Consider the following 120,057-nt stretch of genomic DNA (forward strand, 5'->3'; position numbering starts at 1 on the left):
AAGAAAAGAAACCCACCTTCCTGGCTCCTGAGGCATGCTGGGAAGGTAGACACTGAACCTGCCCCCGTTAGGCACATGGTACCTGATACTCTCTTTGCTGTTTTCCCTCTGAACTACAGAGGGAAAGGGATTGCTTGAGTTGTATGTACTTGGTTGGCTGTCGTGTCGTATGCAGTTCCCTGCACTCAGGGTCGTGGGGACGTAACGTCAGAGCGCAACAGGCAGATGCACGCAAGAGGCAGTGAAAAAAGAAAAAAGAGCATGAGAAAGAGAGAATTGTGATGGACAACCACAGGAAAGTGGAGCGATAGGGCTGCTTTGTTGCGATGCCAGGGGAGCTTTAACCAGAGGCATTCAGGTAGAGCTGACCCTTGAGGATGTAATCGATGACTGGCTGACACAGGTAATCCACTACATGCCCGTCGCCGTGCTGAAGAGCCAGTCTGTAGGAGGAAGAGCAGAGGGGATGAGGGATGAATCAGCTCACATTGAAGCTGAACAAGGTGCATAGGTGCATAGGCCACTCAACAAGGTGCATAGGCCAGCCCACCCATTTGATGGATGGGACGTTATTCCCAGGGCTGGGCTCATTTCTGGAAAGAGATTGAAGAGGAGAAAAGCAGGAAGAAGTGGGGGAAACCCCAGGAAAAAGGGCATCTAAGAGTAGCAGGACTCCCCCCGCCTGCTCACGATTTTCAACATGTCTTCCACCAGCACCAGCTAGATGTCGGGAGCGGAACGGGATTTTTGACAGCATGATCCATTCTTCTTTCCTTGACACAAACAGGAGCTAGTCCATACAAACAGCAGTTCCTGGGGTAAATTGCATTCAAGGATGCAATCCCCACCCATGCTGTGGTGGGCATTAGACTTTTTGGGTACTTGTGGAAACAAGGAAGGAAAAACGTGTGCAAGCTCTACCCTTACAGTTCTAACGAACACTTTAATTGGCTTGTCGTCATAAAAGAGGAGGAGGGGAGTCTAGCAACACTGGTGGGCTACAGGAACGTTGTACCAAGGACTGCAGTCCCTGCTGAGGGACAGAGGAGGTAGTCCAAAACAAACAAGCAAAATATTGTTTACTCCCATTCTCCGAGTTGTTAGCAAACATTGCCTTGAAAAGATGGTTGCCTTTGCAATCAAACACCTGTGGAAACGTGCCTTTTGGGGAGAGTTCCCATTTCATCAACAGGGCCCCTTCCCCAACCCCCATCTCACGCACCTGCTTTTGGTGGAACTGACAATGGCCATGGGGTGATTCACGTCGTCCTTCACAACCAGGATATTGTTCTGTGGAGGAAGCATTGACAGAACACTGACATGAGGCCTTTCCCCATCCAATGAGATGATCAGGCAATGCCCTGCGCTGAAACATCATACTTGTCCCTGAGGTCAGATTGGCAAGCATGAGGGTCAGCGCCTTTTTTAGTGGTGGCACCCTCACGCCAGAAACTCTCTCCGATAAATCAGGGTGGGCAGCACGTGGCCCACAAGCTGCATGTGGCTCCCTGGCCCCTGCACTGCTAAAATTTCCACTACCTACCACCACCACCAGCAAAAGAACCACAGATCAGAAAATAATAATAATAATAATAATAATAATAATAATAATAATAATAATTAATTTATATAGCACCATCAAAGTACATGGTGCTGTACAGCGTGAAACAGTAAATAGCAAGACCCTGCCGCATAGGCTTACATTCTACTAAAATCATAGTAAAGCAAGAAGGAGGGGAAGGGAATGCAAACAGGCACTGGGTAGGGTAAACAGGCACAGGGTAGGGTAAAACTAACAGTATAAAGTCAGAACAACATCAAGTTTTAAAAGCTTTAGGAAAGAGAAAGGTTTTTAGCTGAGCTTTAAAAGCTGCGATTGAACTTGTAGATCTCAAATGTTCTGGAAGAGCGTTCCAGGCGTAAGGGGCAGCAGAAGAGAAGGGACGAATCCGAGCATGGGAAGTAGAGACCCTTGGGCAGGCGAGAAACATGGCATCAGAGGAGCGAAGAGCACGAGCGGGGCAGTAGTGTGAGATGAGAGAGGAGAGATAGGAAGGAGCTAGAAACAAGCTAAATTTGCCCAGCATTGCATTCTGTAGCAGTTTGCTGCTGAAAATCGACAGCAAATTGTTGTTATATTATTTGCTACCACCATTAGTGCCCCGAGGAATTCTGCAGGGCAGCTCATGGGAGGGGAAGATCTGAGGAAACTAAAATGGACCCCAGACCTCCCAAAGTTACCCCCTCCTGCCTTAAATGGTCAAAATAGTAAAGAAAGAGAAGAAGGTGTTGCTCCACCCCCCACTCCATACGCTTAGAACAGTGGTTCTCAATCTTTTTTGCTCCATTCCCCCCTTTCACCATTGTTCAGAATATAATTCCCCCCTTCCCATGATAGTCTAACTCAAAAGGTGCATTCCAAATAAAATGCATAGAATATTGAAAATCTTTTATTTTTTTCTATATTCGTCCCATTTCAAGGAGCTATGCAAACCATGGCCCCTTTTACATTCTCAGCTCCCATGCTTGCGTTGCCCCTTTAAATGGGAAGCTTGAAACTTCTAGGATTGTGAGGGAGGGAGGGAAAAGAGAGCAAAGGCCTGGCTTTTGCAGACGACATGACACTTTTCTGGGACGTTTTTAATAACATGTGTAGGAAGATATAATCTACAGGACATCATACTTTGCTGAATAGTGGTCCCAATTCCACCCCCCCGGAACTCTAAAATTCCCCCCCGGGGGGGGGAATTCCCCCCTTGTTGAGAACCCATTGGCCTAGAATAATCTCAGAAGGCCCAACCATAACAGATCAATGTGCAAGAACTAATCATGATTCTTAATTATAACTTCCTCATGACTTTGATACAATCTGGTTGAAATCGGACAGGAAATATATACGTTCTTAATGGGCATTGTCTGCTTAGATAGTCTTATCATTTTCATTGCAGAAGAAAAAGAGGAGAGAGGCATTCTTGATGCAAACACTCATTCTCCTTACAACTGCAGAAATAATAACATAAAGCTGCATGTGTGAAAATGCCGTTTATCGGACATGCAGCACATTATTATTATTATTATTATTTATTTATATAGCACCATCAATGTACATGGTGCTGTACAGAGTAAAACAGTAAATAGCAAGACCCTGCCGCATAGGCTTACTATTTTCCTTTGACAATCAAAGCAAGTTGTTGTGATTACATGATACAACCACGGTTACAAGTAGCATCAACAGTCATCTCACCCAAAAGATGCCAAAGATGAGAAGAGAAGGGAAGCAGGGAAGGACAGGGGCAAGAAAAGCTTTATATCCATTTGCAAAATATTCATTTATCAATACTGCAAAGGGCTTACTTTGTACTTGCGGAGTACTGAGGAGTGGTTCATGATCCGGTCTGTGTCAGCACCATCTCGTGGCACAACAACAATGCCAAAGTCCCCAACTATCACCTCCATCTGTCACAAGACATAAAGTAATTCTTTAGAAGCAGGAAAAGAATTCTTGCTTAGTTTCTTCTAAACGTAAATAAGCTCCTGAATTACTGATTTCCCGTGAAGTTGCATTTCGCACACTTGATTTTCTTTCTAATTTGAATTCTTTCTCTCACCTTTCCAGAAAGTCTTTGAAAGACAGGAATATAAACTCTTAGGGCATACTTGCAGTCCATACTTAGGGCATACCTACAGTACATACTTGAAAGTGTCCCCAAGTGTAGCCTTTTACTTGTTCCCATAGGAAGGAAGTGCAGCTAATCATTTATATGGGAGAAAGTAAAGGGTGCAATTGAGGACATAACTAGGGTGGGTGCAAATCCTGCGCTTGGCAAGTGCCCAGGGTGGGGGTCTGGTCCACTCTCCACTGTGTCTGAAACTGCAGCCTGCTTTGTTTGTAAATGAATGGGACCCACTGAAAATCAAGTCCAGCTTCTATAATTCCACTCTTTCCTCTGTACATCCTTAGCCAGGGTTTTGTTTCATAATGTGGCACTAGTGTGATAAAATCCTGGCAAACATACATATTTACACATACACCCCTCCCACACACACACTGTCAAGCACCCACTGAATGAAGCCTCCTCAGAGGAGGACTTAGAGCTCCCAGAGACAAAGAGCACGCCAGAACAGCCCATGTCAGAAGACCAGGAGAAGGGTGGGACCTTGAACGGTGGTGGTGGCCACAGGCTGCTGGTCCATCTCTGCAAGTGGTGAGCAACTCTGCCTCTGACGCAGAGGCTGAGCGACCTCCTGGCCCCTGAGAGCGTTGTTGCCTTTTCAAGAGGCAGGCCAGTAGGGCTCCTTTGAGAAGGAGTGCTTGATTAAAAAGGAGGACTCCTCAAGGGGAAAGGACTCCTCAGGAGCAAGGCCCTCCTCACAAGTAGGACTTTTGCCAGAGGGCTGTAATGATTTGCAGCTGAGCCTTTGGCGGGGCTCTAGAAGCTCTGGCTATATAAGCCTTCAGTTTCAACCTAACCATTGCTGGAACAACATTGTTTTATCAGTTATAATGCTGTGCAGGCCTGTCTCTGTTGTGTGATCAAACCTCTGTGCTACTGATTCTTGGACTCCTGTTTGACTTTGCTTCTTGGACTGTGTATTGTGTTGGACTGCTTATCCCTTAGCTTTGCCTCAGACCTCTAGTCTGTAAACCACCTACGTGCCTGCATGGATACTTAACCAGTCAAAGCAGGACACATTCAACACACACACACACACACACCCTGAAGACAGTATCTAGAAAAGAAAAGAAATGCTGGTCTTGCAAATTACAACATGTAAAAACAGAAATGGGCAAATCTCATTGTGATGGCTATATTTTTACAACCTGGCTGGGGAGTGTGTGTCCTGCCAGAGGTTATTGCAGTACAGCTCCCATTATCCCTCACCATTGTCTATACTGGCAAGGGCTGATGGGAGCTGTAGTCCCAACATTTACTGGAGGGCCATATGACTCCCCCTCCTGTGTTTTACAGCATGTTGGGTGTTTGGTTTCTGTGAAGTTACCGGCACGGGTAGACAGTAGAGCAGCTGCAGGGTGTGTGTGTGTGGGAGCAGCCTAAATCCAGGCACAGAACTTTGGGAAGTGGGAGGGTGGAGAGAGGAAGGAAAGACTTGGACCGATACTTCAGTGCCGGTGGCAATCCTGTTCTGTAATCTGTATCCAAAGAATACACAAGCTGGGCTATTATGGACCGAATTTCCTGTAGGAAGTTGAGGTTTTAGCCTTAAGTGGGGGGGAATCCTTTCCCTTATCACTTGTTTCCTGGCTCTGCAAGAAGAAACTTTCCTGAGAGAACCGATCCTGGCCTTGCTTTACTTCAAGTTTATCTTTGCTCTCTCCTGGGAACCTCCGTCTTCCACTGATAAGAGCATCCTATTTCCTCTGCCAATGTTTATTCTGATGACTCCTAGGGAGCAGGAAACCCTCCCAACATTGCAGGCTATGGTGCACATGCATGCACGTGCGTGCCAGAGAAAGAGAAACTAAAACATAAGATGCTTTCAGGCCGATGCTGCCTAATGCTACCAGACAAAACACATTGTGTAGCTACTCTATCTTTTCTTCCTTAGCAGATTTTTATTGTGGAAAGTAAAAAGCTGGAAGAAGCATTGGGGAGAATATGAGAGGGTTACAAGTTGAAGGCATTGTTGTCTGTGAATGAGACAGATCAACTGCCTGACAAAAGCCCTGTCTGGAAGCATCCATAGATCAGTGGCATAACTGTATATCTAGTGATAAAGGAGAATGTTCCGATGAAGAGCAGGAGGGTTTGAAATTGAGGGCTAAGGCAAGATAGAGATTGTCGGCCAATGATAAGAATCTCTCTACCCTTGTTTTTTTAAAAAAAGCAATGGGAAGAATAATTCTCACTTCTTTCAAAGCTACCCTATATAAAGAGCTTTTACAGACAAGGCGAATTAACCTGCTATTTCTTCTTCTGGTTTTGTTGCAGGATTAAGATCGGAGCTTTACATGAAGTTGTTTTCTTCTCCTGCCTTTCTGTACTTTCCACTACATACCCTCTAGGTGGTGCTGTGGTACAGCAGAATAATACAGGCACACCGGTAGGGACTTGCGCTTTATTTCACGATAGCAAAATAAATAAATAAATAAATAAAATACTGGATTTCCCCCGCCATCCCTGCCCCGCCAAAATGCTCTTTAAAAACGGAAGCAAGACTAGAGGGTTATGGTGTCATCTAAAGCTGTGAGTGAGCCATGGAAAGTGCACAATAAAACCTTGTCCAGAAAAGCTCAAAGGGAATGTGAGAGGTGGAGCGCTTGGACTTGGAGGATGTGTGCGTATCCTCTGAGCACAATCCTCGCCCCCCCCCCCGGCAAAAAAAAAATCCCTGATGATGCAGGCATGGGAAATAAAGCTAATCTGAAGAACTAATGGAAGGAGGGAATTGTTTAACTTTCAGTTGGCACGGGAAAGTTTAACAATTAACTTTCTGTGTCAACCCCGCAGCACAGAATTGGACCCAAAAAGGGTTATGGGAATGTGCTGCACAGCGAGTTGAGGGAGTGAAGCCTGCCAGGTTGAATGTGGAGTGCAAAAGTCTGAAATGCTGCTTTCTCTCCAGCAAGGGATGGGTGGACTGCCATTCATTCTACAAAGAATGAATGACAGTACAATCCCAGTTACTGTACTGAGTTCAAGGGGACCTACCCACAAGTAAGGCCTTTGCTAGACCAGGCTATATCCCGGGCTGATACCCGAGATCGTCCCTGTGCGTCCAGATGACGCACAGAGGATCCCGGGATCAGGGAGGGATCATCCCTCCGTGGCCCCAGGATTCAGCCCTACCCTTTGGCCCTGGGCTGAGCCCGAGACCACAAACGTATGGCCTGTTTCCGTGGCTTTAGCCAGCTCTGCGCGATTACTTGCGCGAAGCCGGGAGCTACGCCCATCGGGGTTAGGGGGCGGGGAGCAGGGAAATCAATTTAAAAAAAAAACTCACTGGTTGTCACTGGAGCGCTCCTGTCTCTTTTAAAAAAAATTAAAATGGCGGGCGCGGCGCCTCTCTTCTTGAGGTCGTCGCGCCTTGCGTGTAAACGAGGGCGAGATCTCGCATTATTCACAAAGCGAGGTCTCCCCTCCTCTCCCCCGGATTTTCAGGTAGGTCTAGCAAAGGCCTAAGTGTGTTTAGGATTGCAGTGCCATCTATTAGTTTTTACTTAGAAGTAAGCCCCACTGAATTCAAAGTGACTTACTCCTGCATAAGTGTGTATCAAATTCAAACTTTAGTCTTTGTCCTAATTGTCAAATCCTGCTTTGTTGGCAGCTTCCTACCAGAACCGCTAGATAAAACTTGATTGCCTAGTCCTTTATTTGGCAAATAGTTTGCAGAATTTTCTCCCTGAACTAAACAAAACAGCTGATAAGAGGATACCCACTGTGGCTTTCCCGCCTGCCGATGACCCTTTTGTCCTGTCTTGGAGACAAGAAAGCACGGTTCAGCCAATGTATCCAAACCTATTTCCTTTTGCTTCAACCCAGCAGCTTTAATCACTTCCCACAGGGAGGGAGGACCCCTCCCCACCACAAACAAAACTCTGCGTCTGGCTGAAAGAGGCACGCTAGACTTTATTTTATTTTATTTTTAAAACGTTTCTTCTACCCTGCCTCGTCACACCAAAAAAAAAGTAGGTCTCAAACCGCTACTCTTGTGTCGCAGTTTCAGCCTAGCGAAATGCTCAACCCTGCTCCGTGCAAGTGAGGACTCTTCACAGGAAGGGGAGGGAGGCTGGGTTGGCAGATTTGCGTGTGCTCTCCTTTCAGGCTGGCCCAAACCTCTCTCTGCAGAGCTGCCTCTCTCCCAGTGTTCTGCCGGAGGCAGGGTCTCCATTACCCATCTACTAATTCACAGTGATCTAGAAGATCCACCCCCCTATCTATAAACCAGCAACCACCTGGAATTCTGGAAGAGATTGCAAGGCCACCATTCTGGGACCTCTTCCCAAACAAGGATGTGCAACACACCAGTCCCAACCCACGTCAGCTGGGCTGCAGGCACAGAGCAGCAGCAAATGCAGCGCAGCACTTGAATTAAAAAGGCAAACGCAATGCGTACAGTCCATTATCACAGGTCAGTCTCTCCCAAATGGGCGCTCAGCAGACGTGTTGGACTACAACTCCCATCATTCTTGTCAAGCACCTCTATTACCCCCACCCCTACGCCCACTTGACCCTAAGGTTCTTTTAACACATAACAAAGCAGTCAACCCAGGCATGCCACTGACTGTACGCCTGGATCTCTAATGTGTGTGATGTATGCGCTTCAAAGACCTGTTTGTTACAGTCACATTTTAAGGCATGAACTTCATTTGAATGTAATGAATGAATTGGACCTTAGCCATTTCTCTCTCTCTCTCTCTCTCTCTCTCTCTCTCTCTTTTAACTCATCTTTGCTGAGCAATCCCAAATCCGGTTTCTTTGTTTTTCAAACCTGCAAAATTAAACAATTCAGGATCCAGGAACTGGATGTGCAAAATGTAGTGTTTTTCTTCACATCTGTCTACAGTGTATTGATTGGCATGTTTTTATTTTTGGCTGCAGAGTAGGAGTTTCTCTTTTTGGCACAGGCCTGACTGTAATTCCTCCATCATCCAATTGGGAGGATGGCTGGGCTTTTCTGCTGCATTTTACTGGGTGACACTGACATCCTGAGCCTCTAAGCCTGGAGGGGTTTTGTAGCTATTATTATGCATACAGCACACTGGGTTTATGTTTTGTTTTATTTTAAAAAACCCTTATTTCCTGCAGTGCTCTGGAAAGATTTCTAGCCATATGAGGTTCTGCAAAGCCCTCATGCTAAATTTAGGGCTAAAGTTATGTGCCCGTGTCTTCCTTAATGCAGCGGTTTGGGATGACGCCCTTCGAACATCTCCTTCAAGTACACCCTTGGGATCAGCCGCCTGGCTTCCTCCAGGGAGGATCTGCCACTCAAGCTCACAGAGCGACAGGGGTATAGAAAGAATGATGAGATGGAGCAGGGAGAGTGCTTGAAACGGTGCATAAAGCAGAACTGGTTACATTTAAACTGCAAGCTCCTTGTCACAGGGGCCTCGCCAATATTTATTTGCTCGAAGCATTGTTTACCCTGCTCTTCAGCCAAGGCGTCTTGCAAAGAAAATAGTCCCTGCCCTCAGGCTTACAATCCAAAAGGCAGGACAGGTACTTTGCAGTTAGACACTCTCTGTTCCATCAGCCGCTGAGGAAATGGGGCAGTGATCAGGGGTGGGTGGTAGAAAGGAGGTCAGCAGGTTGTGTGAGTGTGTTACCTGTGCGGATCTGGTGTGTGTGTGGGGGGGGGATGTGGTTTTTGTGTGCCTGCAATTTGGGGTAAATTCATTTGGGGGTGACATTTCAATTAATTGGGTTCAAGAGTTGTTTCCTCTGCGTCGTTCTCAGGTTCTTGGGTGAGTTGCTTGTCTTTTTGCCTCACCATTTTGCCTTCTGTGAAATGGGTTATGGAATAGAAAAATGTGGGTTAAGTGGGATAGTTTTGGGGTTTGGACCTGACCTCTGCTTTGTTCTCAGGTTATTGGGAGAGTTACTTGTCTTTTAGCCTCTCCACTGTGCCTCCTCTTAAATGGGTGTTGGTGATAGCCCCAACCCCCACATCCACCATGGCAGCCATTTTGTGAATGGGCAGGACACCTCAATGGCAGCCATTTTGTAATGGTGCCTACAGTATTTACTCAAAATTCCAAATAAGCCACTTGCTCCAAAAGCTTGGGGGGAGGGGCTGGTTTGACCTATGTTGGGGAGGGCCAATAGCCCAGTGGCAGAGATCCTGCTTTGCACGCAGAACTTCCATGGTTTAACCCCAGAATTTCAACATTGGGTGTCTTTTTAAACACATCTAGGTGCTGTATGTGTTCTGTGCTACCCTCACAAGCGGAACAGGCAACAGTCAGCTAGGCCGACCTGTGTTCTGACTCTGTATATGGGCAACTTCGTATATGTTGTTCACATTACTATAGTTCTTATGAGGTATAAAACAAATGACCACAAGATATGTTTCCAAAATCCATGATGTTCTTGGTGTTTCATGAGGTGCATGATCAGACCTTAAGCCCTTGCCGTGAATCTCCCTTAGTACAACTCTACTCGAATCTGAAATTTTGTCGCTGCTTGCATGACAAGCTCCTCCTGCCAGAAATTCCTCTTCGGTGCCACTGTGAAAGGTACAAGAGTCCCGTCTTCCTATGCATCTGCCCCTCTACCTCTGTTAGAATTAAACATGGAGGTGTCACACAAAATGAAGTGGAGGGTAGAAGCAGGCAGACGGTCTGCTCTTTCCCAGACATTAAAAACTCAATTGAAAGTCCTGGGTGAGTATATTATGCTAAATCAATGGCTACTGGGATGTGTGAAAATGGAGTGAGGGAATGATCAAGCGGCAGAGAAGAGAGAAACACAGGCTGCATTTGCTCCTCTCCTGGGCAACTACTCACATCAGCTTCATTCCATAGGCCTGGGATACAGAAGGACTCCAGCAAGTCGCTTCCACACAACAGCAAGATTCGGAGTTCTGCAGAAAAAGATACACAGGCCTTCAGATACACAGACACCAACTGTTCCCTAGATGACAATTTCTTTCCTCATGACCCAAAGACCTGGGAATAGAGAATTGTCCAAAGAGGGAAGTAAAGATGAGGCTTTGACACTGAGCCGTTGCTCACATTCTGTTTTCCAGGCCTGGCTGCCTTTCACAAGCATCTCCAACGTGCATGAACTTGCACAGATGTCTTCTGCACATGCGGAGTTACCCTAAGTGGCTCCTGGACTGATTTGTGAGCTTCTTCTGGAGTGTTGCAATTCTCAGAACTGTTGGGTAAACTGGTTGTGTGTGTCCTGCCCTTTCAGGACAGGATGTCTGTTATTTGTCTGTTCTGACAGGATGCTTCAGGCACTTAGACAGCGGAAGTGACTTCCAGGAGTCATTCCATCTTTGAAAAACCCCAAGTATTCCGAAAGGCAGCCCACTATACGTCAAAGAAAGATTTGTTTCCCAGAATGTTCTCTGCAGGTCCAAACTGACCTAGCATGCTGGAATATAGTATATTGATATAGCATATATCTGTGTGTGTAAGGAGGAGCTATTGCACATAGCAATGCTTTGAAAGCTTAAATGATTGAAATTAAATGATTGAAATCTCTGAAGACTATAAGAACCAAAGTTAGTTGCTTCTTAACCAGAGACCCCAGTGGGAATGCCCTGGTGCTCCCTGTAACCTTTCCCACATCTTATTTTACTCTTCCACAAACTAACGATTTTTAGCATATTTGGCTAGATCAGTACAATTCCGATTACATCTGTTCCCAGGCCTCTTAGTTGTACGGCAACGAAAAACAGTCCTTGGAATTTAGCCCATGTATAGCGTTCACTAATGCTTGATGGGAAATGAAATGTGTCTCTCTGGGTTGCCAGTCTGGCCATCAGAGGGAAGGGAGAAGAAGCAAGTCTTGTCACACTGAGACTTCCAAATTATATCTTAATGGGGTTAAAATGGTGATCCGTAGCTATTCGGATTTAATATATAATCTGCAAGCTGACAATCAATGGCAAATGTTGTGAATGCCCCAGAGCTATACTAGAGTTACTTAAATTCTACTGTCACCGTCCCACACTGCAGCATCTGCTGCCTCACACTGCAAAGTTACATCCAATATTAGATGCTTATCTGTTTGGAGGACTCAGACTTGGTTCACATGACCACTGCAGCTTAAACAAACCATGGTGGCTTGTTTCAGCAGTGGTGTGTGCTGGCGTGTGCACGGTACCCAGGGCCGGTGCTGCCATAGAGGCAGCTCAGGCAGCAGCCTAGAGCGCCAAGGTAAGGGGGGTGCCAGACGGCGGCCTGGAAGCCGCTCTCCCACAGCGGCTCTGAGGGGGCGGCTTCCAGGCTACAAGCCATTGCGCTGGATTCCCACAACATGACAAGCCACTTTGAAAACAAGCTACCCTGAGCAATACCATGAACAACCCAACAACAAGCCCTGGGTTCTCAGAGTGGCTTGTGCGTGGTTAACAAACCTCACTGAAGAAACTCTGCCAGGTTCGGACATCAGGACAAGCCACCCTGAAACAATCAAGGCTGGCAACTGACTATGGGTTGTTGTGTCATGTGAACCAGGTCCACTGCCTCACTGGACATGACCTCATTTGCCTGCTCCTGTGCCACTAGACAGAGTATCAGTTTCCCGTCCCTCATTTTTCCCACCCTCTTTTGCCTGGGCACCTAGAGGATGCTCACTTACCAATCTCTTCATATCTCATCACTGTTCCCAAATTTGCATTTTCATCTAGAGGAAAAAGAAAGAAAGAAAAGCATATCCTAGATTTAGATTTGGCAAAAAGACCAGCCAACAGACCTGCCCATGAGTTCAGTACACCAACTGAGTGTTTATTAAGGAAGCCACAAGTAAGGAATCATTCATTTGTATTGCACACTTCTGCAGCTGGACCCAGAGTGGTTTAGATTAAAAAATACAATGGAAAACAATGGAAATTCAAATGCGTGGCTCTAAGAAGGGCTGGACGCAAGGGCCAAGCCACACATAGGGCAGCGGACACACATCAAGGCATGCAGGGACACAGTGCCAGGTTCCGGGACCAGATAAAACAACACCCTCATCATATGCTGTCAAATACCAGGGAGGAGAGGACAGTGTTAACCTGACACCGAAAAGATGACAATGTTGGCCCCAGGCAGACCTCAGTGGAGAGATCATTTCACAGTTGGGAGGCTACCACCAAGAAGACCCTCTCTCTTGTTGCCACCTTCCAAGCCTCCCCTAGAGGAGGCATTGAGAGAAAGGCCTCAGATGACGGGTGCTGTACATGGGAAGGCTCATACTGGAAGAGGTGCTCTGGCAGGTATTGCAGGTCAAAACCAGGACCTTGAATTGGGCTCAGAAACATACAGGTGGCCAATGTAAGTGGGCCAGAATTGGTGTTATATATTCAGATTTCCTGGTCCCCTCAGTCTTGTCACTGCATTTTGCACAAGGTGCAGCTTCCAAAGTGCCTTCAAAGGCAGCCCCACATAGAGTGTGTTACAGTAAACTAACTTCTGTCCAGATAAGGGTGAAGCTGGGCCACCAACTGAAGTTGGAAGAAGACACTCCATGGCACTGAGGCCATCTGAGCTTCAAATGACAGATGGTCCAAGGAGAACCTCCCAAGCTATGAACCGACTCCTTCATGGGGAGTGCAACCCCATCCAGAACAGGATGAACCCCCTCCATCTGGTGAGAAGAAACACCCAATAGCAGCATTTCAGTTTTGTCTGGATTGAGCCTGAGTTTATTAGCATCCAGTCCATTGTCACAGCCAGGAACTGATTTAGCATATCCACAGCCTCACCTTATGAAGATGAAAAGGAGAAACAGAGGTGAGTGTCAAAACAGATTTGCTTGTTAGCACCATACTCCAAATACTCCTGATGACTCGACTCAATGGTTTCATGTATATGTTAAATAACATGGAGCGGGGGATGGACGGATGGACAAAATTGACGTCTGCAGAAACCCATACTGGAGAATCCACGAGTCCAAGCAATATCTCCCCAGCCACCACTTTCTGGAGCCGACCATCCAAGTAGGAGCGGAACCACAGCAATGCAGTGCGTCCCACTCCCAGCTCAGACAGTCACCCCAAAAGTGAGTTTAACTATACATTCTTCCAAATTTTCCAATACCTCTCATCAACTGATGTGGGAGCGGGAGGGGTGTGTGTGATCGTCTACTTTTTACTAGTAAGCAGCCATGCTGCAGGCAACAACTTTTAACTGACTGGGACCAGATGCATTTCTGTAACATACCCACAAAGGTGAAACGCTCCATCGGTGGGCGAACACAGCAAATCCTGCTAAGGCTTTCTCCGACCTTCCCCAAAAACTTTGCTAAAACAACAACAACAACAGAGGGGGAGTGAAGAGAAGAAAAAGAACAGTCAGCAGCCAGTACAGGGGAGAATAATCTCAATGTATAGTGCAGGAACAGCTGGGTAACAGCTCCCATTTTACAAAACTGTCCAACGAATCCGGCCCTCTATATCAGCGGTCCCCAACCTTTTTGGCACCAGGGACCGGTTTCGTGGAAGGCAATTTTTCCACGGACCAGGGGGTGGGTGGGTTGAGAGGAAGCCTTCACACAATCGACCCCCTTTAATACCTGGTTTTTGTATTAGAAACAGGAAGTGCAGCTAGACTCTCAATGATAATTGAAAAAAGTGTGTTTTTAAGATGAAAAATATCACAGGAAACATTTTTCATTTTGTTCAAATAAAAGAAAACAAGCAGCCAGGTCGCTGCTTCCTGTTGTTGCACTCGCTGAGATAAAGGCGGGAACTACCTTACGGCGGCCGGCCTGGACCTACCCCGGGTTGGAGAAGAGCCGTGGAGAGAGCTGCCCCGGGGGGGGGGGGGTAGGACCAGGGGAGGAGGCTGGGTCCCTGCCTGCAAATGGCGGCGACGGCCAGGGTTGCGCCCGCCTGGTCCCTGAGAGGGAGGAGCAGAGCTGTGGCAGCAGCGGCAGCCTCCCCACCCCCGTCGCCATACCCAGAAGCCGCTCTCCCACAGCAGCTGTAAGAGCGTCCCCCCCACTCCAGCGTCCTGGCTTCACTTTGGCTGGCCAAAGCGAAGCCAGGACGCTGGAGCGAGCGGATGGCTTCGGAACAGCTCACCTGCGCAGCCCGGCTCCTAACAGGCCACGGACCGGTACCAGTCCATGGCCCGGGGGTTGGGGACCCCTGCTCTATATGGTTTGTCCTACAACTCCCATCAGCCCAGGCCAGCATAGCCAATGTGAAGGGAGGTTGGGAATTGTAGGCCAAAACATCTAGTGGCCAAAACATTGTCCATTCTGGGTGTAAACTTTTGTGACTCTGCTTCTGGGGCAGAATCCAATGGGGCGCTTGCTTACACCCGCCAATTCCCATTCGCAAGCAGCACCCACAGCTTGTGGAATGAAGATTTAGCGCTTCCGGGGCCACTGGAAATGAGCTAAAATGCTCATTTCTGGAATGGTTGGAAGAGCTCACATAAGGGGAACTCCGCAAAACAAACAGCCGTGGCTTTTCCAACTGGCTTTACTCCCACTCTCTTCGCACCCCCCCACCTGCTGAAGCAAGCTGGAATCCAGCTGTGCCATACAGAAGAAGAAGGGGAAATGGGTCCCACTCGCACGGCGGAATTGGCAGGACCCACTGCTTGCGCAACAGTATCTGCGGGGTGCAAAATAATTCATGGGGGCATAAGAGCCCCATTGGAATCCACCCATTGACCTCAAACCACAAACATCAAAAGCCCAATACAGCTTATGAGCATCATGACGTAGAGGGGGAGATGCAGACAGATGCTGCCCCCAACGTGGGTCTCCCTTGCTGGACCAGAGCAGCTAGGTGCTGTTTTGAGTGGGGTTATTATTAGGCTATTGACTGTGAGAGCTGGACCATAAGGAAGGCTGAGCGAAGGAAGAGAGATGCTTTTGAACTGTGGTGTTGGAGGAAAATTCTGAGAGTGCCGTGGACTGCAAGAAGATCAAACCAGTCCATACTCCAGGAAATAAAGCCAGACTGCTCACTTGAGGGAATGGCATTAAAGGCAAAACTGAAGTACTTTGGCCACATAATGAGAAGACAGGATACCCTGGAGAAGAGGCTGATGCTCGGGAAAGTGGAAGGCAAAAGGAAGAGGGGCCGACCAAGGGCAAGATGGAGGGATGATATTCTGGAGGTGACGGACTCGACCTTGGGGGAGCTAGGGGTGGCAACGGCTGACAGAAAACTCTAGCGTGGACTGGTCCATGAAGTCACAACAAAGTTATTTATTGTGTCGATTCTTGTTTATTCTCATGTGTCATCTTGAGCACATATGCTTGGAAGAATGACTACAACAGTTTATAAATAAAGTGAATGTTCAATGGCAGTGCGACTCTGAGTGACAGCGGCTGGCAACGAAGTGTCTGGCTGGCCAGTGCTGAAAGTCGTCTGCCGGACTAGATGGACCCTTGGTCTGATCCGGTGGGGTGCTGACATTCTTAAGGGGAAACATGGCTGGTGGATGATGTGGGGTCTTCCTCCCTCTTTCCAATCTTTTCCCCCAACTCATCTGCATGCCCCTGACTCTCAAAGGGGTCCCCCCTTCCCTCCCACACTTACACTGGAAAAAACAACAGTAGTTTGGACCTGAAACCAGATCATGACCTGAATCTGTCCCAGTTGCCCACTGAATATTCATGATCTTTTTAATTCACGGTTGGGTTGCTAGGCTGCAACACGGAGATTCTGAATCTTCCAATCCACTGCTGAGTCAGGGGAGGAGGCAGCCGTGGCTTTTCCAGCCTGCTTCCCTCCCTCCCACTCCCTTCTGCCTTTGCTCTCTCTCCACCTGCTGAACCAAGATGGACTCCAGCTGTGCCATACAGGAGGAGAGAAAACGGGTGGGGGAAAGGACTGCCAGGGCAGGGTTACCGGCAAGGAGCAGATGAGGAAGGCCATAGGTGCTTCAACATGCCACTCAGTGAAGGATAATACCGCCCCACTCCCAGCTCAGATAGTCGCCTCAGAAGGACACCATAGTCAATGGTATCGAAAGCCAAGAGATGCAGGAGTACCAACAGGAGTCACGCTCCCCCTGTCTCTCCACCGACATAAGTCATCATAAAGGGCAACCAAGGCTGTTTCCATGCCAAAACCCAACCTGAGCCCTGATTGAAACGGATCCAGGTAACCTGTAGCCATGGGGGCTTCCTCAACTTTGTCTATGGGCACCATTGCCACACGTCGCTTTCTTCCAGGACCTACCTGCGGTGGGCTTGTTGGAAAGGTGGCTGTTCTGATAGATGGGCTGTGGGGTCTCATTCTGGGGCTGTCCAATCACCGGGGTCAGGGAAGGTGTGTTCACATTGGAAAGGATGCAGCCAGTAACTCGCTAGAAGAGACGGTGGATGTCAGTCGGAGTTTACACATTTATAGCTCGTTCATAGCAATATTGGAGAAAGGGGAATTGAAGCATGTGCACTAAGCTTTCATCGCCCAGTTCTCTTTCCCTCTCTCCAAGATGCAACAAGGCTTTTATATCCTGACAAGCCCCTGCCCATGACCTGCACTCAGGGCCCTTAACAGCATTATAGGCCCCCGGGCAAAGCAATGCACTGGGCCCTGCCTACACAACCACTCACAGGAATAAAAATGTAAATTATCGATAAAATAAACTTATATTTATTGGTACCTCCAACAAAATCAGTGTTTTGACATTAAAAAACACCATGCCGTACAGCAAAGATTAATCAATACAAACGTTTGGACAATATAACATGAGCCTTGAACTTGAAAAACAAAAATTTCAGCACAAAAATGGTACTTAGTAGGTAAATCATACTGACAGAGATGGCACAGGCGCACAGTATGAAATTACTGTAGAAGCAGAGAAAAAGGAATACAGACGCTGAACAAAGTCAAAGAATTTTACAGTCTATGTACAACACTCTGCCGCTTTTACTCCCACCAAGTTCAGACTGTGTCCTGCTCAGGGGACATACATGGCGAACTCATTCAGTTGATTAATCTGTGCTTGCAATCCAGTATAGCGTCCAGACATATTTGAGGCATTGTCATACGACTGACCACGACAGTTTGATAGTGGAATTTTGTTCGCATTAAGGAAATCCACAACAGTGTCTGTTAAAATTAGTGTTAAATTCTGGTCTGTGCATAGATTAGTATGGGGCCCCTGTGCTCGTGGGGGCCCCGGGCAACTGCCCAGTGTGCCCATGCGTTAAGACGGCACTGCCTTCACTCTTCCAGCTCTAGCACCCTCGGCTACCCAAAGACATGCATTAATATTCCTCTGTTCGACTCAGAAGCAACTGAATTTTTGGCAGAATTTTCTTCCCACTACTTACAAAAGCTTGCTTGCAAACCCCCGCCATCACCATGTGCCTACTGAGAACAGCACAGACCTTTTATCGATTGGACAGTTTTAATGTTATTGTTGTTATATACTTGTTAGGTTCCTTTGCAGTTTAAACATTTTTAAATAAATAAATAAATAATAGGAGGGAAAATAGATCACTCAAGACTGAAGACACCCCAACCCTGCTGTAAAAAATAAATAAATCCTGATGTCAAAAGAAAATATTTAGAAATGCATTAAAGTGAACAGTCTTTTTTTGGCCACCAGGGGGTGCTCAATTCTTTCTTTCTTAGAAGTGGAAGATACCCTTTTACATGCATAATACATTATATAAAACAACTGTTTTAGAAGTGAATTGAAAAACCTGCCCCACGAAGTTAAAGCGTCATACTGAATCAACATGCAAATGTCGGTATTGCATACAAGCATCACGTGGAGTTGTGTGAATAGCTACTGCAGTGCTACTAAATCCTAGGACTACAATATAACTCTCTACACAGCCCTTTAGCATCAGTCAGGGGGAACTGATATATTGGACAAATCTACACACAGACTTAAACATCTCCCCTCTGTGGGGGGATTAAGGATCCCTAAGAAACAGAAGGGGTGCTAAAATTCTTACAAAGAAGCGTGCTAACATTCTTTGGAAGAAGTTGTGACAGTTAAACAGATATAAAAATAATATAAGTGATTTGCAGAGTAGTAACAAGAACATAAGCACTAGAAATGCCACTGAATTCCTGATGTAAGTGCATTTTAGCGGTAGGAATTCAATTAGAAATCCAGAAGGTCCAAAACGGCTGCATGTCCAATCCATACAGTTTCAGGGACATTGCAGGCGGTACTGTGGCTGTGGGACCATTTTAATATTTTGTCTGGGCAAATGTCTTTCTGAATTGCCCACCTACCTACCATTCTCATAGTCAAGAACAGTGTAAGACCAAATGCAGATTAAAAAAAACTTTGCCACAGAAGGCTAAATAGCGATTGGCCTCTAGAAATTTCACCTATAACTTGGGTATGACGAGTATTTTGGCCCTAGACTGCCTTGCACCAGGATCAACGCTCAATCTGTAAGTGCCCGAAGTCTAGAGTAAAGGGCTTTGATTTTTAAAGTGTGCACACTAAGCTGTAGGTCAAGCAGAAGCCAATTTCTGAGAAGGCCCAAATGAATTCTGGTAGTTCAAGAGGGAACATTGGGTTTGGTGAATGCAGAAGAGCTCTCTAACCCTTTGATGTGTTACTCAGTATTGATAGTACATTAGCTCATATTCTCTACTGCCATTTGCCTTCACACTCTGGGATGCTTCCTGCCTGTGTGTGTCCCACCCCTCTAATGAAAGGAATAATGGTGTGCCGAATAATTTTCTTCGGCATGAAATGTATCCTCTAAAGCAGCACACCAGACTGAAGCTTTTAACATCATTATCATCATCATCATCATCATCATAAAATGGTTAAAAGTGTGTGAACTTGCACAAGTTGGAAGATGTAGGTGCCAGGCTGGTGCCAGACTATTTTGTGCCCTAGGCAAGTTGAGCTCCTTTCACACTCAACCCCCCCCCCCCAAAAAAAATGCCAACTTTGATTTTTAAGAACATATGTTTCCTGGAAAAAATAAGAAGCACAAAACTTGAAACTGCTAAATTTATTTTAAAGTACAATAAATACGTCATGCCAATGATAGCAAACAGATTGGAAAGGAACGTCTATGGGTCTAAAATGCATTATTTAATAGCAATATCACCTCCAAATCATCCCCCCAACTCACACACGTGCGCACACACACACTCAGCATCACTCACTCCAAACAAACACACGCATGAACGCATGGATTCATTCATGCACTCCATTCACCCATACGTTCTCATTCTCTCTCTCTCTCTCTCTCTCTCTCTCTCTCTCTCTCTCTCTCTCTCTTTCTCTTCCAGGCGCATTTTGGAAGTCCGAATGTGGAGCCGCCCCACCCCCACCCCAGCGTCCCTGGCTTTGATTTGGCTGGGCAGGCGCGAGGCGCCATCTCGCCCGCCCAGGCCCAGCTGAATCCTCGGGCCGGGCCGGCTCGCAGCCAACGCGCATGAGTGCTGCGCTGTGCCCGGTGCCCCTCTTAGCTTGGTGCTCTAGGCGGCCGCCTGAGTGGCCTCTATGGCAGCACCGGCCCTGGGTCTTCGGGGTAAAACTACCCCCTTGGATTTCTTTCCACCTGTTCCCACTATTTCTTCCATATGATATTTTCCCTTCGCTTTTGAAAACCAGCTTTTGGATCTGAAAAAGAGAGGGCAAATCATCCCCTTTCTCCCCTCCTCCTCACAATGCTAGATCCCCTCAGACCCTCACACCCTGCCCTGAAAGCTAATAGCATCCATGGGAGAAAGTGATTGTCATCAAGATTTTAATGGGGCATAAAAGGGTTAAACCGTGCTCCCTGCATGCCACAGTCTTTATTAAGACCTCCCCACCACAATAGCTGCTAAGAAGATTCAGCTTCAAGGTATGGTGGGCACTGCTAGCGGATGGGCACACCAGGCCCCAAATCCATTTCTGAGTGCCCGAATTTCAGCCAGCTTCCACATGTGTGGTTGTTTTCCCCCACCTCAGGTATTTTGCGGAGGATGGCAGGGACAGGTTAGGGAGTGAACAGAGCACCCGAGGCTAGCCAAGCTGCTCAATTAGCAAGAGCTAAGTGGGTGGAAGTTCAGCAGCAGAAGAGGACCCCTTGCTTTCCATAGTGGAAAGTCCTCCTCTTCTCTCTCTCTGTCTCTTAGCTCCATCTGACAAGCCTTTTATTGCATGCTCGTTCCTGGGCACTCACAGAGTTTGTTCAGGTCCCTCACATGACGTTGTCTGCCTCCCGCACGCCTTCCGCCCCTTCTGGCCTTCCTTGCGCGAGAAAAAAAGCCCTTATTAAGTTCGTGGTTTTTTTGAACTCGGAATTGCTGTGCACAGGAGAAGCAGTGCCAACAGCGGATGATCAGCGGATGATCAACAACCAGGATGATCAGGGGTCTGGAAACAAAGCCCTATGAAGAGAGACTGAAAGAACTGGGCATGTTTAGCCTGGAGAAGAGAAGATTGAGGGGAGACATCATAGCACTCTTCAAATACTTAAAAGGTTGTCACACAGAGGAGGGCCAGGATCTCTTCTCAATCCTCCCAGAGTGCAGGACACAGAATAACGGGCTCAAGTTAAACGAAGCCAGATTCCAGCTGGACATCAGGAAAAACTTCCTGACTGTTAGAGCAGTACGACAATGGAATCAGTTACCTAGGGAGGTTGTGGGCTCTCCCACACTAGAGGCATTCAAGAGGCAGCTGGACAACCATCTGCCAGGGATGCTTTAGGGCGGATTCCTGCATTGAGCAGGGGGTTGGACTCGATGGTCTTGTAGGCCCCTTCCAACTCTGCTATTCTATGATTCTATGGTTCTGTGACTCAATGGGCCTCGTGCTCATTCTGTACTTCCTCTTTTGAAAGAGGAAGTAACTTGAGGAAGCAAAACATGGGCAGAGAAACGAAGGTAGGGAGCATGTTAACCCCCAGTGTGATGGAGCTCTCTCTCTCTTTTGCTTTTCCACAACCAATTTCTCAACCTTACTTCAGATCTAAAATCCAGTCCCCCCTATTTTCCTGCTCCAAGGTATAATTAATTTCTGAGATCTTTTGGACAGGGCTGAATATACTAAGATTTTACCAAACATTGCCCACATGCTTTCAAGCTTGATTAGAAACTTGCTTTTAAAAGAAAGGAAGGAAGGAAGGCAAGCAAGCTATGTTTCTCTAGTTGCTCAACTCTTTGACCAATGCAACACTTTGTGGAGTAGAATACCTATAGCCTAGGCATGCATACTGCTTGCAGCAGCACCTGCCATTAAATGTAATAATGAAAATCTTTTAACTATATCAAACAAAATCCCTGATCAGGATTAATCTAAACCTTTATAAAAATCCAGATTTTGAAGCAAGGAAATACATGTCTTAACTTCCCTGTCCCTGCAGACCCAACCTCCACCATCACTCCAAGCGATCCACTCACTTTCATCAGATCCCGGTGATGTTCCAGTACACTGCAGGTGGTCTGCCAAGTATCCTGATAACATTCCCAGGGGTCCACCCTATGGTGAGGAAGAAATAAACAGGCTGAATTGGCCATCAAAAATTACTATTATCATTTTTTTAAAAATGTATACAATGCTTGACCTATTGTAAATATTTATTTATTATCTGTATAGCTGACCATGGGGCTCTCATATGGTTTTCCATCCAGAATACGGATCAGGTCGACATTCATTTAGACTCAGGTATCTCCAGATTGCTTGACCATTCATGTAGGGGGTCCACAAAGTGGTTACTCTGGTACACCCTCAGTAGTACCATTTTGAAATTGTATCACTAGACGGGTCGGCGAAGAGTATCAAATCAACTTTAATGTTGACTTTACTGTCCAACTTACTCCAGATTTATTGCTGATTCTTAAATCATAATTTTTGGCTGCCATTGCCACTTTAAGTGATTAATCAGAGGATGTGAGAGACATCTTATTCACCTACAACCAAGATTCTTCTGACTTCCAAGCCTTATCAGGAACCTATGCCTTTAGTTGTGGCTTTACCATCCTGGTAAAGCCAAAACCAATTCTTCTACTTTCACTTGTATCTCTCTCTCTATATATATAATCTTCAGCCCTTCCAGAACAAAGAGGACTAGTGGCAAATTTAGGAATGCAGGCACTCAGCATGACAGCCCCCATAGCCATGACCACAAGGAGAATTCAAACATTCAGTCCATTATTGGAACCCTACCAACAGACCGGTTCTAGCAGTTTTGTCCCCATCAGGAGCAGTGGTGGAGATAAAACTAATGGATTTTAATTGCCCATTCAAGACCAAGCTGCCCCAAAATACTTTACAGTACAACAGGGAGCAATATATTCTTGCCAGAGAAAAATCATATCCCCCCAGCTACTGTGAGGATTGCAGCTAAGCTCAGAGGGAATAGGGAAGGGGGTGGCACATGACATCAGCAACCCTGCCAATCAAAAAGTGCTGGCAGTGCATCCCTGTGAACCCTGGCTCCATGACACCACTGAGAAGGCCCCATGCTGAATCCCAACCTGGGAAAAAAGGATTTTAGTCTTGTCTGTCAATACTAACCTTTTCAATCTCTCTTTCTCACTAAACTTCTCACTCTCTTCCTCCTCCCCCATTTCATCTTTATCCTTTCTTCTGTGTTCCTCCTCTTTCTCTCCCCAAAAGACTCTGTGACCCACCTTAGCCAAGATAATTGTATCAATAGTATAAGCAGAACTAGAAGTCAAAATCATGACCCAAGAAAGCAGACAGAAGGAATAACTGAGCACAGTCTTCCCCAACTTGGTGCCCTCTAGATGTGTTGGACTACAACCCCCACTATCCCCAGCCACTAGGGGATGGCCTTATTGGTTGGGGATGATGGGAGTTGTAGCCCAACCCATAAGAACAGCCATGCTGGATCAGACCAAGGGTCCATCTAGTCAAGCACTCTGTTCACACAGCGGCCAACCAGCCATCAACCGGGGATCCACAAGCAGGACACGGTGCAACAGCACCCTCCCACCCATGTTCCCCAGCAACTGGTGTATTTAGGCTTACTGCCTCTGATAATGGAGATAGCACATAGCCATCAGGACTAGTAGCCGTTGAAAGCCTTCTCCTCCAGGAATTTATCCAACCTCCTTAAAGACATCCAAGGCACCAGGTGAGGAAGGCTGACATATTCATACAGAAGAAAGATGCAGACTGAGGAAACAACCACAATAACCAGGAAGTGACTCAGCACAAAAGCAAAGAGAAGGAGAGTGTGGAGAGAGAGACACCACAATCATGACCCAGAAATGAGTTGTGTGACCCACTAGCTGGGTCGACACCTTAGGCCAAATAGTAAGACTGTGTAAGATGGTCAGACCATCATGGTTTCAATGCCATAAAAAAGATTATGTGTATTAAGAAAACATTTCCTATGAGAGGAACATCATAATCAGACCTACAACTGGAAAACGAAAACATATCTAAGTTCTTAGGTTGGTGTTACAATAACAATAGGTTTGTATAGCTACACTTCCTACTAAAAAAGGTTCAAATTATCACACAAGATCCACTTTAGTTCTTAAAACAACCAAGTCCAGTTGCCCTTTTGTGTGTAGTAGACAATCCAGTTCCAGTATCTCCTAGAGCTCATGTTTCTTTGATATAGCTACTATGCAGATTATATTAAAATTGGCAGGATGGTCCTGATCAGGATACTATTAGCTAAGGAGGTTAGACGGAGAGGGTCTTTTCTACAATAACGCTAAGTCTCTGGAATGAACAGTCAAAACAGGGATGAGATTGCACTTCCCAGTTGAGGACATGTACTCATAAGCAAAGTTCTGCCGTGTTAAGTGGTGGGTACTCCCAAGGGAGTGTCCATGATTACAGACTTTGGACACTTTGTAAGGCCAATTTCTTTAAACTAGCTTAAGGTGTCCATGTGTCCTAGAGAACAGTCCTCTATTTGTAGGGCTGTCAGAGGTCAGTCCTACATTTGAAAGGTCATCCAGCCCAAGGCCTTTAACTTTTGTAAACCGCCCGGAGAGCTTCGGCTATGGGGCGGTATATAAATTAAATAAATAAATAAATAAATACTTAAAGGCCAATTTAAAGAGTTTGCATCCAAAGTCTAGCTTAACACACACACACCCAAATTCAATGGGTTTATCCTAAGCAGAACTAACATCGGATACAGCCCAAGGAACCATTAGTAGAGAGCAAAGGGGGCTTGATCATGCCCATCAACAGTAAACTGAGCAGAAGCCATTTAACTTATAGTAATAATTTCTAAATTTGCATCTATACATATAAATTAGGACATATAAATATTATGCTAATCTGTCCTACCTTTCAGAGATGTGTGTAAGTGGACAGCTTTTATGAACTAATTTGCTGTTGCATTGCTCTCCCTGGCATTTTTATAAACACAGTGGTTGCTGCTGGTAGATACCTTGCTTTTTTTATTAATGTTATAAACTATATTTGTTAGATTTGAAATTATGTTTAGCTCCAGCCTATAATATGGGATTCGCTTTTCACTTTTAATCAAATATTTTCTTTACATTTACTACATCTATTTATCTAGATCTGCCCTTCTTTTATCTCTCTTTGTCAGAACAAGGACTAGAAATGGCTAAGACCTTAAAAATTAAAAGATGCAACACCAACTATGTGTTTACATTCATGACAAAATAGCAATTATTTGAAAAATATTGAAAATGCTCTATATACAGATTTTTTTATTTTTTATTTTAAACTGTAGCAAAAATGACTGCTGGATTAACAGCAATTTAGACCGTTAATTAAATATAATCTTTTCCTCAACAGTTCATTCAACTAACTGCAGTGACAAAGATGAATGAGCGAAGATGTCTTGGGGCCTGTAATTGCAGCTCTGCCGATCACCATGCTAGGCATGGGGTGAAGAAAATGGCGTGAAAGTGGTGTGAAGAAAAATGTCTCCTGCTGCTATCTTTCTTTCCAGAAAGAGAAAGAAGTGGATGAGCAAAATTGACAGGAAGTTGGAATGTCAAAGAACTCTGCACAGAACCATTATGCTAACAAGCTACTTGACAACAGCTGTATCTGTCAACCTTGGCCAGATTGTCACCAGATATGAAGCATGGAATGAAATAATGAGGCACAAAGGGTGTGAAAGGAATGAGTTAATGAAGGGAATGAAATAATGAGGCACACGTTCTAAAATAGGGGGTCAGCAACTGGAAGCCCGTGGACCAGATACCTGCCCTACCCCTCCAGTAAGGGGCAAATGAATTCAGAAACAAAAGAGGAGCCTGGGGAGGGGATGACCGCTGCGGCGACAGGGCTCTCTACCAGGCTACTTTGGGGGATGTACCTGTACAGGTACCAAAGGGGGCAAAGTTGGGGAGGCAAAAGTTTATACTAAAGTTTATAGAACTGAACTATGTGAAGAGAGGGAATCCTTTCTTTCTCTCTGACAATACCAGGGGTTGGGTCCAATATATGCTTTCTGTGAGAGAAAAGGACATTCCATGAAAGGAAGGCACTTTCTACAAGGCTCTGCTCATGTAAGGTCCTTCAGCCTGACCTTTGGGGAAAACCCTTCCCTCCCACATTGCACCTTACCACCTTCAGCAGGGTCACCTGACCCTCTGTGTAGCATTTTCAGGGGGCTGTGGGGAGGTGTGCTGTGAGAAGAAGGGAGCAGGGAAGTCCACTTACATAAGTTGCCTTAGTGGATGATCTACGCTTCAGTATTGACAGGGGGAGTGTGTCCCTGCTAGTACTTTCGGGTCTCTCAGCAGCTTTTGATACCATTGACCACAGTATCCTTCTGGAACTCCTGAGGTGATTGGGAATTGGGGGCACTGCGCTCCAGTGCTTCCGGTCCTACCTCTCAGGTAGGTTCCAAATGGTGATGCTTGGGGATAGTTGTTCCTCAAAGAAGGAGCTGCTGTATGGTAGGGTGACCATATGAAAAGGAGGACAGAGCTCCTGTATCTTTAACAGCTGCATAGAAAAGGGAATTTCAGGTGTCATTTGTATATCTGGAGAACCTGGTGAAATCCCTTCTTCATCACAACAGTTAAAAAGCAGGAGCTATACTAGAGTGACCAGATTTAAAAGAGGGCAGGGCACCTGTAGCTTTAACTGTTGTGATGAAGAGGAAATTTCACCAGGTTCTCCATATATACAAATGACACCTGCAGGAATTTTCAATACAACTGTTAAAGATACAGGAGCCCTGTCCTCCTTTTCATATGGTCACCCTACTGTATGGCATACCACAAGGCTCCATCCTATCCCTAATGCTGTTTAACATCTACATGAAACTGCTGGGAGACATCATCTGGAGGCATGGGGTGGGGTGCTATCAGTATGCTAATGACACCCAAATATATTTCTCTATGTCTTCGACAACAGCATCAGCTAAGGATAGTGTGTCTCCTCTGAATGAATGCTTGGAGGCGGTAATGGGCTGGATGAGGAAAAACAAACTGAAGCTGAATCCAGACAAGAAGGAGGTGCTTACTGTCAAGGGCCCTAACCTGGGTTTGGAGGTGTGTCAACCAGTTCTGAATAGGTTTACACTCCCCCTGAAAAACTGCGTTTGCAGCTTGGGGGTGCTTCTAGAGCTGTCGCTCCAAATGACAGCCCAGATAGATGCGATGGCCAGGAGTGCCTATTATCAGTTTTGGCTGATAAGCCAGCTGCGCCCCTTCCTAGAGTTAGAAGACCTAAAGACGGTAGTGCACGCGCTGCTAACTTCAAGGCTTGACATCTGCAATGCGCTGTATGTAGGGCTATCTTTGTACCTAGTTCGGAAATGTCAACTAGCTCAAAATATGGCAGCCAGGTTGGTGACTGGCACACTTAGGGGTGACAATATTACACCAACTTTAAAATCAGTCCATTGGCTGCCAATTAGTTTCTGGGTGACATATAAAGTGTTGATTATTACCTTTAAAGCCCTACATGGTTTGGGTCCAGGTTACCTGCGGGATCGCCTTCCCACAATTCGCCCCGCACACTCAGGTCTTCTGGGAAGAATTTACTGCAGTCAGCCAAAACTAGGCTGACAACTGTTACCCAGAGGACCTTCTCTTCTGCTTCTCCCAGACAGTTAAATGGCCTGCTGGGAGAGATTCATCAACTTAATAGTCTTTCCGAATTTAAGAAAGCCATAAAGACTGATCTCTTCCAGCAGGCCAACCCAGATGAATTTTAAGACGTCCGATTGTTATTTTAATATTGTATCAGTTTTAAATGTTTTTAATCAGTTTTATGCATTTTATAGTATTTTTGGATTTCATGTTGTTCCCCACCATGATCCAGAGAGAGAAGAAATAAAAATATAAGAAATAAATTATTATTAATAATAATTATTGGCCTCTTTGTGTGCAAGGACCTCCTCAAAATTAGGACTTTTGCTAGGGGGCCTGTAATGGCCTGCAGCTGAGCCTTGGGTGAGGCTCTGAAAGCTCTGGCTATATAAGCCTTCAGTTTCAGCCTAGCCATTGTTGGAACAATGTCTTATCTTCAGTGCCAGTGTTTTGCTCCCTTGATTTTTGCTGTGTAACCGAACCCCTGTGCTGTGTAACTGGACCTCTGGTCTCCTGCTTGATTCTGCTTTTGGATTGTGTTTCTGCTTGACTACTCTCCCATGTTTGGACCTTGGCTGCATTTCCGACCTCTCTCTTGCCTGGTAAAACTGTGCCTTTGTCGGTTTATTGATCTGCCTTTAGATTGCCCTTTTGTTGCTTTAATGCTGAGTCATACCCAGCCTAAGCAGAACAATTAGAAAGGCAGGACTATAGTTCATAAACTATTAATTATGTATGTGTTTTCATTTGTAGAACCAAAACGTTTATTAGCCGTTTTTCAAATGAACCGTGAGAAAGAGTATGGGAACCACTGGCTTAGTGAAAGTTTTATGTGGACGCGGTGTAACAAAAAGCCTCTGTGAGCACACCAGGGCTTGCAAGGAGATAAACACTGTTGATCTGATGAGTCAAATATATTGGGTTGGCACCAAACGTGCCCTTCCAGAAGAACTCCAAACTTGCCCTTTCAGAAGCCACTGAGATCCAGCAGAGGTTCCTGCTGGAGGAAAGGGGGGGATGTGATTTCCTCCAATTCTCCCAGTACTACCTCCCATGCTACTGAGTGTCTCTCAACTTTCTGAAGCAGCTTTTCTGGAGAGAGATGCAGAGAATTGATGGGAATTCCTTTCCAGCTGAAGGTCAGTGGGACTGGCCTTCATAGAATCATAGAATAGCAGAGTTGGAAGGGGCCTACAAGGCCATCGAGTCCAACCCCCTGCTCAATGCAGGAATCCACCCTAAAGCATCCCTGACAGATGGTTGTCCAGCTGCCTCTTGGAGGCCTCTAGTGTGGGAGAGCCCACAACCTCCCTAGGTAACTGATTCCATTGTCGTACTGCTCTAACAGTCAGGAAGTTTTTCCTGATGTCCAGCTGGAATCTGGCTAACTTGAGCCCATTATTCCGTGTCCTGCACTCTGGGAGGATCGAGAAGAGATCCTGGCCCTCCTCTGTGTGACAACCTTTTAAGTATTTGAAGAGTACTATGATGTCTCCCCTCAATCTTCTCTTCTCCAGGCTAAACATGCCCATTTCTTTCAGTCTCTCTTCATAGGGCTTTGTTTCCAGACCCCTGATCAACCTGGTTGCCCTCCTCTGAACACACTCCAGCTTGTCTGCGTCCTTCTTGAATTGTGGAGCCCAGAACTAGACGCAATACTCTAGATGAGGCCTAACCAGGGCCGAATAGAGAGGAACCAGTACCTCACGTGATTTGGAAGCTATACTTCTATTAATGCAGCCTTTCTCCCTTTACTGAAAGTGTCAAGAGTGTACAGAAGGGGCAGGCAACCTGGTGCCCTCCAGATGTTTTGAACTAAAACTCTCTTAAGCCCTGACCACCATGGGCAATGGTAAGGGTTTATGGGAGTTGAAATCCAAAACATCTGAAGGGCCCCAAATTACCTACCCCTGATGATGTTGAATGATTTACTGTACAATTACCCTTTGCAGCTGGAGCCTCATGGGCATATTTATTGAACTAGAGCCTTGTGGGCAGATTTATTGTGGTGGGATCTCATAGGTGAGGTACTTGTAGTTGTAACTCAATTTTATTTGACAACACATCTTTTCCCTTGTGTGGCCTGGATTCCTGTTCTTGATTACAAGGTCTGGTTAACCCTTAAGATAGCCTTCCCCAACTGGTGTTTTGGACTATAACTCCCAGGATTCCTGACCATTGGCCATGTTGGCCAGGGCTAATGGAATTTGAAGTCCAAAATATTTGGAGGGCACCAGGCTGGGGAAGGCTGCCTTAAGCTGATATATGTACTTATATAAACCATTCCCAAGATCTCCAGGACTCTTAAATCGAAGTGAGGAGGCATTTTTGGGAGCCAGTGTGTGTAGATTTGCATATTAGAAGAAAAAAAAACAGGAGGAGAGGAAGTGCAAGTGATACTGCAAGTGATGAAAAAGCATGCATGAGGTTGCTATTTTTTAAAAAAACTATTTCTGGATATGCACCCCTATTAATTACTCACCCCAACTTTAAGATTATGGTCTTCCTGTGTGCGTATCTGCGCATGCACATGCTTGTATACTCCGCACACCTATTAAATACCTTTGGCTACTGAAAAGTTGTGTGGCTAGCTCACTTATTCTTGTATGATGTGGCTTACAGTTGGCTTGATTTTAGCTAAACAGCACTCCTTCCGGAGAATTAACATTCCTAGCAACTACACTTCCTTTAGAGGCCATGAGAAAAACTCAAAAGTTTGAGGGTTTCTTTGTTTTATACAGATCAAACAAGATAAGGTGCTCGGAGATCCCTGATTTTCTCTCCCATTTGTTGTTGTGTTTAAGGCAGCCAGGAGGGAGTGGGAAACTTATTCTCCAGTTAGGCCCTACAAAAACTTATTTTAATTCCTGCCCATCTATGCATTTCCAGAAACCCAGGATATCTTCTCATTCATTTCCAGGAACTCTGGCAGTCCAGGGCCCATCTCTCACAGGATGGGGGAGCGCACTGTGAAAGTGTGCCAAAATCCCCAGGTTTTCTGACGTCATTCAGCTTGAGGAAAAGGAAAGCATAAAAATCTCATAGGCTGAGTGAGCAGCGCAAGATCTTAATTGAAAAGTTAATGAGTTGCTAAATTGGGTTGTTTCTTAAACATTTTCTTAGCAGCCAAGCTCTCTTTTCTTATACCCTCCACCTGAGGTTTTCAGAGATGTGAGGTTGCTAATTACAACACTCTCACTAATAATATTGCTAAGGGCTCATTCATGCAAAACAGGGTATCTCAAGATAATTGTGGAGGTAGGAAGTGGGAAAGAGTTTATCCAAGGTTAGCTCATTCCAGGCAGTGATAACAGGGCCATTTTCATTAGTCCATAATAAAGCAGTTGGATCAGGGTTGAGAAATGGGCAACTAGCCATGCAAAATGCTGCTCATTAGTAACGTATGGTGGGTCACCAGTGGAAAACTAATAGATGTCCTAGTTTTGCTAACTACCAGCTACTGCAAAAATAAAAAGTAGGTAATGTGATCAAGCCATTAGCAGGCCATACAGTGATCTGGTTTGCGCAATCATTTTCAGCCACCGTGGCTTAAATAAAGCACCATGGTTTGCAACATTTGCTGGACACCTGCATGTACCGGTTCCATAACCCAACACCTGCTCGCAGGTTGTTGTGTTGTCTGAACCCAGCAAGGGTTGGGTTGTTGGTATGGTTAACAAACCACCCACAGCCCTAAAACAGTGCTTGGATTCTGTGTGGTTTGTTAACCACACCAACAACCCACCCTCACCGGGTTCATATGACGCAATAACCTACGAGCAGGGGTTGGATGTGGAATGCAAGTCCACTGTGGCTGAAAATGATCGTGTGTTGATGAGTGACAATTGGTGGGTCACAAACAGTTATGCAGTTCAGGACTAGATTTTTGATTAACAGTGAGTAATGCTGTTACATGCACTCTAATTTTCCAAGCAGTGAGCGTTCCTGGGGGGGGACGGGGCTGCAGCACTTACCCGGGTTCACTTTCCTTTTAGAATGAAGTCAGTGGAGGCTTGCTGCCATTTTGTTAATATTGTTTTTTATTTTCAAATATACAGGTTAAACATAAGGATTCACAACTTACACTGCAACAGGCACCCTAAAATCTTCCAGGGCTCCAGCTTAGCTGGATCCTCAGTTCTCACTTCAACTACGGGCTTCTTCATTTTTTATTTTTTAAAACAGACCTCTCTTATCACCCCACATCTCCAGGACAGTCAGAGGGCAAAAAAGATGTATCATCTGCCTGCCTTCCTGACCAATTCTCAAAAGTGGCAGTGGATAGCATCAGATAACGCAGGGGCATGCCCAGGCACAGTTTTAGCCTCCCAAGCGGCCCTCTTTTCTATTTCATAGCCTATGTATGTTAATATGATCCTTTTCACTCTTTTGTATCTGGTCAAGGTGGCAAAGCACCTGCAGCACACAGGCAAACTGAAGCAGCAAGCAAATAAGAGTTAATGATTGGAAGACAGAGTGAGTTTGGGTTACATAATTGCAGCATAGTATGTTCCCAAAACCAATACAGAGCAGGCTTTTTAAAGTTTCTTTTAAAAAAACCCACCAATTTATCCAGGGTATGTCACAACACAGACAAGAGTCCAGCAACTGGGGGGTGGGGGGATTGCCCCCCTCCACCACCACCCTGGCACCGCCACTGCCTGGGAAAAAGAAATCCTTAAGCAGGGTGCTACAACTACGAAGGCCCGCTCTCCTACCACACCTCAGATGTGTTCAAAGATTAACATGTTATTCGGGGAGCTAGGCTTGTGACTACAACTCCCAGCATGCCTTGGGTGTGAGGGAAGACTTATCAGGCTTTGGTGGCCTTTATCTGGAAGTAGCTTGCCATCCTGGGCCTGAAAGGAGAGTGCCTGGGGCCGGCTGGAGCAGAAGGGAAGAAGGTTGCAGCTCTGGGCCCATCACCGATGGCAAAGACCAAGCTACCCATGAGTCAGTCAGCCAGCTCCCTCAAAAAGAGAGACGTGGGGGAAGAAACTAATTTAATTTGTTTTAAAGTTACCTCACAGGCCTAGGACTGGCCTACCTTGCAGGGTTTTCATGAGGTGAGAGAGGGAAAAAAAGAAATGAATTTAATGTTTCAAGGTTAACTCACAGGCCTAGCACCGGCCTGCTGCTTTAAGATGATTACCTCACAGACATTTTTCTTAGGGGGCCCAAGTAGAAACTTGAAATTTGGCACGCTGATAGGTCTGGCTGTACAATGTACCAGAAAAATCTAAAAACATTAAATTTTGGATTTTAAGTATTTTTAAAGAATTTAATAATAAAAAAATGAGGCTTATGGCTATGACTCCCAGCATGCCTTGGGTGGAACTCCCATGAGTCTTCTCTTGCCACCAAACTATGACTCATAGTCATGACCAGTACAAATTGCTATTATTTCTTCAGTACCTTCCATAAACAAAATTTCTTCAGCAGGAGATATTGAAAATTGCTTTATGTTATAAACAGTATTCGCGGACCTGAGCAACACTACGCATATCAGCTAGTCCTCTGAATAAAGCTGACCACTCTTTATTTGAACTATCTGAAGTCTCTGTCTGTATGAGGACGGCCAGATGCAAAAGAGGACAAGGCTCCTGCATGGTTCATAGTTATGGGCAAAAGGGGAGTTCAGCAGCTGTAGCTTGCATGAGAAGAGTCATTTGTTAAATTTCCTACATAGGAGCCTTGACCTCTTTTGCATCTGGCTACCTTAGTCCATGTATGTGTTTGCACTCCCAAAAGGAGAAAATCTAGTGCCGAGTCAGCAAGCCATGGATTCTGGATTGTGAGAGCACACATTCCTGCGGGTTTTTTGACAAGTGCTACATGGAGAGAACGATTCTCTTAGCCACTGCAGAGAACATGCTTTATTGATGCGCTACTATACCTTATCCAATCGGAGGACTGAACAGCCAGCTGGCACATTGTCAGACGATGTCGGCTGGAGACCAAACCCTGTAAGATAGTTATTCGTCAGCCAGAGTGATGAAAATACATTCCTTACCTCTAGACTTCCCTAATGTTAAATCCAGTCTATTAACTTGTGGTTCACTAGACTTGGGCCTGGGAGACCTGGGTTCAAACTCCCTCGGTAATCTCAACTGTTCACCAATCCTCAGTCTCGCCTACCACGCATGCAGAGTTCCTCCTGAACAGCTCTGGATCTTCCAGTGGTAGCTACTAACTAAGGCGAAACAGAACACACAAAGATTGATAAGAAAATATGAAGCTGCTGTATACTGAGTCAAGCCAATGGCCCAGTACTGCACTGTGACCAGCCTCTGCTCTCTGAGACCCCACAGCCCTGCTCCTGGAGATCATTTCTAATAGGGGATTGGGAATGGGTGTCCCTCCAGATACTGCTGGACTGCAGCTCCCATCAGCTCTGGCCAGCATAGCCAATGGTAAGGAATGATGGAAGTTGAAGTCCATCAATGTCATGGGGGCATACGTTTCCCACCCCTGATTTAAATGGAGATGCTGGGGACTGAATTCGGAACCTTATGCGTTTAAAGCGTGAACTCCCTCGCTCTGCTACAGCCACTCCTTATAAACGTTTCCTAAGCTACAGGGCCCACTTCCTTCTCAGCAATGGCAGGATGTTTATCAGGGCAGGCCCTGCCACTAGGCAGAGTGAGGCAACTGTCTCAGGTGGACAAGGAGTGGTGGTGGTGGAGGAGATATTTCGGTGTATCACGCAGCCTGTCTTGCACTCCCTAAGTTAGCCTGCTGGCTCAGCTATGGTGGAGATTCAACTGTCAGTCCAGTCAGCAATGGTTCATGGAAGAGGGGAGAGGCACCATCTTGTGCTTCGCCTCAGACAGCAAAATGTCTTGGGCCACCTCGAATGGTTAAATGACTAAGCAGGTAAATTCAGCAGCAGAATTGTCCTAATAAACTAATATACAGGATTGTGTTTCAAGTGATGATTTTAAATCATAAAATAAATGTATTCCCCCCCTCCCATTAGAGCAATTGACGGGATTATCTGAGCCATAAAATCACCACCTTCTGTCAGTTTCACTACAAGGTGCAAGCGTCAGCTGTGATGAGGCTCGCTCTACTCCTTCAGACACTGATCTGTTCTTAGCAAGGATGCCACATTTTATTTCTGTGAAACATGCAGATATTCAGCAGGTACAGCTTCTCTCCTCTGTCGGGAAAGTTACAGCTGTGAATTTCTGCCTGTCTCATTGTAGTTCTAAGAAAGAAGGTGGCAAATGTAAAGACTCTCAGCAACACCCATTGTGCTTATTCAACCAGCAATATAGCATTCATTCTGAAGGGATTTTATTAGTCAAAGGCAAAGAACGAAAGGATACACTCACCTGTTTCCCATAGGAGTCATGTACAGGTGAGACAATTCCACCAATGACAATAAACCTTCCCGTCTTGTGCAGATAATCCCGGGCTCTTTCTAGTGGAAGGGAAAGAAACAGGAATATGGGGTGGAAGGAGGGAACAAAATAATATTAAATTCTACTTGTCAGAGATGAAAAAAAATCAACACATGTATTTATTTGTTCATTTGATTTCTATTCCTCACAAAGAAGATGCGGGGCTGCAAAACTTTTCAAAAATTAGTCTCAGAATCAGTACAAAAGCCATCACATTTCTAGTACTTCACACTCATCACTGCAAGGTCCTTGGTTGTAGTGCTGAGGTCTCTGAGCTGCTGCCCTAGTGTCACAGATGGCCCGCGTAGTAGGTGGGATGCTCTGGTCGGTTCCTAATACTCTCAGATTTGAGCAGGCTGAGCTGCTCAAATCCTAGGAAAAGGAAAGGGAGGCATGAGGGCCTAGAGCTTGTAGAAGTAGCAGTATATGTAGAGCAGGGGTGGGCAACTTGCGGTCTGCCAAATATTTTGGCCTACGACTCCCATCAGCCCTAGCCTGCATAGCCAGTGGTGGGGAATCATGGGAGTTGTAGGCCCAAAAAAAATATTTAGGGGGACACAAGTTGTCCACCCTTAACATAGAGGGCGGCATCTGGTTGGCCACTGTGGAAGCAGAAGGCCTGACCTGTTCAACATTTGGCCTGATCCAGCAGGCTCTTTTTATGCTCTGTTCTCCAGACAATGGCTACTATTGCCAATTTTTGAAATAAATAAGAAATTTCAGTGTCTCGGCAGGGCCTGGGGCCAGGACCCTCTTGCCCAGAGTGGGTCAAGGAGTAGACTGGGACTTGTAGTCCAAGACAATGTACAAATGTAACTTCAATTGGATTCTGCTCTTGCACATAGTTTAGGTTTCTGCTAGCAAAATGTCATTTGTGCTAAAGGAATGATACAGTTGGAAACTGCCCACAACGCAGAAGGTCGACAAAAACAAGCAAACTCAGGCACCAATACAATGCTAGATAATGGATGAGGAATGGAGGAACCAAATGGAATAGGCCTCTCAGCAGAGCCTACAGTGTGGGTCCTGTTTCTCATTTCTCCTTCTACAGCAGCCTGATTGACGTTCCTCTATTCATAATAACAGCCCTGTGATTAAATCTAGCAGCACAGCCTGGAGAACAGCTCTTTTCCCAACAAAATTAAAATTGCAAATATATTAGGAAGTTTTAAAAATGTATACTATGTTTTTAATCAGTATTTTATGTATTTTATACTTGCTGTTGTTCCCCGCCTCGATCAAAATGGAGAGGTGGGTAAGAAACATTATTATTATTATTATTTAGAATTTAAATGACAACTGAGTGACCTGCTACTGTGATGCTCTTTTGCATTTAACTGACTGCTGGCTCAGTCATCACACTAAAGGAACCGTTGTGTGCTTTAAAAAAAGAAAAAGAAAAACCCACAACGCCTTACCCTACTGACACAGTTTGCCTAGTAGTGAATATAGGCCAAACGTCATAACTATGATGCGAAAGACCTGGATTCTACACCATGGTGTGCAAATATTCGAGAGGCAGCAATGGATAATAGCAATTTTCAAACCAAGGAGGAACAAGGACCTGAGCAATTGACATTGCAGTGGGACAGTGAGTTGGGGGTGGGGGTGGCAGGTAGCATGGCCCAGCCAGGAGAAGCTTTAAGGGGTTTGAAAGTTGGTTTACACATTTAAATTATAACAAGTAGCATAGTATTGTTCTGTTGATTATTTGATAAGGTCAATCAATTTTAAACTTTTTAATTGACAAAAACAACACCTTTCATTAAATCAGGCAGCAGATCTTTAAACCTGTTGATAATTTTAAATAAAAGTAGTTACCTCCCAAAAAGCTAATATCAGGTACCATCTTAGATGACGCATTCCACTTTCTCTTTCTCTCATTGGTGGAAAAAGTTTCTGAGATCGTGTCTGCAGCTGCACAAATTACCTAAACAAAGACTGTGTCCCCCCCCTTAGAATGCTTGTTTTATTCTCATGCAAATTTATGCACATTCAAAACTCATATGTTTAATCAACTAAGATTTCTTTGATCAGGTGACAGCACTAATATAAACAGATAAACTGATGTGAATTTACCCAGGGAGGGAAGAGCTCAGTGAACCCCACACAGATATCAGATTGTGATGACAGATGGCTCTAAGCAAAAGTGTGATTCCAATTACCCACTCCAATCACCACCTGCAGCAGTGCTGGCTCCTGGTTTCTGAAGGCCCTTGAGCAAAGCACCCTCAAGCGGCTCCATCCCTCAGTGAGTCTTCCTTCTCCCTGCCATTATCACCAGCTGCTATTGCTTCTCATCCTCTTTCTGAACACTGCTTGCTTGACAGGCAGAAAGCCAGTGAGCAAGCTGTCAGTGGCATCTATTGCTCCACCATTGATGTCTGGGTCAGAGTGAGAAGCAGGTAAAGTAGTAGGCTGCAGCGGTAAAGAGGAGGAGCAACTCCAAGAGATTCTTGTAACTGGCTCCTGTTGTCCAACCATGCCTAGAGATGTGAAGGTCTGGAAAAAACCCAGAAAAAATAGGGGGGGTACAGGGTTTCCCCCCATTTTTTCCTGAAGTCTTTTTTGTTTTTCCCCTGAAAAATTGAAAAAAATGAAGTAAAAATGGATTATGGAATGTTTTATTTTAGCATGATGAATAAAATGTTTAAGACAAGGTGTTCAGATATTTACTTCGCCAAATGATTTCTAAAAACAATGTACAGTATCAGATTATTACAATTTTTGTGCACCAAGGACAAGCAAGTCCTAGGTTGCAAACTGAGATTACAACTCTCAAATGCAAGGGCAAGATGCATTTCTGCCTCTAGGGGGCACTGCCATGGAAGTAGAGACTGAAACTGATAGTGATCACTGTAGCTCAGAAAATGTGTCTGATTAAATTTCACACATCTTCACTGAACCTTGGTCCCTGCCTTTTTCTCATTTCTTTTTTATGGGGATGAGTTCATTATGTCTGCTTGACACTGTGGAGGACTAGCAGAGACATAAATAATTTTCTTTGTTACTAATGTTGATGGTTTCTTCGGGGGGGGTTTAAATTGTTTTTTGTCTGCTTCTCATAAACTGGCAAAACCAAAGAGGTTCATTATGGATCAGGTGTTTCTTACAGTTCAGGAGCTTGTAGCTCCAACTGTAAATTCACTTTGTAATAATTGTTTGAATTCACTGTACTTTTAATATACCAAATGTAATAATTTTCTACCAAACCAACTTGTACATAATTACATTTATGTTCCTAAAGTAACAAAGTGACTTTCAATCTATAAAAATGCTAATATTACATCCCCCCCCCCATTTTTCTGAAAATTTCCATTCCCCCACCCCAGGAAAAAACTTTTTTTCCCATGGCTTCAAAATTTCTGGAAATTTTACATCTCTAACCATGCCTACCCTTGACACCAGCCTTGACCAGGGGCCCATCAGCAGTCCGGGGGTGTTGCGGATGTCTTTTCTTCTAGGTGAAGAGTAGCACATTTCTCCCATTTTCCTATCCTTTTCCTTTTTTTCAGTTTCTAGATTGTTTGGTTTCCTCCCCTTTTGCACACTCCCTCCCTTTATCCCAAATGTCATTGTGGTGCTGTAGTAATGCCATGCAGAAGATCTGGATTTTTAAAATTGTTCTTGCCCACCATCTCTGTGGTCTGGTGAAACAACCCACAAACAACTCATGGTTCTGGGTTTGCATGTAATAACAACCCATAGTTAAAACAATCCACAATTTGCAACCCAAGAATAAACCATGGGTTCCCGTTCTGGGTTGTTTGTGATTAATAACCCATTGTTAACCCATAGTACCAGGTTGGCACGTAACAAGCCAGTAATCTACAACCCGTTCTCTGGGTTGTCGTTCAGCATGAGCTATGTTTACGTCCTACAGAAGTACACCAATAGAACAGAGGAACAGCCTAACAAAAAGGCAACCCTTAAAAAGTAACCATCAGAATGTATCAGGCATCTATGGCACAGTGACAACAAAAATTCACACAGTAAAATGATATTAAATACATGTAGGTGGCAAAACAAAACAAAAAGGAGAAAAAAGCTTTCAAAATTGTAGGAGCAGGGAAATATTATAAAAAGATAATCCAGCAATTTCAAAAGTCAATCATTCCCATCCAGGACCTTAATTGTGTAATGAAGAAATATTCTGGTCTACTATCCTGTAATCTTTCCTATGTGTGTCTCCCAAGAATGTTGACATTCTTTCTTCTCTGCATGATTTACTATTCCTCCCAGTTCAATCTGGGTTCTGTGATGTGAGGCTGAAATCTTAAAAGAGAGTTCAAACCTCTCAAAGTGATCTTCAATGCAGGATTTTTGCCCTCTTTCCCATCAGCTTCCAACATTTATGTATTTTGGAGTTCCAAGTCTCTTTTCCCTGGTGTTAATTTGGTGGATTTGTAGTTTTGCTGGATAAGCACCTGTCAGTGTTGTTTTTAATGAAAAGGAGCAATAGAAGGCTCATGTCAAGATGGAAAGAATGGCTGGGCTACTGTCCCTTTGCTCTCCTGCTAGTAGTCCACTAAAATATGCTTACTCCCAACAAAGCTGATTTCCTATCTGTAGGGGAAAAGAGGTGCCCAAATATTTTTCCCTACGGGGAGAAAAGCCACTAGGAGAAGGTGATAAACCTGTACAGGCCAGACTATTTAATTTAGAATTCTTCTTCACTGCTTTCTATCTTGTATTAACTCCATTCACAGATTGCACAAATACTGTGAGAAAAGCGGAAAGATGTTTTCACGTATGAAAATGCCCAAAGCTGAGAACTGCATCACCAATTGAAATCCTGCCACATTATTGTAAGGATTACTGAGGTAACATGTGCAAAGTGCTTTGAACACTGAAGTAATATGTACATTGTCAGTATCTTAGTATTTGTGTAAAAGCTATTTCACATATAGGACTATCGGAATATTGGCTGAGGCCTCAAAACTACTGCAGAAAACAAAATAAAACCCAAACTGAACATGGTGCATCTCTGATGAAAGACTCTGTGACAGAGGAAGCTTGGAGTACAATCCAAAAAAGAAAAGAAAAAGAAAATGCTGCCTTTTACATAACAAAAGGGTTGTACGCTAAATCTTCTAAAGCTTTTCAGTTTAGAAAGCTCAGGCTGTCACTCTGCTTTAATTTTATTCTGCCTGTCCTTGCCAAAACTCCATGTACACGCAGGCACGGCAACTCCACTTTGTTAAAGACTGTCAGCCTTAGATCTTAATGTTGTAGCGTTGTGTCTTCCAGTGTCAAAATCTTCACACAAGGCTGGGTCGCTGTCCTTAATATTGGCTGGCAGAGGCCTCCCAGTTACCATGTATCCACAAATAGAAAAATGCTACAATTTGGGAGTTAGCAAAAGTACCTGTAGACGTCCCAGAATTCTCTTAACTTCATAGCCTAAACCAGTGGAAGTCTGGTGGCTCTGATTTCAGTGGGGCTGTGAATCCACTCTGGATTTCAGTCAGAACTCTAATAAAGCTATCCAAGGTGCCAAGAGTTCTGACTGGTTCTGTTTCGGAGTCACCAGCCTCCACTGGGCTAAACCGCCTGGTATCTATCTACAGGCTCTAAGAAAGGGAATCCTCTCCTCCATTTTGCCATAATCTCCAGCATTCAAAACTCTTGGCTGAAACACTTTAGAGTATTGAAACACTTTAGAGTATTCAAACACTTGCAAATGAATTGCAGGGAGAGCGAGTTAACTAGGGTTTCTGTCCTTTTTCCAGACAGGTGCTCCCCTGCCACGAAGACTGGGTCACCACGTTGTATAATGTACCATCGACAATAGTGTCAAGAGTTAAAACGCCCAGCTCTGGAGAGTGACAAGATCAGGTCCTTTCAAGGAATCTCAAGACTGGCAAAGAGTTTGTAGAGGACTTCCAACAAGGGCAAAGGCAGCATGAAATATATGCATTGGCTTGTGGCCCTCACCAGAATAACTACAGTTTGTGGAACTGCCTACAGTATTCAAGGATAGAACACAAGGGAAACAGAGAATTCCCAACTCAGTGTTTTTCCTTGCAAAGCAAAGTGTGCATGCACTCATGCAGTGTGCTTAGGAGGAGCTTGAAGGGGAGAATGTGCAGGAGGGAGGGGTGCTTAACCTTCCCCGACCCAAATCTCGCCATCAAATACCACCAACTTATTTTTGGTTTCCCCCCAGCTGGCTCTGAAACCAGACGTAAGTTAGACTGAGGAAACCCGGGTATTTGCAGGGGAGAATCACTGGTCATAGGAAGGAATAACAACTCTTCCCAGCCAGCCAGCCACCAAACTTCCTTGACAAAAGCCTAGTCTGTTCCCACTTTTATGTTATATTATCTTGGCAAAAGTGGCTTTTGGAACATGCTTCCACCAAGGCAGACAACGTTGTGAGAAGAACCCTCAAAAATCCATGAGTGCCCAACGAACACGCAATAAAATGCTCATCTGATGGAGTTCCCTATCTCCTGACTCGCTTCTCTTTATCATTATTTCTGTCCCATCTATTTTCAGATTTGCTAGTGCTGAAGGAAGACGTAATGGCTACCGTTTCTCCAGTTTTCCCCTTGGCCAATTTGTGGCCCTGTAGATATTTTAGCCTACAACTCCCATCAGCCCTATTCAGTATAGCCATAGTAAGGGATGATGGGAGTTATAGGCTAGAAATCTGGAGGGCCACAAGTTGCCCACCCCTGCCCTCAACATTCTTACTTCTAGGTTCCCTGCACTTCAAGAAAGTAATACCGTGGTTTGTGTTTTTCAGATTCTGTAGTGGTTGACCACAGCTATGCCAAATGGTGGAGCCTTCTGGTCAGCATAGTGATAGTGGGGGCCAGAGGAGACAGGCCTCTCGGGGCTCCAGGAATACGTCTGCCTCCCGCCAGACTAGATCCGCCTCAAGGCACAGCCACCCGACAGCCCTTCTGCAACCCGAGCCCAACATGGCAAGAGATCCGGAAATTGGGTACCACAGTTGCGCCAGATGCCTTCTGATTGGCATACTAATAGGGGGGTTATTATATGGTTATATAGTATGCTGTAAATAAAAGAATAAAATGGATGCTACTGTTTTTATATTGTTGTTTTTATGTCTGATGGTTTTTAAATTTTGTATACTTTATAATGTTTACTGTTTTTAGCTTTTGTGAATCACCCAGAGAGCTTCGGCTGTGGGGTGGTACATAAATGAAATAAATGAATGAATGAATGAATGAATGAATAAATAAATAAATAAATAAATAGGCTGTAAGAAAGCGATGAGAGTATGGAGGGAATCTGAACAGGGAAAAACCCAGACAATATCTTCTTGCTCATGTAAACTGAGCCTCGTGTGGCGCAGAGTGGTAAAGCAGCAGTTTCTGCAGCTGAACCTCTCCCCACGGCCTGAGTTCGATCCCAGCGGAAGCTGGTTTCAGGCAGCCGGCTCGGGTCAACTCAGCCTTCCATCCTCCCGAGGTCGGTAAAATGAGTACCCAGTTAGCTGGGGGGAAGGTAATAATGGCCGGGGAAGGCAACGGCAAACCACCCCGCTATAAGGCCTGCCAAGAAAACGTCAGCGAAAGCTGGCGTCCCTCCAAGAGTCAGTAATGACTCAGTGCTTGCACGAGAGGTTCCTTTCCTTTCCTTCATGTAAACTAGCATAGCTCTTTTGGAAGTCAGAAGTTCCCTTTTAACCTCAGCACTGACATCAGGGACTGGAGTTATGTTCCCCCTTTCACAGATGGACGCTCCTCTAGCCCCTGAGAGATGCAAATACAGCAGGATTTAACAGGCAGATTCCTCCTCTCCATAATACAACAGTGGAGGGGAAGGAGGTTTGCTTTCAACATACAATTCTTGCACGCAGGAGTTGCTAGCTGCTGTGCTGCAGGTCACTTAAAAGTCAAACGAATTTCACCATTTCTGTGGAGATTGATGATAGGAAATGAGGTGCTTGTATCTTAAAATCTATTAAGGCTACCCAAGCTGCCAGTGTTCCAATTAAGTTCCAGTGCTGTGTGTGTGTGAGGTGGAGCTCACTTTGGGTGGACACTCAACTCAAAAGCCAGTATGTATGAATAGGACTGCTGTTGCCATGGAAATTAATTCACATTGTTGGAACAAAAGCAGTAGATCAGTTCTGGCATTTTTGAGACCCTCAGATAATAAGCCCTTGCTCCACTTCAATCACAGATTATTTTTTTAGAATCAAAGTCAAGGAACACGCACTCCAAATAAACAGAACCCCTTTCTCGTGACGTACTATCTGGTTACAGGGTCCTTCTGCTGCTGCCTGCAGCACTCGTATCTGCATGTCCTCTACCACCCTGACTCAGGCAGGGACAGCTCCAGGCTTTTGAGGGCCCTTGAGCAAGGCACACCCAATGCACCACTTCTCGCAGTGACTCTACATTTTCATGGCCGTTGTCAGCAGCTGCTATTGTTCTTCATCTTCTTTCTCATCGATGCTGCCACTTGTCTGTTTGACAGGCAGAGAGTCCATGAGTAAGTAGGCCGTGGCATCTACTGCTTCTCTTTCTCACCACCACAATTGTCTGAGCCAGAGTGAAAGGCAGGTGAACACGTAGGTTGCAATGTGAAGAGGAAGAGCAACTCTAGGGGGCTCTTGTTATTTATTTATTTTATTTATTAAAACATTTATGTCCCGCCCTATATCACAAGGATCTCAACACGGCACACAGATAAAATCATACATATAAAATAGAACAATAAATATACGATTCTAAAACAAATTAAACCATTAATATGTGAAACAAGACAGTGTGCAGTCTGGTGGATTTAGCCATCAAAGGCTTTGTTAAAAAGCCATGTTTTAACCTGGTGCCAAAATGAAGCCAGTGTTGGCGCCAGTTAGGCCTCCAGGGGGAGGGCATTCCACAACCAGGGTGCCACAACAGAGAAAGCCCTCTCCTATGTCCCACCACAGTGTATATCTTGTGTTGGTGGGGCATGGAGAAGGGCTCCTCTCAGGCAGGCAGATATAGGGAGAGCCGCTCCCTCTAGTATCAAAGTCCCAAGCTGTTTAGGGCTTTAAATGTCATTGCCAACACCTTGAATTCTAACTGGAAACATATTGGCAGCCAATGCAATTCCTTTAAGACTGGTGTTATATTGTCTCTATGAGATCTTCCAGTCAGCAGTCTAGCTGCTGCATTTTGCGCTATCTGCAACTTCTGAGTCATCTTCAAGGGCAGCCCCACGTAGAGCGCATTGCAGTAATCTAATTGGGAAGTTACCAGTGCATGTATTACTCTGGGTAGGTTATCCCTGTCCAGGAAAGGCCATAGCTGGTGGATCAGCCAAAGCTGACCCTAAGTACTCCAGGCCACAGAGTCCACCTGGGCCTCCAGTGATAAGGATGGATCTAGGAGTACTCCCAAGTTGTGCACCTGCTCCTTCAGAGGGAGTGCAACCCCATCCAGAACAGGTTGCTTACCCAACTCCTGGATTTGAGAACCACCAACCAACGGAGCTTCCATCTTATCAGGATTCAGCTTCAGTTTATTAGCCGTCATCCAGCCCATTACAGCGTCCAGGAGTCAGCTGTGACTGCCACAGATGACTCCGATGACAAGGAGAAGTAGAGCTGAGTATCATCAGCATACTGATGACACCCAACCCCCAAACCCCTAATGACCAGCCAAGAGAGTAAAATTCTAGTCAGGCCTGTAAAATTCTGATCGGGTAGCAAACCAAGACCTTTGGGGCAACAACAAAACAGCTGTTCCTACAGAGTCCTCTGCTATTGCACAACATGGTCTCTGTCCATCTCCAGCCCACAATACCCATCACCAGCTCTACTATCACTAGAAAAGCACATTGCAAAACCATTTTCACACGCAAAGTGAGAGCAGGGAGGGAGGGAGGAGGGGTGTTCACAATGGAAAGGCAGTTGGAGATCATTGGGATGGAGATGTGTGAGAAAAATGTTCTAATGATGCTGACATTTTAATAAGATGTCTGAGTCTGCATAGCCCTGCATTAGGGCAAGGATAACTCAACTATATGAGGCCTGCAGATATTTGGAAATGTACTGGAATCTGGATTTCTTCGCAGCATTTCATTTTGAAGGAAGGTGGTGCTGGATTCAAAAACGGGGAAAAGCTTATTGATCCTAGTGAATAATGCGTAGTTGTGACATCCCCCTGGTTGTCTTAGAAACAAGGCAAGAATAAATTTTAAAATGGTCTATTGTCCACCTCTTATGGACTAGTTCACCCAATTCAAGCTTATGTTCCACATTGCAATCAAAAGCTGAAATGAACAATTTGAAAGGCCAGAGGTGGTGGTGGTGGGGATATATTGACAAGAGTAAGATAGCACTATAAAAAGGTGCACAGTATTTTCAGCAGAATGAAGAAATAAATGAAAGGATGGGGTAAAGTGAAATTTAGGGGGGAAATGTTAGAATTTTTGCAGGCAGACTGTCAATGAAAAATATGGGTATTTAGTGCTACACAAAAAGTAAGCTTACAATTCTAAATCTAGAATTATGTAAAAAATAATTCTAGTTCTAAATAAGTCAAAGGCCATGAACCTTAGCAGACCTACTTGGGAATAAGTCTCTCTGAACTGTAGGACTTACTTCCAAGTCAGTATATCTAGGTTTGGGGTGCACATGTATTTAAATACTCCAGTTTAGGCCTAGCTAACACACACACACACACACACACACACACACACACACACACACACACACTAAATTGTAGAACTGTTCCTGAACTCTACCAATTCAGAACTGCAAGTAGGAGAAATCATATGACTTAATGCTTCACCACCAGGAAAACTGTTACCTATCGGAAGAAACCCCCCTGCACATATTAAATATAGCATATGAGAGCTCTAAGCCAAACTTTTCTTACCAAAATCTTGTTTTTTAGATGGAGGGCAATTTTTCCTACAGAGTATGCCAAGCAACCGTCCCTCTCTTGCAGTTTAAAGCAGTGCAGTCCAGGAACAATTTTACTGTTACATCTGCTATTTTGTGTGAACCAGAACTTCATGATAAATTCAGACTTGCGAATACATTTTACAGATTATCTCTGGAAAGCCACAGCATTATTGATCACATCAACCATCCTTCACAACATGCCTGTGCATGGGCAGAGCTGCCCTGCTTTCTAGGGTAGCCCAACTCTTGTGTGTGCATGTCCACATGCATGTGGTGTAGCATAGAAAGCTGATGGAGTTTCCCAGGGATGAAGGCATGAACAGGTCAGGGGCTGGAGCCTACCTTTTCACCCAATCTCCCCTTCCGCTGGTGAAATTTCATGGGCCTTTCAGTGTTCACTCATCGTCTTGTGCCCTCCCTGCCAATTTCAATCACTTCACACCCTTTTCTAGATTGAAATGTAATATTTTCATACTGATATAGGCTTCTGCTGGCTTTTCCTGACCTCTGCAATGCAGGCAAGCATTTTTCAAGGCAAGAGGTAATTTATTTTTATTTATTTTTATTTATTTATTTAAGGATTTTTATGCCGCCATTCAGCCAAAAAAGGCTCTCACGGCGGCTTACAAAAGTATTTCTTGACAGTCCCTGCCCACAGGCTTACAATCTAAAAGACAGGACACAAAAGGAAAGGGGATTGGGAGGGAGGAGGAGGAGGAGGGGGAAAAGGAAAGCAAATTCAGGCACTACAATCTTAGTTGGAAAGTTCAGCAGTTACAGGTGACAGCAGGACGGAGGGGGCTCTCAGCTGGAGCTGGACCCAGGCACGGTGGAGAGGTGCCTGGCTGCTGCTTCCTCCCTCACTGGTGGCCTCTGCAGAGACAGTTGGTAGCAGGAGAGAGGGGGCTCTGAGCTGGAGCTGGACCCAGGCACGGTGTAGAGGTGCCTGGCTGCTGCTTCCTCCCTCACTGGTGGCCTCTCCAGAGACAGTTGGTAGCAGGAGGGAGGGGGCTCTGAGCTGGAGCTGGACCCAGGCACGGTGGAGAGGTGCCTGGCTGCTGCTTCCTCCCTCACTGGTGGCCTCTCCAGAGACAGTTGACAGCAGGACGGAGGGGGCTCTCAGCTGGAGCTGGACCCAGGCACGGTGGAGAGGTGCCTGGCTGCTGCTTCCTCCCTCACTGGTGGCCTCTGCAGAGACAGTTGTTAGCAGGAGGGAGGGGGCTCTCAGCTGGAGCTGGACCCAGGCACGGTGTAGAGGTGCCTGGCTGCTGCTTCCTCCCTCACTGGTGGCCTCTCCGGAGACAGTTGGTAGCAGGAGGGAGGGGGCTCTGAGCTGGAGCTGGACCCAGGCACGGTGGAGAGGTGCCTGGCTGCTGCTTCCTCCCTCACTGGTGGCCTCTCCAGAGACAGTTGACAGCAGGACGGAGGGGGCTCTCAGCTGGAGCTGGACCCAGGCACGGTGGATACGTAATGTACGTAATGGCAGCAAACTGTGGGTTAATTAAACCATGATTTGCCATGGGACATGCCAGGCATGTTCCACAGCCTATTTGAATATTCAATCCCTGATCAGATTGATTGGGGGTTGCTATAAACCTGGACACTATAGATTAATTGTGGGTTAAATGACTCATAGTTAACCTAACTACTAATTGTACGTTAACTGTGGGTTGTTTAACCCATATATAACCTATTGTGTCTGGGTTTTAATGTCACATAGCAATCCCCAATCAGCCCAATTGGGGGTTGAATATTCAAAATGGCCACAGAATGCACCAAGCATGGCAAATCATGGGTTAATTAATTAACCTATGATGTGCTGCATTACATGTGAACTGGATCATTCTTTGGCTTGATGATATTCCTCTCTTCATATCTGGCCCCCAACCACCCAAAGCCCTGTGATGCTGACACCCTCTCCCAAAACTATGTTTCAAACAGATTTGTGTTCTTTCTGAACATGCGAAGTGAAGAATACAATAGTAGTGATCCTTGCCAAGGGTTTTGTTACAAGCAATTGTTTCCTAAATGTTCTACCTTTGGGAAACCTTTTCCACACTAGCTCACCTGCAGAGGGACACCCTGCATGTCTGCCACAGAATTTGGGCATTCAAGAGCATATATTCCAGAGGACACTGGAGCACTGACTGGGCATGCTGTTCCTCATCTTCCTCTGTGTGCATTAAGAGGGTAGTCTAGAACACACCCAGCAGCCTCCATGGGGGAGATCAGGAATGATGGCAAGTTGTCTTTCAGGTAACCTTGTCCTCTATTACTGTATTTCTCATTCAGAAATAGCTCCTGACAGTGGAGGCTGGTGGCTCTGATTTTGGTGGGGCTGTGACTGCATTCTGGGTTTCAGTCAGAACCAGCCAGAACTCTAAAGGAGCTTTCCAAAGTGCTTAACTCTATCCCCAAAATGGGTTCAGCATTTTGGGGATAGAGTTAAGAAATCAGAGCCACCAGCCTCCACTGCCTCCTGAAGAGCTTCTCCAACCTGATGCCCTCCAGATGTTTCAGACTGCAATTCATATCAAACCCAGTTAGCATGTCTAATGGCCAAGGATTGTGGGATTTGTAGTCCACAACACCTGGAGGGCTCCAAATTGAGGAAAGCTGCTCTATAGGAACACCAGAGTTTCTCAGAACATAGACTGCAAGAAGCAGAGCATTAGAGCATTGATGACCTACTGCAAAACATGGTGCACCCCTCTTCTACACCCACACTAAGAATGTACACCAGTATATCTCAAATGCTGCCAAAATTAAATGCTGCCACTTCATTTTGGCTATCAAGTCCTTTTCCCTTGTCCCATACACATTTGTATTAGTGTCACTTGTGCAAGACCAAAAAGAGAGAAAAGCATCTACAATTGGGGGGAATGTGCCCAATCCATCCTATACCCTGAATTTTTCTTCTTCCATACAAGAAAACAGGTTGTGCACTCAGACAGCACCTGCCTACAACCCAAATCTACTTCTGTAAATTCAGGGGGACTTTAAACTTGATTTTGTTGAACAGCAGCCTACCACCAGCACCCACCATGTTCCATGGCAAACTGCAAATTTCAAAAGCAGTTTGCAATAAGGTGGGTCAAAGAAGCAGTTCAAAGAAAAATACAAAAATTCCACTGGAGAGGTGCAGTTGCTCAAATCCAGCCCCGGGGACAGCAAGATATAGAGTGGGGAGGATTGCCATTTTAAGCCCTTTTCTGCTATGGCTTCCTCACTTGAAGGCATACAAGAAGTCAAATGTTAGAACTGTGGCCATTATGAATGTGCTATGGTTGCCCTTTCAGCCAGAGCGAAAACGGACTTGGAGAACACTTAATTGCAAAGCTGTCAGGATGGGCCAGAGGTTTCTCAGTCTAAGCTACAGCATCGGTACTTCCTGCTGTTCCGTTGGCTTTAGGGTGACAGCAGCAAGTGAGACGAAGTGTGAGAGAAATGCCCGGCAGACTCTGTGGAGAGACTAGCTGCCAATTCTGTCCATGATGGCAAGTCGCTTCTCAGCAATAATCATGCCTCATCAGCCACAACTTTTAACCCAAGCCACTGCCTACTTAATCATACAAACGATATATTCCATATTGCATACCACCAGGGCAATCACGTAATGCACACACATCTTCTTGATCCCCAATTAATTAAGATTTTGAAAGTGGCACGGCTTCGGGCAAACATCTGCCTCAGAGATACTAAAATCATCCTAGATGCTACTTCCCCTCCCCACATCAAATTACTCTCCTCCCACAGTTTTTGACAGGCAGCTGCTCTACTGGCTCTCAGCAAGGTGGAAGGTCAAGTACCCCAAAATGCAGGCACCGAAAAGGGCTCAGCTGCCTCCTCTGCTCAGGTGTTGTGCTCATCTCATCTACGCATAAAGATGAGATAATACAGAGTCCCTGGGACTGTACTATTTTGAGGTGCAAATGAAGAAACATTCAGATATACAGTCTCCCAGTACATGAAAAAGCAGCAAGTCAGGGGGAACGTTAGATGATCATCATCATCATTACAAGGGAGACTTGCAATAAAATGTTGCAGCGTGGAGTGGTCCTGTTCTGTTTCTAGCTACTCCATTCCATTCCATTCCCCCACTAGTTTTCCATCCCACCCTCTCCAGCAATCACTCAGCACTCCATGCATACAGTCCTCGTTGGTCTGTGTGCAGGAGAAGCAGCGCGATCAGAACAGCCCAGTGGATGGACCACGTGCAAGTTGTTGACTTCCTCTTTGAAAGAGGAAGGATCAAGCAATGAAAGCAGGGGCAGAGAAGCGATAGTAAGGAAGTGCGTTTCCCCCCCACCCTGTCTGATAGAGCTCATTATAGAGCCAGTACTATGTATGGCACTTTAACACTGGGCTTCGTGTTAATAGGTGGAAATGGGATGTCCCTGTCCTGATGAGCCTACATTCTGAAATTGTAATTATTGTCAGGTTTTCGTATAGACTTTAACAGTAATTAAGACAACAGGTATGGAAAGATTACTTGCAGATTGAGAGCACCTGTCGGTAATTGGATGCAGTAACCCAAGAACGCTGAGACCCATAAATCATGGGCGTATATAAGATTAAATGCTCACTCGTCCTTGGGGAGGGGACGGTGTAAAAGCCGGAACGGAACAGGCCGGAACGACCCCATTATATTAAAAAAAAAACCATACCAAAAACAGTGGCATGTATTAACAACACTTGGGAACAATATTTTAGGACTAGACCCATTGCAATATTATATCACTATTAACCCCCAAACAACATCCGGAACAGAATGGGATGGCTGGAACGGCCACTTCTGAACAAGCGATATCAACCAAACTCATCTGTCAAGTATAACTCCATGGCAGGGATGCAATAAGACACAAAAAGTCCAAACAAACTGCGTTCTGATACCTGTTCCAAGCATACCACATATTGCGCAAAATGGGCCGGGACAGCAGCTTCCCAATGAGGTAAGTCAACCAAACTCACCAGACAAACATTGCTAGATGAGCCTGATATAATAAGCACCAAAAATTGCCCCCAAAACATGTTCAGATAACTGTTCTGGGCAAAAGTCCGTATTGTGCAAAACGGGCCATAACGGCAGCTTCCCAATGAGGTAAGTCAACCAAACTCATCAGACACACATTACTAGGTGGGACAGATATAAAAAGCTCCAAATGTTGCCCCGAAACCACATTCCGATACCCATTCCGGGCAAAAGTCCATATTGCACAAAACTGGCTGTAACAGAGGAAAGGAGAAAGAAAGAGGGGAGAATGGGGATAGCAGCAGTTAACATAATATTTTGCCTACAGTGTAGATTATTCATTTCTCACAACACTTTGGACATTTGAATATACCACGAGAAGCTTGATTTATCTCAAGGCAAGAGAGATGGTACCAGTCCTGACATACTCCCTCGCACAGAACCATGGTGTCCTCCCTGGGTTTCTTGCACTGATCACCCATTAAGCACAAAGACCAAGATGAAGTGTAATACTGTTGTATTGCTGAAGACAAGAACTGGATTGTAGAGAATGCTCCTTTCGGTGATTTTCTAGAAACAGGACTATTGAATTGCTTAATTTCTCTCTGATTTATTTGCTTCTTTATTCTCTGCTGCTGTCTCTGCATTAAACTTGGCCGTGGAAGTAGTGATTTGTGCTTGAGAAGTTCATTTGCAATCCATTGCCGTACAGGCACCATGTCTGCTGGGAAAGGGACAGGTGAGCCACTGCGTAGTACATGTGCAAAGAGACATACAAAAACACCACAGTTGTAAGAGTCTATCTGAACTGGTATATCAAGTGGTGCATGAATGGCCCATTCTGACCAATCGATGGGTGAAATGGACTACATCTCTATAAATGTTTGCAGCATGTCACTGTACTTTGTGGCACTAGTATGTGTGGAATCAAGATACAAAATTATTCTCCACTTGAAGAAAACAATCATTAATATCCAATGAGATCTGTGTATGTTGGTGTGAATAAGCCAGATGTCCTTCACCATAATGTCTGAGTTTATTCCAAAGTTATATATATCAGTTGTATACACATTTAATTCCAGAGACTGCATAACAAACGGTTATCTGAATGTGGTTTCGGGGCAACATTATGAGCTTTTTATATCTGTCCCACCTAGTCATGTGCGTCTGGTAAGTTTGGTTGATTTACCTCATTGGGAAGCTGCTGTTACGGCTTGTTTTGCGCAATACGGACTTTTGCCCGGAACCGGTATCGGAACGTGGTTTTGGGGCAACATTTGGAGCTTTTTACATCTGTCCCACCTAGACAACTGCGTCTGGTGAGTTTGGTTGACTTACCTCATTAGGAAGCTGCTGTTACGGCCCATTTTGTGCAATACGGACTTTTGCCTGGAACGGGTATCGGAACGTGGTTTTGGGGCAACATTTGGAGCTTTTTATATCTGTCCCACCTAGTTATGTGCGTCTGGTGGGTTTGGTTGACATCTCATTGGGAAGCTGCTGTTACGGCCCATTTTGCACAATACAGACTTTTGCCCGGAACGGGTATCGGAACGTGGTTTCGGGGCAACATTTGGAGCTCTTTACATCTGTCCCACCTAGTTATGTGCGTCTGGTGGGTTTGGTTGACTTACCTCATTGGGAAGCTGCCGTTACGGCCCGTTTTGTGCAATATGCGCTATGCATGGAACGGTTATCGGAACGGAGTTTCTTTGGATGTTTTGTGGCTTATTGCATCCCTGCCATGGAGTTATGCTTGACAGGTGAGTTTGGTTGATATCGCTCATTCAGAAGTGGCTGTTCCGGCCATCCCAATCTGTTCCGGATGTTGGTTTGGGAGTTTGGGAGTTAATAGTGATATAATATTGCAATGGTTTTAGTCCTAAATTATTGTTCCCAAGTGTTGCTAACACATGCCACTGTTTTTGGTATGGTTTTTTAATATAATGGGGTCGTTCCGGCCTGTTCCGTTCCGTTACGGCTTTTACACCGTCCCCTTGGGGAGTATGTTGTATGGAGTGATACTATTAAGGGAGGAAAAGGTGAAAAGAGCCATAATACTTTTGTCCTTATCTCTGTGCCTACGGTAATACAATTATTATACTATTAATTTACTTGTTGCTACCAGCTACCAGCCTAGTTTTGTTTTCTGGGACTTCTCTCAATAAAGTCATTATAAGATTCAACACTCACGCCTTTGTTTTTCTGCTAACCTGCTACGAGGGATTTTGTCCAGCAAGACTAAATCACCAACAATTATATGACAGATTTATATAGCACCTTCCACCATTGAGGTTTTCAAGACAGTTTATGAACACATTTGAATAAAGTTGTTATTATTTATATCCTGCTTCCCCCAACCCCTCTTCCAAGGATCTCCAGGTGGCTTGCATAGTCTTCCTCTCCATTTTATCCTCACAACGATTCCGTGATGTTGGTTAGGCTCAGAGTCAGTGGGCTGGTCTTGACGAAGGGTTTGCCCTTCCCCTGACTTTTTTTGGCTGCGGGCAAAGGGTTTGCCCCGGGGTCGATTTAGAGTGGCGGCAGGTCATCTACATGACGCAGCTGCCATCTCGAAACCATCAAAACCCCGAAACTCCGCTTTAAAAAAGTCAAGCACTTACCTTGACTTTTCTTTGCTGCGGAGGCATATCACAGCCGATGGCGACCCCTGATTGGTCTCCATCAGATGGACAGGGAAGGGGGTGGGCCTCTGGGAGCACAGCAGAGCCCCACACATCCTTGTAAATAAATTTTATAAAAACGGGGGTGGGGGGGAGGAGAGGAACAGGCCCTGCGTGTCCTGCAAACAATAATAATTTTAAAAAACGGGGGGGGGGGGGGAGAGGAATGGGGCCCATCCCCCCCTGGTATCTGCAAAGCTGCTCAGATACAGATTTTAAAAATGGGAGGGGGAGGAACACGCAGCCAGAGGGAGGAGAGGTGGTTCGGGTGCCGCACGTCCCTCTCTTCATCCCCCTCTGGCTGCCTCGTTCCTCCCCCACCCCCCACCCCCGGTGCTCAGTGCAGTGGCAGTGGTGGCGGCATCTTTGCACTTGCGTTCCTTCCCATGCAGATGCCAGGAAGGAGTGCAAATGCGGGAGCCCGATGAGTTTGGGCCGTCAAGATGGGGGCAGTGACTGGCCCAAAGTCATCCAGAGAGCTTCGTGGCCACCTTGGGACTAAAACCCGGAACTCCCAAGTCCCAGTCCAACACTCTAACCCCTGTACTGCTCTGGCTGGTGTGCTGATAGTCCCAGGTTTCCGCAGGTAGATCTACCACCCCACAACTGAGGAAAAAACTCCTTCACCCTATCTCTGATGTCTCCTCAGGCTGGCTTGACAGAAGCCAGAATCCTCGAGTGGGGTTGGATGGAATGTCTCTCCTGCCTCGCCAATGGCCTCAGCAGTCTAGCAAAGAGCAGTCCCTATCTGAAAGCGTCGGTCCCCCAGATCAAACATGGGGAGCAGTGCTAATAACGCCCAAGTCAGGCAACGAGGGCTGTTTCTGCCACACAGTTCTTCCTTTTAACTGCTGTTTTATGGAGGCGGTGGGTAGGTAGGGGGTGAGCTGTTTAACAAATCTTTCAATGGATCACTTTTTGGAAGTGCAAATTGCAGGAGCAGGGCCCCCGATCTGGATCAGGACAAGAGCGGGGGCAACGGGCTAAAGTCCTCTCAGACTAGGGTTCCAATCCAGATCTAGCCCTCTGCGCTTACTGTTGAGGGGGTTAGGGAAGGTATAGCTACTAGAAGACATAGCTACATAGTGTTGTCTTTAAAAGCAGGGGTGAGGATCACGTGGCCCGCCAGCTGTTGTTGGACTCCAACTTCCATCAGCCTCAGCCAGCAGGTTCAATGGTCAGGGATGATGGGAAAGCCACAGGTTCCTCTAGCCCAAACGGTCGCTCTGAAAGCTCGCAGGCTAGACCCCTCTTCCTGACATGGTGGCTTTTTTATAAGCAGGAACATTTTAATGGGAGTGAGATGACATAAGTAGAGAAATGTCCACAGAAGGGACGCAACCGTGCAGTTCCCCCCATCTACACTGTGAAATGGCAGCTTCAGGGTCTTTGTACCACATGATTTATCTGAATGTATAAATTGGCCTTGGGACCACGGAGGTTAAAGAGGAAACTGGCCCCCTCTCCAGCCCCAGCCAAACAACTGCTTGTGCCTCCTGCGGGAGTTGTGCCCCACCGTTTCAGAACCATGGCTCCAAGCCAATCTCACACTCGTTTAATATTTTATGTTCTTTTAATGGGGTTTCAGTGGGACTAACAACGCTGAAGCACTGTCCGTTCTATTCTATATGCCAAGGTTTAATTTTGTTTTAAGTTGATCTGTCTGCCGGCTACTAAGTTATACATCCCAAAATCCTGGCAGGCATAGCAGAGGTAATTACGTTCTTTACCCTTCAGTAGCGAGTTCAAGGTTTTAAATGCTAGAAATCATTCTGAACCCTAAGGGCAGAGGGCCTTTGTTGTCCCTACTGAGAATTCTCGATGTCACTTTGTTAATAGAAGCCAACCATCCTATCACAATAACACCAAAGCTTAAAATTCTTATCGTCTAGGCTAAGAAAGCTGGGCTTCTTCTGCAACTTTTTTTTTTTGCTTCTCATCAAGGCCACATCTGCACATCTGTCCCAAGATATAAGTTAAATGGTTTTCATAATATTTCTTTATGAAATATTTCAAGGTGAGGACGCAAACTTGCAATTTGCTTCAGGGGCTTTGATTCTACCCATAACTAACGCTGATTTTGCTCTTGGTTTATCAAGTCAGCACTTCCTGCTGCCAGTTAAATTATAGCCTTGGGTAAAAGCTTACATGAGGACAGTTCTCTTCAGAATGATCAAAATGCTTCTCAATGAGGATAAAGGGTTGCTTGCTTTTTTTTCATAGTGTCATCCCGCATCATTAAGGGCAAAAGCTGAAGAAATGCAAGAAGTGGGGAGTTGCCACGAGGCAAGCTAAGAGAGCAGATTTCAGGTGCCAGGAACAAAGGCAGCAAAGTGGGAAAGACCATCAGATGAGGCCCATCGATGGGTGGGTGCCCCCTGGGAGGCTCCTCTGCACAAGTCCCATTCAAATGAATGGTAGTCCTATTGCCACAGCTCCTGCTGACTTAAGTGAGGCTTGCATAGGGAAACCTCCCAGTGGATTGGGCTTTATATGAACAAATAGAAATGAGATGTCCTTTGGCTTTTGCAACTCAGGCACCAAAATATCTTTGTATGGTTCTCCTCAAAATAAGTATAGTTCTCCTCACTCAAAGCGTCATTAGATGAGCGTTTTATAGCACGCTCGTTACTGGGCACTCATGGATTTTTGCGGGTCCTTTTCATGACGCTGTCCACCTTCTGTGTGCTTCCTGGTCCTTCTGGTCATTTTCTCGTTTAAAAAAAAAGACCCCAGAAAATCCTCTCTTCCCCCCCCCCCTCCTACAGCGAAATATGCTGTCATTTCCTGTTGGGTACAGGAAAAGCAGTGTGCAAAAAACGTACGTGAGCCACTTGGGCTTTGTTTACTTCCTCTTTCTTTCAGTGTGTGAAAAAAAAGAGGAAGCTGCACATCCCTACTGTGGGACAGTAGCACGAGGCAAAGCGATGGGAGGGAAACACGATTTCCCCACCACCCCCGTCTGAAGTAGCTCAGTCTCAAAAACAGATAAGCCAAAGTCAGAAAGGTTCAAAGCAGAACTGACTAAAGCTGTACTCTTAAAACATATTCACCCAGAAAAGCTTAACTCTCAGTATTAAGGGCTAGAATCAGGCTGTTGCATAATCATAAAAGTCTAGGGTGTGTGCAGTAGAAGTTCAAAATCCGAAAGGTTTCTTTTACCTAAGTATATTTTCTAAGCAAGTTTCTTGTCACATGTATATCCAACCCATCCTCCAAGAACCTGTCAGAGGCATAATTAACTAATTAACTTTTTATCCTCGCAACAGCCCTGTGAAGTAGGTTAGGCTGAGACACAACTGGTACAGCCTAGATTGTCTCATCTAACTGGCAACTAGGTCTAGGGCACACAAAAATGTTGTGGAGTATACTAGTAGGAGAGGAGGATGAAATGTTGGAAACTAGCTTTTATATAGATAGAAGAGAGTCATTGCTCCTTGGCCTGACACACAATCTGATTTACAGATTAGGGAGCACACTGAAAAACATTTCATTTTACACCACAAGACTGTGTTGGTGACAATATTTTAGGGGGCAGATCCTGCTCCCACTGGAGCAATTGCTAAAGTCTCGCAGCATTGTTCGTTGCAGCAGAATCATGGCCTCAACCGTCCAATTCATCTTGCTGGAGGATGCTCTGATTAAATGAATATGTCCTGCAAACCACGACAGGTAATAATTTTCATGTCCAAATTAATTGCGCCGAAGAATTATTTGCCTCCATTATAGTCCATATATAATATTGGCTTGTCATATGCAGAGCGCATCATGCTGTGGTGAATTTATTTGTGCAGCTTCTCAGACGAGCAAAGACCTTAAGATTTTCAGCAAAATAAAACAAAATGGCTGCACTTCCAGTGATGTCAAACAAACGTGACACGATGATTGCCCTTATAACATTTTGAGGCTTTGGAGAAACATCAGAGTGTTCCACGCCACACTGTACCACACATACCACCAAGCAACAGCCCCCTCCCCACCTTTCCACATTAGGTTTAGGGTTTGCTGATGGTTATCAATGGGACTTCCCTCTCTTATTCCTTCATCCGCCAGCCTTGGTCATTATCCCTCACTTAACCCTTTTAGAGAATCTTAAATGATGAAGCACTCAGGTCCTGATAACTTACAATCAGGAAACAAGCCCTAAAATGGACCACTACTGCTCTGAACAGGTGTTTACATATGAGGATATGTCTGCACTGCACATTCAAACCAGTTTCCAAACCTATTTAATGGCGACATCTTCCAACCAAAGAAATTTAAGATTTTTTCCCTATAGAGTGTTTAGGAGTTTCTAATAAGATAGCAGTTGTCAGGAAACATCCCACAGTTCTTTAGGGGAAACATACACCATTTAAACATATGGGTTAAAAGCAATGGTGTAGATGTGTCTATACACAGCCCAACTATGAAATCCCATGCTTGTCTGGTTGCAGCAGCTGGCAGCTCAGAGACTGGCTGACCAGAACACAACCTGGTTGGCTGTGTATAAAGAGTAGAGATGAGAGAACCAGCCAAAATTCTCCAAACTTCACTTCGAAACTCGGTTTGGCTCACTCCCATTTTTGCTTGTGACCTATTTTTCAGTTCATTCGAACGGGAAAAGTGCACATTTCGAATGGTCTGACGGCCCACGATCAGTAACGTCAGGAAGACAGTTTTCCATTTCATAAGTTCATTAGAAAAAATGGATTTGTGCCAATTGTAAGTACAATATTAGGCAAGCTTGGAAATTTCAATGTTGTAATTAATGTTTTTCAGGTGTTATCCCTAGCATACATATATGTCATTGAAATACATATATGTCTCAGAGTGAAAAGGAACAAATAAATAGTGGCAATGAAGCTGAAGATGCTCCAACTACATCAGACTCAGTGGAAGAGAGGAGAACTCTCTTGAAATAGATGAGTGGTTGTGAGCAAAACATGCATATTTCTGAGTTGCTAAAATTAAAGTGCCAACAGTTTTCAATACCTTTGTGTTTTCCCCCTTAAATTTAAAAACATAAGGAAAGTACATTCTGTTGTCTTTACATTTTTACAAATAGTCCAATAAAAAATCTACATAATACAACATTTAAATCACATTGTTGTTGTTTATTCATTCAGTCGCTTCCGACTCTTCGTGTCTTCATGGACCAGCCCACACCAGAGCTTTCTGCCAGCCGTCGCCACCCCCAGCTCCTCCAAGGTTGAGTGTCACCTCCAGAATATCATCCATCCATCTTGCCCTTGGTCGGCCCCTCTTCCTTTTGCCTTCCACTTTCCCTAGCATCAGCATCTTCTCCAGGGTATCCTGTCTTCTCATTATGTGGCCAAAGTACTTCAGTTTTGCCTTTAATATCATTCCCTCAAGTGAGCAGTCTAGCTTTATTTCCTGGAGTATGGACTGGTTTGATCTTCTTGCGGTCCAAGGCACTCTCAGAATTTTCCTCCAACACCTCAGTTCAAAAGCATCTCTCTTCCTTCGCTCAGCCTTCCTTATGGTCCAGCTCTCACAGCCATAGGTTACTACGGGGAATACCATTGCTTTAACTATGCGGACCTTTGTTGTCAGTGTGATGTCTCTGCTCTTAACTATTTTATCAAGATTTGTCATTGCTCTCCTCCCAAGAAGTAAACATCTTCTATTTAATTTACATTTTTACAAATAGTCCAATAAAAATCTACATAATACAACATTTAAATCTCATTAAGTTTATTTTAATTTTCCCCGTTACATATTTCAGGTCAATACTTGTGAGACAAAAAAATTAACAAGGGGTACTCTTTTTTTAGCTTTGTTCTTTACTAAATGCAGGTAAAATAAACATGCTCTAGGACATCAGAACATTTTCCTATGCAAATGACCCTATGCAAATTTTAACCTAATCCACATTGGAATTTTTTTTGCAGAAAACCCACATCATTGTCCATGATGGAGCTGAACAGCTCTATCACTTCCTAAATAGGACCTGGGCACCATAAGTAATTTAATTTGAACTTTTCTAAGGAAGACTGGAATATAACATGCTGTGGCAGCCCGGCTGTGGAATGAGCTCCCCAGAGAGGTTCGCCTGGCACCTAAACTGTATTCCTTCCGTCGCCAGCTGAAGACCTTTTTTTTCTCAGTATTTTAACAACTAATTTAACTTAAATTTAAACTTTGCTATTTTAATTCTGTATTTTAATCTATATCAATTTCTGCTGTGTGGTTTTATCCTGGTTGTGCTTTTTATATTGTATTTTGTGTTTGTGTTTTTAGACTGTTGGTTGTTTTATTATGCTTTTCATGGTTTTAATTTTTGTGAACCGCCCAGAGAACTTCAGCTATTGGGTGGTATAAAAATGTAATAAATAAATAACTACATATACTAAATAAATACATACATTTTGAAGACTGCCATCCAATTTAGCTGCCTAAGTGCAGCTAAAGGTTAGGGGACCAATTGCAAAGAAGGACAGGGGTCCCCGTACCTCTTGTGGTTATGTAGCAGATGGAATATTCAATTTTATTTTATTTAGTCTTTATTAATATTCAACAGATATAGTTTTTCTCATCCCTGCAGGACAAGCTGTATCTGCAGGGAAAAAAACCCTGCTACATAATTTCTAACGGTACAGGAACTCAGTGGTATAGCATTCTGGATTAATTTTACATACCATATCAATTTCAGTACTAAAATGACATCAGTGAAAAGGCTTTGGGCATCGGTGACTTGGCAAAATTGACCATTAAAGAAAACTATCTGAGTGTCAGAGATGAAGCTACCTACTCCACAGTTAATGCTGTATCATGATGAACACACACAAGCTTCAATGGAATTGCACACACTATTCCAATTCTTATACCCAGAGGAACATGTACAGAAGAAAAGGAACATTCTTACCTCCCCCGACCGCTTGCTGCATGCCACTGCTTTAAAGCAATTTCCCTCTAGCTTGGCTCCAATCCAAGAAGTGAGCTGGGCAGGAAGTAAATGGTTTAAAACTGCTGAGTGCAGGTAAGGTGAGGGAGGGGTGGATTTCACTCCAGTTCCCCACGTGCTCCTTTGTGTTTAAAAAACAGCCCCTCGCCCATGTTTTCCGTGAATACAGAAAGCACATGCTTTAAATATACACAGTTGCCCTGCTCCAGGGTCTCCATCACCCCAAAACCTAATAATCCTTATTAGCAATTTCTACAGATTTTGCTAGTTATTTGGAACTAGATTTTACATCCATAGGTTCCTCCAATGAGAGCGTTGGTGTCTTAAATCAATCATCTGGTTCTTCTGAACCGTGTGGCTGGGTTTGCTTCAGGCTCCTTGTGTGTTTGTTTGGCTGTTTTTGGCCACAGCTAGACCTAAGGTTTATCCCGGGATCATCCAGGGTTCGCCCCTGCCTGAGCACTGGATCCCCTGTGTGTCACCTAGATGAACAGGTTTGTTGACCCCTGGACGATCCAGGGATAAACCTTAGGTCTAGCTATGGCCTTTGTCTTAATGGTCAGAGTGGCCATGTGCTACTCTAGGACTATGTGAAATGGAAGAACACAGAAATACGTTCAGCAGCAGCAAAGGAAACCTTGTTTTTGCTTCTCACATGCATTCCCTACTTAAGCCAATGTGTTCAGCACATGAGAGGCTGAGGACTAACTGCAGCAAAAGAGGTTACCCTCATGACTGACTAATAAAATCCTTGCAAGCACCAGATGTTGGTCCCTGATTGCTTCCAATATATTGAGATTAGTGGGATTTTTTAAAAATTATTTTTTAGAATTACAGCAGAGGATTGAGTGAATCTGTTCATAGTTGTTTGACCCTGGAGTGGCCTGGCTTCTGCAAGCGCTGGGAAGGAAGGTACAAATTAGTTAGTAGGGGAGAACAATGACAACTCCAGACCAGCAGGTTTTTGTGTGATCTGCTACCAAATTCTGTGATAGGAAGTGGCACAGTCCACATTTTGTTATATGTCACTATCAGTGCTTTGCTTTATGGGGAATGCATACAATAATTAACAGTAAAACGGTAAAAAAGGATCCTATCTCAATAATACAAAAATTCTATGATGGTGTGTGTGTGTGTGTGTGTTTTAAAGCTACACCAATCTCCTTCACCAATTCTTTCTCTCTAAGGCTGCAATCCTGTACCCATTTACCTGGGAGTAAGCCTCACTGAATTCAATGTGACTTACAAAGGAACACATGAAGGTACCTTATAGTGCTGGGTTCAGACAACACGATAGCCCACACTCAAGGATTGAGTGTAGGTTGTCGATGAACTGTGGGCTGTTGTTGAAACATCAGTTACCATGTTGTCTGAACTCAGCTGTGATAATAAACCATGGTTTGTTAACCAAGAACCCACAGTTCACAGCCTAATAACAATCCACGGGTTCTCTTCATGGGTTGTTCTTGGTTAAACAAACCATGGTTTGTTAGCGTGGCTGGGTTCAGACAACACGACAGCTCACATTTCAAAGACAATCCACACTTAACCCATACTCAACCCTTGAGTGTGGGTTATTGTGTTGTCTGAACCCAGTGAGTGAGTGAGCCCATTGGTCTATTTAGTTCAGTAGTGTCTACACTGACTGGCAAAGGGTGATTGGTGTTTCATCCAGGTGTCTTTTCCAGCCCTACTGGAGATTTGAAGAATGAACTCAAGACCTTCTGCATGAAAAGCATGTGCTCCATCACTGAGCTATGGCCCACACTTTTGAATAGACATGTATAGGATTGCAAAGACAATTAAAAAGGGGGTCAATGTTGTCCATGTAGGGTGACCATATGGAAAGGAGGACAGGGCTCCTGTAGCTTTAACAGTTGTATAGAAAAGGGAATTTCAGCAGGTGTCCTTTCTATGCATACAGCAGCTGGTGAAATTCTCTCTTCATCACAACAGTTAAAGCTGCAGGTGCCCTGCCCTCTTTTAAATCTGGCCAGTCTAGTATAGCTCCTGCAGCTTTAACTGTTGTGATGAAGAGGAGATTTCACCAGGTTCTCCATGTATCCCTATCAATAAACCAAATATTTTAAAAAACTGTGTACTTTTAATCATTTTTTAAAGGGTGTATGCAGTGATGGTGCTGGTTGTGGGGAAGATGTTTAATTTAATACATTAATGGCTTGATTCTACACATATTTACTTAGAACTAAGTCACACTGTCTCCAAGCAAGCTTACTCCCAAAGGAGTGCATAAGGCTGCAACCTATTAGTGCATTCCAATCTACTCAGAAGTCAACCCCATTGAATTCAATGAAAAGGCGCAGGGCCCAGGGGCATCTTTCCATTCAGTTCAATAGGGTTTACTTCACTTGGCAGTTCTCAATATATGGCTGCACTCAGTTTGGTGGGCCACACCTTGTTCAGACATGTTCTAAATGCAGAACATGGGTGGGGGTGAGGGCACCAGGATGCTGATCCCTTGGCTACAGCTTGCAAATCCACACTGGTGCATGTACTACTTTTGGCACAGCAAGCAGCTGGCACAAACTGCATCAGTCTTCCCCCGAGAACTTTTTCTTTTTTTGGTATTTTTTTCCTCGCTGCCATAAATAAACTTCTTAGCTATTTCTCAGCAGATTTGGAACGAAGCATCTGCCTATGTTTAGGATGAATATTTGATCAAAATTAGACAAAAATGTGAAACGAAACAGTTTGATTTAAATCTCATTAACATTGGGCTCATGCAATCCCCCACCCCACCACAGCTTCTCTGATGGTATCAAAAAGCTAATAATAATAATAATAATAATAATAATAATAATAATGCTCTCAAAGTAGCATGCATCATGAACAGACCTCTAGTGAGTCACTGAGAAGTGGGCTAAACAAGAAAAGGACACATATACTCATCTGTGAAAGTGCTATGTGAATCTGGTATGAATTCATGAAAGAACAAACTGTTCCTTGACGGCCCACCAGCATTGCTTTTAATGTTCTTTAGAGACTACTATATGTTGCTGTGTAAGTAAAGAGTTCTAGAACTGGAGAGAAAATGCAGTCAAGAAATAGGACTTCTAGTACAACCTCGAAAGATGAGACTTTTATCTAATGGAGCAGAACATCCATGCTAGGCAACAGTACTTGATCTGGCTATTCCTATTTGGGACCCTGTAGTACATCTTCTAAATTTAATCTCCAGTCTTGTGAATACAAGGAGTACCACGCTTTCTTTTATTTCTGCACTCTGCTTTACACAGGAAATGTGCATTGTGATTAGAGCCACATAGAAATTCAGCTAATTGCTGCAGGTCTTTAAGTTGCTTTACTGTCCCAGCATCCACCTCTGTAACCAGAAGCAGATGTGAAACAAAGTGTTGAAAATCTAGAAACATGTGTTTTGTTCTTCAGATAACAACAGCACTAGACCTCCCACTGCCACCAGTCAGAGAGAATTGTGTATAACTCAAAAGTGTGCATACATGTTGATAACGCTGGTTGATTCTCACAGAGAGATTTTATCATTATTAATAATATTAATTGTTGATATTACACTGTGAGCCATAAGCTGAGAACCAGCCAGCCAGCAGGCCAGGTAGGCCCTGCTGCCCTTGAACCTACTGCTCCTGCCATCCTCCGCCTCCTCTTTGCTTCCCTCCTGGCTAGCAAAAGGAAGTGCTGGTGCAGGTCCCACAGCGCCCTATTCTATTTTTAAAAAAGTTACATTTTGATTAGCATTGTCCTGAACCAATCAGGCACTGCCTTTGTAGAGGGACACAGCTAAAGGGGGCACAGTGTGGTCTTTACATCACTCTTGTACTTTCATTGGACATGTCCCATCCCAAAGGCAGGGCATGATTGGTTCAAGGCGCTGCTAATCAAAATATAACTTAAAAAAATATATTTTTAAATCACCCACTATTCCAAGGGCCTACTGCATTCTGGCACTGGCCCAACCAGCCAGATATGGGGTCCAGGGTCAGGATGATGACATGGAAACAAAACCTAAGGCGGAGGATAGGGGCCATGATGCCAGTGAAAAAGCTAGGATAGGATTAAAAACTGACAATAAGCCAGAATGAAATAGAATCAGCGAATACAGAATGTAAGGGAAAGGGTGAAGCAGTGAGGGAAGGAATGTTTGAGAAGACTGATGCAGAGAGAGAGGGGGGAGAGAGAGAGGGAGGGTGTGTGTGCAAGAGTCTGAGGAGTGGGCAGGACCTTGTGCAACCAGAGTTGCATGACTGATGCTGTGATGGAGGACAGCTGGACAAGAGGCAGAGGCTAGGACAACAGGGTTTATTGCAACTGCATCCTGACCTTGGAAAGCCCACAAAAGAAACAATGAATGAGTAGCAACAAACGTTGGCTGAGTAAACCTGTAGGTGGTTGTATTCTGCCCGCATCTTCCTGCCTTCTTCTTATTATTATTATTTTACATTTCTATACGTCCGTAGAGCTGAAGCTCTCTGGGAGGTTTACAAAGATTAAAAACCATTTAAATATAGTATACAAAGGATAAAACTATTTACATAAAAACATATAAACAGACAGCACACACAGAGACAAGATATATCCGGGGGGGGGGGGGGTTAAATAATCAACCATAAGACAAACCCAGGACCTGATCAGAAACTCATCATATGTTGCTGAATCCCTGTGTGAAGAGAAAGGTCTTAACCTGCTGCCAAAAAGATCACAATTTTTGTGCCGGGGTGGGGGGCTCATTGGGGAGATCATGCCACATTTGGGAGGCTACCACCAAGAAGGCCCTCTCCCTTGTTGCTGCCTTCTGAGCCTCCCTGGGAGGGTCTTAGATGCTGAACATAACGTACAAGTATGTTTATATCTGGGAGAGACATGTTGAGTTGCCCTGAGCTAAGTCCAGATGCTTGGACAAACCCCCTAGCTATACATAGATCTTTCCAGAAGTTCATAAGCAAGAAAAGGGTTTTCCTTGCCTCAAGGAGCGCTCACAGTCTGCGTCTTAACAGAGGGAGGAAGACTTGCGGCAACAGGGGAAATAACACACACAAATGCAATTGCCTGCATTGGTCTAGGCCTCAGGGTATGTGACCTAAAGTGGATTTCCCCAACCTGGTGCCCTTGAGATGGGTGTTGAGAAGATGAGTGCACCTTTCTGCTCGAGCTGATCCAAAATTTCTGATTTTTTTTTATTTTTCTCACTGCCCTGGAATATGCCACTTCGTAGATATATTTTTTTCTGAATATGTCCACCATCTTCTTGTGGCAGCTTCCATTCTTCCCCTGCCCCACCCCTCCAATTGCTCCAGAATGATGCAGAGTCAAGGGTACTGTGTAGGCTGCTAATCCAGTTGCAGCAACAGCAACAAGAAAATAGAAACTGTGCTATTGACACTGTTATAGAACTTCTCTTTCCCATTGAGAAATTTGGAGAAATGGTTCCCCCAATTTCTCTGCCAACAAATATGGTGAAGAATTTCAAGAGCTCTATCTTTTCTACTCATTTCCTAGGAAAGCAAACTCGGGTGTCTTGTCTTGCTATGTAGATTGTAAGATTTCCTCGATTAAAGAGGATAACACAATGACAAAAATCACTATTGATTATACAGAAAAGAGTTCATGCAAGTCCCAGCTGGTCTCCATTTTGTAAATGTGTTTTATTTTCCTTGAGAATAAACGTCGGCAGACATAGTAAATGCAAATTCCGCACACATGCCATTCATCTTAACATCCTTCGGGCAATGTATTCTACTTAACATAAAAAGGCCGTGTGTGTGTGTATGTGATTGAAATGAGGCTGAATTATTGCGTTTGGTCCCCCAAGAGGCTCTGCCTTGCATCTCAGCCAATCTCTTGGTTTTAAAATGATGTCAGCCAGAGTGTTTTAAAAAAAATTAAACATGAAATCCTAGCACAGTATCCATCTTTTGTGTCCTAATTTACATTTACAGTATTCTGCTTGTAAGTCTTAGTGATGTGCAAAGGAGAAATGCTCTGGGACTTTTCACATTTGTATCTCACGCTTCCTCCAAGGAATTCAGGACACTGTACATGGGATTACCCCATGTTCGCCTCACAACAACCCTGTGAGATGTACCTTTAAGCTAATTTTAAAATCTGAGTTGACTGAAACTTCATTCTTACTTTAAACCCTACCAGTCACATCACTGAAAAACTGTTCAGGGGCTCGTCCCATGGGCGCTTTGCCCCTGGATTGCTTCCAAGTGGCGGCACGTGAACTACACAACACGGCCGCCACTCCAAAGCAATCCGGGGCGAAGCCCCAAAGCTCCGCACTAAAGAAGTCGGGGATTTACCCTGACTTTTTTAGATTGGAGCAAGGCTCCGCGCCTTTGAGGAGCCTTGTTAAGGAAAAATAAATAAAATTTAAAGGGGGGTTAGAAATCCCGCCAGGGAGGGAGCACCCCATTCCTCTCATCTTGTTTTCCACCCCCCTGTTAGCTATAAATGCGATCCCCCCCAAAAACCCACGTCAGCCCCATTTTCCCATTAAAACCCCCACTAACCAGCATGGATGCTCCAGGCATCCCCGGACCAGCCTCAAGCGCTCTGGTGGGCGGGTGCGGCAGCACCTGGAAACCCTCCACTGCGCTCCTTCCCATGTAGACGCTGTGGGCACAGCATTATTGGGCTCAGCTCACGCTGCTGGGCACAGCGTTATTGTAGTCATATAGAAGAGGACCTCGTGAGAAAGGGGGATGTGGCCTTGATGCTACAGCCAATCAGAGTTGTACTCAACCAGAAACATAGAAAGCTACTGTCTACTGAGTCAGACCTGTCTAGCCCAGTATCAATAATAACACTGACTGGCAGCAGTTTTCCAGAATTTCAGGCATTTCTCCCCAGCGACTGTGAGGATTGCAGCTAAATTCAGAGGAAGCAATGAAGCCTGAGGGGTGGTGGGGTGGTGGTCAGAGGAGTCATAGGGCTGGGATCGGTATTGCCGGGGTATTGCCATTGGGAGGGACACTCCCTCGTAGCTAGACCAAGTTCCTACGCAAGCACAGAATAAAGTTATGTATGTCCTAAACAATTTAGCTTCCTGAGAATCTCAGCTGGTGTGTGTGTGTGTGTGTGTGTGTGTTTAAAGTGAGCAAGGCTGCAGTGCTGTATACCAGCTTTCCCTAGCCTGGTACCCTCTAAATGTGTTGGATGAAAACTACCCATGCTGGTTGAAGATGATGGGGTTGTAGTCCAACACTTCTGGAAGGCACTGGGTTGGGGAAGTCTGCCATGCACACTTACTTGGCAGTAAGGAAAGGAAAAGAACCTCTTGTGCAAGCACTGAGTCATTACTGACTCTTGGAGGGACGCCAGCTTTCGCTGACGTTTTCTTGGCAGGCCTTATAGCGGGGTGGTTTGCCGTTGCCTTCCCCGGCCGTTATTCCCTTTCCCCCAGCTAGCTGGGCACTCATTTTACCGACCTCGGGAGGATGGAAGGCTGAGTCGACCCGAGCCGGCTGCCTGAGAACCAGCTTCCACTGGGATTGAACTCAGGCCGTGGGGAGAGTTTCAGCTGCAGAAACTGCTGCTTTACCGCTCTGCGCCACACAAGGCTCGTACTTGGCAGTAAACAGCACTGAATTCAATTGGGCTTACTTCTCATTAGGCATATACAGTATATAGGCTGGCATTGTAGGTTTTAGCCTCTGATTTTGCCAAGACACACTTGAATGTGTTGCATTTGCTGAAATCTAGAAACGGAATAAGAGACAGGGAGCAATGGACCTTCAGTTCTTGCATAGTTCGTTGTTCCTCCCTCACAATGACTATCAAAGCAGGAGTAATGAGGCTGATTTGCAAACACTGCAGAGCGCATTTTATGCAAATACAAGAAATTAGGCAAATATGTTTGCACATAATGTATAAAGGCCAAATAATCCCACTTTTCTTGGCACAGAAATGTTATTTCATTTTAATTTATTTTTTAAGGCAGAAGACACATGGCGTCGCTCATACCGCCAAAGCTCTGCAGTAAGGAAGGGCTATTCACAAGGGCCAGATCTACACCTTGGCTAGATCTACGCTACGGTTTTATAGTGGGATTGAAGTGCACTGGTAACTGTTGGGGCACAATCCACATTCCAAATACCGCTTTTTATTCCACATTCATAATTATTTGACACATGGAGCTCCATCACACCTACTTTTTTTTCTGGTGCGCACATGCAATTTTGACCTCCTTTTTATTAGCGCAGCAAGCAAATGGTCCTTTCACGTGCATTTGTGGTATCGCCATTGTACCGGTGAAAACTACTTTCGCTTGTTTGTACTCCCACTCCACCCTGCCCCTTTCCTTCCCTCTCCAGTTCATTGGTTCCTGTCACTGATGGACACTGTGATGGATGTGGGCGTCTTCCCTCCTCCACCCTGGAGTTTTGATCTTGCTCTAGTCATTCATTCATTCATTGTTATTTATTACGGTCACAGACCAGCCTCTAGTCATTGCATCTGCCCCCAAAGTCACAAACTCAAAAATTAAGCACACCTCTATCATTCACACACAGACACAGACACACAGCCAAAAACTGTATCCAAAGTGACTACTCTCCAATCCATGCCCTCGTCTATATGACTTCGATAATGCTGTGCCCGGCAGCGCCAGCTGGGGCACAGCTGCCTTGATGCTCCTTCCCAGCATCTACATGGGAAGGAGCGCAGTTGAGGGTTTCCACGCGCCACCACGCCCGTCCACCGAGCGCTCACGAGGGGGCGCCTGGCAGCATCCGTTCTGGTTAGTGGGGGTTTTAATGGGAAAATGAGGCTGGCGTGGGTTTGGGGGGGGGGGAGGGATAGCTGTAAATGCAAAGGATCACATTTACAGCTAACTGGGGGTGAACAAGAGGGGGAGGAATGGGGTGCTCCCTCCCTGGTGGGATTTCCAAACCCCCCTCCTTTAAATTTTATTTATTTTTCCTTAACAAGGCTCCGCAGAGGTGTGAAGCCTTGCTCCAATCTAAAAAAGTCGGGTAAGTCTCCGACTTCTTTAGTGCAGAGCTTCAGAGCTTTGCCCCTGGATTGCTTCGGAGTGGTGGCTGCGTCATGTAGATCATGTGCCACCACTCGGAAGCAGTCCAGGGGCAAAGCGCCCGTGGGGACAAGCCTCATGCCTCTCCACAAGCACCACTACCTGTTCCTGGTCCCAAAACTGTCCCCTTTCAGCATCTGAAGGAAAGGGGTGGTGGTGGAAAGGACGAGCAAGATCTCGGCTGGTAAAATAAATAAACATTGGCTTTTAAACCTCACTTAGCATTGATGAAGTCTTGATTTCTTCCTTGTTTTGTCGGAGTGTGGTAGGGGAGAGAGAATCATGGATTGGGACGAAGCACAGCCAGATCCGCAGTCCGGTGTTGGCTCCCAACTCCTCCCCTCCTCTCTCTGCCTGTGCGTGTGTGTCAGGGAGGGGGAGAGAGGAAGAGGACGTCGAGCTCCCTGCACCAACCAGCCACACTTGAGTGAGACGAGCCATGAAAAGGGGGCTTTACACAATTGCAGATCTTTAAAAAAAAAAATTAGACCCACCACCACCATGGGATGCTGGAAGAGGAGAACCGCCTCTCTCATCAGCAAGCACACATTCGAAACACACACCCCAACAAAGGACATAACGCAAGGACAGTAATACACAGGGGCGGAAGGGCACTTTAATCCCGCATGGAGGAAATAAACCAGACTTTCCCCGCTCTAGGAAAACATGGGAAATGGAGGGGAAGAGGCAGGGTGACTGCAGGGCAGGCACGACGTCATGTGAGTACAGTGCTGCAAAACAGGCATGACAAGAGTGCAATAAAACGCTGGTGTGATGGAGCTCAGGGTATAGATGTCTTGTGTTAAATCATTATGAATGTGGAATAAAAAGCAGGATATAACACTGTGAATTTGGTATATGGAATGTGGATTGTGCCCCAACAGTTCTCAGTGCACATCAATACCACTATAAAGCAGTAGTGAAGATGTAGCCAAGGTCAACAGAACCACATGGTGAAGCTTTTCTACGACTGCACCACGTGAGCAGTGCCATCCGCATAGGTTGCACTACAACTCCCATAATCCCCAACTAACACTGGAGGCTGCAGATGTGAGTGGGGTGGCTTGTTGAAATGCTCCTCTATGGGGGGAAAGCCCTATGGGCCCTAGAAAACTAATGCTAGAACAATTCAGCCTACTGTTCTCTCTGATGTGCTAGCATTCTATGTTTCTACATGCAGTGAGTTTTCTTTAGGTGTGGGGGAAGCATTCCAACATGTAGTGCTATATCTGAGCAGGATAAATTTTTTTTTTTTTTTTAATTTTTATTCATTTTCAACACTATATAAACATAGATAAACATTTCCAAAATATAACTGAAACTAACACAATAAGAAAAAAAATACATCAAATATCTGCTGCATACATATTGAATAATTGTTGAGTACAAATATCAAAAACTATTACATATGCCTTATCACTCTACAACATCTTCATTCTTAACATAAATGTGCACCCCCCACCTCGGGATCATTCTTGAGTCCAAAATCTAATCATTTCTTCTGCTGGTGGTTTCCCACTTCCCTTAGTAAACACGAACACTAGGAACTGTTTCCAGATTCCTTCGAACTCATTTATTTTAGTTACGCCTTTTCTCCACTTAATATTACATGTCAGTTTATCATTAATGGCTATGTCCCATACTACTTTATACCATTCCTCAATAGAATATTCCCCTTGGATCTTCCAGTTCCTAGCTATCATCAATCGTGCTGCAACCAACAAACTCGATATCAGCTCTATAGTTCCTTTTCCACACTTTATATCTTCAAATAGTGACAGCAATGCTATTTTTGGTGTTTGTTCTATTTTCATTCCCACTATTTCTTCAATTTCTGAAAACACCATCTTCCATAATCTTTGTACATATTTGCATTGCCACCACATATGTAAATACGTTCCTTTTTCCCCACATCCTCTCCAACAATTTGCTGAATGTTGATCACTTATCTTATTCAATCTAACCGGGGTTAGGTACCACCTCCATAAAATTTTAAAATAATTCTCCTTTATTCTTACTGATAAACTTCTCAACACTCTTTGTTTCCATAGTCCCTCCCAGCTCTGTCGCCCTATTTGTATCTTCAAATCTGATTCCCAAATCATTTTCTCTGTATTCTCTCTAAACTCCTTCTCTAACAATATTTTATATATTTCACTCATTAATCCTTTTGAAACTATACTACTTCCTTTTCCTTTCTCCTTACTTACTACTAATTCTTCAAACCTCGTCATCTTTCTGCACATTCTATTATCTTTAATCCACTTTTTATTCCATTGCTCTAATTGACCATATTCTAGCCAAGATAGCTTCTTCTCCTTTAACAAATTTTCCATATCTTCTCTTGTTTTAATATCTCTTACCCAATCCTTTAATTTTATTTTATTTTTCTCTTTTAATATTTTACATAATCTACCCTTTAGATCCTCTGGGAAATTCTTTAACATTATTATCGGTGCTAAGGGAGAGTTGCTCGGAAGCAGCTTCCCTTTAAATTTACTCCAAATTTCCCATTGAGTCCTCAGGAGTGGATTATCTATACTTCCAACCCACTTTCTTCCTCCATCTTTAAAAAAAACATTCTCCAGATTCATCTCTACCTTACTTATAATTTTTTCTTCCATCCAATATAAATCTCCTACTCCCATAATTGCTTCTACAACATGTCTTAATCTATTTGCTACGTAGTATAATTTTATGTTTGGGAGACCCATTCCCCCCTTTTTTTGGCTTAGGTACCAATTATTTTTATTCACTCTTGCTCTCTTTTCTCCATTACAATATTTATTAATAATATTTTGCCAACTTTTTATCTCGGTTTCTGATATTTTTATAGGTAACATCCTAAATACAAAATTAATTTTAGCTAATATCTTCATTTTTATCAAAGCTATTCTCCCAAACCAAGATAAATTTAATCTTTTATATTTTTCCAATTTCTCTAGTACCTCCTTCTTTAACCTCGTTAAATTTTCCCTTTCTAAATTCTCTAGATTTTTTGTAATTTTAATTCCCAAATATTTAATCTCGTTCTTAACTTTCAATTCCATTCCCTTAACTTCCCAATCCTTTTCTTCCCTCTTAGTATAGTTAAACAACATCATCTCTGATTTAGACCAATTTATTTTTAACCCTGTAATTTCCTCAAATTCCCTCAACTGATATTTAATTCTTTCTAATTTTCTTAATGGATTCTTAATGGTCAATAAAGTATCATCCGCAAACATGTTTAGCTTTATTTCCCTTACCTCTCCAATTCCTTCTAATTCTTTATCCTCCCTTAGTGCCTTCGCCAAAACTTCCATAACCATTACAAAAAGGACCGGCGAGAGCGGACATCCTTGTCTTGTTCCTCTGGCTAGTCGTATCTTTTCAGTAAGTCCGTCATTTACCACCACTACCGCCGTATTTTGGGAATATAGCTGTTCTATTACATTTTTAAATTTATTTCCAAATCCCAATTTATCTATAATACTCTTTAGTGCCTGCCAGCTCACACAATCAAAAGCTTTAAAAGCAGGATAAATTTTTAACCTTTTTCTATTCGGGACTTAGCTAGACCTAAGGTTTATCCCGGGATTGTCCCAGGGTCATCCCTGTTCATGTAAATGACACACAGGATATCCCGGGAACAGGAAGGGACGATCACGGGATAAACCTTAGGCCTCAGATTTACTTTCCTCCTTTTTTTAAAAAAAAACCCACAAAACCAGCTGGTTAACTTGTGCATGGAAATGAATCAGAAGGGGTTACTTTAAATGCCATCATCTGAGACAATTCAATATCTCACCAAATGCAATAAAGACTGCTAGATAAATATTTAACCACATATAATTTTTTAAAAGAGGCCATGAATAGCTATTGGCAGAGTCTAATCCCTCTGAAGCTCATAAAAATGATAAAGGCTTGGGATGTGGGGGAGAAAAAAAGCCTGGGAAAAAAAGAGCAAACCATATAGGGGTGAAAATGCATTTACATTGTCATCCATTTACTTTATGATAACTCCTGGAACCGTAAGATCAGAATTCTTACTACAGCAATTTCAGTGTATAATTTTCAAGTCTTCCAATGTTTTTGTTTAGATGACTGACTCCAATGGAGGCTTTTTTCTCCCCTCTCCCCCGCCTCTGGATGGAATTTTGCCCCAAGGAATTTGGGGGGAAATGGTGAGGGGAAGATTTAACCTGACCTCCTGGAACGTAGTGGTCCCAATCCAAACCAGGCCTTGCACGCGAGTTAATAAAAGAGACAAGCCTCAGCTACACAATTAGTGTAATGATGTATAATTTTTATAAAACTCTATTTCCAAACCTATTAATTGGATTTACCTCTTTTCCTACATTTACCTCTTACTTTAGTGACAAAAGCAAGTCTACATATTTGCCTTCCAAAAGTGTGTGCCCGTGTGTGTGTGTGTGTGTGTGTGTGTGTGTGTGACTAAGTTAAAGATCACTTATTAATCCATCAAAATTAATCTATTTTGATTATTTAGTTCACTTGAATTTGGATTTTCATTTTGCAGAGTTCAGATTTATTTATTGCTTTTAAACTGAACGTCTGCCCAGAATGTATTATACAGAGTCAGTCAGTGAAATTCCACAGTTATTCTCAGTGCTTGATGATTCATATAACAACAGAATAGCCCTGGCATAAGTAACACAGGCTTGTAAATAGCCACCCTAGGCCGGTGGTCTCCTGTGGCGAGAGAGTTGTTGCCAGGCGACCAAATAGCGAAGCTTTACAAGAAACTGGTTCTTTTTTTCCCTTTCTTTTTTAAATCACGGATGTCTAAGACTGCAATTCTATAGACACTTACCTAAAGTAAGTCCTACTGAACTTAGTGGGGGCTCATTTCTGAGCAGATATGCAATATAAGTTTGCGAGAGCAGGAAGGGTAGTAATTCTTGTTGTTGTTGTTGCCTAGTAAATGTTCTACTCTTATTTGCAAGTCTAAATGAATCCATCATCATATGGTTTGAAAGTACAGCAGACAATAAAACTTTTAGTAGTGTGAAGGGCAAGAATCTAAATTGTATTCACTTCTGCCTAGGTATAGATAGATTAGATTATATAGTTCGTTCCTTTTCATGATTTAAAAAAAATGTTCTAGGCTGTCCAGATAGTGTTTGAGATGTTTCAGTAGAATAAATTGCAATTTTCTTGTCCAATGCTAGACTACGGACTAGAGTCTTAAAACAGGTAAAATGATCCATTTCACTGGCCCAACTTCTCACTTAAAATATGACCCCTTGCAAGACTAGTTATCGATCAGGATCAGGACTTGTGTACACCAAGCAGGTGTTTTCTTTTGTCTGAGTTTGTATTCCAAGGAGAGGGGAGCCTGGTACGTAAAGCTGAATACTGCTACAGTTTGTGACCAGCTGGCCAAAACCGACCATTGTGAGCCCATTTTACAGATAGGAAGCTGAGCTACCTTGCTAACCACCATTTACAGAGATCGGAAGGTGGCCCTACATACTTGGAACACATTCTCCTCTCCCTTCACTTCATGTGTTTCAAGCTCAGGGCAAAATGTTCTCTTGGCTCAGAACTAATTGTTACAGCCTAGGCATGGCCCATACTGAGATCAGTGTGTAACAGGCAGCGGAGCCCAGACATCTTATTCCCTGACGGTCAGGTACTACCAGCCCAATCTGTGATATGATGCAATACCACCCACACACTGGCCAGAGCCAGAACTACAGCTCTTCAGTCTAGCCAGAACCATGTGACTTGTGGAGCCAATAGGGGCCTGGCTGGCTTCTTATAACTTCTGCTCCAAGCTGTGTTTCTCAACCTCAGCCATTTGTCAGACAGTCAGAGCACCAATACAGACGGCCTCACCTTCCTGCCTCTTTCCCTTTGGTTCACATTGGCCAGCTGGTACCTGACCATCATCTTCTGTGACCCTTGTTTGCCTGATCCAGTGCCACCCCATCCTCTGTTTCTGGCCCTTTTGATCCTCACCTGCATTGCCAGAATCAGAATCTGGGTTGCATCCAATGTTGCTTTTAACATGTCTCCGGTCATTTCAATGGGTCTACTCTAGTAGACTGGGGCCGTAGCTAGACCTAAGGTTTATCCCAGGATCATCCCAGGTTCGTCCCTGCCTGATGCCCTGTGTGGCACTTAGATGAACAGGTTTGACCCCAGGAGAATCCTGGGATAAACCTTAGGTCTAGCTACAGCCTAACATTGGATACAACCTCTAGCTGCATCCTGCCACAAAACTAGGCCCCAGGCCCAATACAATGGCCCTACTTTTTCTTTTCCTGCCCTCCTCCCCCCCAGTATAATGATGAGAAAAGTAGCTTGCATGACATTTCATTACTTTGCAAGTTTCCTCATCCCTGTTCTGCTTCGTGTCAGCTGTCTCCTTGTTTGGAGAAAATACCAATGTGATGATGTCATATCAATAGTTTGCATTTCTAACTATTACCTGGAGAGAAGGATGGCAAGAAGACAAGGGACTCCTTTAAACAAGTGATTTATTCCACACTCGTGATTGGCTACTCACTGATGTTTACAGGTCAATTACACAATGTTGTCAATGACCAGGAAGTCTCCCATGGTATCCCCTGGAAATCCTGGTATGAAAAGAACCACTGGTAATGGCTGGGGAAAAGTGGGTTCTTCCACCACTAGATGGTGCTGTTTCAATATAACTGAAGGGAGGGGAAGTATTCAGTTCAAAGCAGTGGTCACCTCTCTCTGCTGGTGTAATGCAGCCCATAACAATTGTGTCAAAGAACCAGGAAGAATAGCCCTGTGTAAGCAATGTAATTTCATGGACTCTGTGCTTTTGATGGCAGCCATAATTCTGGATTAGTATCTCATAAATTATTTGCATAATGAAAATAATTCTGAGGACCTGAGGTAGAAATTTTCATCCCATTGATGGAAGAATCAGGCTATCATGCAATTGTTACAATAGTCTCCTGAGTATGGAAAATAATAAGTCTTCCAATAAAAAGGCTTTCTTCAGATACGTGAATAGTAAAAGACAGAGGAAAGAAATGGTGGTTCAACTGCTTAATGAGGATGGCAAATTGATAACAGATGACAAAGAAAATATCAAACTACTCAATTCCTACTTTGGCTCAGCCTTCTCCCAAAAGCAGGTCTATGACCCCTCTGGCAAAAGTGAAGCACAAGTTGTGGGGGCAGGATTGCAGTTTGAGATTGATAAACTAATGGTCAAGGAACACCTAATTTCTTTAAATGAGTTCAGATCTCCAGGGCCCGATGAACTGCATCCTACAGTAATAAAGGAGCTAGCAGAAGAATTCTCAGTGTCGATTATCTTTGCGAAATCATGGAAGATGGGTGAGGTGCCGGACAACTGGAGGAGGGCTAACGGAGTCCCTATTTTCAAAAAGGGCAAAAAGGAGGAACCTGAGAACTACAGACCAGTCAGTCTGACAGCCATCCCTGGGAAAATTTTGGAGCAGATTGTAAAGAAGTCAATCTGTAAGCACCTTGAAAACAATGCAGTGATTACTAGAAGTCAACATGGATTTGTCAAGAACAAATCCTGTCAGACTAATCTGATCTCAGTTTTTGATTGGCTAACCTCCCTTGTGGACTGTGAGAATGCTGTGGACATAATATATCTTGACTTCAGCAAAGCTTTTGACAAAGTGCCCCATGATATTCCGTTTAACAAACTAGCTAAAAGTGTGCTAGATGGAACAACTATTAGGTGGATTAACAGCTGGCTACAGAATCAAAGAGTGCTTATCAATGGTACTTTCTCAAACTGGGGGGAGGTAACGAGTGGGGTACTGCAGGGCTCAGTCCTGGGCCCAGTGCTCTTCACTTTTATTAATGGTTTGGACTTGATGGCCTTATAGGCCCCTTCCAACTCTACTATTCTATGATTCTATGATTCTAAGACAGGAACATGAATGGGATCTTAGGTTACAGCCCCCCCCCAAAAAAATTGACTATTTCTGTCATCTTGGTTTTAACCAATTTTGAAGAGAGAAACTGTCAAAAGAAAAAAGAAAGGGCAATTCAGCTATCATTTCAAGCCCAAGATTCCAAAATTGGGTCTGGATTGTGTGCATATTTATCACGGGGCAACTGCAATAGACCTAAGACCATGTTTGGGATAATTCCAGATCTAAGGGTATTTCACTCTTGTTCGCTCCACACTTGATGGATGCAACATCCGGCGAGGACCAGCAAATGTGAATGAGCAACACTAGAGTAACACCACCCAGAGAGCTTTCACCCCTTTAACCACCATGCTTTTCAATGGAGTCATAATCCAGGGCATCTCTGAGGAGGGACATTAAACTCTGTACTCTGTATACACAGCACCTTCTTTACCACAGGAGGTGCTTAGCATACAGGGGGTCCTGGGTTCTAGGATCTTCAGTCTGTATCTCAGGTCAGAGTGCTGAGAAAGACATCTGCCTGAGACTTTAGGGAGCTGTTACCAGTCAGAATCGACAGTACTAGGCTAGAAGGATTGATGGTCTTATTCAAGATAAGGCAGGTTCATATTTTTAATTTACATTCCAACTTTTGACCCAAGCAGGCCCTTGCGATGGCTCACAACCATACATCATACAACTGATTAAAACCATTTTTTTCAACCACAGTAATCAATATAAGAAAAGAGAACAAGTGAACTGGTATCACCACAGAGAACAGCTCATATATTGATTACAAACTGTGAGTCATTCAGCAACTGCAGCCATCAAGGGCTGGTTTGGAAATGCACACTCATCGCTTGATTCCTGTATCATCAAGTGATGACTAATGTACATGAATACGCCATCACAGATCTAATACCCCAGATGGAACATTTATTTCTCTGGCTCTGGCCTCAAATACAGCACCTCCCAATGCAGCCAGTTGATTCAGCTGCTAGTCACTAAGGCTGCAATCCTATGCTGTCTGGGGAATGATGCAAATTGTAGGACTGTTTCTCTCTAAACATGCATAGGTTTGTGCTCTAAGTGTAGTGCAGCCTTCCCCAATATGGCACTGCTCTGATGTTTGGGACTACAACTTCCATCACCCCAGCCAGCATGGCCAATGATCAGGGGTGTTGGGAACTGTAGTTCAAACAACTGGAGAGTACCCCATTGGAGAAAGCTGGTGTAGAGTAGGGTGACCATATGAAAACGAGGACAGGGCTCCTGTTTCTTTAACAGTTGCATAGAAAAGGGAATTTCAGCAGGTGTCATTTGTATATATGGAGAACCTGGTGAAATTCCCTCTTCATCACAGCAGTTAAAGCTGCAGGAGCTATACTAGAGTGGCCAGATATTGGACACCTGCAGCTTTAAATGTTGTGATGAAGAGGAAATTTCACCAGGTTCCCCATATATACAAATGACACCTGCAGCAATTCCCTTTTCAATACAACTGTTAAAGATACAGGAGCCCTGTCCTCCTTTTCATATGGTCACCCTAGTGTAGAGAAATCACACCCTGTAGTGTAGTAATTTATTCATTTAAACAGATTTACATCCCACCCTTCTGTTGTAGGGGTATACATCTGCTTAAATAAATATTCCAGCAGGCTGCCACAGGAGGAGATAGGAAGCCGGGCGATCCCATCAGGTCTGCTAAAATACCAGCTCAATTGGGCTCCTCTTCTCTCTGAACTATTTACAGCTGGTCATTACACGTTGTAACCAATGTTAATCCTACTTAGAGCAGACTCATTGAAATGAATGGGACATGGGACTTATGTTATTGGATACAACCCTATAAGAACTACTACTTAACATCAAGAATTGGTGCCTGAGTTTGCTTATTTCTTCTTCCCTCACCCTCCCTTTTTCCTTTTGTACATTGATGTACATTGATGGTGCTATATAAATAAATAATAATAATAATAATAATAATAATAATAATAATAATAATAATAATAATTGTATGGTGCCTTAGGTTGTAAGTCTGTAGGCAGGGACTCTCTTATTTTTACTGATCATATGTAAGCCACCCTGAGAGATGTTTTGGCTGAAAACAGGATTAAAAATGCTTTAAATAAATAATAAAACAGAGAAAGCAATTGATGAATGTGAATGTGTGAATCAGCCAGAATCAAGTGATGTACATGAATGTGTGAACAAGCCCTTAATGTCATAGTATTGCAGCATGTGACTAAATCATTCTGCTGTTAGAAGTGGATTCTACAGAATTGTAAAAACCTAAATTACTTTGATAAGTACTTAATGAAAGAATACTGGATGCAACAGCTGGAGAACAGGCCAGTGTTTCAAGTTAATTAATTTCATCTCCAATTTCTCCTGCAGTAGCAAAATGACATGGCATTGCGATCAACCCCATTATAAGGTGGAAGGATTATTCAATTTTTAATATCTTATGGCATTTTGCCAATGTTGTCACTGTTTTGGCAACAGCACGGAGCAGGTCATCCAGTCTCTGTTGACAGTGTTAACACATTTTTGTCCTTGGTAATTATTAAATTGTCACAATATGCTTTGAATAGGCCTTTGATACAGATGGAGTGTCTGCCATAATTGTTGGGCAAGTGTTTGAAAGCCATTATTTTATTAGTTTAATGTTCAAAATACTTTTTTTTTAAAAAAGCCCCAAAACATCATAGATCCAGTTTTCCGAGATTAGAGATATTGTGAATCTTTTAATTCAGTAATGTATAAGGAGCAAGAGAGGCATCTGTCCTTGAGGGGCAGGCAGGGATGCAGAATGAGCAGAAATCATGTCACCTGTTGACAGTTACTAAAATAACATTAACAATGTTTATGTTCTCTTGCTTAAGGGCTTAGAGAGAATAGCAGGCTAGGGAGAGTGGCACCACTGCAGCTTCTCATTGCCCCATACGTTCAGCCTAACACAGTAAAGCCCATTCAGCCATCAAGAACTGCTGATGAGGGAGAGAAAAATCAGAGGCATGTGACACAGAACAGAAGCAGCCAATCGCTTTATTGCAGAGTAGCTTCTGAACAGGAACAATCTAATTTAGCAGCAGTACCACCAAACTTCCATTATCTCTCCCTTTTTCTAATATATATACATATATATATATGTGAGGCAGTGTGGTGTAGTGGCTAAGGTGTTGGACTGGGAGTTGGGAGATCTGGGTTCTAGTCCCCACTCGGCCATGGAAACCCATTGGGTGACTCTGGGCCAGTCACAGACTCTCAGCCCAACCCACCTCACAGGGTTGTTGTTGTGAGGATAAAATGGAGAGGAGGAGCATTATGTACGCTGCCTTGGGTTCCTTGGAGGAAAAAAGGTCGGATATAAATGAAATAAATAAATAAAAATAAATTTATATATTTGGAAATTTGCTTTAGATGTTGAAAAGGGGAGGAGCTCAATTTGTTTTCAATTGAGGAATTTGCTCCTCCTCTCATGGCCCTTATGCAGGCCCAGGGTATTTTGTAGATGGGGGGGTTAAATTGAAATAATAATAATAATAATAATAATAATAATAATAATAATAATAGATTATATAAATTTCCATTAATGCAATGGACCAATTGTTACATAACTAATATTAATAACAAATTCATAAAAACATAACTATACCCACACCCACCCACACTACCCTTTACAACCAGGTGTTTCACCTTTGTTTCCTTTTAAAAAGCTAACTTCTCTCAATATCTCGGGTCAACAAAACAACGACAGAACAAGACAGTACAAACATCTCATATTCAATGTGTGTATCAGACCTATTTAATCTGGCAGCCACTTCATGTGGGCATATTTGCATAGCCATATAATTTCACTATATATATAACTAACATTTGAGCAACACTTCCAGAAGTTCAGGGCACTCTGTATATATTGCATAGTTGTAAACCCTAAAGCAGGGGTTGGGGAACCTCAGGTTCCCCCCCCCCCCGGGTTCCTCTCTCTTCTCCAACCCTACCCCCTTTCCCTCACCCACCAATCATTTGGTTATTTCCTGGCTTTTGGACAGGTCCCCCCCCCCCATTTTAAAAGGTTGAGATGCCTCTCGTAAGTCTTGTTAACTGGCAGTAAGAGCTTTCAGCCGCAATGGCCCCATTCAGACAACACGCTAAACCATGCTGCTTAACCACAAAATGGTTCCATTAACCATTTTGTGGTTAAGCAGCATGGTTTAGCGTGTTGTCTGAACGGGTCCAATATGTTGCAGGGAGGTTGTACTATTGGCCTCACTCCTTTTGCTTTCAGCCCGCCACCATTGGAATGCAGCCCCCAAAACTGAAGCCGGCCCCCAGTCTAAAAGAGGTTCCTCACTCCTGCCCTTCAACAAGGTACCTGTAAGGTAAGTTGGTATTATTATCCCTCATATTGCATATTCTGCCTTCTATTATTAGTATTATTGGCATTATTTATATTGCACCAGAAGTGTTCACTGCACTTTACCAAGAAACATAAGCAACAACAACAAAAAAAAGCTGTCCCAAGGGGCCATCTGAATACTGATGATAGTAGAAACAATGTAAGGGGGAAGGGAAGAGAAAGACAAGCGTAACAAGGTATATTTACACGGAGTGATGGTAATTTTGTTGTTATTATTATTGGAAAAAGGAAGGAAAGGAACCTCTTGTGTAAGCACTGAGTCATTACTGACTCTTGGAGGGACACCAGCTTTCGCTGACATTTTCTTGGCAGGCCTTATAGAGGGGTGGTTTGCCATTGCCTTCCCTGGCCATGATTACCTTTCCCCCAGCTAACTGGGTAGTTTCCCCCATCTAACTGCCTATATGTTTCCGCGCCCAATTCAAGGTGCTGGTTTTAACCTATAAAGCCCTACATGGCTTGGGACCGCAATACCTGATGGAACGCTTCTCCCGACATGAACCTACCCATACACTGCGCTCAACATCTAAGGTCTTCCTCCAAGTTCCTACTCCGAGGGAAGCTCGGAGGATGGCAACAAGGGAGAGGGCCTTTTCGGTGGTTGCCCCCCGATTGTGGAATGATCTCCCCGATGAGGCTCGCCTGGCACCAACATTGTTATCTTTTCGGCGCCAGGTCAAGACTTTTCTCTTCTCCCAGGCATTTTAACAGCATTTAACAACGTTAAGTTTGTTTTTAATGGACCCTAGAATTGTTGTTTTTAAATTGATCGTTGTTTTTATACTGTTTTTTATGTTTTTGATGGTTTTAAAATTTTGTATACTTTTAATGTTTACCATTTTTAATTGTTGTAAACCGTTCAGAGAGCTTCGGCTGTGGGGCGGTATATAAATGTAATATTTATACTAATTTTACCGACCTCGGGAGGATGGAAGGCTGAGTTGACCTGAGCCGGCTGCTGGAAACCAGCTTCTGCTGGGATTGAACTCAGGCTGTGGGGAGAGTTTCAGCTGCAGAAACTGCTGCTTTACCACTCTGCGCCACACGAGGCTTTATTATTATTATTGGATGATTATTATTATTATTATTATTATTATTATTATTATTGGAGCCACAGTAAACTAAGGATTCTGTAATGTTGAATGGCAATCGGTGGGTGGGCTGTTATTTCCTTAATAAAATCGAAAGGATTTTGCCAATCTTCCTGAATTAATAATAATAATAATAATAATAATAATAATAATAATTAGCATTACTAGTATTTATATCTACCACTTAATATAATAAAATCTCTAAGCAGTTCATAAGTTCACAATGAATGGGTGATTTCTTTGCTTGGTTTGCTGCCTCCCCCTGCCCAAATAAAGAGTGGTGAAATATAGGGTCAGAGGTTTGTATATCTGCTACATTTCAGTTTACAACATCATGGCTCACCTCAGCTCCCAACAAATTACAATAGCCTGGAAAATCATAAGTTATAATCAGCTTCCAATGTAAAACACACATAATGACTGTGTGTCTGACAGGATGCAATATCACTTTGAACAAAACCATAATACTAGCAATCAAACCCCAAGGAATTTAAAACCTCAACAAGATTATTAGATCTACTTTCTGCTATGTTGCATCTTGTGGGGTTTTGTTTTACAAGCTTGATGGAAGTGTTTGCTTACTATGTGGATTTAAAACAGAATCTCAAGCTTGATGGTGAATCAGGCATCCAAAAATTTTAAGAGAAAGAATGAGGAAAACCTGGCAAGCCAGCCAAAAGGGGAGAGCAGGGGAAGCATCTCGGCCTAGGAAAAAGTGAAACAAATTGTAGGAGTAAGTGGGAGCTAATATTGGCCCAGGACACATGAAGAGAGAGCAGGTAGAATGAGTGGGAATGGAATACCTTGGCTTTCATTTTGATCGATCTATCTAGACAAGATTTGAACAGGATTTTGCATCTCAGTTTTCTTAGCCACTGTTACACTGCCTCTCCATTTCTAGCACCGTCTGATCTTCAAAGGCAATTCCAGCACAGTCCTGAATTATTTGGGAAGCATTTCATGGCAGGAGCACTTACTTGCTCATATCAATAAGAAAAACCTGGGTTGAGGGGTCTGTGTTGTGTTTGCAGGAATCACTTCTGAAGACAAATTCTACAGGATTTGGAGCAAGGGGGGGGAAATCTGTGTGGAAAACACAGGCCTTGTGGTCTATTGCACTGTACAAGATATCTGGCCAGGGTTCCCCCATCCTTGCTGACACATGGGAAATGAAAGGGCTCTGCAGACAGGATGTTCTCTCACTTCCTAGGATGCAGAGACTGGCATTTCACAGTGGTGCCATGTGCTCTTAAAAAAAAAAAACACCTCTATGCAGATCTGAAAACCTTTATGAATTTTGCATCAAATGAGAGAAAATGGAAATCAGAGCATCTGTAGGTACAGCAGGCACCTGGCAGGGGGGAAATGACTTCCTGGTTCTCATTATGCTCTATTGTGCAATCAGCAAATATATTGTTACAGTCATTCAGATTTATTTCATGTATAACAATATTAGCATATATATATATATATATATATATATATATATATACACCAAACTAAAATCCTCCTTTCTGTGAGCAGTTGCCCTTTTCAAAGCTCCTTTCAGTGTTGGCAAAACTCCTATTGACTACAGGAGGGATCATTGACAGCTCCCAGTGTTGAAAATATACAACCAGGAGACACACACACCCCTTGTTAAAGCAGGGCAGGGGGAGGAGGAACAGAGTAGCCTTCTAGAGCAGACACAAATCAATTTTTTTACATCCCAACAAGGCACATTATTCTACGCATTTCTCTTTCCTGTGAATTAGTGAAGAATTTCTTCCTCCGGCTGTGTTTAATCATTCCAGTGAAATCCAGCCCATGGGCAGCTTTTCTCAGAATCAAACTGTATTTAGAAACCAAGTGAAAACAGAGGAGAATGATAATTCGCCCACAGTTCTATCCTCTGCTTGTCTCTGCTGCATTTATAGGCACACAATTTGTTTTCTCCCCCACTTGATCTTAGCCAAAAGGCCAAGAAGTGATTTGTTTTCTAAGTAGTAAGTTGTATTTACCATTTTCTTTTTCCTGTTTTCATTTTTTGGTTTCACAGATTTCTCAATGAACTAGCTGTTTAGTTTAAGTGTCAAGTACAGTCGCATATCATCATGATTTACTATTACCAAGGCTAGTTAATCAAAACAACAGCCTCTCTAGACTCACAGTGAAAGGAAGGAGCCAAGCGGTTTCTATTCTTAACCGTGAAGCAATTTCAGCACTTAGAGTTGTGGACAGCAAACGGCCCTTAACTCTCCTGCCAATGCAATGAATACAATAGCCATCAAAAAATCCATTATTTCATACAGACCCCAGAGAGAGAGAAAGAGATGGAAGATTACATTCACATGGGTAGCTACCAGCTGGTGGTTCTATACTCACTAGCAGGGGTTAGATTCACCACACCACATGCACAAAAAGGCCTTTTAAAACAGTGGGGGAAATACCACTTTACCATGCTTTACCCCCAAACTGTATATAAAAGTGTGATGACTAATAATGTTGTTGTCATCCCCCCACAAAACACAAGCAGCCAGGACTGAGAACATTATGTGGGATGCATACACAAACACGCAACCTCATCACAGTGACATCTACCCACAGCTGCCGCTCCAGCCTAATCAGGCAACAAGACCAGAGGAAGCCCTTGAAGCGAAACTGCCTCTTGGGCTTATGACTCAAAATGTCAGGTAGCCACGCCCATCACACCTCCTAGTTCCACACCAGCTCTGAAAGGCCCTCTCTCCCCATCAAAAATCCAGTTCAATACACTTCGCATGATACCATATACAAGAGCGGCCACACATGACAGAGGTTTTCAGAGGCACACGCCGAAGACGGCGAGTGTATTATGCAAGGATGCAAAGTCTGAGCCCAACAAATACGTGTTTGCAAACGCACACACCACAGAGGCACACTTTCTGGGGAGCAAGGATTGGCTGTCACTCCCTGCTGAGTGTGCACTCAATGGGGTTTTGTGCCATGTGAAAAATGGCATTATCCACTAGGGGCGTGTGGAGGTTGATTAAAGGCATTAGCCCCACTATAGGAGGTACCCAGATCAGCCCCAGCAGGAAGGGGTGGCGTGGCTGAAGCTTTTCGTGTTCCTGCCTTTTCTTTCACTGTCTATTCCCTATTCCCGGCCAGTGTCTAGGCAGGGCGGCTGACATTTCTCCAAGGAGAAGAGTTCCCCCATCCTCCTTTGCTGACACCAGCCGCCCTCCCTTAGCTATCAGACAACCTCGCACCCATTCTTCTGCCAGCATCTCCTTCAACCCCCCTCCACGCCGTCCCGTCCCCCTAAGTCAGCTCATCCCCCCACGAGCTGCTCCCCAGCCCACCAATCTTCCTTCAAAAGAATCCACCAATCCACCACTCCTCACGCCCTTTCCTTAGGGAGCTCCTTCAGGATCTTTTCTGAATGGCCCCGGTCGTCGTCCTCCCCCACCCCCCACCCCCACCCCCGCGCCCTACCCTGACGCCACGACTAAATGCTCCCCGTCCAGGCCTCCTCCCACCCCAGGAAAGGTCGCCGAACCCTTTCCGAAGTCGGATCAATGCTGCCCCTGGGATGGCAGCACCGCACCGCGCAATACGCTTGGGACTCCAGCAGCAATCCCTTCTCTGGCTCTGCAGCAATCTAGCCCTTGAAGACCTTCCCCTCCCCGCCAACCAACCCGCCTCCCCCCGCCCTCCCCGGTCTCTCCGCTCCAGGTCTGTGGTCCTAAAAGCCAGTCGTCCCAGTCTAACCAGTCTCGACCCTAACGGACCAGCCCCAGCAGACGTCATCGCACCGGAGAAGAAGAAAAACACCTCCATCCGCGCGCGCGCTCGCGCGCCCCGGCCGCCAGGCAGCCTCGGAGCCGGGGGTGGGGTGGGGCGGAGCGGGGTGGGGCGGACTCACCGAACATCTGAATGTGGCCCTTGGTGATGGGGTTGAAGCTGCCGCAAGCCAGCAGGATAACGTGGGTCTTGGTCGTCTCGGTCATGGTGCTGGCTGGGTTTGGCGCTCCGTCGCCTGCTCCCTCCGGAATCTCTCCCGCTCGCTCGCTCTCCCTTCTTCTTCTTCTTCTTCTTCTTGTGTGTGTGTGTGTGGATGTGCGCGTCTCTCAATGTGTCTGCAAAGGGAGGGGAGGCGATGCGCGCCCAGACGCAAGCCGCGTCACTCCCCGCTCCCCTTAACGCTTTCAGCGCCGGGCGGCGGTGGCTGGAAACAGGGCGGGGAGAGCGGGCCTGAGTCCTCTTAGGCCATAGCTAGGCCTAAGGTTTAGCCAGGGCCAGACTATTTTGCACAAGGTGAGCTACTTTCACCAGCACCACACCACACCCCCCAAAAATGCCAACTTTGATTTTTAAGAACAGATGTTTCCTGGGGAAAAAATAAGAAGCACAAAACTTGAAACTGCTAAATTTATTTTAAAGTGCAAGAAATACGTCATGCCAATTATAACAAACAAATTGGAAAGGAACGTCTCTGGGTCTAAAATGCATTATTTAATAGGAATATCACCTCCAAATCATCCCCCACAACTCACACACATGCGCGCACACACACTCAGCATCACTCACTCCAAACAAACACACGCATGAACACATGTATGCACTCAAAGACCCCATGCACCCCCTTCACCCATACATTCTCTCTCTTCCGGATGCGTTCCGAAAGTCCGAATGTGGAGCCACCCCACCACCACCCCAGCGTCCCTGACTTCGTTTTGGCCGGGCGGGCGCAGGGTGCCATCTTGCCTGCCCAGGCCCAGCTGAATCCTCGGGCCGGGCCGGCTCACAGCCAACGCGCATGAGTGCTGCACTGCGCCCGGCGCCCCTCTTAGCTTGGTGCTCTAAGCAGCCACCTGAGTGGCCTCTATGGTAGCACCAGCCCTGGGTTTATCCCTGGATCATCCAGGGGTCAAACCTGTTCATTTAGGTGACACACAGGGGATCCAGTGCTCAGGCAGGGGCGAACCCTGGATAATCCCAGGATAAAACTTAGGTCTAGCTGTGGCCTTAATCCGAACCAGAGCTCTGGGGAATGTCTGGCTAAAGCCGGCCCTAACGTAGGCCGCAATCCTATGCATGTTTAGACAATTAAAGCCCCACAACTCCCAGCACTCCCCCATCCTGGAATGCTGGGTGTAGTAGGATCTTCCTCTGTCTAAATATGCATAGGACTGTGCCTTTAGTCGCTAATATTTATCAATGGCCATATAATGTCCGTGTATATCTCAGAAGGAGGTAGAGCTGGAACCCCTGGTAGATCTCTGAATGATTTGCAGATCTGCCAGGATTTCTTCATCCCAATTCTGATTTGACCTCAGCAGCAACTAAATGAACCCCATCCCCCCTTCATTTCAAGTGCTGACATGAAGAAGGCTTGTGGGGTAACCAGGAGTGGATTTTTTGTGTGGAAGGACTGGGAACTCCCTGGGCTTCAAAGCCTTGGGTTCAGAATTGATTTGGAGAGCTCAAAAGCTGGCACAGTTTTTGTGGTCTTTGAGTTGGCCTAAAAGGAGTATTACAATATGTGGTCTTTGGGATTTTTCTTATAGCCAACATGGCGGCTTTTGATTTTTGTTCATTCTAAGTATGTCTTCTGTGCCAGGCTCCATTGGATTTTGAGGTCCTAGTAAAAACTGATCCCATAAGACTAAAATCTGTCCACCCCTACTAGGACAGAGAATCAACAAATCCTATATAAGTTTACTTAGAAGAAATTTCTCCTGAGTTCAGTGAGGTTTATTCCTAAATAACCTATTTGGGGGATAAGTTTCAGCACCTTGGATAGCTCCTTTATAGTTTTGGCTGGTTCTAACTGTAACCCAGAATGGATTCACATCCCAGTCCCTTTACCTTTTGTGTCAAGCCTTTTCAAATGAAACCCCAAGGGAAGGGTCAGTCTCCTAACTGAACTTTGGGAACCTATCTTTTTCCTTTTGCCCTGGAGAGCAGGGTAAAAATGCCTTAAAGAATAAATGTCCCTCGTACCAATGTGATGGATGCCACCTCTTGTTCTTCCTTCTGACCCTAGTTCAGAACCCAACTTTTCTCTGAAGCCTTTGCGCTCCATCACACCAGTGTTTTATCGCACTCTCATCCTGCCTGGTTCGCCATTTTGAAATGCAATACCCACATGATGTCCTGCCTGTCCTGCAGTCACTTCTCTTCCCCTCCATTTTCTGTCTTTTTTCTAAGGTGGGGAAAGTTCGAATTATTTTCTCCACATGAAATAAAAGCACCCTTCCATCCCTGGGTATTGCCATCCTCGCATTATGTTGCTTTTGTTGGCTGCGGTCCTGCTGACGAAAGAGGAAGGTGGGGCAGATCTCCTCCAGCTTGCTGAGTCTGTGGTTCAAATGAATAGACTTGTGTTGAGCTGCTTGAATGGACTTTTGCTGCTCCAACCCCCCCCCCCTTGTTGCCCGCAGAAACGGCACCTGACAACCAATGAACTGGAGGGGGAAAAAGAAGAGGCAGGGTGGGGTGGGCACAATAGCAGGAGAGCAAACAAGTCAAAAAAGTTCACTGATACAGCAGCAATCATGAAAGGGACCAGCGCTTGCCACGCTAATGAAATGGAGGTCAAAAGCACGGGTGCATAACAGAAAAAAAGTAGGTGTGATGGAGCTCCTTGGCTCAACCCTTTCAATCAGAGTTTGCACGCGAAACAAAGCCTAATTACATGTAAGGGTATTTATTTGCACTAATTCTTTTTTTAAGGCAGGGTGGAGAGATGGAGTGGGGTAGGGAGGGAAGTGAGGAAGACCTCTCTAACTGGACTTCCCCTTCCCCCTTCCACAGGGCTATCTACGACCAGCTACCCTTTGGGTAGGATCCAAAAGGGTGGCTTTTCAAACATAGCAGTATCGTTTCTTGTGATTTTTATTAATATATTTTGATGTTATTTATAAACCACCTTGGAAGGATTTGTATGCTGAAAGACATTATTTATTTATATGAATAAAGTATCATATATTGTAACAAATACATAAATTAATAATAAAAAAGCACCATTAGGGAGAGTGAGGTCGTCACCTCAGGCGGCTGACTTGGGGTGTCATGAAAGGGCAGCAAACGGCTGCTTAAATTATTCTTGTATTTTTACTGTCAGGCACTTGTGGGGTCTACTGCTTCAGGTGCCAAAAGAATGTGACCAGTCTCATACTATGCACTTTGACTTGGGGGCGGGCGGGCGCCATTTCTTGTTTCACCTCAAGGAGCGAAATGTCTTGGACTGGCACCAATTGTCGTTCCTCAGCGCTAAAGACAGATGCCAAGCTCTTTAGGGCAGAGGCCTGTGTTTTACTTATATGACTCTATAAAAACTATGATGATAGTGTGGAAATAAATGGGCAGTTATTTCCCTTCCACAAGACAAAAAAGCATTCCCCCAAAAAGCCTTCTCAGAGTAAAATCTCGAAGGCAGTCAGCAATCATTGAGCTCCATCTGATGAGCGTTTTATTGCACGCTTGTTACCGGGTGCTCCGTCACATGACGTAGTCTGCCTCCTGCAGGCCTTCCGCCCCTTCTGGCCTTCCTCGCGCGACAAAAAAGCCTTCATTACGTCCAATATTTTTTTAAACTCGGAATCGCTGCTCTCTCCTGCTGTGTGCAGGAGAAGCAGCGCCATTAGAGCAGCGCACTCGATGGGCCTCGTGCTCGTTCTGTACTTCCTCTTTTGAAAGAGGAAGTAACTGAGGAACGAAAACACGGGCGGAGAAGTGAAGGTAGGGAGCGTGTTTCCCCCTGGTGTGATGGAGCTTTTTGTATGCCAATGTAGAATAAACACACACACACACCATTTTAATAGAAAAATATATATGTCTTCCGAACCATCTGCTGTATGAAGCTCTCTCAATCACAGCAGGAGAATAACTTGTCATGCAAATCTCACTTTAGCACTGGTTGGTATTTTTAAAGCAAGAATTGGTCTCTTCCTAGAAAGATTTCCAAGTATAAACACGGCCATGCTCACACTGTAAGAACCTCCAACTCTCCCTCTTATCTTAGTATGGCTTTCTCTTTTCTTCATTGGGTTTTTGTTTTTTGTTTAATTTCAGAGCTTTTCATCCCTGATAATAATAATAATAATAAAAATCTGCGTGGAGCTATTGATGTCTTTCCCTTTTATGGTTCTCATTCCAAATCAGCAAAATCCCTTTCGCTTGCTTGAAAAGGCTGAGAGGTTTTTGGTTTTACTTTCAGAAAGTTATTTGATAAGCTTCTTTTCAGCTAAACGGCCAGACAGATCAATGTCATAAAATGCCACTCGCAACAAAGGCTTCTTGCAGTTGCAGGAAACGGAAGTCAAGAACCATTTGCCCAGTCAAGAAAGCATTATTAATCCCTCGAGATTGCATCATGGAGAGTTTAATATAAAATTTTGAAACTTCGAAAAAGTTGAAAGCTTGAGCTTTGGGCAGATTGTCAAGGAAGAAGAGAGAGGGAGGAGGCAAAGGGAGGTTAATGCATATACCCCACACTGTGCATGTAATGTAACATGTGACACAGTGTGGGTATGCACGTGTAATAATGCTTACTCTTTTGAGTGCTGGGCCAATGAAAGGACAGCGGGAAAGTGGCTGAAGAAAAGTCTGTTGGAGGAGAAAAAGAAGCTGAGGAGAAAGAGCTGAAAGGACACCATAGGGAAAAGAGAGAATAAAACAAAAGACGAAACAGCTAGACAGCACACCAGAAGTTGACATGAAGCAAAAAGAATCAACAGAATGGAAGAAACTTGGGGTTTCTTTTTTACTTTAATTTTTATTGATTGTTTTTAAAAACATTTTCAAATTTTGAAACTTTGAAAAAGTTCAAAGCTTGAGCTTTAATAGCAAAACTGTATGTTCCTTGGCTCTGCACCAAGCAGTCTCCTATTCCTCAATTATGGAATAATCTCCCCGACGAGGTTTACCTGGTGCCAACATTGTTATCTTTTCAACACCAGGTTAAGACCTTTCACTTCTTCTAGGATGTTAACAACATGGGCTGAGTTTGTTTGTTTCTAACTGACCCCAGAATAGCTGTTTTCACAAGGATACTGTTGTTTTTATGCTTCTTATGTTTTTAACTTTTGTATATTTGTTTTTAATGTTTACTGTTTTTAACTTTTGTAAACCGCCCAGAGAGCTTTGGCGGTATATAAATGTAATAAATAAATAAATGGTTCAGTGCCAGTTTACTTACTCCACCTCAAACAGTGCCTGCTCTGACATTATGTGTTTTTGACCTCAAACTTCAAGAAATAATAAATAATCTTTTTAAAAACATATTTTTTGTTGTTTTTACCTTTGCCGGTTTATTTGTAGTACATTTATTTTAAAAGTGTAAAGTTCTTCCAGTCACAAAGGAAACAGGCAAATATATTTTTATCCAATCATTCCCAGACAACTAGCCCCCAGGGGAATACAGGATTTGCACTAGTAAACAAGAAAAGTGTAGCACCCAGTCACAGTGGTAGGTAGGCCCCAATCTCTGTCTCTCTTTTAGGCACTGACTGTCTCTGGCTCCCTCCTACATGAAACATGCATTGTTCGGGGCAAGGCTTCACTACCCACACGCAATACCATTTCGCTTAATTGACTTAATATTTATACTCCACTTTTCTAATAAAATAAAAATCAACAGAGATCACAGTCAAGTAGTACATAAAATAATATAACAAAGCAAAACAATAAAATCACAAATTGTCATTAAAGCAGTTGCAATGATCATTTTAAAAGTAACGGGAATGACATTTAAACATCAGAAAACATCGTAATATTAAATGTTCTTTCTGCAACCTGTATCCCAGTAGGCTCATACATTTCAAAGATATTCTCAATTTTCTAGGAGCAGTTCTGTCAGCCGTTTTTGCTTCTAACATAATTGAGCCTTTGGGATTGATCATAGTTTTCTCCATCTCTCTTTCCAGAAACCAATATAAATATCCTAAACTAGCCAGTCTTCAATCATTGCTGAGGTCACTTCCTCCTCCCCATTATCTGTATATTGATTTCTCTGGTCTATTTTTACACCTTGATCCTGAGTACATTTACTTAAACACAGCAAGACCCATTGATTTAATAACTGTGGGCAATGATTCCAAACATAGACACAGTTTGCACATCACACTGGAAAATTTCTGGGTTGCTTAACCCAGGAATTGCAAGAGGTGTGAAGTGCCGTTAGCCATTTTAATTAACAACCCAGTTATGCCCCTTTTCTGGATTGTTTCATGACATCCGGACCCAGAAATCCAGGGTCATTTACAGATTAAACAAACTGGGATTAACCCAAAAAGAAACCATGCGTGATTGTTGGGTTAACTCTGGGTTGTTTAACTGATAACCTAGGAATTGCCTTACATGATGCATGAACCAGGTCACAAAGGATTTTGATTGCATATATATGCACCAGCCAATCTGTGACCAATGATGTATGATTTGAATGTTGTTGGGCGGTTTTTTCAACAAGGAAGTGTTTTCCTTGCATAAAGTTTAGAGTGTTGGAAGCTCTCCTCATTAGTCTTATGCTGTCATCAGAACATTATCACTGCCATTTTGGATCAGACAAATGGTTCATCCGTCACAGCGACCCATCTACCCATAGTGGCCACTCTAATGCCTCAGAGAGGCCCACAAGCAGGACATAAGGATATTTATTTCCTTGTTGACCATCCATAGTATCTGGTAAAAAAAAGAAGTAACTGCCCATTTCGCTATCAACACTACTAACAATAAGTGGAGACGTCATTCAGGTATTCAGCAAGTCATTTTGAAGAACCCATTTTATGCTAGCTGCTGCCCAGTCCCAGCATAATGCAAGGATAAAAAATTAATCCCCAAACTGGATATCCTCCAATTGAACAAAATGAATATGGTTACTACAAAGCCAGCAAGATGTGTTGCTAAATAAAGCCTGAATAAATGAAACTACTGGAAGACTCAGGTTGTTTCTATGAAGACTCATAAGCGGAGCCGGGCTAAGCGTCAGGTGCGGATGAGGCTCAAACTGGAAGCATCTGGGTTTGGGTGTGGCTGCTCTGTGTGTTGAGATACTAAACTACAGCTTGTAGTGGTATTTGTCTAGCCAATTGTGTGTCCTCAGGCCATGGACTGACCCCGCCCACCCAGGCTGGCTATTGGATCCTCCAGGACAGGAAGGAGTATAAGAGGGCTTCCTGTTCCACTTTAGCTCAGCATGAACAGTTGTTTTTTAAGGACATTAGAAGAGGCAAGGGGCATGTCTACACCTGCCTTTTCCCCCAGGATCATCTCTTGATCGTCCCACATGATGCACAGGGGATCCTGGGAGCAGGCAGGGACAATCTTTCCATTTCCCTGGGACTTCTGGGACCACTTCCCCCCTGTTTTTCCCCATGATCCTGGGATGATCCCAAGGACCGTGGACGGTGTGGGTGCCAATCCTGGCTTCTTCCCTCCTCCCCGTGAGTAGCAGGAGTCAGCAGAAGGAAAGAGCCGGGCTGGGGGGAGTCCAGGGATATTGGGGGGAGCAGGATCGGGGCTTTTTTTGTTTTTACTTACTTTTTCACTAGAGCGCAAGTTTGCTCCAGCTCCTGTCTTTAATAATAATAATAATAATAATGGCGGGTGCGACGGTGCGACATCCCTCTTACCTTCTGCGACATCACACTTCCATTTAGATGGCCAGGGACAATCCCAGAAGCGGGTAAGTCTAGGATCGTTCCCTCTTCCTCCCTCTACACCCTATGGTGTAAACATGCCCAAGCTAGATCGGACCAAGGATCCATCTAGTCCAGCATTCTGTTCACACTGTGGCCAACAAGCTGTTGATGGGAAACTCAGAGCTTCTTCCTGTGCTCTGGTGTGCTTCTGTATTGCAGCCTTCTCCAGTCTGTTGCCCTCCAGATGTTTTGGACTCCTATCAGCCCCAGCCAGCCTGGCCAATGGTAAGGCATGATGGGAAATGTAGGCCAAAACATCTGGAGGACCACAGGTTGCACTGATTGCTTTAGAAAGAGCCTGCCTGCCTATATTTTGTCCTGCTCAGCCTTCTTAAACTGAACTTACAAAAGAGAAAAGACCATCACACATTCGTTCTTTATGCATGCTGTGGCAATGAATTCCACAGGCTGATTGCGCTTTGTGGGACAAAATAATGTATGTTGATTGTTTGGAACATGGAGACTTTTGGTTTTACTTGATCTTGTTTGTGTTTACATTTTCAATGAGTGAATACTTTCCTCTGTGCATTCTCTCCACACCACTCGTGATTATATCTTTGTCTACACACCTATCTATCCTGTCCTCCCTCGGTTGTCAGAAAAGGTTGTGAGGACAATGTCTTCTTTCTTTGCCTCCTTGCTCATTCGTCTTCTGCAGTATAGGAAATGCTGAAGAATGGCGGCTCCTTTTGACCTGGGATTCATGGCATCGCTTTTGTCTACTAGACAAGCTTCTTTAAAACCTCCTTGGTGAGTGATAATTTGCAAGCCCATTCTGAATAAAATCCACAGGTTGAAGACCATTGACTCAGTGTGTGTAAAGATTGAGCCACATTTCTAATTTAGCAAAATTAAAAGATGAAAACTGATCAACAAAGCCCTTGTTCATGTAAAGCATAGGAAGTTGTCTGTAAGCGTCACCCAGGGCTCTTATAAATGAGGCATTTAAAACTTGATTGGGGGAAAAACATTTAGAAAATACTCTCTAGCACAGCAATTATATTAGGGTCATAAATATCTGTTGGTGTCTTTACAAGGAAAAATCCTTAGGGGATCTCAGATGCCTCAAGGCACGCGCACACACACGCACACACTGCTAAAAGCCTAAATATTCAAAGTTGCTGAAATGAAATAGCTCAACATGCTTCCAAGATCATAATCTTTTTTGCATTTCAAGAGGCTGAACATTTTCTGGTGGTATGAATTTCAAAAGCTAACAAATAGCAAACCTGTGATGGTTGTGTTTAAGAGGTTGCTTAGTTATAAATCAGCTATTTGAAGCTGTGAGCAGGGCTGGCATCAAGAGTAGCCAAGGTTGGGCGCCTGCAGACCACACTCCAGCACGGGTCCATTGCTGATCACTCCGTGGACTTGCTCCTCTTCACTATTGCAACCTCCTTGTTCACCTGCCTCTTGCTCTGGCCCAGACAACAGTCATAGTGAGAAGGGGAGCAGTAAGTGCTATTGCCTATTTACCCATTGGCTCTCTGCCTGTCAAACAAGCAAGTGGTAGCAATGACGAGAAAGAAGATGAGGAGCAATAGCAGCTTGTGACCAATGGCGGGGAGAAGGTAGACTCCCTGAGGGAGGGACCCATTGAGAATGTCTTGCTCAAAGGCCTTGAAAAACCTGGAGCAGGCCCCGGCTTCCTGGGAAGATCTTTCCAGTCTTTTGGATTGGGTGCCATCAATATGATGATGGCTCTGTGCTCTGTATTTCACCTATGGAACGTTCTAAGTGCAGATGTCTTAGTCAAGATCCAGTGTCTGGAAAATGTGGTTGAGTAGCCACATATATCACTCACTAGACTCGGGATGTTGGAGAGGTCGTGGTAGTAAGGGAACTTACCTGCATATGTGGTGAGAATGTCCAGCAACTTTTCAGTCAAACTTTTTTCTAGAATGTATGAAAATAACTATTCAACAAATTAATTAATGTATGTTGAGCATTGAGGAAGTTGCCAATGTTTGTAGGACAAATTAAAAACTTATGCATGAAGAACTATTAACACTTTTTATGTAGCTGCACAACTGGAAATTGCAAGAATTTGGAAGGAAAGCTCAGAAATATCAATATATCTATGATGACTCCTCTTAAAATCTCACCATTTTCACCCTTGAAGAACAAGAAATTATCTGTGCTGTTTTAAGCGCTAGGATTTATTACTGTAGGTAATGCTACATAGGGTGACTCCTTGCCTTGGAGATGGTTCAGAAACATCTGCTAGTGGAGAATGCTAGACCCTCACCTCCTAATAGGAGGAAGAAAATTGTAACTGCCAGTTTGTGACATAGAATTTGACATAGAAAACTCTTAATACTTTTCCTGTGAGCTTTTCGACACGAGGCATTTATTGTGTGCTCTTGATTCCTTACTCACGGTTGTTTATGGGTTCTTTAGACTATGTTGTGATGCTCCAGTTTCACATATTTTTTAAAAAGCACTTTTCCGTGAGTTTTTTTTAGAGCAGGGGAAATGGTTTTTGTTTTGTTTTTTACTATTTCTGAAAGTGAAAAAAAGGCATTTTCCTACATTTAGAGGTTATGTAGCAGAACCGCAGATCTGTTTAGAGCTCAGATCTCTATTCTGTGACAAAACCAAAAATAGATACAGTGATTAACAGCTTTGTGTAGAAGGCTGACCAGTTAAGACTGCTTGCTGGTCCCATTGTAAAATACACCTATCCAGGGAGATAAGCTTAGCAATGGGAAGGAGCAAGGACTATTCTACAGTTCCTCATTACTCACTCTCATGCTGAGATTTAGGAAGCTTTTTAAGCTCTCCCAGCTTTAAAAGCAAGTTTTCTCTGATTGAATCTGTTTTCTTTTTAATTTCTATCTGCTGCTTGTTGCTTATACTGTTTTAATAATGCAGCCTGAATTAAGCTGCTTTCATGGCTGCTGTTTTGCATGATGTGATGTTCATTATTTTTAGGAGTTGATTTAAAGCTCCATCACACCAGCGTTATAGTCTGCTGTCGTGGTGAATTGCATGCAAAGGACACAGATGACTCTGTCCATGTCCTGCTGTGATTTCAGTTCTTCCCTCCTCTTAGCGACATATTTTGGCGCGTGGAAAGTCTGGTTCTTCTAGTAATGTGAACGCACACCGCTCAAACTTCAACTTGTATTTTCATCCATCATTTTCAATCCGATGTTCTGTGGCCGTTTTCAAGGGGCGGTATTGCTGACGAAAGAGAAGGGCATGTCTTTTCTCCAGCAGGCTGCATAGCTTCTCTCCCTTCCCCTTTCCCTCTCTCCTTTTCAATAAAAGAAAGTTTTAGTTGATTAATCAATTAATCTTGCATGTGGGTTATAAGCAGTAAACCCCATTGAACAAAGAGAGTCTTACTTTTGAGTAAACACATATTCCAGTTCTAGAGAGCCATGGAGGGCTTGTGTGTTTGTGTGCGTTTGACAGATGGAGCATGTATGAGAGGTGCACCGTGCGAGGTGGGCAGAGGAAGGGGGCGAGGGGAACCGGGTTTGCCTGGTGCCCTTTACACAAGGCTTGGATACCAGTTGTCTCTGCAGTTGGCTGTGGATACCAAACCCGGGAGGGCTGCAGCGGTAGCTTCTTTTCTTATTCCAGGTGTGGGGGGGCTCTGTTTTGCATCAAGGGGAGGCAGAGAGGCAACCTTGAGTCAAGCAGTGGGGAAGCGAGAGCCCCGTGTCTCTTTCCATCCAGGTGGGCACTTTACTGAAGTGGGATTCTCTCTTTCTCTCTCTCTCTCCACACCTCTTTCTTTCTTTCTTTCTTTCCTTCCTTCCTTCCTTCCTTCCTTCTACCAGCCCAATCCCAGCCAGTGTTCAGTGCTCCTAATTCTGCCTGGGATCAGTGCTTTTTCTCTTTCCCCTAAGATCTGGCCCCAATCCTAGTAGGGACAGTTTCATTTATTATTTTGGGGGGGCAGGCTTAGGCAAGTCTACTCAGAAGTAAGCCTCATTGAGTTCAATGGGGCTTACTCTCAGGTAAGTGGGTTATTTATTTATTTAAAAGGCAGAATGGAACAAACCGGGACTTACTTCCAAGTAAAGATGTGTAGGAGGGCGCTTAATGACTTACAGGGGATATCCACAAAACTACTTAGGGAAGTGAAGTCCTTATTTTTCCCAAATCTGTTCAGCGACAAGAGAAGCTACTGCCGAGGAAAAAGCAGAGCAACACCTAGTAGGCTCATGTCCATCACAGTCAGTACAGAGGGGGCGGGGAATTGTCCAACCACCACCACCCAATAAAGTGTAGGAAGAGGTACGAAGGAGATCCGCGAGTGGATGCAATAGCCAATTCATAGGTGCGCAGGGGAGGAGAGGTGTAAAGATGCCTGAACCCTAAAAGCGCACAAGTGTAAGTGATCAGGGCTTCACACACTATGGAAATGAAGGGGGATAATACGAGGGCAAAAGTGTACGTGTGATGGAGCTTTTAGTTAGGATCTAAATTTGTTATAAATCACATTGAGTTGTGGGAAAGTTCAAAGTTGTGGAGCACTATTTTAGCATCTCGCCTTGGAACTAGAAAGCTAAGTGAGCAGAAGTCCAGGAATCAGAGCCAGTGTTAACCATGCACAGCACCATGGATAGAAAGAGTAAAAGCAATAGGGAAGAGGCACATAGATTTTGGAATCATAAGGGCAGTTTAGGTCAACTGGTGGACTATGTTTGTGTATGGATAGGATAGGGTGGCCACTTAAGCACTACCACAAAAAAGAGGACATGCTTTACACCAAAAAAAAAGGGGGGGAGGATACAGATTTGCATAAAATTTGCATATGATAATTCATATGCATAGTTGTAAATTTAGAAATAGTTATTATAATTTAGATAGAAATACAGTACATCTCACCATAATGTGGAAGACCATGAACACGTGACCTGTTCCGTCTGGCATTCAGTTACTAATGGTTGATGGGCAACAGTTCTTATGGCTCTTTATCCTTAAACAGGACTTGGACTTTCAAATAGAAGATGCCTACAAATAGAGGATGGTCCTCTGGTAGCCCTTCAAATAGCAGACTGCAATAGAAGACACATGGGCGTCCAAATAATATCTTGTTCCTGAGCCAACCCTGGGATTGTAAAGCTTTTTTATTTTATGAGAACACTTTCCGCTTCAATATGTCTGCAGAGAAACTTCTGAATGATCAGATTCATACAACACGATAATTCACACTCAACAGTTGAGTATGGGTTGAGCGCGGGCTGTCGTTGAACTGTGGGTTGTTGTAGAAATGTGGGTTATCATGTCTGAATCCAGCTGTACTAACAAACCATGGTTTGTTAACCATGAAAACCCATGAACAGAATCCATGATTTGTTGGGTTGTAAACTGAGGTTTGTTTGTGGTTAACAAACCATAGTTTGTTAGGGCAGCTGTGTTCAGACGACACGATAACCCATGTTTCAACAACATCCCATGGTTCAATGACAACCCACACTCAACCCATACTCAATGTTTGAGTGTGGGTGATCATGTTGTTGTAACCCACAGAATTCCTGAATTTTGCAGAGGATTCTAGAAGAGGAAGAGTACAGCCAATTTGCACAGGTTACTAGCCAGGCCTGTTCGACCTCTACTTTGCCTCATATGAACTGTGACTGTCCCTGGCCTAGAGTGCACCTGACATTTGCACATTGCTGGAGAGGGCTGATCAAAGGAAGGCAAACTTTCTTTCAAGAAATTCAGTCCAAAAGAACAGATCTTTTTACTGAGGAACTCCTGATAGATTTTGAAGGAAACCCAGGATTCCTTGGAACATAATTTGAAAACCGCTACATTAATATGCAGCCTGTTGCCCACACCCTGAACTGCTATGGTCTAGGGAAAGCTTTGCCATATGATTTTGCTGTTTAGAATCATAGAATAGCAGAGTTGGAAGGGGCCTACAAGGCCATCGAGTCCAACCCCCTGCTCAATGCAGGAAATGAACTGGCTCTAGGATTATGATGTGTGTGTGTGTGTGTGTGTGTGTGTGTGTGTGTGTGTGTTTATCTTACACGGCCAGTTTGTTTTGTAATTATGGTATTCTATTAGTTTTAATGTTTATATGAATGTTTTATATAAAAATTGTAACAATATTACAATACAGTAATATTGTTACAGTAGCAATATTTACTATAAACTGCTTAGAGATTTTTAAAATATGGTCAGCGGTATATAAATCTATTAAATAAATAAATAAATAAATAAATCAGAAACATCTGCTTGTTCAACATACTATTCATAGATGACTTCATTTTAAAGTATCATATAAACTCATTTTGATCCACACAAACTTGGTCTGAGTCCCAACTGAATGTGTACATTTTTAAAAGGTTCTCTGAGAGTTCCACCACAAGCTCCAGTCTCAATTTGCTACAGTGTTGTAAATGTTAAACCATCTCAGCCAAAATATATATAGTTAGTCTCTAGACTGTTACAAATAAAAAAGAATGTCCTCAATAGTGTTGTTTGAATCAATCCATATGTGAACAAAACTGGGCGTGGGACTACAGCCAAAGTTTACTTCAGTATAAATTGAAAATTGCATAGGAGCAAAGGGCAAATGAGGCTTAAAAAAAGAAATTTAGGATCTTGATTGTCTACAGTCTGGAAAGGGAAGCTGACGTTCACAGTCTAATCCTGTAGGTCATCTAATTACTTTTTCAATTTATTCTTAACAGCAAGGCCTGGACCTCTGTACTACTGAGTGAACATCACCCTATATCACTGTCAGGAATGAAGTGGAGATGTTTTCTATATTTATTTATTTTGCAATTTAGGAAATGATATGTATGCCACATGTATGTCTGTGACACTGAAGTCCCATCTGTTTTGATTAACGGGGCATTTCTAACAAATTATAGTTAGAAACTGTTCTTTACCAACTTTAGATATGTTGAAAGGGCTGCCTGATTATATTAGCTACTGTATTTTCTCCATTTTTCAGCTGTTTGAACCTCTGAGCAAAACTTTTCTAGGAAATTTTCTGGAACAGCTCCCTCTTCCCCAGTCAGTACTTAGATTTTATTGAGGAAAACTATAGAAACAATGGCTAATCAATATCTCCACATGTCAAAGCCAGTTCCCAGCACCCTATGCTTTGCTGTTGTCTTGAAGAAAGAGGAACAGAGTGGATTTATCTCATCCTTCTCCAACTGGTACCCTCTAGATACAACAACTCCAATCAGTCATGGCCAGTATGGGCAAGGGTGACCATATGAAAAGAAGGACAGGGCTTCTGTATCTTTAACAGTTGTGTAGAAAAGGGAATTTCATCAGGTGTCGTTTGCATGCATGCAGCACCTGGTGAAATTCCCCCTTCATCACCACAGTTAAAGCTGCAAGAGCCCTGTCCTCTTTAGTATCTGGTCACTCTAGTATAGCTCCTGCAGCTTTAACTGTGGTGATGCATGCATACAAATGACACCTGCTGAAATTCTCCCTTCAATACAACTGTTATAGATACAGGAGCCCTGTCCTCCTTTTCATATGGTCACCCTAAGCATGGCCAGTTAAATGCATTTTCGATAGAGCAATAGTAAATAACAACATGCAGTAGTAGCAGTAGTAGTAATTTTATATATCTATCACTTACAAAGTGTCTAAAATTTTCTAAGTACTGTACAGACATAAAAGATAAGACAGGCCTTGCCTGCAGGCTCACAGTCTGATACAAAAGGAAAAAATGAATGAGGAGGGCAGAGAAAACCAAGCATTAGAGCAGAGTTCTTTCTAGCAGGGAGGAAACAAGATTCCTGTTGCTGTTCTTTCTCTGGCCTAAGGCTGGGATCAGGCCTGTCTTCCCTTTGCCATGATGTTGTTCTTTCTGGGAAGCAACTTCTTGTGGCCATTGGTCCCAATTAGGGTGGCCATATGAAAAGAAGGACAGGGCTCCTGTATCTTTAACAGTTGCATAGTAAAGGGAATTTCAGCAGGTGTCATTTGTATATATGGAGAACCTGGTGAAATCCCCTCTTCATCACAACAGTTAAAGCTGCAGGACCTATACTAGAGTGACCAGATTTAAAAGAGGGCAGGGCACCTGCAGCTTTAACTGTTGTGATGAAGAGGAAATTTCACCAGGTTCTCTATATATACAAATGACACCTGCTGAAATTTCCTTTTCTATGCAACTGTTAAAGATACAGGAGCCCTGTCCTCCTTTTCATATGGTCACCCTAGTCCCAATATCATTGTATTCATATATTATAGCTTGAATATAACATCCAAGCTAGGGTGATCATATGAAAAGGAGGACCGGGCTCCTGTATCTTTAACAGTTGCATAGAAAAAGGAATTTCAGCAGGTGTCATTTGTATATAGGGAGAACCTGGTGAAATTCCCTCTTCATCACCATAGTTAAAGCTGCAGGAGCTATACTAGAGTGACCAGATTTAAACGAGGGCAGGGCACCTGCAGCTTTAACTGTTGTGATGAAGAGGAAATTTCACCAGGTTCTCTATATATACAAATGACACCTGCTGAAATTTCCTTTTCAATACAACTGTTAAAGATACAGGAGCCCTGTCCTCCTTTTCATATGGTCACCCTAATCCAAGCATTATACTGTTCAAATGGATACATTCTCCCAATAGTTTGTTGTCAAGATGCTGGTAAAATACCCATTGGCCCTGTTCAGAAGACACCTTAAACCACAGCTTTAACCACGGTGAATAAGGCCTCTTGCCTTATTCACCAAGTTTAAAGCCATGGTTTAAGGCAGAGCTTTCCCAGCTTTTCATGTTGGTGACACACATTTTAGACATGCATCATTTCACGACACAGTAATTCAGTTTTACTAGCAAACCGGAGGTTAAACTAACCCCTTATAAGAGATTCGGACACATACATAAATTGTAATAACAAAATGTATGGGGACACAACATATCTCATGAAAACCTTTCATTTATATTTTTAAAAATATATGATTTGCAAGATAATAACATATATTTCCAAGACTTTTCACATTGAACCAATTTTGTCGAGCTGCGATCAAGCGGCGGTTGAGACGGTGTTCTATCAAAAAACTGGACCCATGGAATTTCTCGATGCGTCACTTCAGGTGCAGCCGCGTCACAGGAAGTGATGCGGAATCAGCTGTTTCAACCCGATTATGCATACTGCGCATGTGCAGTACCTGTATGATCCCTCAACTGTGGTGTGCATACACGGATACGACGGAAGGGGAATATACTAGTGCACCATACTAATCGGCACCTTTGCTGCATAAAAATGCATGCAAGTTGGTATTGCTTATTTTACACAGACTCAGAGGTTTCTGGCTACGTTCGCGTGACACACCTACACACTGCAGCTGACACACTAACGTGTTGCAACACACAGTTTGGAAAGCTCTGGTTTAAGGTGTCTTCTGAACAGGGCCATGTACATTTCATCACAGCAGAATCTTCTTAGGCTTTCCCCTGAATACCATCATAAATTCATACACCTGCTCTACAGGCCTTAGATCTGTCAAGGCAATTTCCACCGCCAATTTCCTTCCTATTTTCTTTTTTCCAAATCAGGAAACAGAAAGCTGAAACAGTCCTATGCAGCCAGGGCTGCTGCTCTTTGTCAAGGAGAGAGCAGGAAATCAGAGCTGCCGGTAGGAACTGGAGCCACCTGCAGGGCTGCAACCAGAAGACGGAGAGCACTTATTTAATTAGCTGTCTCAGATCCTCAGCCATGCAGTGCTGCATAGGCTGGCCAGGGCTCCCTGATTTTTTTTACAAAGTTTAGCTCTTCTTCATCATCATCATCATCATAGCAGCACAAAATTAGACCTAGCCACAGACTCACAGACAGACATAAAGAACTCAGTGGCTGAGTTCCGACAACACGCTAATCATTTATTTATTTATTATTTTATTTATTAATTACATTTCTATACCACCCAATAGCCGGAGCTCTCTGGGTGGTTCACAAAAATTAAAAACATCCAAAGTATAAAACAACAGTATAAAACCATAATATAAAATACAATATAAAAGCTCAACCAGATGAAAACAGCAGCAATGCAAAAATACAAATTTAAAATACAAATTTAAAACACAAATTTACAATTAATTTATAGACTGTTAAAATGCTGGGAGAATAAAAAGGTCTTCACCTGGTGTCTAAAAGCATATAATGTAGGTGCCAAGTGAACCTCCTTAGGGAGCTCATTCCACAGCCGGGGTGTCACAGCAGAGAAGGCCCTCCTCCTGGTAGCCACCTGCCTCACTTCCTTTGGCAGGGGCTCGCGGAGAAGGACCCCTGAGGATGACCTTAGGGTCCGGGCAGGTACTTATGGGAGGAAGCGTTCCTTCAGATAGGAACTGTTGTTTCCCATTCTGTTCCTATTACACACACACACACCAATTGGTTAGTGTGTTGTATGGACTCAGCCAGTGTGTGAGGATGTACAGGTTGTGATGGGCCATCTGGTAACCTCCCATGTTCCCAGTTTTTGGGAATCCTTTGGTCAACATGTCCTCAGAAGCTGCACGTCCTCTTTGCTGCTCTTTCCAGTGCCCATTCACTTGCCTTTTCCCTTTGCCCCCAAACCACCTGGATGCTCTGAGAAAGAAGGCAAGGTAAATGGAGGCAGCTCCTCCTCCTCCGTGCTCTTGTCACTTGCTTAGAAGGGAACAGCCAGCAACTGCGAGGAGGAGGAGGGCGAGCAGCAGAACCCGTGTGGTATGTTTCGGCAGTTCAACCCTTGAAGGAGTATGGGCCTTAGCAGGTGCCCAATTATGCCAATCTCTGGCACCAGCCCTGCTTCCATCCATTTTGTGTTTTGTGTTTTGATTTTAAAATACGTTGACCCTGGCTGGCCTACCTACTGGGTAGTCTGGAGGGTTTCCAGCTCACAAGCACTGGATATTTAGGAGGCACTCGTGTATGAGTCCTTCTGCATCATGTTTGGGTTGCAGTTCAACGCCCCCATTTCCTAGTTTGTGCCGGTGGTGGTGGTGCTTGACTGCAGAAAGCCTACTGTGCTTACTTAGCCACCTCAGTACCAAGCTCCCAGACCAGTTGCAAGACTTCCGCAACATGTTTTGTTCCCCATCTCCCCCTCCGAGCAGACAAAAGAGCATGAGAAACTAAGAGCAACGGGTAGTATTGCGCATCAAGAAGCCCAGAAGCAGAACTCAGGTAAAGGATAGGATTTGGGGCAGCCTGACCCTATGAGTTCAATGGACATACTCACAAGTAAATGTGCATAGGGACTTCAGCCAGAATCAGGAGAAGATTTGGACCAATGATTTGGCTTGTATTCAACTACGTAGCAGTTGCAGGCTAGGGGTGGGGAATCCGGTCAGGAATACCTTCAGTTAGGTCTAATCTACACCAAGCAGGATACCATGGAATCATAGAATAGTAGAGTTGGAAGGGGCCTAAAAGGCCATTGAGTCCAACCCCCTGCTCAATGCAGGAATCCACCCTAAAGCATCCCTGAGAGATGGTTGTCCAGCTGCCTCTTGAATGCCTCTAGTGTGGGAGAGCCCACAACCTCCCTAGGTAACTGGTTCCATTGTTGTACTGCTCTAACAGTCAGGAAGTTTTTCCTGATGTCCAGCTGGAATCTGGCTTCCTTTAACTTGAGCCTGTTATTCCGTGTCCTGCACATTGGAAGGATCGAGAAGAGATCCTGGCCCTCCTCTGTGTGACAACCTTTTTAGTATTTGAAGAGTGCTACCATGTCTCCTATCAATCTTCTCTTCTCTAGGCTAAACATGCCCAGTTGTTTCAGTCTCTCTTCATAGGGCTTTGTTTCCAGACCCCTGATCATCCTGGTTGCCCTCCTCTGAAAGTGGTATGAAAGTGGTATATAAGAGGCAGGAGCCACACTACTGCTTTATAGCAGTATTGAAGTGCACGGACATCTGTTGGGGCCTATTGACACATACCATATACTGCTTTTATACCACTTTTATAGTACTATATCCTGCTTGGTGTGGCTCCTGCCTCTTATATACTGCTTTCATACCGCTTTCATAGTGCAATATCCTGCTTGGTGTAGATTAGGCCTTAGACGTCAGAGTTTACGTTCCTCCCTCTCCTGGCTCTTGCCCATACCTGTCTATTGTAAAAACTGATTGGAGCTGATTGCTCCAATGTCCACCACCATCACCATTTTAGGTGGCAGGATCTACACTCCTGCTTTAAAGTGCTTTAAAGCACTTTATAACAGTTTTGACAACTGTTGGGGGCCAGGACACACTCCATATACAATTGTCAAAACTGTCATAAAGCGCTTTAAAGTGCTTAAAAGCAGTAGTGTAGATCCGGCCGGTGTCTGCAGTGGGCAGTATGTTGTGGAGATTTTCTAGCTACCTATGCACCGTGCCAGGTCCAGGTTTCTAAGGGGCCCTTGGCCAAGACACCCTCTATGTAAGCCTACCTACTCCCCGCCATTGTCACTAATTGCTCTTGCTCTTCATTCTGTCTCTCATCATTGCTACCACTTGCTTGCTTGACAGGAAGAGAGCCAGGGAGCAAGCAGCCAGTGGCATCTCCTGTTCTTCCTTCTCACCACCACTGTTGTCTGGGTTAGAGCAAGAGGCAAGTGAACAAGCAGCTTCCAATGGTGAAGAGGAGCAGCAACTGCAAGGGGTTTTTGTTAGTGGGCCTCTGCTGGGGTGTGGGCCTCAGGAGGTGCCCCACCATGTCTAACCTCGATGCCAGTCTTGCCCATGCATCCCAGTATCCTTGAAGCTGAGAAGCAATTTTTAATGAATGGCAATGACAAATGCAGGGGAGGGGTATCGAGAGAGTGGCAAATATTGCTGCTGGAGAAGCCCACAACCCTTTGTACACCAACTGCATAGCATCTGGTGTGATCCAAAACCAGAATCGCCTGTCTCTGGCCACGGCAAGTACATTAACATCACGCCACATGGAAACTGGCAGAGTTCTCTATTAGCGTGTAAAGGTCTCCTGGGTACTGAATGTAGGACATAGCTGAAAGCATGGAGTCCCTGGCAACCCAAAGTGGCTGGAGAAGCCTTATTAAAATATGAGCTCACTGTACCAGATTGGAAAAAAAGAAGCTGTATTCAAGTTCAGGTTGTACTCCATGCACAGCACAGTCCAGTTTCTAAAGAGAAAAGGGTTACTTGTTCTCCCCCCACAAAGGATCTATATTGGCTTTTGGTGTGGGCTGTGCCAGTTTGTTTTCCAATATTGATATCCTGCCTTTTCCTAGAAAATATATAAAAAATAATCAAGGTGGTTAACAAAACACCTAGCTTTATTTATCTTTTCCATTCAGTGCCAAGGGGCGAGTGGATTAGTGGAACCCTGAATACCACAACATGTGCTGTAAGTGATCCTAAACATTACAGGAGAGATGGGTGGATTCCTGCATTGAGCAGGGGGTTGGACTCGATGGCCTGGTCGGCCCCTTCCAACTCTGCTATTCTATGATTCCATGGGGAAGAACCTGTCATGGGGAAGTCACTTTCAGTGGCTATGGAAGGGTCAACTTAGGTTATAGGTTTCCCACCATACCAATAACGTTGTATGCATTGACCTTAGTTCTTGCCTGACTCTTCTTGAGGTTCTTTCCATCCTATTTTCCTGACATCCCCAATCTGTAACACTGCAGTCCGAGAAAGAAAAACCCTGGACCTATTCTTATCTTATAGTTACCAGCCTTTTCTGAACAAAGCCTTGGTGACTCATAAACCTAGCATCTAGCAGCATGTCTCTTCAGCAGGCTCTTTGCTATTATTACCAATAATAGGTAATGAGCTTCCCCACCAACCTTTGAAATTATTGGTGGCGTAGGGTTTTGGGGTGGTTTTTTTTTTTTGCCTATTATGGGAGGTGGGGTTTCAAAATACTAATTATCGCTAATAACTCATTTTAGTTCATTGTTGTTGGATGAAATAGCAAAAAGTTAAACATGATCCAAAATTACTGTTTTGCTTTTTGGAATGCCTCCAGTTACTGCCCTTGGCTTATTAATACGATTGTATATGAGAGAGGGGGAGGGAGGGAGGGAGAAACATTTGTACAAAATTGTGTCAGCATAATAGCATTCCTACTGGATAAGACCAGGGCTTTATTTCAGCATTTCCTTCATTGTCCAGCCAGAAATACTTCAGAAGCTCAACCTGATCTTTTCTCCCAGCATTTGATATTGTGCCATACTGCTTTTGAACATGGAAGTTTCATTTAGCCATTGAGATACCCGAAGGAAAGGAAAGGAACCTCTTGTGCAGGCACTTGAGTCATTGCTGACTCCTAGAGGGACGCCTGCTTTCACTGATGTTTTCTTGGCAGACTTTGTGGCAGGGTGGTTTGCCATTGCCTTCCCCAGTCGCGGTTGCCTTTCCCCCAGCTAGCTGGGTACTCATTTTACCGACCTCGGAAGGATGGAAGGCTGAGTCGACCTGAGCCGGCTGCCTGAGAACCAGCTTCCGGGGGGAGTTTCGGCTGCAGTAACTGCCGCTTACCACTCTGCGCCACACGAGGCTCCTGACCTCACCTCCATGAATATACTGAATTAAAACAACAACAATGAATAACACGTCTTGAGGAGAGTATTATATGTTAATTGTTTTATGTGAAGAAGTACTTTACTTTAACTGTACCAGAACCTGTTGCAAATATGTTGTATGCAAATGCTTTGATTGGTTTTGGTTTTTAATTGTGATTTAATTTGGGTTCATTTCAAAATTGCAAAGTCAGAATACTTTGAAACTATAAAACCACATTAGGAATACAGGATGCTCTCTCTCTCTCTCTCTAGAATAGACCTGGTTTATTGTTTGGTTTGTTGTTATCCTTGAACACTCTTTACAATGGTTTGATCCCTCTTGTTGCCTTGGTTACAAAATAAACCCAGTTTGTCAAATTGTGTTCTTGGGCAGATTATTTGGATGTGATTTGGATGCACTGACTCAGCATATGAATGTTGATCATGCCTTTTGTCCCTTGGTTTCTCCATTGATTCAGCCTGCTGCAACACCAAGACCTGAAATTGCAGTACATCATACAAGTGAAATGGACTTTGCTGGGAAAAGCCAAGGTATTTATTTATTTATTTATTTATTTATTTATTTATTTATATTATTTTTATCCTGCAACTCAGCCAAAAGGCTCTCGGAGCGGCTTACAATGTATCAATAAAGAAAATAGTCCCTACCCTCAGGCTTACATTCTAAAAAAAGACATGACACACAAGGAAAAGTGGATGGGGAGGGAAGAGGGAGAAAATAAAAAGAAATTAAGGAGAGTGTCTAGGCTGATGGGAAGGCCTTGCTCCGTCCTCTCATCTCCCAATGGAGGGGCAAACCAACAGCTCCTTCTTCCCCACAAGGTGAAGATGTTAGCCCTGGGGGGGTGGGGCGGTTTCCAACTGAAGCAGGCTCTGATGGTCCCTGCCTGCTCCAGTCTCCCTCGCTTCTTCTTCCCCACAGGGTGAAGATGGCAGTTTGCCCTGGGGGGATGTCCAACTGAAGCAGGCTCTGATGGTCCCTGCCTGCTCCAGTCTCCCTCGCATCTTCTTCCCCACAGGGAATATATTTATTATTTATTTATTTATTTATTTATTTATTTATTTATTTATTACATTTTTATACCGCCCAATAGCCGAAGCTCTCTGGGCGGTTCACAAAAATTAAAACCACAAAAAACATCCAACAGGTTAAAAACACAATTACGAAATACAGTATAAAAGCGCAACCAGGATAAAACCACACAGCAAAGTTGATTATAAGATTAAAATACAGAGTTAAAACAGTAAAATTTAAATTTAAGTTAAAATTAAGTGTTAAAATACTGAGTGAATAAAAAGGTCTTCAGCTGGTGACGAAAGCAGTACAAATATAATAGACAGAAGGATATATTATTTCACTGCTGTGGACATAGGCTGGGACTAATCTCCCCACTAAAGCAGGAACTAACTAAACAGAAAACTGCATTGTAGCTCAGTCAATCGCCAGTGGGCCATAAAACATATTCCATTGTGCATGGATCCCTTGGGTAAAGATGGCTGGAGTTGAACAGGTGACCCCAGTGAACAGGATCTCCATTGCATGACGTTTCCAAGTTCAGCAGGGAGCCAGATTTATGGGGAAAGACTACCTTCCCCTATATAAACCCTGACTACTATTAGGATGTTCAGAGGAGGCCTTACTGGTCATTCCATGACCAATGGATTGTCATCATGTGACATCTGGCCTTCTCAGTAGCAGCGTCCACCCTCTGGATTGCCCTCTCTTGTATAATTCGAAAAGCAGAAAATGTGGTGACCTTTAAATGCCTCCTGAAAACATACCAGTTTAAACAAGCTTTCCCTGACTTGTAAATGATATCATTATGTTGCTCCATTTGGCTGTTTTTCTGTTGTTGTTGTTTTCATTGTTTCTGTTTATTTATTTTTGTTAAAACCGTAATTGCTTGTTAATTGAGTATTTTTTTAAAAATATTTCCCCCCAAAATCACTTAGAGATTTTGTTATATCAAGCACAGGTATCTACAATACAAATATACGAGTTTCATTAAATAAATAAATAATTTGCAAAACAGCTCAGACACTCATATAAGCTGGGTCCTTCTGTGTTGGAGCAGTGATATTCATCATTTTTGGACAATCTGCCCTTCTTTGCGATGCCTATCTGAATGGAACAAAACTATTTACAGACATTGATGTATTTAATTGGCTTTCTAGATCACTTTGAAGTTTAAGAGCAATCTGCAATAATGAACTTCTATACTGATATTGCCCGTGTTCAAGAACTGGCACCTGATGAGCATTTTCATATGCCGTCATATGAATTTTTCAGCAGAACTAATTAAAGCTGTCTTTATACAGGATTATGTGATACCAAGTAAGCCATGAGAGAACTTTACTTTAATTACAGGTTGTACAGTAATACCCTGAGCTGTATTTTCAGGCAATGCTAAAGAAGCAAAGGCAACATCGGTTCCATTATTGGGAGCTTGCCTTTTCCTTTTTGTTCTTTTCCTTAAGTCCCTGTTAAACTGGCATGGCATCCTCAAAAGAATCCTGGGAATTGCAGTCTGGCGAAGGTGCTGAGATTAATTCCTTGGGGAGATGCTTCACACCCCTCACGGCAGTACAGCTGATGGCTCTGCTTTCAGTGAGGCTGAGAATCCATTCTGGGTTTTAGTCAGAACCAGCCAGAAAGGAACTATCCAAGGTTTGGCAGCCCCCACCAAAAATGGAGCGACCAGCTTCTGCTGCCTCACAGAACTACAGTTCCCTTGACAGAGGAAATGGCTCTTAAACCAGTTTAGGTCTGTAGTGTAGAGTGGAACTAGATTCAGTTCCACTCTTATCAGTGAAATCTGACTTTCCTGGGTTAAAGATTTAATGACCCTCATTGCTTCAAACCCAGAAATAGTGCCTAAATCTAGCTGTGAATACATAGGCCATCCTTGACTCCCAAAAAATTCAGAACAAAGGAAGACCCCTGTTGGATAAGGCCAAAGGCCTATCTGGTCCACCACTCTGTTCCCACAATTCCCCAACAGATACTAATGAGAGGCCTACAAGCACGTCATGAGTGCAATAGTGTCCTCCTACTCAGGTTCCCAAGCAACTGGCAATGAGAGGCACACTGCCTTCGTTACTGGATATATAGCCATCATAATTAATTGCCATGGATAGCCTGAGCCACCATGAATGTGTCTAATCCTCTTTTAAAGTCAACAAGTTGGCAGACATTCCTACATCTTGTGCTAGCGGATTTTAGAGTTTATGTGAAATTTATGCATTGTATGAAGAAGTGCTTCCTTTCATCTATCCTGAATCTCCCAACATTCAGCTTCATTGGATGATTCTGGGTCCCAGTATTACGAAAGAGGATTACTCCCATGTGGGCCAGGTGTATCCCTTGCCTCAGGTGGCAGATTGAGATGGTGGCGGATTCCACCCTCACCCTTGCCAAGCGGGCCGCCTGCCACTGTGGGCGGGCAGGCGCTTTGGAGACCCTCACCAACCACTCTCCCACTGTGGGAAATGCTGCAACAGGAAAGCAAGTGGTGTGGCTCTGGGGACTGGCTGGTCCTATGCCTTCTTCTGAGGGGTCCTCAGAATGAGGCATTGGTCCAGCTGGCGCTCCAGAGAGCCGCGCTGGCTGCTCTCCTGTTGCAGCAAATGCCAGTCTCACCATTAGGTAGAGTGAGGTGGCCACTTCAGGCAGGAGATGCTGGGGAGCGAGCAGCAGCAGCAGCAAGAGCAAGTTGCCATGGAGACCTGCCCTGCATCCCCTAAGAGAGCCTGTTGCCAGGGGAGAGTGATGGCTCCTATTTGAGTGGGGCAGTGAATCCACTCCGGATTTCAGCCCGAACCAGTCAGAATTCTAAAGCAGCTATCCAAAGTGCTGACCCCTATCCCCAAAATGGAGTCAGAACCTTAGTTAGCTCTTTTAGAGTTCTGACTAACCCCCAGGGTGGATCCAATGCCCCTCTGAAATAGGAGCCACCAGCCTTCACTGCCTGCTGCCCTCTGGTCCTGGTTGGCACTGGTAAGACTGAGATTTAACTGTCAGGCTAGTCAGCTTTTCTACAGGGATTGCTGGCCCTTGCCACAGGTAGCAACATTTCTTGGGTCAGCCCTGACCAGTTGTCTGACTTGGTATAATGTGACAGCTTCAAATGTGTTCACATAAGCAATCTGCTTTCGGGGAAATGGGCAAAGAAGGCCAGCGCAAGTTCAGAAGACTATGGTTGTTTTGAATTCTACTGGGAAGAGCAGAGCTAAGTTGGAGGATCACTGTGGGAGTTGCACTATCACTGCCTCTTATAGGCAGAAACAGGAGACCTTCTCTTTAACTTTAACTATAATTCCGTTCCTTAAAAAAAAACAACCACGCACACGCAATCCTGATTATGAAAAATGAGTGTGAAACCTGAGCATTTAGCATCCTTTCTGAAAACCAGCCTGAGTGCTCTTTTTTATGAGGTCTGCTGGTGCTTAGGAAATGGAAAGGTGAACAGAGGGAGGAAAGGGATCAATGGAATACAATAGCCTAAATCCCCCCAAACTGTGTTAAATTGATCAGCTAAGGGGTAGGGAGAATAATCTTCTGGTACAAAGCCTCTAACTGTGAGGAGTACAGAGCTTGCTTCTTTGGGGTGGGTCTCTTTATGGGCCTGCAACCCGTCTTATTTTATGGATAAACTATTTATAGTTCAAGAATCCATGTTTTTTACTACCTTATATAAGGTACATATTTACCACCCATGTATACAAGGAAGTGTGAGTTTTACGGGCATTTAAGCTACAGAGCACCCAACATAACCGTTGGTTTAGATCGAAATATGTGGTTTAAGCCTGTGCCATTGTGCTTCATAATACTTTTTGACAGGGTAGGGCAGACAGATCTGCCTTTAATATTCTGGTCAGATCAGATTTGCGTTCTCAGTTTCAAGGACAAGAAGGCCATATGGAGCCAAACAAAATAATTTGACTTTGGGAAGCTGGCTGCCTTCGTCTCAGGTCTACTTTTCCTCCCTCTCCTCAAATCTCTGCGATGAATTCCCTTTTCAGAACCAGCTTTGAAATGACTTATTGGTTTATGTTCACATACACACACTGCCACCCATGTTGTACATGGTGCTTTATAGAGTTTTATATGCAACACCCCCCCCCCCCCCATAAAACCAAAAAAACCAAGTCTCAACAGTGGAGAAAGGCGGGAGCAGGGATAAAGAAGGGAAAGATGAGAGTAGCAAGATATGAATGTGAGCAAATGTAGTTACATAGTCAGAAATAAGTTCTACCAGGGGTGTTGCTAACCACTTAAAAGATCTGGGCATAGGACAGAAATCAGTGCAATATCCACACATGTACATTTAGAAATTATTATGAGGTTTTACTTAAATTTCAGAGGAGGCAATGTGAGCCGGTTAATTTCTCATCAAAATAACATCAAATAAAATACATTCTTCATTTAATTTGCATCTTGCCTCAGATTATCCCAAACCAAGAGTAAAAAATATATTTTTCTTAGGTTAATTGCCATGCAGCTGAAGATTATTTGCAGGCGGATGGAGGGGATTGCAGCATACGGAGAGCAAAGAATTAATCCTCCCCCCACCCCACCTCTCACTCTACTCTGGCAATTAAGTAGAGAAACAAGCCTTCCACTGACATCAGTAGGCACTTAGGACTCTGTGGAATAGATCCAGGGCCCTGGGAAACAGATTCAGGGCCTGGGCCCCATGCATAGCAACACCCCTGAATTCCACTATGTTCAATGGGACTTACTCCCTATCTGGTAAGTGTGCTTAAGATTGCAGCTTTAGAGGAAAGGATTTAGAGGTTGGGTTACCATGGGGGTGGGGTGAGGGTAGATCCCCAAATGTGGACATGTGCCCATCTGCTAGAGTGAGTTGCCCAAGACCATACAATAATGTGTCTGCTAAACTCTTTCTAGCACCACTTTTTCGTTGTTGCTTTCATGAAGTTTGGTACCCATATTAAGGCTGGTGTTCAGCACTATAGGTACAATTCGTCTTACATCAGAGATGGGCAGAAGGCATGAGACACAGATTGTCTTTCAGTGTGAAATCTCTCTCGGGAAAAGTGCTGTAGCTTGTGTACCAAGGAGCTGCCTCAAGTCCCACGTTGAAACTATGATACAGCAGAAACTGATTTGGTTTTCTGACTTGGAGAAGGACATATTGAATTTTTTTTGGCTTCTGGCCTCCCTCTGCACTTTCCTAATATGGCATGAGTACAAGACCATCCTAGAATATGGTCTAGGGTTGCTAAGAACCCTGATTAAATTTAAGGAGTGATGTTAATATGTCATTTAACATTATATATGCAAATACTCAGTTGTCTGATTGCTCTCTGCCCCACATAAAGCTGTTAATAGCCTCAGAGGTGGAAAATAAAGGCACCTGCATATATACAGGTATGGTTTCTCCTCTGTACTAATAGCAGATGGGGGTATATGATTAGCATCTGGGAACAGGTGTGTGGGGGGAAATGCTGACATAACTTCCACCATAGCCCCCCTCAAATATGGTTGCTTTTTGTGTGAACTTCAATCATGGAATTGCCACATAACGTCTTGTTTTGCTCTTAGTTTTAAAATAAGGATAAGTAAGTGAAAGATGTCATTTTGAATTGATGTTTTTTGCTTCCATACAAAAGTATCTTTCGACTGACACTGTGGGCCTATAGTAAGTGTCAGCACCTGGAGACCCCTAAGCCAATCCGGTCCTCTAAAAGGTCCAACTCCCCCCCCCCCCAGGTCAAACTGGAGGTGAATAAAGTATGGAGAAAATGACACTTTAGGCAAGACAAACTTGCCTTTCATGCAAACAAGTTGCTGATCAAGGAGCTACAGTTTTACTGGCCTCCATAAAAATTAATTCAATGTGAAAACAAAACAATGCTATTATTAGGACCTACCAATATTCACAATGTGATATGTAAATAGAGATTAACATTGTGCCCCCCCCCAGAAATTTGCCCCTCTTTTTAAACTGGATTCACACAACACAATAGCCCACCCTAAAGTTGAGTATGGATTGAATGTGGGTTGTTATTGAACCATTGATTGTTGCTGAAACATGGGTTGTTGTGTTGTCTGAACCCAGCCTCACTAACAAAGCATGGTTTCTTAACCACAGACAGCCCATGTAGAGAAGCCATAGTTTGTTGTTGGGTTGTGAACAGTGGGTTGTTCCTGATTAACTCTGGGTTGTTTGTGCTTTGCTGTCGGGTTGTGAACTGTGGGTTGTTCGTGGGTTGTTATTGGTGCTGGGTTCAGATAACACAACAACATTGATAACCCTACTCAAAGACTTCTCTCCCCACATTAGAAGACCTGTCTGGATTCAGCTTCAACCAGCTTCACATTCACATGCATCTAGTGCCCTCCAGGGTAGACACTGGTGAAACACGAACAATGGAGGGTGTGGCCCAGGTAAAAAAAAAGGAGATTGTAATATTTAGGTTTCATATAGCACTTTAGAATGTACAAACTACTTATTTATTTTATTTATTTATTTATTTATTTATTTATTTATTTATTACATTTTTATACCGCCCAATAGCCGAAGCTCTCTGGGCGGTTCACAAAAATTAAAACCACAGTAAAACACCCAACAGTTTAAAACACAATTACGAAATACAGTATAAAAAGTATACCATTTTATACAGTATAAAATACAGTATCATGTAATTCCTACAACAACTCTGTAATCCCAAAATTACAGTTGTGGACTGATGGAGAGAGAGAGAGAGATTGAGCGCATGACAGAGACAAGATTTGAAGTGGAAGGGATTCACTAGCTCTACTACACTGGACAGAGCTGGGTGTCATCAGCATATACAATGACAATGGGTAGGAACAAAATGGCATCATGTGGGATCCCACAGGGAGTATCCTAATAATCACTGAGTGATCAAGATTTGTTTTAAACAATACCGGTACCCTGAGCAAGGCCAGAGGCAGAGCCTAAAATAATCGGGCACGTCACAGGGGCAACATTGACTATTTCATAACAACAATTTTCTTGACTGGCAGCTCTAGATCTCAAAGAGAAGATGCAAAATGACAAAAGGTGCTTCCCGATGAGGCTTTGATCGTGCAACCTCCTGGCTTCATCCACAGGATTTTATGGGCGTCCAGGCAACATTTAGTTCCATCACACCTGCACGTTTGCCCTGGTTTAACCTCGAATTACCCACCCTCGTTTCCATAGTGTGTGATCAACTTACACCTTTGCGCTTTTACGTTTCATTCATCTTTACACCTCTCCTCTCCTGCGCACCAGCGTATCGCTGTTCTTCCCTTGAGTTACACATCCCCCTCCCCAGATCTCCTTTGTACCTCCCCCTATAGTTCATTGGTTGGTGGTAGCTGGACACTGCACCCTCCCTATGTGGTTATTCCCTGTTGCCTAGGCTACACCTGTTCCCCTCACCCTGCCTGGAGAGAGAGACTTACTTCTGAGTAAACAGAAGTAAGACTTCAGAAGTAAGCATGAGGTTCCAGAGCACTTCGTTCCAGTTTGCTGTTTTAAGACTTAAAAAAGAAAACTTCTGAGTGTCCACACTATTAAAAATCAGTTCTATATGTGTTTACTCAGAAGTAACTCTCTCTCTGTTCAATGGGGTTTACTCAAAGGTAAGGCTGCATTTGATTTTAGTATGACTGGGATTTAAATGCAGTTGAAATCAATAGGATTTACTTTTGTGTAAGGGAACAGCAGATCTGTAGTTTATGAACTTGAAGATGCACAGCTTCACATAATCAAAGCCATGGAAGATCGATCCTTCGAACTTGTACACTTGCAGGAAAAGGGTTTAAGGGGGAAATTTAAAAAATCATTAAAATCAAGGGATAACCCAATCTGATTCAAACTTGGCATGCTGAAAGCCCTCCATCAGAGCTATCACTGTGCCAATTTTGATCTCTTTATCTTTAAATTTACACAGATGTAAGCATTTGTTTAATTTCCATTTTAAAAATTCCTTAAAATCAAGGGATGACCCAATCTGATTCAACCTTGGTGTGGCTAAAGCCCTCCTTAAGAGCTATCACTGTGCCAATTTGGATCTCTTTATCTTTAAAAATGAGGGCACTGCTGGCAAGGAGGGTGCATTTTCCACATTTCTTTTAAGGTGAAAATGCCTACTCAGGAGTAAGAACATAGAGTTCATTGGGACCTCTTCTTGCTCCAGAGGGACTGCTTATAACTCACATGCAAATTTAATCCATAGATTAATTGAATAATCAATGAAAACTCCTATCAGCTGCCACTGGAGGGTGCATAGTGTTCCCCTTGTCACACACTTCCAATCGCACGAAAGACTGCAGGTGCGTGGGCGCGCTTATTCATAGTTGCATCCTGTTCATTTTCAATGGGATCAAACCCCCCTCCCACTTTGGATACTGAGCTGAGGGAAGGCAGGAAGGAATGGATGGGTTGCTTCACAGGAGAAGGAGCCCAGCTGCAATCCTGTGCTTGCTTACTTAGGAGTAAGCCGCATCAGAGCCTTGGATTGAGGGTGACTTGCAGCCCCCTTTTTTTTGAAAAGGATTGGGAAGAAGGCACAGTGGGGGTGGAGGATCTCTGGCTGGGTGGGTCATGTGCAAGGCGGGCTGCCTAAAGTGGGAAGAGCTTGTCTGGCAGTGCCTCCCCCGCCCCAGTAGGGGTGCTTCTACTTTTAAGCAAGTGTGGCTCAGGCTGCAGCCCAGCCCAACCCAAGCCACATTTACTCAGAAGTAAAGGGCAGTTAACTGCCAAGTGTACGTGAATCTCTCTCTCTCTCTCTCTCTCTCTCTCTCTCTCTCTCTCTCTCTCTCTCTCTCGCTGGAGGCTTTTGGGCTGCGAGAGGTAGAAAAAGAGACACAGGAGGAGGGAGGGAGAGAGGGAAAGGGGATGGGAGAGAAGAACGTAAGAAGTGCCCTGCTGGATCAGACCAAGGATCCATTAAGTCCAGCACTCTGTTCACTCAGTGGCCAACCAGCTATCGGCCAGGGATGAACAAGCAGGACATGGTGCAACAGCAACTGGTGCGCACACTGGCTTACTGCCTCGAATACTGGACATAACACACAACCATCAGGGCTAGTAACCATTGATAGCCTTTGCCTCCAGGAATTTATCCAACCCCCTTTTAAAGCCATCGAAATTGGTGGCCATCACTACATCTTGTGGTAGTGAGGTCCATAATTTAACTATGTGCTGTGTGAAGAAGTATTTCTTTTTATGTGTCCTGGATCTCCCACCAATCAGCTTCATGGGATGACCCTGTGTTCTAGTATTTTGAAAGAGGGAGTCTATCCACATTCTCCATACCATGCCTAATTTTGTACACTTCTATCATATCTCCCCTTAGCCTCCTTTTTTCCAAGCTAAACAATCCCAGTTGATGTAACCTTCCCTCATAGGGGAGATGCTTCAGCCCCTTAATCATTTTAGTTGTGCTTTTCTGCACTTTTCCCAGCTCTAGAATATCCTTTTTTAGGTGTGGTGACCAGAACTGTACACAGTATTCTAAGTGTGGTCACACCATAGATTTGTATAAGGGCAGTATGATACTGGCCGTTTTATTCTCAACTCCTTTTCTTATAATGCCTAACATGGAGTTTGCCTTCTTTACAGCAGCCACACACTGGGTGGACATTTTCATCAAGCTGTCCACCACAATCCCAAGATCTCTTTCTTGTTCGGTCACTGCCAGCTCAGAACCCATTAAGTTATACTTGAAGTTGTTTTTTTTGCCCCAACGTGCATCACCTTACACTTGGTTACATTGAACCTCAGCTGCCATTTGGATGCCCACTCTCCCAGCTTGGAGAGATCCCTTTGGAGCTCTTCATAATCCCTCTCTGTTTTAACAACCTTAAATAATTTGGTGTTGTCGGCAAATTTGGCCACTTCACTGCTCACTCCTAATTCCAGATCATTTATGAACAAGTTGAAAAGATTTGGTCCCAATACCGATCCCTGTGGGACTCCACTATTTACTTCCCTCCATCAGGAGAATTGAACATTTATTCCTACTCACTGCTTTCTAAAGCTATGCAGCCAGCCCAGTCCAGCTGGAGAAAAGGCACGCCCCTC

General features: G+C 44.1%; 1 protein-coding gene across 1 annotated transcript; it reads right to left on the reverse strand.

Annotated features, from left to right (window-relative positions):
- Positions 1-211: 211 nt before the first annotated feature.
- Positions 212-86,884, reverse strand: NMNAT2 (nicotinamide nucleotide adenylyltransferase 2). The gene is made up of 11 exons (XM_063134639.1): positions 86,742-86,884; positions 34,920-35,008; positions 33,479-33,546; positions 21,967-22,045; positions 16,822-16,948; positions 13,838-13,918; positions 12,273-12,317; positions 10,466-10,542; positions 3,355-3,456; positions 1,223-1,290; positions 212-443 (listed from the first exon to the last, which is right to left on the reverse strand). The coding sequence occupies exons 1-11, from the start codon at positions 86,824-86,826 to the stop codon at positions 341-343; spliced, it is 924 nt and encodes a 307-aa protein (XP_062990709.1). The 5' UTR covers positions 86,827-86,884; the 3' UTR covers positions 212-340.
- Positions 86,885-120,057: the final 33,173 nt, after the last annotated feature.

Source organism: Elgaria multicarinata, chromosome 1 (assembly GCF_023053635.1).
Source record: "Elgaria multicarinata webbii isolate HBS135686 ecotype San Diego chromosome 1, rElgMul1.1.pri, whole genome shotgun sequence".
NCBI lineage: Eukaryota > Metazoa > Chordata > Lepidosauria > Squamata > Anguidae > Elgaria > Elgaria multicarinata.

Coding starts and splice junctions, on each gene's coding strand:
- NMNAT2 (XM_063134639.1), bottom strand. CDS start 86,826: ATGACCGAGACGACCAAGACCCACGTTATCCTGCTGGCTTGCGGCAGC. Junction 10,543..12,272: donor GATGAGATATGAAGAGATTG/GTAAGTGAGCAT, acceptor CTTTTTCTGCAG/AACTCCGAATCTTGCTGTTG. Junction 1,291..3,354: donor CAGTACTCCGCAAGTACAAA/GTAAGCCCTTTG, acceptor CTTCCTCCACAG/AACAATATCCTGGTTGTGAA.